The 104,727-nt window shown below is 46.2% G+C and overlaps 1 protein-coding gene across 2 annotated transcripts; it reads right to left on the reverse strand.

Moving 5' to 3' along the window:
• Window positions 1–31,285: 31,285 nt before the first annotated feature.
• On the reverse strand, window positions 31,286–77,464 carry LOC140905756 (stonustoxin subunit alpha). 2 transcript variants are annotated; one of them, XM_073329172.2, is made up of 4 exons: window positions 77,363–77,464; window positions 75,135–75,259; window positions 60,960–63,005; window positions 31,286–35,067 (listed from the first exon to the last, which is right to left on the reverse strand). In XM_073329172.2, the coding sequence occupies exons 2-4, from the start codon at window positions 75,232–75,234 to the stop codon at window positions 34,103–34,105; spliced, it is 3,111 nt and encodes a 1,036-aa protein (XP_073185273.2). In that variant the 5' UTR covers window positions 75,235–75,259; window positions 77,363–77,464; the 3' UTR covers window positions 31,286–34,102. The 2 variants fall into 2 exon arrangements, with proteins under 2 accessions (XP_073185273.2, XP_078707389.1); XM_078851263.1 differs by lacking the exon at window positions 31,286–35,067 and adding an exon at window positions 52,002–52,150.
• Window positions 77,465–104,727: the final 27,263 nt, after the last annotated feature.

Raw genomic sequence — 104,727 nt, forward strand, 5'->3', positions numbered from 1 at the left:
TGAAGAAAAGATCAGACACTAGAAAAAATGTAGTTAGATAACCCTTTTTAAAGGATTCCAGTGGGTCCGAGGCCATGAAAGCTTATGCCCAAATAAATGTGTCAGTCTTTAAAGTGTCACAGGACTCCCCACCCTTTTTAAAGAGTCATAGTAAACCTCTAATGATATTTTTCTTCCACAAGCTGCTATGGAAAAATCAAACAGTGCACAAATGACAATAAATATTTACAAATAATATTCTAACCTGAAAGAGTATAGAAATCAGAGAAATGTAGGGCAAGGGACCTCAAGAGGTCATATAGTCCACCTCCATGCTTTGAGTCCAGACCAAATAAACCTAGACCATCCCCAACAGAAGTCTACCTTTGCCCTTCTCCAATCTATTGGGACCTCACCCATTCTCAATTAATTCTGGAAGATAATTGTTAACAGTTCTGAGATTGCTTCAGCTCGTTCCTTAAGTACCCTAGGATGAATTTCTTCAGGCCCTGCTGACTTGAACACATAAAACTTATCTAAATATTCTTTAAGGTGTTCTTTCCCTATTCTGGCCTGTGCTCCTTCCCCCTTGTTGTTAATATTAATTGTGTTAGGCATGTGGTCACAATTCACCTTTTTGGTGAAGACTGAAGCAAAATTGGCATTAAATACCTCAGCCTTCTCTGTGTCATGTTATTTGCACTGCTTCCCCATTAAGGGCTGGACCGACACGTCCTTGAGCTTTCTCTTGTTCCTACTGTATTTATAGAATCTCTCCTTATTGCCTTGTATGTCCTTTGCCAGTTGTCACTCATTTTGTGCTTTAGTCTTTCTGAGTTTGTCCCTACATGATTTTATCCTCATCCTTAGCTTTTTTTCTAAATTCTTTTCACCACTGTCAAAATGGAAATCCTGGTGTGCAACCTGACCTGTCCCATCCTAATATTGCTGTGCCACATGAGTGCCAGGTTAGTTGTGCATGTGGTCAAGGGACTCATCACGTACAATAAGGAGACCATTTTAATAATCTAGGTGGTCTAAAATCCACATGCGATTGTCTTGAAAACTGGTATGTCACAACCAGAGCCCAGGTAGCTCTGGTCATGCAGATTGAGAGTCATTTGGTTTAGAGGTTCCAGAGACACAGCCTTCCCCCAAATGAGTTGCTTATAATTTTCTCAGTGCCCTGAAATCCACATGCGTATGTGCGTTGCTTAAAACTCAGTGACCTTCAACAGTGTTTGGAGTACACTTTGTGGATAAATTTGGGGGTCATTTGGCCCCGGGGTTCCCAAGATAGAGCCTCCACCCCAAAATATGCTGCCTTTATTATTTTCAGTTTCTTATAACTTGTTTTGATGCAGCGTAATTGGGGGGGAAATCTAAGGGTCTACCTAGTTAAAATGTCTACCTCTGGACTTCCCCTGAACTTGGCCAGTCAATGGCACCAAAGACTAGTTTAGAAATCGTTCAAAAGTTATTGCAATACAAAAACATTAGCACCTCTGCTTACATACAGTTTGCATCTATGCCAGCTAATGCTTTTTCAGGAACTCCTTTGTGAGTAACGCAAATTGAGCAACGGACTCACCCAATGGCTTCACATAAAAAATGAGGAGGAGTACTTGTGGCACCTTAGAGACTAACCAATTTATTTGAGCATGAGCTTTCGTGAGCTACAGCTCACTTCATCGGATGCGTACTGTGGAAACTGCAGAAGACATTATATACACAGAGACCATGAAACAATACCTCCTCCCACCCCACTCTCCTGCTGGTAATAGCTTATCCACTTTAGATAAGCTATTACCAGCAGGGGAGTGGGGTGGGAGGAGGTATTGTTTCATGGTCTCTGTGTACATAATGTCTTCTGCAGTTTCCACAGTATGCATCCCATGCAGTGACCTGTAGCTCACGAAAGCTCATGCTCAAATAAATTGGTTAGTCTCTAAGGTGCCACAAGTACTCCTTTTCTTTCTGCGAATACAGACTAACACGGCTGCTACTCTGAAACATAAAAAATGCTGTCCCTACAACCTAAGGACAAGGAGTTCAAATTCTCTCCTCGAGTGTTTTGCCTCCTGTGCACATTAGTGCTCTCAACCTGCCCTTGTGCTTCACAGAGCTCCTTTAAGAAGCAGTGAATTCACTTTTGATGAAGTTCAGCACCCCAGAAATGCAGCCCCACTGGCATCCACCTATCTGCCCAAGTCTCACCCTGGGACAGTCTGGTGGGTAGTGCTGTCCTGGGGATGTGAAGCCCGGCTGGTGGTGTGAGGTCGGGATGATATGGAAGGGACTAGCTGCCACAATAAAAACGATACCAAAGACTCCAGCACAAGAGTCGCAGCCAGGAAGAATCGGTTCTCTGCTAAACTCCTGCTGGGCAGCACTAGGCATGCTGGAGCAGGTCTTTGGCAGGCACTGGGAACAGGCATGCTTGGTGCATGGCACAGGCACACAGTGCTGAGACTGGGCTGGGGAGCTGGGAATAGGTACAGTACATGACTCTGAGATCATAGCTGGGAGCTGAGAACAGGCAAACTCACAGCATTCGCCAAGTACACGGGGCTGAGACGGGGGAGAATGGGCATGTTTGGTGTATGGCACAAGCACTGACACTAGGTGAAGGCTATGTGAGAAGACCGAATGAGAAGAATGGAGCAATTCATACATCTCAGAGCTATTGTTTCAAGCTGTATTCATCTCCCTAGGATGTTCTCATTCACCTGAGAACATCTCATTGAGGTGAATGAGTCACTTCACACTTCCCTGAGCCTCCTATGATGCAGACAGATGTGTAAAGATCTTTTTCCAAACATTGAACCTGGATTTGGGGTAGAGACTCTGTATTACTACTCGCTTCCCGCTTCCTAGCACCAGCTAGGTACACATGCAGCTTGTGACGGGTTTGGTCACAGAGACGCCCTTGGGACTGTCACCTGATGTGCTGAAATTACCTCAGAGCCCATATTCCCTGCCAGCCTGGGCCCCCAGAACCAACGTCTTGTTGAGCCAGACACACAAGCCTGCTGCAACACAGACCGTGGGTCATCTTGGTGCTCCCACTTACCAGGACAATTGGCTGTAAATGGCTTTGCTGACCTGCAAGCCTTCCTGTGTATGTGTCAGTCAGCCCAGGAAGAATGGGGACTGGAATCCATCTTAAACCTTGGACCTTTCTGTTGAGAAGTGGGGGTGGGGGCCAAGCATAGACAAAAGGCTCCTGCCTTGTGCCAAAGCTATAAAAGGGGGGTGGAGCAGGACAAAGGAGACTTTGGAGGAAACCCCTGTTTACCACCTGAGATGTCCACTGGAACTAACAAAGACTGAACCAGGGGAAAGGACTGGGCCCAGACTAGGAAGGAGTCTAGTCTGTGAAAGAAACTTATTGGAATATCTTTGAGGGTGAGATCTTACATAAAATCAGTTTATGAATGTATTAGGCTTAGACTTGCATGTTTTGTTTTATTTTGCTTTGTAACATTGTTCCGTCTGTTATGACTTGAAACCACTGAAATCCTACTTTTTATACTTAATAAAATCATTTTTGTTTATTACTAAACCCAGTGTAAGTAATTGTTACCGGGGGGAGAGGGGGAAAATAGCTGTGCATATCTCTCTTTCAGTGATAAAAAGGGTGGACATTTATGAGTTTACCTTGTATCAGCTTTATACAGAGTAAAGCTGATTTATTTGGGGTTTAGACCCCATTGGGAACTGGGCGTCTGAGTGCTGGAGACAGGTATCCTGCTGAGCTGTTTTCAGTTTTGATCTGCAGGTTTGGGAGCATGGCCCATGGGGCATGGCAGAAACTGTAGCACATTGCTTTACAGACTGTCCTTGGGCAAAGGAAGTTAGGGAGGGGCTTGCTGAGATGATTGTTCTCCATATTTTGTTGAGGCAAAAGAGGACCCATTTGGCTTTGAGAGATTTCTCACAGGTGAGATTTTGGCAGTGGGAAGAGGGATATTCTATTCCTGATTAATATAATTACTTCCTTTTTAAAGAAGACAAGATGTGAGGTGACTCTGGGCATGCATATGCTCACTCAGGCCACCCTGCTGGGCGTGATCCATAAAATTAAAGATGAGTTGGCCCATATGAAGCAAAGGGATGTTCCGGCTAAGCTACTGTTCCTTTTTCTTTTACATGGAACAAAACAAAAATGGTTTAAGGCACAGAGAAAAAAAAAGTTAAAAAATAACTTGTGTGGATCTTGTATTGGCACATGTTCTTGCATCAATTCCATGATGAAGAAGGACAACTCTGGCTAAAGCCCCATCCTTGTTCAGTAGCATGTGAAGGAAGCAATTAGAAAGAAAAAAGCAATATAAAACTAATGGAAAAGTGGGTAAATAGATAATCAATATAAATTAGAATTTATGAAGTGCCAACAATTGATAAGGGAAGCTAAAGACTTCAGGTGAAAAAAATCCATGCCTGATAGGGCTAGGGACATGAAGGAGTTTATAAATATTAGGGAAGGGGGGGTAAAAAGAAATCCTGGCAATGCAATAGCCTCATTACTAGATGACATAGTAATATTGTTAATGATTAGTGTAACATGATAGTGGAACTAGAGTCAGAGGGTCAATGCTCCCTGGAGGGATTGTTATTGATGGGACACCAGGGAACGTGGGGGAGTTAGGCTGGAAGTAACTCAGCCACATGGATAGAGTAGTCCGCAGTGTCATCACAGTGTTATATTGGTTTAAAGCTTTAAAAAAAGCTAAATAAAAAGAGAAACAAAGGCCTGTGTGTGAGTTGAGCTGGAGAGGAAATGGAGGAGGTGTAAAAAATAACAAGAAACTTCCGACCTTAATTGATTTAATTGGGGATTGGTCCTGCTTTGAGCAGGGGGTTGGACTAGATGACCTCCTGAGGTCCCTTCCAACCCTGATATTCTATGATTCTATGATTCTATGACCTGAAAACAGCATAATGTAGATGACAGTGTGTGCACTGAGATATTCAACTTCCTTAGTAGTTTTATAAAGTTCAGAGAGAAGCTTCACAACTTACTATGAAACTGTGACTCCTGGTGGTTCCCTGTGAGAGCTGATGTTTCTGAAATTCTAATGTGACAGTAAAATAAACATTTTATTTTTTTCTGGAAAATTTCTCCAAGCTGTCTTCACCCTCTCCACTCTCTCAAAATTGCTCTCAGCAGGATCTTTAATGACCTCTTCCAGGGCCTCTGCTCCATATCGGGGTGCCAACTCAGTCGGACCGGACGGCCCAGACACCATTACTGGCAATGGCATCCGGTCCATCCAGTCTGACTGAGTTGGCAACCCTAACTCCATCTTCATCTTTTTTGATTTCACCGCTGCTTCTCTGTAGTCTCACTGGGCTTTGTCTTTGGTCTGCTCTTCTTCCACCTGAGCATTTTCATCCATTCACGTAATTTCAGCTAGCAATGTACATTGGTGACTCACAAATCTGTCCTTCCACACCTGACCTATCATGTAATCCTGAATTTCCAGTTCTCTCTGACTTCTCTTGGATACGTTGCCATAAGCTTAAATTTAACATGGCTAAAACTGAACTCCTAGTATTTCCTCTTATATCCTCCCTTGTCCCTCCCTTTGTCTATCACTTCTGACATCATCACCATTCTCTTTGAAACTCAGGCCTGTAACTTGGTGTCCTCTCTGATTCCACCCTCACTGCAGGCCACTTACAACTCTTGCCAGTTCTTTGTGCTAACTTTTTCACAATCCAGCATTTCTCTCAACCAACACAGAGAAAACCCTTGTCAAGATCCGCATAATTTCTCCTCTGCATACAACTCCTTCTTCCCTGGCCTTTCTACTCCAGTCCTTACAAAATGCAGTTGGCAAAATCAAGTTCCTTTCCCACTGGTCGTGCACAGCGTCACCCGTCTCTGAATTCCTTCATTGCTTCCCCAGCCTCCACTGAATCAAAATGAAGTTTCTTATTCTCACTTTTAAGGCCTTTCACAACTCTGATCCTCCCTATTTATCCATTCTGTCCTCTAACTCCTTCCATTCCACCAGAGACTCCAGTCTTGACCTCCTGCTTGTCCAAGGAGGGGTCAGCTGTGCCAGGTCAGAATCCTGTGAAACCAACCCCCCTCCACCCACTGCCCTACTCTCAGAGAGCATTAGAGGCTAAGGGGGCTCTGCCCCTCCCCTCTCCAGCCCCAGCTCCGCTATCAAAGGATATGAAAAGTTAGAAACAGATGTCTCAGAGTCCACCACCCCGCAGCCTCAATCGTCACCGCAGAGGCCGCAGCCCTTTCCTCCTCCTGACCTCTCTCCGGCACTACCGCCCTCTCTGACCTCTCCCCACCTGTGCCAGGATCACCCTTATGCCCACACGTCTCTCCCTGCAGCTTCCTTTGCCAAGCCCCAGGCACCATCGTCCATGCACAACTGAACAGCCAATCTCCAAACGAATCACCTTCTGCAAGCTCTTCCCCATGTCCTCTAAGCTCAGAGGGTGACTGTTCAGGCCTTGCCAGCAGGTTCCCCACTTGTCATCTACTTGACATTCTACCTCCTGGGTGTCTTGCAGTCACCGGTCCAAGGTTCACCATGGCTGGCTGCAGGCTGCAGCCCCTGCAGCCCCCCTAGACAATCTTCCCAGGGCTTTCACCACTTCTGTCCCTCGAGCAATGACTGATCTCTGATAGAGCAACACTTCTATTCCTCCCTCTGCCCAGTGCCCCTGCTCTTCCTCTCCCAGGGGCATTCTCAATCCCCTGTCCCTGCTAAAGACGTCCCATGCCAAACCCCAGCTCCAGCAGCCCACGGTCTAGTAGTCTTCTCTCTTTTACTCTCCAGACCACCCCGTCATGGCTGCATCCACTGTGAGCTCCTCTCTGACCCAACAGGCACTGGAGGTCCCCTCTGAACCCTCCCATTCCAAACCACAGCAGCACCAACAGGTCGGAGAAAAGATCTGGGAAAAGGGCCAGGGAGCCCGTGTAAGTTTCTCTGTTTGATTTATATTGAAGTGTTTTGGTTTTTAAAAATAAACCCATCCCTGAAGAGAGGGACAGATTCTGCCCCTCCTGATGTCCTGGTTGGTGATTTGGCCCACCAGCTTCCATGTGGTGGTGATGCAGGTATCCTGCTCAGCCTGGAGGATGAAGGAGGTCGACAATAGCAGCAGCAGTTCCTGATATAAGGGGAGAAAAAGAACGGCGGATGTTATGCACCCCAGCAGCAGCAGGAGGCCTCACAACGGAAATTCAAGAAGCTGAGAGAGCCCCCGCCACTCTCGTACAGCTGTGGGCAGCAACCGTGGGCAGCAAAAGGTGGCGCTGTGGTAGGCCGGGGGCCTCTGCCAACACCTCAGCAACCTGAAGGCCGTCCATGTAGAAGCAATAGAGAGTGTGTCTACACTGAGGCTGGTAAACTGAGGCATGCCTCAAACAGGCTCACCTGGCTGCAGGAAGACTGGTGAGCCAGAGAATGGAAGCTGGATGCCTAGCAGAGCACTACAACTGGAAGTGGCAGGAGTCTCATTAGACTGGGGAACCGGGAGATTATGGGATGTGAGGCCTGGGCTTAGGGGTTTCTGCTTGTGGTGTTCCAGGACACTGCCAGGAGAACCTGTCCTTTTAAGACCCATGGGAACTGCGGGGCTGCTCCGTGGGAAGGCCCAGGGGGCTGGGGAAACAATTCCCTGAACAGGCAGTTTGCAGCTAGAAGAATTCAATGGGGCAGAGGTGAGGCTGCTTTTCACTGAAGGTGGGAAGTCTCAGCAGCAGAGGGCACTCAGGCACCTGTCCGGTGTTGGGAGCATTTGGAGGCTCCTGTTATGTGTGATCGTGACTCCAAGCTAAAATTCTTGCCGATCCGGTTGGAGCCACCAAGGAGACAGCTCCTGAACTGACTCGAAACCAAACCACACTTTCGAGGCCTGTCCACAGGCTCCCAGTTCAGAGACAGCAAGGGAAAGAGACTCCATCTCACTGGGGGTAACACATGCACCCACAGGCACCCTTATAGATTTGGCCAGTGCTGCAGATAGAGACAGGAAGGGAAAGAGAAATTCCTCTGAGTGAGGGAGACAGAGAGACCTGCAGCTGCTGCTGGGAACAAAAACTCAGCAGAGTGTTGCTGGTGACCACAGTTATTCAGAGATGTTTCCAGGAACACATAACAGATACAAACACAGGAAGGGGAAGAGAAGCTAGCACAGTGTGGGTAACCACCACACCTCAGTTGTCACATCGCAGATACAGACAGGAAAGAAAGACTTGAGCATGAAGGTACTCAATTATATTTCATCATAAACAAACTGACTTTTCCCTCTCAGCCTGCCCTTTTAGCCATCCAGCACATGAGATTATACAGACACCTTTCAGATAGCACAAGAACATTTCACAGTGCTATTCACACAATTCAGGGCAGTTACGATAATGGGAATGGGCACTATGAAGGGGGAACAGTGGAACAGGCAAGGTGGGAAGGGGCGTGAGGAACTGGTAAACAGCTCTCTGATAACAGGTGGCAGAGGAATGCATTTTAAGATGGACTGGGAAAGCAGAGAAGTCCAGGGACATGGGCAGAGTAGTGCAGACAGCTGGGTGTCAGCAAGCAAGAGTCAGTCCCTGATGGAGGAGAACAAGGAGCAGGGGATGGGGGTGGGGGAGGAGAATTGGCTGAACGAAGGGATCACGTAGGAGCCTAATGTGAGATTACGGATGTAGATGGTCAGCAACGAGGGACGGATTATGGAGACGAACCCTGGCGCAAAACTTTGTAAAGAACAATACTGGGTAGTGGGAGCACCCCAGGCTCACTCGGCAGATCCCACATCTCAAGCCACATGCCTGAGAAAACCCGCTGCCTCCCACTAGGCCCAGTCCCTGGTTCCCTTCCACAATCCTTCGGGAGGGGAATTCACCCCAGAAACAAACGCTGCACTCAGCTATAAACCGACACTTTTATCTGGGCAGAGACAAACCCTCCATCAGCCCCATGGACCAGAGGGGGCCCTGTGGGGAGTCATACAGGCCTTCCCCGCCTAATAACAACACAATGTACTGAGTGCCCAGCATCTGAATGTGTGGATGAAAACCCTCTACCCGGATTTTGAATCCAAACAGCTCCCTAGCCCTAGTTTCTTAGTCACTGTCAGGGTCCCCTCCCCTCTTTGAAAGACCCCCTAAGCTTATTTTTACCAGCTTAGGTTAAAACTTCCCCAAGGCACAAATCCTTCCTTGTCCTTGGGCAGTATGCTGCCACCACCAAGTGAGTTAGACAAAGATTCAGGAAAAAGGACCCCTTGGAGTTCCTGTTTCCCCAAAATATCCCCCCAAGCCCCTTCACCCCCTTTCCTGGGGAGGCTTGAGAATCATATACCAACCAAATCCCTGGGTTTTTAGGACACTGAAAACTAATCAGCTTCTTAAAAAAAAAGAACTTTATTATAAAGAAAAAAGTAAAAGAAGCACCTCTGTAAAATCAGGATGGAAGGTAATTTTACAGGGGCGGCAGATTCAAAACATAGAGGATTCCCCTCTAGTCAAAACTTTAAAGTTACAAAAAACAGGGATAAACCTCCCTCTTAGCACAGGGAAAATTCACAAGCTAAAACAAAAGATAAGCTAATGCATTTCCTTCCTTTTACTTACAATTTCTGTACTCTTAGATGCTTAGTTCAGCTATGGCTTTGGGAGATGTATTTTCCCTGCCCTGGTTCCTTGCTGACCCGGAGAGAACAAAGGAACACCAAAAAAAAAAAACCCCACCTTCCCCCACAGATATGAAAGTATCCCCTTATTGGTCCTTTTGGTCAGGTGCCAACCAGGTTATCTGAGCTTCTTAACCCTTTACAGCTAAAGGAGGGATGTTATGCTACCCTTAGCTAAATGTTTATGACAGTCCCAAACAAGGGAACTTATAGAATCATAGAATCATAGAATATCAGGGTTGGAAGGGACCTCAGGAGGTCATCTAGTCTAACCCCCTGCTCAAAGCAGGACCAATCCCCAATTAAATCATCCCAGCCAGGGCTTTGTCAAGTCTGACCTTAAAAACTTCTAAGGAAGGAGATTCTACCACCTCCCTAGGTAACGCATTCCAGTGTTTCACCACCCTCCTAGTGAAAAATATTTTCCTAATATCCAACCTAAACCTCCCCCACTGCAACTTGAGACCATTACTCCTTGTCCTGTCCTCTTCTACCACTGAGAATAATCTAGAACCATCCTCTTTGGAACCACCTCTCAGGTAGTTGAAAGCAGCTATCAAATCCCCCCTCATTCTTTCTGCAGACTAAACAATCCCAGTTCCCTCAGCCTCTCCTCATAAGTCATGTGTTCCAGACCCCTAATCATTTTTGATGCCCTTCGCTGGACTCTCTCCAATTTTTCCACATCCTTCTTGTAGTGTGGGGCCCAAAACTGGACACAGAACTCCAGATGAGGCCTCACCAATGTCGAATAGAGGGGAACGATCACGTCCCTCGATCTGCTCGCTATGCCCCTACTTATACATCCCAAAATGCCATTGGCCTTCTTGGCAACAAGGGCATACTGCTGACTCATATCCAGCTTCTCGTCCACTGTCACCCCTAGGTCCTTTTCCGCAGAACTGCTGCCTAGCCATTCGGTCCCTAGTCTGTAGCTGTGCATTGGGTGCTTCCGTCCTAAGTGCAGGACCCTGCACTTATCCTTATTGAACCTCATCAGATTTCTTTTGGCCCAATCCTCCAATTTGTCTAGGTCCCTCTGTATCCTATCCCTGCCCTCCAGCGTATCTACCACTCCTCCTAGTTTAGTATCATCTGCAAATTTGCTGAGAGTGCAATCCACACCATCCTCCAGATCATTTATGAAGATATTGAACAAAACCGGCCCCAGGACCGACTCCTGGGGCACTCCACTTGACACTGGCTTCCAACTAGACATGGAGCCATTGATCACTACCCGTGATTCTGCCCGTCGTGGTGGTCACTAGTGCCTGATTGTGGTGCAGGCTCTGAGGGGGAAATCCCAGACCCTGCTGGGTTGCCTGGTGTCCCTCCCCATGGTCACAGTGCTCCTCTACTGGGTCCAGGCTGCTGCTCATTCACCTTAGCTGGGTCTGTGCCCCGGCCTGCTCCCTGAGCTGATCCCTTGGCCCCAGGTTCAGGGCTGCTTCGGGCCTGCTGCTCACAGCTGCAGGCACCTCGGCCATCCCTTCCCTCCAGCCCTGCCCACCTGGTGCCAGCCGACTGCCCCACAACCAGTCATGTGGCTGCAAACCGGCCCAGCAAGAGAAATTCTGCACTCTGGTACATTGTGTTCATTAGCCCCTCCCCGTCCCATTTCAATTTACACAGACATTACAGATGTTTGGGGGACCCCCTTGAGGTCAGGCCCCAGTGCAATTGTCCCACCTTTCTCCCGCCCTCATCAGCCCGGTGCAGCCAATCCCCTGTCTCCACTTGGGCAGGGGCTCCTGCTCTGGAGTGGCATTCCTCTGCTTCATTGAGGAGACAGACTGGCACCAGGGAGCCAGGAGTGGGATTTTCATGCAATTCTCTAGCCAACTCATTCTCTGGGGCTGGCTCCTCACTCTGCCTGGCCCCTAATCAATCAGGACTGGTGGGGATAGGGCTGGTCCTTTCACACTAAGGCCATTTGCATGGGCTCACAAGTCCTTTTTTTTTTTTTTTTTTTGGTTTCTCTCTGAGATTGACACACAGAAAATGCTCCAAAGCAACCTACAGCAGAGGGGAGTGATTCCCTCCCATTGTTCCACATAGCGATGCCACGGCTGGCACTGTGTTACCTAACCCTAGTTTGCAACATTTCTCTGCTCCAGTTCATTAAGTACAATGTAAATAACCTTCAAAACATCAGCCCTTTGCAACTGCATAATCTCCAGCTCCCCAAGTCATGTAAATATATAAAATGACTTACCACACAAAAGCATATCTGTTACGTACATTCTAGCCTGTAGGACACATCTATGGCCCAGATACTCCAAGGTATTTAGGCTACTAACTTCTGCTGAAATCCATGGAAGTTAGGAGCCTGAATATGTTGGAGGATCTGGGCCTATTTGCCTGTATTCTTTGGAGTGTGTGTCTCTTTTAGAGCCTGCCCTCTCTGTGTCCTTCCTGGGTACCTCTTTCTAGCTTTGCGAGTACACAGCCAGTTCCTTTGGGGCAGCGATTTGCTAGGCAGGTGTCTCAAGATGCAGAAAAGAGGAGAAGTCAGAGAAGAGAAATGGGAGATCTGCAGCAGGAAGCAGGAACATAAGAACATAAGCATGGCCATACAAGGTCAGACCAATGGTCCATCTAGTCCAGTATCCTGTCTTCTGACAGTACTGGTGCCAGGTGCTTCAGGGGGAATGAACAGAACAGGCAATCATCAAGTGATCCATCCCTGTCATCCAGTCCCAGCTTCTGGTGAACAGAGGCTAGGGACACTTCAGAGCATGGTTTTCCATCCCTGCCCATCCTGGCTAATAGTCATTGATGGTCCTCTCCTCCATGAACTTATCCAGTTATAGTCTTGGCCTTCATCACATCCTGTAGCAAAGAGTTCCACAGGTTGACTGTGTGCTGTGTGAAGAAATATTTCCTTTTCTTTGTTTTAAACCTGTTGCCTACTAATTTCATTTGGTGACCGCTAATTCGTGTGTTATGAGAAGAAGTAAATACCACTTTCTTATTTAAACTTTTAATGAAAGGAAAGAAGTCACTCAACATTAGTTAGGAAAAATTCTGCAAGTAGGATTCACAAACATAAAACTGTGAGCAGGACACCCACTCCAGGATGCATGGGGCAGAGTCTTCTTTCTGTCTCATATTCTTGAATTCTACAACCCAAAGTTCCTTTACTGTGCTCCTCTTCTCCCAGACCGTACCCCACTCACACTGGTTGTCCTGGGTCAGTGAGGACCCAGGCTTCAGAAGTGCATCTGTGTGAGTTCACCTCCCACCTGGGGAAGAAGGCACCTGGCTTGTTCTGCCATCTGAGCACTTGCTCTGGCTGCTAGCTTGGCCAGCCGCTATTCCTGACTGCCTGGCCAGCTGCTGTTCTGCACTGCCTGCCACCGGCCACTCCCACCCGCTGGCCGCCTACCACTCCCGCCGGATCCCGCTCACCGGCCACCTGCTCGCTGCTCTCGCCAGCCACCCACTTTCCCATCAGTCACCTTCTGTTGCCGCCTGTCTCTCTTCTGTGAGCTTTGTAGGTCAATCTCCCAGTGACTGTCAGATCTTTCATGATTTTTAGCTCTCAGCAGCCTGGGCAGAAACACTGCTCCACCACATGTGATTTCAGCTCTGGACTGAGCACTTAAAATAACAAAAGGCTCTTAACGAAGACTATTTAGCTCTATCTTTGCACAGTGGGTAGAAATAGATTTAACCAGACCAGGGACCCTTAGGGAGCATCCACATTTCCTGGCAGTGATACCTGTCCCCACTCCTGTTACTTTCACAGGGGTCTAGCATTCAAGCCCCTGGCTCAATGAGTCCCTTTCAGCTGAGGGTGACCCCTCGATCAGGACAGGCTCAGCACAGTTCTGCTCCTCTTTACTCATGCAATAAAGACAACAACACTGACAACAACATTTCACTACCCCTGCATTCAGTACTACAGTGTATTGTAACCCAACACCAGCCAAAGCTGATCACTTTTGAGCAACACAGCTCCTGTCTGCTGGATATCTAAGCAGATAAGGTGTGTTAATGTAAATACAGTTTGCTCCTGAAGTCTCTCCCCCTCCCAGCTAGCTGTCAGAGGAGAAATCATTCAGACCCTGCTTACGTCAGTAAAGACACAAAGTTTGTGTTTTGAGGCTTGGGTAGAGGGGGACCCAGTGGAGGGACAGAGAGGGAAGGTCGGGGGGGGGGGCATAGTGTGAGCAACAAGCCAATTTATCAGCCCAATTTTGCATGGATTCAAGACTGGCTTTGAAGCAGACAGTGAGGCCACAAAGGAGAACGCTGAAGTAGTCAAGATGTGAGATGATCAGGGTCTGAACAAGAATTTGGGCAGCGTGTGCTGGAATGAAAAGGTGAATTTGGAGATGCTGTGTAGAAGGAAGTGGCAGGATTTTAGACACAGCCTGGATATCTGGGTCAAAGAAGAGGGCCAAATCATAGATGAATCCAAGTTTAGAGACTTGGATGGCAGAACAAATTGTTGTGTTGTCCACAAGGAGAGAGAAAGGGGGAGAAGAGGAGGGGCTTAGGGATAATGATCAGAAGCTCAGGTTTGGCCAGGATAAATTTCAGTTGGCAGCTTGCCATCAGTGAGGAGCTGTTAGAAAGACCGGCTGAGGTTTTAGTTTGGATACAGAGAGCCACATCCAAAATGCAGAAGTAGACCTGAGAGCCATCAGCATTCAGATGGTATTCAAAGCCATGTTTGTGGATGAGAGCAATCAGAGATGGGGTGTACATAGAAAAGTGGAGAGGGCCTGGGACAGAGCCCTGACTGACGGGGAAGAGCGGAGGTGGAAGACCTATCATCTGAGACACCAAAGAAGTTATCCAGGTGGTAAGGGGGGGAGAGAGTGACAAAAGCCAAGAGTAGCATGGTTTTGGGAAATGAGTATGGTTGGCAGTGTTAAGACAGCTAATACGCCAAGGATTATGAGGGTGGAAAGCCAGCGATCAAATCTAACCAGGAAGAGGACATTGGAGACCTTGGTGAGAGCCATTTGTGTGGTTTGCCAGGGCAGAGCCAGACTGGAAGAGGTTTAGAATGGAATTAGAGGAGAAGAATTTAGACCAGCAGTTGTAGGTGTCGCTCTCAGGCACATCTTCACTGCAGAGTTAACTCCGGTGATCTGTACCCAGGTTAGCCTAGCCCAGGTTTGAGCTGCCACACTGGAAAGCCACACCCGAGTTACTGTGTCCTTGCTGCTGCTGCCCTCACCTGCATGTGTTGCTAAGTCTTCTGGGGGCCCTTTCCATGGTATTTGGTGCTGCAGTAAGATGAGCCGCTCTGTGATTCTTTCCCAGTGAATGGTGGGAGAATTTGTCCTTCTGGGAACACAGGGGGAATTGTGGCATGGCACTGGAGAACTATCAGCATTTGAATGATTTAGCTTGTGTCCTGACTGGAAAGTGGGCGGGTTACCAGCCTGAGTGAAAGTGGCACCCGGCCCTAGCTGATACCCCATCCAGGCCATCCAAGACTGGGTTTAAAGCACCACTAAGCTTGGGTGAGAAGGGTTTGTTTGTAGCCAGGAAGGGGGTTGGGGCAACCCCCAGGTAAGAGTCTAGGCTAACTCTGCAATGCAGACAGACCCTCAGTAACTTTGAAGATGATGGAGAGGAAGTGGGTCAAGGCTGGGTTTATGGATTTAGTTGGGGTTGGTCCTGCTTTGATCACGGGGTTGGACTAGATGACCTCCTGAGGTCCCTTCCAACCCTCATATTCTATGATTCTATGATGCTGGGGGGTTTTAGGCTGGGAGGCACCAATGCCTGTCTACACTGTGAAGGTGTGACAAAGAGGAGGCTGCGCTTTAGCACCTACTGACCCTGTATCTGGAGCTGTCTGGGTAGCAGAGCTGGGGGCAAGGAGGAAGGGGCTCTCTCTAGTAGTCATCTAATAGGTTACACTCAGGTCTCCTCACCAGACAACGCTGGCGCGAGGAGCTGCAATGGCTCTAGCCTGCTCAGCTCGGGGGTCTCCACACTTCAGTTTGAAGAGGTTGGGTCAGAGGGGAATCAGACTGAGAGTCCTACAGATATACGGCAGGATCTGTTAGAAGAATGTTCGGTGGTTCTGATCTGTCCCTGTCACTTAAGAGGAAGGTTATCTACATTAGCTTGTAGTGAAATGTATGATTAGATGACACTAAATATTCAGGCAGGCCTTTCTTGTTTTAACATCTTTTCATTTCTTCTCTCTAATGCTTTGTTTCAAAGGCTAAATACAAACAATTTCCACTCACACTTTCCACCAAAATCAGGCTTGTTGAAGTGAGGGAGGTCAGGGGCCTGACTGGTGGGATTTGCTGGAATGGGGTGAGGGCCCCACTAACCCCAACCCTGAGGTCACTGCCTCACTCCTGTATCCAGGCTCGGTGCAGTTCCTCATCCCTGTATCCTGCCTGTCAAAATGGGTACACTGTGGGCCTGTTATTAATGGAAATCAGCCTTTTCTGGTTTGATTGGATGCAGTTTTCAAAATGAATAGCATTACAGACAGCCAAACAGGGAGTTGCCATCCAGTTGAGGGTAGAATTTGTTCTAAGAAGGCTATTAGTCAATCGCACTGGTCTCAGGTTCCTGCAGGGAAGAAAGGCAGGGTGGTAAGCAATTGCTAGGCACTGGGTAGTGTACCTGGGTCCCTGCTAAGGGTGTGTCCTCTCTTCGAGCTGAGAGTGTGATTCCCAGCTCAAGGAAAGATGTTTGTGCTAGCTCCAATAAAGCTAGCATGCTAAAGACAGAGCGTAGTGGAAGCAGGAATAAAGGCAGGTCAGGCTAGCTGCCCTGAGGACCTGCCTCGTGTCTCTGATGGGTTTGTACGTGGGGCAGCTAGTCCCTGCTGCCTCTCATGCTGCTGCAGCTACACTGCTATTTTTAGTGCCCTGCCTGCATCAGCGCGAGTGTGGGTATGTCTACACACGCTGGGAACCACAGCCTCAGCTCCAGTGAGGTTAGGATGATTGTTCCTGGCAAAGGAAACAGTTTTCACACAGAGAAGAAAGTAGCAGAACCACAAGTCATCTGGAAGAGCAGCTCAGAACAGCTGAATCCATTGGAGAGCAAGTCATTTAAGCCAATGTGATACCGAAGAAATTCTCCAACTCCATTTTGTATTCTTAACCTCCATTTTGTGTCCCTGGCTTCCCTCTTGAATAAGCAGGAGTCACTTCACCAACTGAAAGCTGCAGGTCACTTATCACCAGCTGTTGTAGGTCACATGACCCGAGCTGAGAGTGAAATGAGGTATGGCCTTGAAGTAAATTAGATCTGGATCATGGACAGTAGGGTTGGATGAGGTAATCATGGCTCTGAGGTAAAACCCATGCAAGTGAACTTGTGCAGAATGAGGTAATGCTTAGCAATGAGCATGTCCTGCTCTGGGCAGGGGGTTGGACTAGATGGCCTCCAGAGGTCCCTTCCAACTCTGTTATTCTATGATTCTATGTGCAGTATATGGGCAGGGAGAGGTCAAACAGCTCCAGCCTGCTCTGCTTTGGGGCTGCTTCTTCTGGTAGCTAAAAATGAGGTAATGCCTGGAAGTGAGCATGTGCATCATGGGTTTAAAAACAGTACAAAAGTCAATAGCTGGCAGGACAGTCGAGAGGACAGATGGTTAGCAGGCAGACGTCAGTCCGAGCATTGTGGGCAAGCAGCTGCTGGAGGAGGGAAGTTGCTGGAAGCCAGTGAGAAAGGTGCTGGAAAGGAATTAGAAGAGCGGCTGCTGGAGGAGAAAGCGAAGCTGCAACAGTAGCAGAACATCCTGTGCAGCAGCAGCAACCAAAGAGAAACACTAACAGATTCTTAAGTCACCCTGCTAGTTTCTAGCTGTAATAGAGGGTGGTATAGCATAGGCCCCGTGATGAGCTGCCAAAGTCTTAACAACGGGTTCCCTCCTCACCCCACGAGGGGGTCGTTGCCCACCCCCACTCCCCCAGACCCCTGCCCCATCCACCCCCCTCTCCTGTCCCCTGACTGCCCCCAGAACCGGGCAGGAGGGTCTCGTGGGCCACCGTAGTGGGTGCCCACCCCGCCCCTAAGAGCCAGAGGCACGTGCCGGGGGGGCGAGGTGGGGAGTCCCGGCGGTGCTTACCTGGGGCAGCTCCCAGGAAGCGTCCCGCATGTCCCTCGGACTCCTAGGGGTGGGGGAGCATAGCTGGGGGATAGCGGGGGAGTGGCCGCCCCCCCACTGATCATATCAAAAGTGGCACCTTAGGCGCTGACTCCCTGGGTGCTCCGGGGCTGGAGCACCCACGGGGAAAATTTGGTGGGTGCAGAGCACCCACTGGCAGCTCCCTGCCCCACCCCCGGCCCCAGCTCACCTCCGCTCCACCTCCGCCTCCTCCCCTGAACGCGCCACCCCGCTCTGCTTCCCCACCCCCCCCGGCTTCCCGTGAATCAGCTGTTTGCACAGGAAGCCGGGGCGGGCTGAGAAGCAGGTGGCGGCTTCCTGCTCAGGCCCAGGGAGGCGGAGGTGAGCTGCGGGGTGGGGCAGCGCGAGGAGTTATTCCTTGACTTTAGCAAAGCTTTTGACATGGTCTCCCACAGTATTCTTGGCAGCAAGTTAAAGAAGTATGGGCTGGATGAATGGACTATAAGGTGGATAGAAAGCTGGCTAAATCGGTGGGCTCAATGGGTAGTGATCTATGGCTCCATGTCTAGTTGAGTATCGGTATCAAGAGGACTCGGTCCTGGGGACGGTTTTATTCAATATCTTCATTAATGATCTGGAGGATGGCATGGATTACACCCTCATCAAGTTTGCAGGTGACACTAAACTGAGAGGAGTGGTAGATATGCTGGAGTGTAGGGATAGGATACAGAGGAACCTAGACAAATTAGAAGATTGGGCCAAAAAAAAAATCTGATGAGGTTCAACAAGGACAAGTGCAGAGTCCTGCACTTAGGACGGAAGAATCCCATGCTACAGACTAGGGACTGAGAGGCTAGGCAGCAGTTCTGCAGAAAAGGACTTAGGGGTTACAGTGGACGAGAAGCTGGATATGAGTCAACACTGTGCCCTTGTTACCAAGAAGGCTAACAGCATTTTGGGCGTATAAGCAGGAGCATTGCCAGCAGATTGAGGGATGTGATCTTTCCCCTCTATTCGGCACTGGTGAGGCCTCATCTGGAGTACTGTGTCCAGTTTTGGGCCCCACACTGCAAGAAGGATGTGGAAAATTTGGAAAGAGTCCCCTGGAGGGCAACAAAAATGATTAGGGGGATTGAGCACATGATTTATGAGGAGAGGCTGAGGGAACTGGGATTATTTAGTCTGCAGAAGAGAAGAATGAGGGGGGATAGGTGCTTTCAACTACCTGAAAGGGGGTTCCAAAGAGGATGGATCTAGACTGCTCTCAGAACAAGGAGTAATGGTCTCAAGTTGCAGTGGGGGAGGTTTAGGTTGGATATTAGGAAAAAGTTTTTCACTTGGAGGGTGGTGAAGCACTGGAATGGGTTACCTTGGGAGGTGGTGGAATTTTAAAAACCTCTAAGGTCAGGCTTGACAAAGCCCTGGCTGGGATTATTTAGTTGGGGATTGGTCCTTCTTGGAGAAGGAGGTTGGACTAGATGACCTCCTGAGGTCCCTTCCAACCCTGACATTCTATGATTTCAATTCATTCAAATTGGTCAGAAGATCTGACTTGTTCTTTACTTATCCCAGTCTGCATCCCTTCCACTTGTCTATGGTAACTTCACTAGTTGTCTGGTCACATTTTATTTTTTGTGAGAAGACTGAAGCAAAGTAGGCAGTGAACAGCTTCTTTTCTATCATCTTCTGTTATCAACTCACCTTCCACACTGAGCAGCAGAACCATACTGTCCTTGATCTTTCTTTTTTGCCTGACATTTGTAGCACCTTCTTGTTGTCTAACATTCCTTGCCAACTGTAACTCATTCTTTGACTTGGCTTTCCTGATTTTGTCCCTACACGCTCGTGCTATTCCCATATATACTTCTTTGGTGCCATGGCCCTCCTTCCATTTCCTGTATATAGCCCTTTTGGATGTTAGATAGCTAAAAAGCTGTTTGTGAAGCCACATTGGCTTCCTGTCACTCTTCTTATCTTTCCTATGTGTTGCAATAGTTCCATGTTGAGCCTCCAGAAATCAGAATTACATCTTTTTAGGAACTGTCTACCCTCTTCTACTCCTTTTCTTCCTAACTGGCCTTTCCATGGGACCTTGCCTGCTATTTCTCTGAGTTGGTTGAAATCTGCCTTTCTGAAGTCCAGTGTCTTTGTTTTGCTCATGTCCTCCTTTCCACAAGATCTTGAATTCTGTCAGATCATGATCACTTTCTCCCAATTTCCTGACCACCTTCATGTCCACAACTAATTAATTCCTGTTGGTAAAAACCAAATCCAAAATAGATGACCCTTAGTTTTTTCCTCAACTTTTTGAATCAGAAGGTTGTCCCCTACACATGCTAAATTGTTGATCACCAGGCTTTTGATAACAAACTTTAACATATTTGAAAATTGATATCTGGGTCTCTTAAGGGGAGAACCTGATTAACAGTTTTCAAATATATTAAAAGGCTGTTATGTAAAGCAAGATGATGAATTGTTCTCCAAGTCCACTGAAGGCAGCACAACAAGTAATCAGTTTACTCTCCAGCAAGGAAGATTTAGATTAGATACTAGGAATAACTTTCTAACTATAAGTATAGTTAATAATTGGAATAGGCTTCCAAGGGAGGTTGTAGATCTTCATCTGTGACAGGGTATATAGACCCCTTACTGGCCAGAAGCGGTTTAAGGAACAGTTATGGACTAAGTAGGCTCCACTCCTTAGCTCTTGCAGAGCATGCCTGGACTGGAGGTGGGGTTTGAAAGCCAGCCAGGCAGCTCAGTCTGGATTTGACCAGACAGAGCGGAGGATGTAACCTGGGAACTCCCAGGGAGACCTGGATCTGAGCCTGCCTCAAGCTGGTGAGCTAGAGAGATTCTGCACCTAGCAGCAGGAATGAGGGCTGGGAGTCCTGAAGGCAATGTTCCCCAGAGTCAGAAAGCAGCTAGATGGGATGCAGATTGAAGTAGGAGGTTGCCCAGGGAAACTGATGGGAGGCTGGACACCATAAGGAGCCCAGTGAGCAGCCAAGTCAACCTCATAGGGTCCTGGGTCAGAATGCAGTGGAATAGGGTGAGCCTGGGTGTCCCATCCTTGCTTTAGCGGTGACTACTAAGTGGGATTGCCACCATAGAGACCATAGCCATTAGGTGGGATTGCTGCCACATTGAAATGTTGCCACTGGGTGGGACTGCCACCCACCGAATTGAGCCACTAGGCAGAACTGCCATGAATTGAACTATGACCACTTGGCAGGAGCCCCTGCACCAACCCCAATCACAACTGGTGGAGAATGTGAGCAATGTGACCCAGGTCTGCCGGAAGACCTAGGAAAAGAAAAAGAAAGAACAAAAGAGAAGAGGGAGAGAAAAAAGAGGGAAAAGCCCCCAAAGGTAAAAGAGTACTTGGGGCAGGGAAGCGATATGGAGATGGACAAGCTGCTGAAATGGCTGGCTGGCAGCCAGCAATGACAAATGACACAACAGCGGCTACAACAGTGGCAGTTGTTCCAGCAGATGGCCATCCACCACCAACCACAGGCTGCCCAACAACAGCAGCAGCTCATAGGGGAGTTGGCTGTGCAAGAAGATGAACAACAACAATGGCTGGTCCAACAGATGGCCACCCTCTCTAACCAAAGGGGGTCAACATCAGCCCAGGGTCAGAAATACCCTATACCATGGCTACAAGTAATCCCCTGTTGAAGTTGACGAAGATGGGCTCTGGAAATGACCCGGAGGCATTTTTATTCATCTTTGAGAGAGTCATAACAGTAGCAGGATGGTCACGAGATCATTGGACCATCTTACTGGCCCTATACCTGACAGACCTGGCCCAGATCACTTATTAGGGCATTGAACCTAAAGAGACGCAGGACTACTCCACGGTTAAAGTTTCTATCCTGGACGCATTTGACATCATACCTGAAACTCACCACCAACATTTCCACCAAGAAAGATTCCCCATGGGTGCTTGACCCTGGGCCATGGCCCTGTCATAAATATAAAGGGAAGGGTAAACCCCTTTAAAATCCCTCCTGGCCAGAGGAAAAATCCTCTCACCTGTAAAGGGTTAAGAAGCTAAAGGTAACCTCGCTGGCACCTGACCAAAATGACCAATGAGGAGACAAGATACTTTCAAAAGCTGGGAGGAGGGAGAGAAACAAAGGGTCTGTGTGTCTGTCTATATGCTGCTTTTGCTGGGGATAGACCAGGAATGGAGACTTAGAACTTTTAGTAAGTAATCTAGCTAGGTATGTGTTAGATTATGATTTCTTTAAATGGCTGAGAAAAGAATTGTGCTGAATTTCTGTCTGTGTGTCTTTTTTGTAACTTAAGGTTTTGCCTAGAGGGATTCTCTGTGTTTTGAATCTAATTACCCTGTAAGGTATCTACCATCCTGATTTTACAGGGGTGATTCCTTTACTTCTATTTCTATTAAAAGTCTTCTTGTAAGAAAACTGAATGCTTTTTCATTGTTCTCAGATCCAAGGGTTTGGGTCTGTGGTCACCTATGCAGATTGGTGAGGATTTTTACCAAACTTTTCCCAGGAAGTGAGGTGCAAGGGTTGGGAGGATTTTTGGGGGGAAAGACATGTCCAAACTACGTTTCCCAGTAAACTCAGTTAGAGTTTGGTGGTGGCAGTGGATATTCCAAGGACAAAGGATAAAATTAATTTGTACCTTGGGGAAGTTTTAACCTAAGCTGGTAAAAGTAAGCTTAGGAGGTTTTTCATGCAGGTCCCCACATCTGTACCCTAGAGTTCAGAGTGGGGGAGGAACCTTGATAGCCCAGTGCCTCAAAGAACATTGGTGGTGGTGGTTGCAACCAGAGAGGCAGATGGGGGAGCAGGTAGCAGAACAGGTGTCTCTGGAATAGTACACTCAGATATTCCACACAGGAAGTAGGAACTGGGTTCTGCGACACTGGCCGAGAACATTAGCATAGGCTGTCAAGCTGACTGATGACTTCTTAGCCACCAAAGGTAACCTGGGAGTGGCCACCCTCCCCAGGAATCTGAAGATTAAGGGCATTATGTTCCAGAGTATGCAAGGCTACCAGGGATGATGTGCATCTGGGGGACTGGTCATAGGCCCCAAATCATGACCCAACAGCAGCCCGGATATGGTCATGGGCATAGGGGTCTGGGCATACGAAAATTCCTGGCTGCCATCCAGTATGAGAATGGAGTCCCCTGACCAAACCCAGATGGCAAGAAGGGAGAGGGGGAGCCTCCTGAAAGGCCCGATTCTCCTGTGGGCAGTTGGCCGTTTCTGCCAAGACCTTCCATTTATGGATTATTCCTATGGGCAGGCATGGATGGCAGGCACCAGTGACAGGAAAAAAGGGGGCTACCAAATTGACTATCCCAGTGTGGATAAATGGAGTGTGGGGACCCAGAAACACCCAAAAGCCCCACTAGTCCCGCTCCCAATAATCAGGTTGCCATTCAAAAGGATCAGGATGGATCTGTTGGGACTGCTGAAAAGACAACAACTAGCTATGAATATTCTCTCAAAATATCAATGGTGAGGAACACCCCATACTATACCTCAGTCAGAAGATGTTTCCACAGGATATTTCCTATTCAGTCATCAAGAAGGAAGCCCCAACCGTAAAATGGGCTGTGGATGTGCTGAGGTGTTACCTGTGGAGGAACTCCTTCAAGCTAGTGATGGTCCATGCCCCGCTGTGCTGGCTGAACACTGTGAAGGATACCAATCACAGGATCATGAGATGGCACCTCTCGTTAGAGCTGTATAGTTTTGAATCCTTCACCGGGCCAGGAAGGACAATAAGAAAGTGGATTTCTTTTCATAGAATCATAGAATATCAGAGTTGGAAGAGACCTCTGGAGGTCATCTAGTCCAACCCCCTGCCCAGAGCAGGACCAATCCCCAACTAAATCATCCCAGCCAGGGCTTTGTCAAGCCTGACCTTAAAAACTTTTAAGGAAGGAGATTCCACCACCTCCCTAGGTAACGCATTCCAGTGTTTCACCACCCTCCTAGTGAAAAAGTTTTTCCTAATATCCAACCTAAATCTCCCACACTGTAACTTGAGACCATTACTCCTTGTCCAGTCATCTGCTATCACTGAGAATAGTCTAGATCCACCCTCTTTGGATCCACCTTTCAGGTAGTTAAAAGCAGCTATCAAATCCCCCCTCATTCTTCTCTTCCGCAGACTAAACAATCCCAGTTCCCTCAGCCTCTCCTCATAAGTCATGTGTTCCAGACCCCTGATAATTTTTGTTGCCCTTCGCTGGACTCTCTCCAATTTTTCCAAATCCTTTTTGTAGCATGGGGCCCAAAACTGGACACAGTACTCCAGATGAGGCCTCACCAATGTCAAATAGAGGGGCACGATCACGTCCCTCGATCTGCTGGCAATGCCCCTACTTATACAGCCCAAAATGCCATTGGCCTTCTTGGCAACAAGGGCACACTGTTGACTTATATCCAGCTTCTCGTCCATTGTCACCCCTAGGTCCTTTTCTGCAGAACTGCTACCTAGCCATTCAGTCCCTAGTCTGCAGCGGTGCATGGGATTCTTCCGTCCTAAGTGCAGGACTCTGCACTTGTCCTTGTTGAACCTCATCAGATTTCTTTTGGCCTAATCCTCCAATTTGTTTAGGTCCCTCTGTATCCTGTCCCTACCCTCCAGCATATCTACCACTCCTCCCAGGTTAGTGTCATCCGCAAACTTGCTGAGGGTGCAATCCACACCATCCTCCAGATCATTAAAGAAGATATTGAACAAAACCAGCCCCAGGACTAACCCTTGGGGCACTCCACTAGATACTGGCTGCCAACTAGACATGGAGCCATTGATCACTACCCGCTGAGCCCGACAATCTAGCCAACTTTCTACCCACCTTGTAGTGCATCCATCCAGCCCATACTTCTTTAACTTGCTGACAAGAATACTGTGGGAGACAGTGGCAAAAGCTTTGCTAAAGTCAAGGAATAACACGTCCACTGCTTTCCCTTCATCCACAGAACCAGTTATCTCATCATAGAAGGCAATTAGATTAGTCAGGCATGACTTTCCCTTGGTGAATCCATGCTGACTGTTCCTGATCACTTTCCTCTCATCTAAGTGCTTCAGAATTGATTCCTTGAGGACCTGCTCCATGATTTTTCTGGGGACTGAGGTGAGGCTGACTGGCCTGTAGTTCCCAGGATCCTCCTTCTTCCCTTTTTTGAAGATTGGCACTACATTAGCCTTTTTCCAGTCTTCCGGGACTTCCCCGGATCGCCATGAATTTTTAAAGATAATGGCCAATCGCTCTGCAATCACATCTGCCAATTCCTTTTCAAGAGACCGGGGGGAGAAGAATTGCAAAAAGGCACCCCAAGCCTCCAAAAGGGATCTCAGGAGGAGGGTGTATGAGATGGGATGTATAGACACCTCACTGGCCAGGAGGGGATTAAGGAACAGTTATGGGCTAAGGAGGCCACACCCCTTAGCCCTTGCTGAGCATGCTCAGACTGGAAGTGGGGTTTAAAACCAGCCACTCAGCTCAGTCTAGGCCTGATCAGTCAGGGAGATGCACATACCCTGAGAGCTCCTGGGAGGACTGGATCTGAATGTCACAGGCAGGAATGTCTGTGAGGGGAGGGCTCCTGCCTCATACTGGCAATGAGGGGCGATCAACAGGTTATCTCAAGTGCTTATATACAAATGCACAAAGCCTTGGAAACAAGCAGGGAGAACTGGAGGTCCTGGTGATGTCAAGGAACTATGACGTGATCGGAATAACAGAGACTTGGTGGGATAACTCACATGACTGGAGTACTGTCATGGATGGTTATAAACTGTTCAGGAAGGACAGGCAGGGCAGAAAAGGTGGGGGAGTAGCCCTGTATGTAAGGGAGCAATATGACTGCTCAGAGCTCTGGTACGAAACTGCAGAAAAACCTGAGTGTCTCTGGATTAAGTTTAGAAGTGTGTGCAACAAGAGTGATGTAGTGGTGGGAGTCTGCTATAGACCACCGGACCAGGGGGATGAGGTGGATGAGGCTTTCTTCCGGCAGCTCACGGAAGCTACTAGATCGCATGCCCTGATTCTCATGGGTGACTTTAATTTTCCTGATATCTGCTGGGAGACTATACAGCGGTGCATAGACAATCCAGGAAGATTTTGGAAAGCGTAGGGGACAATTTCCTGGCGCAAGTGCTAGAGGAGCCAACTAGGGAGGGCACTTTTCTTGACCTGCTGCTCACAAACCGGGTAGAATTAGTGGGGGAAGCAAAAGTGGATGGGAATCTGGGAGGCAGTGACCATGAGTTGGTTGAGTTCAGGATCCTGACGCAGGGAAGAAAGGTAAGCAGCAGGATACGGACCCTGGACTTCAGGAAAGCAGACTTCGACTCCTTCAGGGAACGGATGGCCAGGATCCCCTGGGGGACTAACTTGAAGGGGAAAGGAGTCCAGGAGAGCTGGCTGTATTTCAAGGAATCCCTGTTGAGGTTACAGGGACAAACCATCCCGATGAGTCGAAAGAATAGTAAATATGGCAGGCGACCAGCTTGGCTTAATGGTGAAATCCTAGCGGATCTTAAACATAAAAAAGAAGCTTACAAGACGTGGAAGGTTGGACATATGACCAGGGAAGAGTATGAAAATATTGCTCGGGCATGTAGGAATGTTATCAGGAGGGCCAAATCGCACCTGGAGCTGCAGCTAGCCAGAGATGTCAAGAGTAACAAGAAGGGTTTCTTCAGGTATGTTGGCAACAAGAAGAAAGCCAAGGAATGTGTGGGCCCCTTACTGAATGAGGGAGGCAACCTAGTGACAGAGGATGTGGAAAAAGCTAATGTACTCAATGCTTTTTTTGCCTCTGTTTTCACTAACAAGGTCAGCTCCCAGACTGCTGCGCTGGGCATCACAAAATGCGGAACAGATGGCCAGCCCTCTGTGGAGATAGAGGTTGTTAGGGACTATTTAGAAAAGCTGGACGTGCACAAGTCCATGGGGCCGGACGAGTTGCATCCGAGAGTGCTGAAGGAATTGGCGGCTGTGATTGCAGAGCCACTGGCCATTATCTTTGAAAACTCGTGGCGAACCGGGGAAGTCCCGGATGACTGGAAAAAGGCTAATGTAGTGCCAATCTTTAAAAAAGGGAAGAAGGAAGATCCTGGGAACTACAGGCCAGTCAGCCTCACCTCAGTCCCTGGAAAAATCATGGAGCAAGTCCTCAAAGAATCAATCCTGAAGCACTTGCATGAGAGGAAAGTGATCAGGAACAGCCAGCATGGATTCACCAAGGGAAGGTCATGCCTGACTAATCTAATCGCCTTTTATGATGAGATTACTGGTTCTGTGGATGAAGGGAAAGCAGTGGATGTATTGTTTCTTGACTTTAGCAAAGCTTTTGACATGGTCTCCCATAGTATTCTTGTCAGCAAGTTAAGGAAGTATGGGCTGGATGAATGCACTATAAGGTGGGTAGAAAGCTGGCTAGATTGTCGGGCTCAACGGGTAGTGATCAATGGCTCCATGTCTAGTTGGCAGCCGGTATCAAGTGGAGTGCCCCAAGGGTCGGTGCTGGGGCCGGTTTTATTCAATATCTTCATAAATGATCTGGAGGATGGTGTGGATTGCACTCTCAGCAAATTTGCGGATGATACTAAACTGGGAGGAGTGGTAGATATGCTGGAGGGGAGGGATAGGATACAGAAGGACCTAGACCAATTGGAAGATTGGGCCAAAAGGAATCTGATGAGGTTCAATAAGGATAAGTGCAGGGTCCTGCACTTAAGACGGAAGAACCCAATGCACAGCTACAGACTAGGGACCGAATGGCTAGGCAGCAGTTCTGTGGAAAAGGACCTAGGGGTGACAGTGGACGAGAAGCTGGATATGAGTCAGCAGTGTGCCCTTGTTGCCAAGAAGGCCAATGGCATTTTGGGATGTATAAGTAGGGGCATAGCGAGCAGATCGAGGGACGTGATCGTTCCCCTCTATTCGACATTGGTGAGGCCTCATCTGGAGTACTGTGTCCAGTTTTGGGCCCCACACTACAGGAAGGATGTGGATAAATTGGAGAGAGTCCAGCGAAGGGCAACAAAAATGATTAGGGGACTGGAACACATGACTTATGAGGAGAGGCTGAGGGAGCTGGGATTGTTTAGCCTGCAGAAGAGAAGAATGAGGGGGGATTTGATAGCTGCTTTCAACTACCTGAAAGGGGGTTCCAAAGAGGATGGCTCTAGACTGTTCTCAATGGTAGCAGATGACAGAACGAGGAGTAATGGTCTCAAGTTGCAGTGGGGGAGGTTTAGATTGGATATTAGGAAAAACTTTTTCACAAGAGGGTGGTGAAACACTGGAATGCGTTACCTAGGGAGGTGGTAGAATCTCCTTCCTTAGAGGTTTTTAAGGTCAGGCTTGACAAAGCCCTGGCTGGGATGATTTAACTGGGAATTGGTCCTGCTTTGAGCAGGGGGTTGGACTAGATGACCTTCAGGGGTCCCTTCCAACCCTGATATTCTATGATTCTATGAGCCTAGTCTTCTGCTGGCAAGCCAGAGAGATACAGCACCGGGTGGCAGGAACAAGGGCTGGGAACCCCAAAGGTGACATTCCTTAGCCATTGGGTGGCAGCTAGATGGGATGCAGACTGGAGTAGGAAGTGGCCCATGGAAGTTGACAGGAAGCTGTGCCTTTGTTAATGTCTTTAGCCCTGTCTCTGGACTAAGTCCTCATAGTCTTCCGGACTACCTATAAGTCCATGCCTGCCCTGGTATGCTCCAAAACAAAACGTGTTCCCTCCTCAGGGCCAGTGGGCGCCCACTACTCCGGATCCCAAACCAGGGACCTTACAAATAGCAGCCACATGCTGCTTTCTTTAACAGCTGCTGGTGCTGCATTCCCTGGGCTGCTGCCCATTCTGTCCCACAATCTTTACCCATTACTTTAGGGATTACGGTCCTTGGATTCTGTGTCTGTTCCCAGTTTGCGCAGAGTTTCTCCCCTGTCCTCTTTGCCTGGAGATTCCTTCTGTCTTATCCCTTCTGATCCTAGGCAGGAACTGACCTGCTCAGGCCCAGCAATTCCTTTTAACTGAGTTTGCTGTGCTCTGATAGGCTCCAGGGAAGCAGCCATTCTAGGCAGGTCTGGAGGACTCACCTTCATTGCTCCTTTCCTGGGACAGGATGTGTTAGGAACCCCGAGGTCTCCAGCAGGGGGCCTCAAAGGTCCTGCTACACCCATCACAGAAGGTCTAGGCTTACTTGGTCCTTTCCCAACATGGGGGAATGCACTAGATGATCTCTCAAGATCCCTTCCAGCCCAACATTTCTAAGACCATGTTCAAGAGAGGGCATATCAATGATAATACAATGAGCATAAATAAGATACTACCACTCACCCCCCCTATCCACCGAACCTGCACAAAGGACTATGCTTGCGGACTGCCTCTACCCACTACTGGCTCTCTTGTTTTGCCTTGTGCCTAGTATTCACCTAAGACCACTGTTTCCCTCTTTGTGCCTCTGCTCAGGGGTTTATGCACTGTGGCCAGATTTATAGAGGTATTTTGGCATTGCACCATGCAGCATTGTGAGGCCTCAGAGACTTTGATCGTAGAATCATAGAAGATTAGGGTTGGAAGAGACCTCAGGAGGTCATCTAGTCCAATCACCTGCTCAAAGCAGGACCAACACCAACTAAATTATCCCAGACAGGGCTTTGTCAAGTCGGGCCTTAAAAACAGCCAAGGATGGAGATTCCTCCACCTCCCTAGGTAACGCATTCCAGTGCTTCACCACGCTCCTACTGAAATAGTGTTTTCTAATATCCAACCTTGACCTCCCCCACTGTAACTTGAGACCATTGCTCCTTGTTCTGTCATCTGCCACCACTGAGAACAGCCTGAATCCATCCTCTTTGGAACCCCCCTTCAGGTAGTTGAAGGCTACTATGAAATCCCTCCTCACTCTTCTCTTCTGCAGACTAAATAAGCCCAGTTCCCTCAGCCTCTCCTCGTAAGTCATGTTCCCCAGCCAGCTAATCATTTTTGTTGCCCTCTGCTGGACTCTCTCCAATTTGTCCACACCCTTTCTGTAGTGGGGGGCCCAAACCTAGATACAATATTCCAGATGTGACCTCACCAGTGCCGAATAGAGGGGAATAATCACTTCCCTCAATCTGCTGTCAATGCTCCTACTTATACAGCCCAAAATGCCGTTAGCCTTCTTGGCAACAAGGGCACACTGCTGACTCACATCCAGCTTCTCATCCACTGTAATCCCCAGATCCTTTTCTGCAGGACAAGCGGCAAAGAGTCCTGTGGCACTTTATAGACTAACAGATGTATTGGAGCATAAGCTTTCGTGGGTGAATACCCACTTCGTCGGATGCATGTAGTGGAAATTTCCAGAGGCAGGTATAAATATGCAAGCGAGAATCAGGCTAGGGATAACGAGATTAGTTCAATCTGGGAGGATGAGGCCCTTTTCTAGTAGAGGAGGTGTGAACACCAAGGAAGGAGAAACTGCTTTTGTAGTTGGCCAGCCATTCAGAGTCTTTGTTTAACCCTGAGCGGATAGTGTCAAATTTGCAAATGAACTGAAGCTCAGCAGTTTCTCTTTGAAGTCTGGACCTAAAGTTTTTTTACTGCGGGATGGCTACCTTTAAATCTGTTATTGTGTGTCCAGGGAGATTGAAGTGTTCTCCTACAGGTTTTTGTATATTGCCATTCCTAATATCTGATTTGTGTCCATTTATCCTTTTAGGTAGGGACTGTCCAGTTTGGCCGATGTACATAGCAGAGGGGCATTGCTGGCACATGATGGCATATATTACATTGGTGGACATGCAGGTGAATGACTGAGGCCCTTGTGGCCAGATTTTTGAAGGTCTTTAGGTGATTATAGATGCAGACAGGTATCAAGATGGATTTTCAAAAGTATCCAGGCACTTAATTTCTTAACACTCCAAAACTGTTCGAAGGAAGCTACAGGGAAGCAGTGGGACACTATGGTAGCTCAATTTCACTGCCCCAGGGGGTAGGAAGGAAAGGTTTATGCACATGGCTAGTGGACATGGCTAGTCAAAAGATTCTGGACTCGTGCACATGAGGCACACACACACCTAGTGGGGTCTGTGTGGACAAACACTCAAAGAAGAATTCTCCTTGAGCCCCCCAAAGAGGACTTTATGACCCTGTGTGCTCCCACAGAAGTGTCCAAGGGCTGTAGTAGAAGGGAGGATCCCTTCACTCATTTATAAAAGAAAGCAAATACTAATTTTAACTATAAGGAGGCAATAACTGATCCATAGTAAATGTCGCCTTTTACTTTATTTAAAGTGAATTTAGTGATGTTGTTTGGCTCTGGTTGCTACAGTTTCCACTTCAGAGTAAAATTCCCTCTGGAGTTTTTATCAAATGTGGAGGCTCTCAAGTCTAAGGATAATGGCCACAGACACAATCACAAGTACAAAGTCTTATATGTACTACAAGTTTTATTAAAATGATAAGTAAAATTACAATTATCCATGTGTGATGGATTCAGTCACAGAGACCCCCTTGAGACTGTCATGTGATGTGCTGAAAATACCTCTGAGCCCATTTTGTATGCCAGGCTGGGACTTCCAGAATCCTGCCTTGTTGATCCAGACATGCTATCCTGCTGCAACACAGACCCAGGGTCCGGATCACACCCCCAAAACTGCAGACTTTAACTAAAAACAGCTCAGCAGGTTATCTGTCTCCAGCACCCAGACACCCAGCTCCCAATGGGAGGCAAACTCCAAATAAATCCATTTTACTCTGTATAAAGCTTATACAGGGTAAATTAATGAATTGTTTGCCCTCTATAACACAGACAGAGAGATATGCATAGCACTTTCTTCCTCCAGGTATTAATCACTTACTCTGGGTTTACTAATAAACAAAAGTGATTTTATTACGTATAAAAAGTAGGATTTATGTGATTTCAAGTAATAACAGACAGAGCAAAGTAAGTCACAAAGCAAAATAAAGCAAAAAACACACAAGTCTAAGCCTAATACGTTAAGAAACTGATTACAGGTAGTATCTCACCCTCAGAGATGTTCCAATAAGCTTCTTTCACAGACTAGACTCCTTCCTAGTCTGGGCCCAATCTTTTCCCCTGGTACAGTCCTTGTTAGTTCCAGCAGATATCTTAGGTGGTAAGCAGGGGCTCTCTCATGACTGGCCCCTTTTGTCCTGCCCCCCCACCCTTTTATAGCTTTGGTACAAGGTTGGAATCTTTTGTCTGTCTGGGTCCCCACCCCTCCTTCTAAATGGAAAAGTACCAGATTTAAGATGGATTCCAGTACCATGTGCCATGGCCAAATGTCCTGTGAGACCCCAGCCTCCATTCTTCCCGAGCTGGCCCACATGTACACAGGAAGGTTTGCAAGTAAACAGAGCCATTTACAGTTAATTGATTCTGAAGCACCCTTAACGGCTTCCACTTAATATGTTTACTTCAGTAATACAAGTTTATATCTTATTCTCCTAACTCCAGACATAGAAATAATGCATGCAAACAAATAGGATGAACACACTCAGTAGATTATAAGATTTGTAATGATACCTTACAAGAGACCTTGTGCATAAAGCATATTCCAGTTACGTCATATTCACACTCATCAGCACATTTCAATAAAACATATGGGGTGCAACGTCACAACATGCATATAGAAAGCCTACAAAAACCTACTGAATAATTATAACTGTAATGAGACTCACATCCTGAAAAATATTCTAGGGTCCGACGACCTTCTCACCAACTGATCATCAGTCGAGGGATAGTTCCTGCTGGGATTTTTCCCGTGGGTGTTCCCACTTTTACTTAACCAGGGAACCCTTTATATATTGCAATTCTAACTGCACCTAACACCTTATGCATATGTATGAAGGTGTCAGTCCTCTTTCCCTTATCTGTACTTTTACATCTCATAAATATTGGGGTCCCCATTTTTCATAGGTTGTTTGTAGTTCCTCTTATTCTCATTAGCATCTATGCATGACACGTACCCTGTGATCAAGAGAGACATTCAAAGATGTTACAATCATGTCTCTCATAGTCTCGGACAATACATTGCGATCTATTGCAATCACCTATTGGCACATCTTAACAGTAATCTTGGGACCTTTGGGGCATAGGGTTATTCATTGGTCAACCACTCATGTCAAGGATTCTTAAGTGTATGGCCTAGTGTGGTTAAGATGAAAACTTACAAGTCTCAGCCAGTAGGCCATGCATTTCAGTCATGTTTTATTTATATACCTAGTACACATTCATTACTTGTAAATACTTATCAGCCGTATACCTCTGTAATCCTACAACTTTAATCTATTTAGCATACATTGATTGTATATGAAATAGCATATAAATTGATCATAACATGACATAGCACAATGATACATGGAAGAGAAAATTAACTAATTGGCTACAGAAATGATACCTGGGTTAATGTGTCTTAAAATTCAGCATAAAACTACATAATGTCATCAAATTCTATAACCCCAAGTGCTGACATATGCTTAAATGTAAATAGAATTTATTTTTATAACATCATTTATAATTAATGGAAATTATCACATGACATTTCACAGCAAATCAGAAGCTGAAACAGGAAAATATAGAAGTACATTACATAATTATAGGTAGGCTATATCTATAGGTAGATGTGGTAGAACTGTGAATATTTTTAAAGCATTTAGTCACAAATAGTTTAGTGAATAGAGGTGCTGATTTGAATGTGAAAAAATATTTGCAAACCTTGAAGGTTTCATGAATTTTCAGATTATTGATCGGAAAATCCACATCATGCATCACTGATTATTCTCTTGTTTACAAAATTTTAATCCAGAAGCATAAACAATATCATGTGACTTGGGTGGCCAGTCATAATTACAAATACTGAATACTGACAAGTCTGAATGAACTGCTTGTGAACAACCAATGAGCTGAGAACTGTTCATCCAAACTGATGAGTGAATGCTTATGAATGGTTATTTTTATGAACAGATTGATTTCAGTAAGTGATTCCTGAACAGAATTAACATCTACATTTACAACCATATTGTCAACAATAGTAGTCACAATTAATATCTTATATCAACCCAAGGTTATTCCAACTCATAGTTCAGAAGAGATCAAATAACTGTAGCTGGAACCACCACCTAATGTTAAGAAAGAACAAAAGCTAATAGCTTCATTTACTCATGCTTTGTATGCATCTGCTGTAGGGTATGAAAGTATAAGCCTGACTATGAAGCTGATACAAATATAAATTTCAATGCAGAAAAAAATTAGGAGGTTAAATGGTTACAAAGCACTGAAATTTAATTTATGACTATTGAAAAACTGGCAAAGTGACAAGAGAAGGAGAAATTATAGTAAGTCAATCGTTATTAAAACCAGCTTTTGATTTTTGAAAATATATGCCTGAATTCTAATAAAATGGCTTCTATTATAGAAGCATCGTCAGCTTGTTCCCTGAATTTACGTAGCTCTTCCTGGTAGTGGTTATTTATTTTCTCTAAATCTTTTTCCAGTTTTTGTCCTAGGGCCTCCTTCTGTTGGGTCTTTTGTTTCAAAGTGATTTCATCATGTGAGCCTTCCTTCTTTAGTTCCTTATCTATATTTTTACATTCCTCATCATGCTCGCTTTCTTTTCTTTCCATCTCTTCCTTACAGCTTTCTCTGAGTAGCATGATTTTTTCTTGAAGTTTCATGTGAGCATATTTATAGATGTTATTAGTATAATGTAAGCCTCCTTTCATTTGCACCATTTTATCAGTTATTGTAATTAGCTCTGAAATCTGGGCTTCCTGGTCCTGTCCTTTTGCTTTGTTATTGAAAGTGCAGCATCGATTCCCGCACTTTTCCATCAACTTCTGAAGATCTTTGTCATCCAAAGCTTTTAAATATTCATCTAAAGTCACGTCACCTAAGTCATCTTTTCTGGTGAACAAGAAGATCATGTACTCCAAAGCTTTTTCCCCAAAAATGTCTTGTATTCTTTTAATTGTTTTTTTCTCTTCTTCAGTGAAACGACCCAGCTGCATCACCAGAACTATAGCATGGGGTCCTGGGGAGGAGACTACAACACAACGCCCTATTTCTTTCATAGTTTTTTCTAAAGGAACTTTTGTGTCAAAAAGACCAGGAGTATCAATGACTGCAATGTCCCTGCCGTTCCAATCTCTTTTCCTGACAGTACATTTGTCTGTTACTGATTGTGCTGTGATTTTAGACTCAAATAATTTCTCACCGAGGATGGTGTTTCCCGTTGCACTTTTCCCAGCTCCAGTTTTGCCAACAAGAACAATCCTTAGTTCGGATTTCTCAATGTAATGTCTGGCAGCTCTTGGGCCTGGAAGAAGTAAGTTTGACAATGTCATGGTAAAGATAATAAAGTAACAATGTGTGAGTTTGGGGGAATTTCCCTTTCTGTAATTATATCTGTTGTAAGGCCTTAGTTAATTGGCATGGAAACATTTTGCATGTTGGAGCAGAGCAGCAAAGTGGGTGGTTAGCACTGACAGCCGGTCACCTTTGGAGGCCTCGGTTCAGATTTGAGTGAGTTCTAAGCACACAGCAGGCTTTGGGCTGGAGGGGCCAGCACAGGGAGCAGGTGTTGTTTCTGGGAGGGATGCTAATCTGGATCCTTACTGTTCTGTTTTGGAATCACTGCTCATGGTGCAGTGTTGCCACCAGGTCTCATTAGCTCCCTGTCCAGCCTCTACTACATGCAGAAAGGAGCAGCAGTCACCAGGAGCCAGCCCAGCAATGTGGGAGCAGCAGAAAGAGCCAGGGCAGACTAGAGAATGGGTCCCCTAGTTGCCAGAAGATGCCCAAGGAGTTTAACTTGGACCTGACTTCCAGAGAAGTGGAGCACGCCCAGCTCCCCCTGACTTCAGCTGGAGTTTTGGGTGCTCAGCACCTCTACAAATCAGCCCCTCTGTTTTATTTTTGGGGTAATGAGGTAAAAAGAGAAAGGAAGGAGACTAGGGAGATAAAGAACGGAATTAAAAAAAGATGAAAAGGGAAATGGGACAAATAATTGGGACAGATGGATGAAAGGGGAAAAGAGTGAAGCCTGTGGAGCAGGAGAAGAAAAACAGGAGTGAGGAGGGAAAACAGTGAAGGAAAAGAGGGCAGGACAGGAAGAAAACACTGTAGAAGAGGTACAGACAGTAAAAGTAGATGGAGAACATGCACCATGCCCACAATAGCAGCTCTTGACACTCTTAGTTAGGGGAGCTGATTAACACACCCGGGGAAATAAATGCAATAGAGCTGCATTGCCTGGCTTTAGAGCCAAATCCCACCTTCTCCGTGGCATGGAGCCCTTAGGACCTCCATGGGTAGCCGGTCTGCACAGCAGCAGAGGAGCAATGGGATCCTAGAGAGGAGCCCTCTCTCGGCAATGGCCACAGCATCCCCCTGGCTCTTCCCCTTGCATGGAGTCGGCATGGCACTCAGCTAGGGGGGACTTATACCAGGGGAAATAGCGCCTTCCCAACTGTTTCAGCCAGTAAGGCTATTCATCATCTGGGTAACAGCCCAGGACACTGAATGGGTGAGCAGCCCAGGGAAAGCCGCTCTGGCTGACAGGTGCTAAGTGGAGCTGTCAGCTGGGGAGGGTGGGCCTGTCAGGGTGAAGAACAGCCACCTAGAGAAACTGGCCTGGGAGGAAGAGAAAATGGCCCTTGGTGATTTAGAATCATAGAATATCAGGGTTGGAAGGGACCCCAGAAGGTCATCTAGTCCAACCCCCTGCTCAAAGCAGGACCAATTCCCAGTTAAATCATCCCAGCCAGGGCTTTGTCAAGCCTGACCTTAAAAACCTCTAAGGAAGGAGATTCTACCTCCTCCCTAGGTAACGCATTCCAGTGTTTCACCACCCTCTTAGTGAAAAAGTTTTTCCTAATATCCAATCTAAACCTCTCCCACTGCAACTTGAGACCATTACTCCTCGTTCTGTCATCTGCTACCATTGAGAACAGTCTAGAGCCATCCTCTTTGGAACCCCCTTTCAGGTAGTTGAAAGCAGCTATCAAATCCCCCCTCATTCTTCTCTTCTGCAGGCTAAACAATCCCAGCTCCCTCAGCCTCTCCTCATAACTCATGTGTTCCAGTCCCCTAATCATTTTTGTTGCCCTTCGCTGGACTCTCTCCAATTTATCCACATCCTTCTTGAAGTGTGGGGCCCAAAACTGGACACAGTACTCCAGATGAGGCCTCACCAATGTCGAATAGAGGGGTTTTTTTCATTAAAACTCCCCTTCCAGGTCCCCTCTCCCTGTGGTGTTGGGCTGCACTGGGTCAGCAGTAACTGCCCTGGCCCCTGAATGGGGGAGAAATGGGGATCAGTGGAAGGCTCATTGGAGGAAGGGAGCTAAGTTGCATGGGAGCAGCTGGCCTGCCCACAAGTGACCCCCTCACTCTTGGTCAGGGAGGAGTTGCAGAGTCCCACCGAACCTGTGTCCACATCAGCATGACTGCCCTCAGACCAGCAAGATTGTTGCAGAGATGGAGTATGCCACAGCTCATCATTCCTACCATGCCAGGAAGCCGAGATTGTCTGTGGAGCTGGCAGTGCAGCTTGGGAAAAGTCTCTTTGCAAACTCAGAAGAAATGCAGGGACAGGATATGGAGAATTAGGAAAACACTGAGAAAACTGGAAAAGAATTATTTAAAATTTGGGGGTTTTTTTGAAGGCATTTGTGGGAGTGACTGCAACCCTCAAAGGCGTGGGATTGAGTGAGAAAATGTTTAGCCAAGTACAGTGTGAACTAAGATCATTTCCAGTATAAGGACTGCTCTTCAGTAAACCTATGTTGGTTCCTCCTTGAACATAGAAAACAATTTCCCACATCACAAAACCACTGCATGATTTGGCTTGATTGTTAGTCTTCATTCAGGAGAAAACCAGGACCGAAACACCAGGGTCTATTGCAGGTCAGGACTAAGGTGCATTGGCAAAGATTTGAAGAGGCGGCTGAACACACACCAACAGTATCAAACATTTATCTGCACATGCAAAGACATTTCAAACAGTATTGTATCTAAAATGTAAATATGTTTCTTTAACCCAAACACCAAAATCCCATCAGTACTGTCAGAAGTAGAGCTGGTCAGAAAAAAATTTTTTTTTTGGACAGAAAATTTCAAATGTTCATAAAAAACAAGAGAGTATTCAGCCTAAATCCATTGGCCAAAAGACAACAACTTTTTGGTTTTCTGATGAAAAGTCCAAATTTGCCATGGACTTCGCATAAAAAGTTTTGTTTAGTAGAAAACCCAATTTTTTCATCAAGAACCCAGCTTTGATGGAAACTTTTCGACCAATCCTGGTTAGAATCCCACAGCACCCAGCCAGGTGACCTAGCAACTTCTTCTCTTGTTTTTAAAGCAATTGCATCTGCCCTTGCTGCTGAACAAAGAAGCCAACCTCGGGAGTGGGTACTATTGAGCCCTGTCCAAACCTGCTGAGTGAGAGGAAAAATTTCTGGAGCATGGATCAAACTCCCAATGCTAGTGATGCTCTCAATTTCATTTCAGAAAAATCTGAGCTGATAATTCCTGCAGAAATAAGGACAGCAGAGGAGAAATGTCATTTTCTTACCCTTTTCTCCTTCAGTTTTCTTTCCTGGATCACACTTTGACTGAAATATTTGATTTTTTTAAAATGCAATTATTGCAAAATGATTAGAATGCAGACATAAAGAATGCATGAAATAGCAATTGTTAATATGTAGGCTTGTTTGTCAGCCTCAGATAGAATTTTGAGTTTGACTTTTTGATACTCGTATATATTATACTAATATGTGAGAACAAAGACACTTTGTATGTTGCTTTGGCCTAGCCTAGGGTTGCTAACTTGGTTGGACCGGATGGACCGGATGATATTTGTGGCAATAGCATCCAGTCCATCTGATCCAAACGAGTTAGCAACCCTAGCCTGGCCAGATGGGTTTGTTAGTATATTGGGAACAGATAAGAACAGTTAAAATATTACTGGGCATGGTGGGAGAATAATATACAAGCTCACATTTTAAGACTCCCCCAACTCCTATATCAAGCAACGAATTAGGATGGGCAAGGAGGGCTCAGGGTGGAGGCATAAGAAACACTAAAAGCCAAAGAAAAGCCTGGCGTTGGCCAGAGCAAAACCTCATTCCTTACCCCCTCCCCCAACGGGATACAAAAGAAGTGGGATGAAGACCCCAGACTCACGGCCCTCCGAAACGGAGCATGACCATAAGTGGTAAGGTGTGTGAGTAGGGGCGTGCACTGCATGTATATTTGGGGCTGCTAAGAAGGAGGAAGTGGGAATAGAGACTGGGGAATGGGTAACAGAGACATGGACAAAGGCTCTGTGGTGTCAGAGCTGGGAAGGGGACATGGGGTAAACACTCTGCGGTGTCAGAGCTGGGAATGGAACCCTGGGAAACAGACTCTGCCGGCATGTAGAGCTATGGATATGTTTGCTTGGAACTATCCCCAATAAACATTGCATTGCCTGCACTTCAGACTTCTTGGCACTTCAGACTTCTTGTCTTCTGCTTTCTGTCTGCATGACAAGAACCAGGGAAAGGAGTTCAGAGAAAGCCCTCTAACAGCAGTGTATCAACCTGAGCTGCCATCGCCCACTTTGGGCATCATGCAATTACATTTGGCAAAGCTTCTCTGCTCACAAACTGAGAAATGAACGTATCTGAGAATTACACCATACCCCAGCTCTCATGCTTACTTCCTCAGAAAGGCCCTGCCGCGTCACTTCTCTCCCCCATGAAGACCCCACTCCCCTGGCCAGGACAGCAGCTGGAGCCCGGGCGGGGATCCCTGGCAGCTGTGGGGCACTGCACCATGGACCCTCCACCTGCCCTTGGTTGGGAGGTCTGCAGGGTGGGGACATGGGCGGGGGAATGCTCTTGGTCCCTGTCAAGGTTCCTCCCCCACTCTGAACGCTAGGGTACAGATGTGGGGACCTGCATGAAAACCTCCTAAGATTATCTTTACCAGCTTAGGTCAAAACTTCCCCAAGGTACAAAATATTCCACCCTTTGTCCTTGGATTGGCTGCTACCACCACCAAACAAATACTGGTTACTGGGGAAGAGCTGTTTGGAAACGTCTTTCCCCTCAAATACTTCCCAAAACCTTCACCCCACTTCCTGGACAAGGTTTGGTAAAAAGCCTCACCAATTTACCTAGGTGACTACAGGCCCAGACCCTTGGATCTTAAGAACAATGAACAATCCTCCCAACACTTGCACCCCCCCTTTCTTGGGAAATGTTGGATAAAAAGCCTCACCAATTTGCATAGGTGACCACAGACCCAAACCCTTGGATCTGAGAACAATGAAAAAGCATTCAGTTTTCTTACAAGAAGACTTTTAATAGAAATAGGAGTAAATAGAAGTAAAGAAATCCCCTCTGTAAAATCAGGATGGTAGATACCTTACAGGGTAATTAGATTCAAAACATAGAGAATCCCTCTAGGCAAAACCTTAAGTTACAAAAAAGATACACAGACAGAAATAGTTATTCTATTCAGCACAATTCTTTTCTCAGCCATTTAAAGAAATCATAATCTAACACATACCTAGCTAGATTACTTACTAAAAGTTCTAAGACTCCATTCCTGGTCTATCGCCAACAAAAACAGCATATAGACAGACACACAGACCCTTTGTTTCTCTCCCTCCTCCCAGCTTTTGAAAGTATCTTGTCTCCTCATTGGTCATTTTGGTCAGGTGCCAGCGAGGTTACCTTTAGCTTCTTAACCCTTTACAGGTGAGAGGATTTTTCCTCTGGCCAGGAGGGATTTTAAAGGGGTTTACCCTTCCCTTTATATTTATGACAGTCCCCCATCCCAGGCAGGTGGAGAACCTGTGGTTCCCGGCCTACTCCGGCTTTTGGCTTGGCAAGGGCAGGGACTCGGGTGGAAGAGGAGGGGTAGGGAGCCCTGCCCCCCCCCCCTTTTGGGCAGGCTCTGCCATTCTTGCCATCAACAAAGGGGCGAGAAGACCTCAGCCTACATACAGAGGCTGGAGAAACTGCTTCAGAAAGCTGTCAAGAGGGGAGCAAGAGGGGTAACTGCTGAGCAGATGGAGCTGACCAAACTGGCTCAAATTGTAAGAGGAACTGAATATCAGAACCATAGTCCAGTGTGGCCAGGATGGACATGGAGCTGCCAAGTGTCATAATGAAGAAAATCCCTCCTTAGTATATGGAAAGCTGAGGACCAGTTAGGAGATGAGGAACTGCCAAAGGGGCTTGGGAATGGGGCCACCCAGGTCCACACGACTTGAAGGCTTCCCTGGAAAAGGCTGCCTAGCTGGGATAACAGCAGGCCTGATAGGGCCTTGAGCAGAGGTGAGGATTAAAGGGACAGAATGTAAGGCATTGCTCGACAGTGGATCTCAGGTGACTATTATATTTCAGTCCTTCTACCAACAGATGCTTAGGCACCTGCCTATACTGCCACTGACTGGCCCTGGTCTGTGTGGCCTCAGCATATATGAATACCCCTGCCAAGGGTACGTGACAGTGCACCTGGAATGTTCAGAAGATGTTGCCAAAGTAAGACAAGATGTGGACACCACTGCACTGATATGCCCCAACCCTAAAGGAGATTCTTATGTGTTTGTGCTGATAGGGATTGTCAAGGTTCCTTCCCCACTCTGAACTCTAGGGTACAGATGTGGGGACCTGCATGAAAACCTCCTAAGCTTACTTTTACCAGCTTAGGTTAAAACTTCCCCAAGGTACAAATTATTTTACACTTTGCCCTTGGATTTTCACTGCCACCACCAAACTTTATCTGGGTTCCTGAAAAAACAGAGTTTGGACACGTCTTTCCCCCCAAAATCCTCCCAACCTTTGCACCCCACTTCCTGGGTTAGGTTTGGTAAAAATCCTCACCAATTTGCATAGGTGACCACAGACCCAAACCCTTGGATCTTAGAACAATGAAAAAGCTTCAGTCTCCTTACAAGACGACTTAATAGAAGTAAAAAGAAAAGAATCACCTCTGTAAAATCAGGATGGTGAATACCTTACAGGGTAATTAGATTCAAACATAGAGAATCCCTCTAGGCAAAACCTTAAGTTACAAAAAAGACACACAGACAGGAATATTCATTCTATTCAGCACAGCTATTTTCTCAGCCATTTAAAGAAATCATAATCTAACACATACCTAGCTAGATTACTTACTAAGTTCTAAGACTCCATTCCTGTTCTGTCTCCGGCAAAAGCCTCACACAGAAAGACACAGACCCTTTGTTTTTCTCCCTCCTCCTAGCTTTTGAAAGTATCTTGTCTCCTCATTGGTCATTTTGGTCAGGTGCCAGCGAGGTTACATTTAGCTTCTTAACCCTTTACAGGTGAGAGGATTTTTCCTCTGGCCAGGAGGGATTTTAAAGGGGTTTACCCTTCCCTTTATATTTATGACAGGGATCAACTCCAGTCTCTTCAAGGTACCCTATGAGTACTGCAACCAGTCAGCAGGGGACCAATACCGAAGCATCCTGAGGATCCATACGCTTTGTGCTTCAGCCTATAGAAAAACCAAGAACCCTAAAAAGGAAAGGTCTGAGCTATCAATGAGAGTGTTGAAGTACAGGGCCACAACTCTGTTAGTAGTCTCTGCAGTGATGGAGAGAGAAGTGCTTGCTATGAGTACCTGTCTAAAAGGCAGGAAAGGGATATTAGCAATGGTAGAGCAGCTGGCTAAGGGAGGGCTCCCTGAAGGAGTGCTGGTTCTCAGTGGAGTCATAACCCTACCTGCTGAAGCCCAGGAAAAGGTGATTATACTGATTGCTAACGAAACAAGCCATGATGTTGTTGTGAAATATGGACTGAAGATAGCAGACCTCTTTGAGCCTGAAACCATTGTGAGACTCAATGTGAAGCTGAGGGTCCACCAATAGACCTGACAAAGTTTGACTTTGGAGATTCCCCATTGTCTGAGGAGTGGAAGGATCATGGAAGGAAGGAACTTTGGGAAAAAATCCAAGTATTTTCACGCATGCGTAGGATGTGCAAAGGGAGTGGAACACAACATCAGACTACAAGACTCCATAACCCTTCTGGGAGAGATCTAGGAAGATTGCTCTCTCAGAAATGGAGAATGTGCAGCATCATCATCAGGAGCTTACCGTGATCATATGCCTGAAACCCATATTCCTCCCCCATTGTGGCATCTGTTAGAAGAGTGGGAAAATCCAGATGTGTTTTGACTACTGCACTCTAAATAGGTGTACTGTAGTTGACCAGCACACCATGCCTCAAGTACAAGAGGCCTTGGACTGTTTGCTGGTGAGACAGTAGTTCCTAGTGTTGAATCTTCTAAGTGGATACTACCAGATTCTGCTGGGAGCAGAAGATAGGGAGAAGACAGCCTTCATCAGCCCATTAGGTTTCCATCAGTGTGAATGCATGCCCCAATTAATTTCTGGAGTCCCTGCCACGTTTCAATGTCTTATGGAGATAGTTGTGGGAGACATGAACTTACTGCAAGTCTTTGTTTATTTGGATGACCTGATTGTGTTTGGAAGAACCTTGGAGGAACATGAAGACAGACTTCATAAATTGCTAGAACAGCTGTAAGCCTATGGACTGCAACTTTCAGTTGATAAATGCCAGTTCTGCAGGTCAAATCCATGGGTCACATTGTGTCCCATGCAGGCATGAGTATTGATCCAGATAAAATAGAAAAACTCACTACCTGACCACAGCCACATAATTACAGAGAGCTCAGGACCTTTCTAGGATTTAGTGGCTACTATCACTATTTGTGAAGAAGTATGCTACCATTGCAAAGCCTCTGATTGATCTCACCAGGAGATACCTGTCCAGCAAGAGTAACTCTAGGACCAAAGGTAAGGCCATCCTGAGCAGTGACATTATGGCCCCTTAGAAGCCTTTGGACCCCGATGGGATGAGAGATGTGAGGAAAAGCTTCTCAATAAATCATTAATTGCCTAGCTCATGCTCCAGTCCTCATCTTTGCTGACTCAGGCAGCTGATGCCAGTTTGGAGGGCTTGGGAGCAGACTTATACCAGGAAGTTGAAAGTAAAAGTTAACCTGTGGTCTTTGGCAGAAGCAGACTCTGTGATAGCAAGACTCACTACCCCATTCACTAGCAGGAGTTCTTGGCCTTGAAATGGGCTGTCACTGAGACGTTTCAAAACTACTTGTATGTGCTCAGTTTCAAATGTGGACAGACAACAATTCATAGACTTACATGTTAACAAGTGCTAAGCTGGATGCTACAGGCCACCTTGCCTAGCTATGAGTTCAGCATTCAGTACCAATCAGGGAGAAATAATAGAGATGTGGATACATTGCCCCAGCATCCACAGACATCAGAAATTGCTGTGAATCCTATAGGTGGAGTGAGAGCTATTTGCACTAGGTCATCAAGAGTCAGAGGTGCATGAGTCTCCATGGTTGTGTTTCTCTGGGGCTGTCCCCTGAAAGTATGCCATTAGCCATGGTGAATTACATTGTATTGGACCAATCTCCATTGCCTAGGCTCAATGCTGTTGACTGGCAAGAAGCCCCACTGTAAAATAAGGATGTTCGTGAAACACTGCTTGCTGAAAATGAGGGTCAAGCTGTGATTATTCCATCTACCACTGAGGGTAAATTACCATTGAGAGAATGGAGCAAACTAAAACTGATTCAGGGAGTGCTGCACCAAATCAGAGCAGATCCTTTACAAAATCAATGAACACATCTAGTACTACCAAAAAAGTGCACACTCATGGCCATGAGGGCTCTGCATAATGACTTTGGACATTTGGGAATGGAGTTATTGTTCGTAAACAGTAATACTTTTAGTTCTTTCTTTCTGTATATTTGATTCATATATACATTAACTATTCTTTAGAATCTTTATCTTCAACAAAGAGTGTCTGAATTCTAAGGCCTAGAACACTGGTCTGTTGACCAATAAGTAACCTTATTTAGGAATTTATTCATTATGCTGTATTTAATAACTGGGATGCCTTCATGTCTTTAAAACTCCAGATATTCTTGGAAAAGATCTCCTGAACATATATATATTGTGACAAAGCTCTGTCCTTGTCTACATGGGTCCCGCGTTTCCTGGCGGATTTCGCTAGCCTCAGAGACTCACTGTAACCCTCCACGTAACCCTTCTCTCTCTCTAGAGCCATTTTCATCATAAGCCAGTGAGGGAGGTGAGGAGAAGCTATCCTCCCTTGCTCAGTCTCTGTTGTCTCCCACACTCAGTGATTAATCTGGGGGGGGGCAAAGAGGGGAGCCCAGGCCCACCCTCTACTCCAGGCTCCAGCCCAGGGACCCTAATAGCATCAGTTATGGTAGCTGACCTTTTAGAAACATGACACATACAATTCCCTGGACTACTTCCCCCACAGCAGGCCCCGCTTCCTCAAGCTCCACTTCACCCTTACCTCAGGGCCTCCTTCCTTTCGCCTGATATGATGTGTACTGCTCAGTCTTTCCAACAGCGCAACTTCCTCCCACAGCTCCTGACTAACTGGGAGGCCTTTAACCAGCTCCTGATTGGCTTCAGGTGTCCCAATCAAACTAGCATTTTCCCTGCCTTCTGGAAAGTTCTTAATTGGCCCCAGGTGTCTTAATTGACTTGGAGCAGCTGCCATTTAACGTATCCTGGTACCAGGGATTTGTTTAGCCTGGAGCTAATATATCTATCTCCCACTACTTTTCTATAGCTCTCTGACCTTGCCCCGTCACAATATATAAAATGCTGACATAAGCATACATAGACTTGGGGAACTAATAAGAGATTATTGTTTGCCATATGTTTTCAATGGGGGAAATCAACATGGAAGAATTATTGTGGGGTAAGAACAAACCTCAGAGAGATATTAGTTTGGAGAATTGTTAGTGCTCTCACCTGTAAATAATCATGCCTTCACATGAGTCAGGTAAAGTGAGACTGTATCGAAATGACATCACAACATATGTTTCTGGGAGCCTATTCTTGGCAACTTTCCTTTGTCTGAAACTCCATATAATGATAATGATATGAAAACTTAGGTTGGGGGAATGAAAATTGCGTGTCTCTTCCAGATGCGGGAAAGACACATATCCAGTTCTCAGTCTGCTAACAAAAGGTGGTAATGTGTCTATTTCTGTATTCTGTAGTGGTGTACTAATCTCAGATTAATAATCTTAGATTAAATACTTTTAATTGAGCCTGTTATTTTGACAATCTGAAATCATTAACTCAGACACTGAATGGGGGAGGTGACATACTGACAGATGATGTTGAAAAAGATGAAATACTCAATGCCTTTATTGCCTCGGTCTTCACAGACAGAATCAGCTCCCAGACTGCTGCACTGGGAAACACAGTATGGGGATGAGATGAGCAGCCGTCAGTGATGAAAGAACAGGTTAAGGACTATTTAGAAAAGCTGGACATGCACAAGTCCATGGGTCCAGATCTAATGAATGCAAGGGTGTTTAGGGAGTTGGCTGATGTGATTGCAGAGCCATTGGCCATTATCTTTGAAAATTCATGGTGATCGGGGGAGGTCCAGGATGATTGGAAAAAGGGAAATACAGTGCCCATTTTTAAAAAAGGGAAGAAGGAGAACCCAGGGAACTACACACCGGTCAGCCTCACTTCAGTCCCCAACAAAATCATAGAGCAGTTCCTCAAGGAATCCATTTTGAAGCACTTGGAGGAGAGGAAGGTGATCAGGAACAGTCAACATGGATTCACCAAGGGCAAGTCATGCCTGACCAACCTGATTGCCTTCTATGATGAGATAATTGGCTCTGTGGATATGGGGAAAGCAGTGGATGTGATATATCTTGACTTTAGCAAAGCTTTTGATATGATCTCCCACAGTATTCTTGCCATCAAGATAAAAAAGTATGGATTGGATAAATGGCCTATAAGGTGGATAGAAATCTGCCTAGATTGTCAAGCTCAATGGGTAGTGATCAACAGCTTGATGTCTAGTTGGCAGCTGGTATCAAGCGGAGTGGCCCAGGGGTTGGTCCTGGGGCTGATTTTGTTCAACATCTTCATTAATGATCTGGACGATGGAATGAATTGCACCTCAGTAAGTTCGCAGATGACACTAAGATGGGGGGAGAGGTAGATACACTGGAGGATAGGGATAGGGTCCAGAGTGACCTAGACAAATTGGAGGATTGGGCCAAAAGAAATCTGACGAGGTTCAACAAGGACAGGTGCAGAGTCCTGCACTTAGGAAGGAAGAATCCCATGGACTGCTACAGGCTGGGGTCCGACTGGCTAAGCAGCAATTCTGCAGAAAAGGACCTGGGGATTACAGTGGATGAGAAGCTGGATATGAGTCTAGAATGTCCCTTGTTGCCAAGAAGGTCTATGGCATATTGGGCTGCATTAGTAGGAGCATTGCCAGCAGATCAAGGGAAGTGATTATTCCCCTCTATTCGGCACTGGTGAGGCCATATCTGGAGTACTGTGTTCAATTTTGCTTCCCCCACTACAGAAGGGATGTGGACAAATCAGAGAGAGTCCAGCGGAGGGCAACAAAAATGATTAGCTGGCTGGGGAACATGGCTTACGAGGAGAGGCTGAGGGAACTGGGGCTATTTAATCTGCAGAAGAGAAGAGTGAGGGGGGATTTGATAGCAGCCTTTGACTACCTGAAGGGGGGTTCCAAAGAGGATGGAGCTCAGCTGTCCTCAGTGGTGGTAGATGACAGAAAAAGGATTAATGGTCTCAAGTTGCAGTGGGGGAGGTCTAGGTTGGATATTAGGAAACACTATTTCACTAGGAGGGTAGTGAAGCACTGGAATGGGTTACCTAGGGAGGTGGTGGAATCTCCATCCTTAGAGGTTTTTAAAGCCCAGCTTGACAAAGCCCTGTCTGGGATGATTTAGTTGGGGCTGGTCCTGCTTTGAGCAGGGGATTGGACTAGATGACCTCCTGAGGTCTCTTCCAACTCTAATCTTCTATGATTCTGTGATTCAAATGAGCTCTCCCCTGTCATAGACACACCCATGGACACAGTGTTGTTGTAGCCATGTTGGTCCCAGGATATCAGAGACACAAAATGGATGAGGAAATGTCTTTTATTGGAGTAGGTTATGTTGTTATTTTTGTTGAATCAGCTGTGACACTCTGAGTACATTTCCCAGACCTGAAGAAGGGCTCTGTGTGGCTCAAAAGCTGGTATCTGTCACCAACAGAAGTTGGTCCAATAAAAGATATCACCTCCCCCACCTTGTCTCACTAATAGACACACCTACAGTGCTTCAGTGATCAATTTTGGCTGGTATTGGGTTACTATTCACTTTAGCATTGCATGCAAGGGTAATGCATCAACTACTTAACATGCCCTGATTGAGGGGGTCACCTAAACTGAAGCTCACTTGCTAAGCAGGGGGTAGAGATGCCAAATCCCAATGAAGGGCGGGGGGGGGAGGTGTTCCTACCTGATGGAGTGAGTTTTGCCTGAAGAGTCCTAGACACCATTTGACCCTCCCCTGTGCAGTGTTGACAGGGCTGATTGGATTCACCTGAGAGCACTTGTTTCTGTTCAGTGGTTACTAGAGCTGACATCGTTGAAGATGTCAATTAGGAGGAGCTAAGCCTTAGGTCTGGTCTGGGGACAGTGTTGCAGTAAAAGACAGTGAAGCAGCCCAGTAGCAGAGAGGTTCCCCACCACCTGCTAAAATCACTAAGAGCCGGGCTAAGCGGGAGAGTCTCAGAACATGACAGCGCAGAAGTGGCAGTGAACCACGAGCTGCAGCCGTGAACAGCAGCAGAGATGAGTGGTGGCAGCAGTGGAGGCATTGGTCAACACCCACCTCCCATTTCAGGGAGGGGAGGTGGGCCCAGGCAAATGCACCTCTGAGCTCTGCACCTTCGTGACCAAGGACAACCAACTTTGAGTCGGGTGGAGGAGAGGGAAAGGGGAGGGGCATGTAAAAGGGACAGTTATTTGTTGGACTTTCACACTGTAAGGTGGGAAACTGAGGCAAAGGACACTGCCCAACGTACTGGAGGTGAGTATTCACTTAGGGTTTCATGCTTTTAAATCATGATTGTGGTGTTTTCCCAAGTGAATGCTGAGTTCCTTTTTTAATAAAAATTTTCTTTTGCTATACACAGACTCAGTGCTTGCTACAGGGGCAGTATTGCCTCTTAGAGGTGCCCAGATCTTTAGTTTTCCCAGCTTGCTGGGTTGGGGTTGTTCTGGTTCTGTTTTGTTTTTTTTTAAGTGTCAGGGGTTAAGAGGCTGTGATATACACCAAACATGCCTGTTCTCAGCTCCCCTCCAATAGGGGCAGGACTTATTCAAATGCCTGCTCATGGGGTGGGGGGGGGAGAGAGGGAGAGGCTCACACACTTTCAGAGGGCCAGGTCCTCCAGGACCATGGATCACATGGGGGAAAGGGAGAAGGGCTCTGACCCCCTTAATAGAGATGGGCTCCTCCAGATCCCAGACACACACACACACAGGGACTCAGACCCCTTCAAAGGGACAGACAGACATATGTGGGGGGCAGGGAGAAAGTCTCAGACCCTCCAAGAGATTCAAGGTACCTCCACATTCTCGCTCCTACATGAAGGGGTGACAGGGTGAATGGTGGAGATAACCCAAGAAGGGAAGCCCACCACAGATCCCAGCTCATGTGAGGGGAGCAGGAGGAGTCAGACCCTCATAGAGAGGTAGAGGCTCCCCATATCCCAACACACACATAATGGCAGGGAAATGGGCCCAGACACCACCAGAGAGGCAAGGCCCCTAGAGCCAAACTTCCCTGGGGAGGGAAAAGGAGGTCAGACTTTCTGACCTCAGCTAGTATTTTTCATAATGACATATTGGATTAGATCAGCAGTTCTCAAACTGTAGGTTGGGACCCCAAAGTGAGTCACAACTCCATTTTAATAGGGTTGCCAAGCCTGGCATTAGATTTGCTGAGACCCAGGGAGAAAGATGAAGTCTGAGCCCCACCACCCAGGGACAAAGCCAAATCCCAAGGGCTTCATGCCCCAGTGGTGGGGCTCAGGTTACAGACCCCCACTCCCTCACCCAGTGAGATGGGACTCAGGATTTGCTCCCCTCCCCCACCCAGAGCAGTGGGGCTGGGGTGGGCTCAGGCTTCGGGCCCCCCTCCCTGGTGTGTGTAGTAATTTTTGTTGTTGCCAGAAGGAGTCACAGTGCAATGAAGTTTGAGAACCCCTGGATTCGATCAATTCATGGTGCTGCTGCAGACACCCTGGAAGGAGAAAGGGCAGTGCAGCCAGCTTTCCTGTCTCCCCACCTTTTGGGCAAGGTCAGGCCCCATATCACAGAACTGTCTGTCTCTGAAGAAGGAATGGATTCCATGAGTATTATTGCCCTTGTGAAGCAGAGCCAGAGTGAGGGAGAGCAGTAGCCTCAGGAGGAAAATACTCTCTTGGATTATGGACTATTTTCTTTAATATTAGCTTCTGTATGCTCAATATTTCACTTCTCCCTGATTTTCTAGCCCTGTGGGCAATTCTACTACTCTCAGTCCACAACCTGGGCCTTGTTTTCATCTCCTTTCAAGCCTCCTCCCCATTGCTGCTGATGCTGTTGTCTCCTGAAAGGTTTTTCCTCTTGAACATCATTTCAATGTCACTTCAACTCAGACCCTTTCCTAGCGGCTGTGTATGCACAGCCTGTTGCCTTAGAATCATAGAATCATAGAATATCAGGGTTGGAAGGGACCCCTGAAGGTCATCTAGTCCAACCCCCTGCTCGAAGCAGGACCAATTCCCAGTTAAATCATCCCAGCCAGGGCTTTGTCAAGACTGACCTTAAAAACCTCTAAGGAAGGAGATTCTACCACCTCCCTAGGTAACGCATTCCAGTGTTTCACCACCCTCTTAGTGAAAAAGTTTTTCCTAATATCCAATCTAAACCTCCCCCACTGCAACTTGAGACCATTACTCCTCGTTCTGTCATCTGCTACCATTGAGAACAGTCTAGAGCCATCCTCTCTGGAACCCCCTTTCAGGTAGTTGAAAGCAGCTATCAAATCCCCCCTCATTCTTCTCTTCTGCAGGCTAAACAATCCCAGCTCCCTCAGCCTCTCCTCATAAGTCATGTGTTCTAGACCCCTAATCATTTTTGTTGCCCTTCGCTGGACTCTCTCCAATTTATCCACATCCTTCTTGTAGTGTGGGGCCCAAAACTGGACACAGTACTCCAGATGAGGCCTCACCAATGTCGAATAGAGGGGAACGATCACGTCCCTCGATCTGCTCGCTATGCCCCTACTTATACATCCCAAAATGCCATTGGCCTTCTTGGCAACAAGGGCACACTGCTGACTCATATCCAGCTTCTCATCCACTGTCACCCCTAGGTCCTTTTCCGCAGAACTGTTGCCTAGCCATTCAGTCCCTAGTCTGTAGCGGTGCATTGGATTCTTCCATCCTAAGTGCAGGACCCTGCACTTATCCTTATTGAACCTCATCAGATTTCTTTTGGCCCAATCCTCCAATTTGTTTAGGTCCTTCTGTATCCTATCCCTCCCCTCCAGCGTATCTACCACTCCTCCCAGTTTAGTATCATCCGCAAATTTGCTGAGAGTGCAATCCACACCATCCTCCAGACCATTTATGAAGATATTGAACAAAACCGGCCCCAGGACCGACCCTTGGGGCACTCCACTTGATACTGGCTGCCAACTAGACATGGAGCCATTGATCACTACCCTTTGAGCCCGACAATCTAGCCAGCTTTCTACCCACCTTATAGTGCATTCATCCAGCCCATACTTCCTTAACTTGCTGACAAGAATACTGTGGGAGACCGTGTCAAAAGCTTTGCTAAAGTCAAGAAACAATACATCCACTGCTTTCCCTTCATCCACAGAACCAGTAATCTCATCATAAAAGGCAATTAGATTAGTCAGACATGACCTTCCCTTGGTGAATCCATGCTGGCTGTTCCTGATCACTTTCCTCTCATGCAAGTGCTTCAGGATTGATTCTTTGAGGACCTGCTCCATGATTTTTCCAGGGACTGAGGTGAGGCTGACTGGCCTGTAGTTCCCAGGATCCTCCTTCTTCCCTTTTTTAAAGATTGGCACTACATTAGCCTTTTTCCAGTCATCCGGGACTTCCCCGGTTCGCCACGAGTTTTCAAAGATAATGGCCAATGGCTCTGCAATCACAGCCGCCAAGATTAGATTCTATTTAGTTGCTTTGGTGCCAGGGACAATGGGGGTGGGTGTGGAGAGAGGTAAAACTGGCTCAGCCAAAGCATTCTTGGAACAGGGCTTGGTTTTGTGTTCTAAACATTTCCCAGAAACACAGAGTGTTGTGCCAAGGAACTTCCTGGGCTTGTCCCCTAGCCCTACTCCACATACCTGGGACTGCCACCTGACTCATCCCTGAAGCTAGACAAACATCAGTGGGGAAGATGTGGGGAGATCATTGGGAGCTGAAAGAAAAATATACAGGAGTGATGGTTGTGGGTGCTCCTCCGGAAAGTTTTGGAATTCCACATTAACGGATCTGAAAAGCAACTAGTAAAGAAACAAAAAGTAACAACAAAAAAAGGTTTAAGCATATCAGAAGCAGGAAGTCTGCCAAACAAATAGCGGGGCTACTGGCTGGTCGATTTACAAAATGAGCACTTAATGAAGACAAGGCCATTGCAGAGAAGCTAAATTAATTCTTTTTATCAGTCTTCACTGCAGAGGATGTGAGGGAAATTCTCAGACCTGAGCCATTCTTTTTAGGTGACATGTCTGAGGAACTGTCCCAGACTGAGGTGTCAATAGAGGAGGTTTTTGAAAAAAAATGATAAATTAAACAGTAATAAGTCACCAGGACCAGATAATATTCATCTACAAGTTCTGAAGGAACTCGATTTTGAAATTGCAGAACTGTGGTATTTAACCTTAAATCAGCCTCTGTACTAGATGACTGGCACATAGCTAATGTAATGGCAATTTTTCAAAATGGCTCCAGAGGCGAACCTGGCAATTACAGGCTGGTAAGCCTAACTTCAGTGTCAGGCAAATTGTAAAGAATAGAATTATCAGACATACAAACTAATACAATTTGTTGAGGAAGAGTCAACATGACTTTTGTAAAAGGAAATCATGCATCACCAATCTATTAGAATTTTTTAGAGGGTCAACAAATATGTGGACAAGGGTGATCCAGTGAATATAGTGTATTTGGACTTTCAGAAAGCTTTTGACAAGGTCCCTCACTAAAGGATCTTAAGCAAAGTACGCAATCATGGGATAAGAGGGAGGGTCCTCTCATGGATCAGTAACTGGTTAAAAGACAGGAAACAGAGGGTAGGAATAAATGGTCTGTTTTCATAATGGAAAGAGGTAAATGGCAGGGTACATCAGGGATCTATACTGGGTCCAGTGCTGTTCAACATATTCATAAATGTTGTGGGAAAAGGGGTAAACAGTGAGTAGGCAAATGCGGCAGATGGTACAAAATTACTCAAGACAGTTACGTCCAAAGCAGACTGTGAAGAGTTACAAAGAGGTCTTACAAAACTGGGTGACTGGGCAACAAAATGGCAGATTAAATTCAGTGTTGATAAATGCAAAGTAATGCACATTGGAAAACAATCCCAAATATTGTTAAGGAAAAGTTAGCACATGTGATTCCATTTTGGTTTGGGGCCCACCATTGTCTAAAAGCAAGCACATTATACACCAGGAGGAGTGATCCTTAGATACTGAATCCCTGTGAAAATCCTCCTCCTTGTCTCCAGCCTGCCTTGACTCCCAGTATCTGTTTTTTGTCAGTCTCTAACTCCCTATCTCTTGGCCTTTGATGTGAGGCCTCCCATCCTGATAATAAAAGTTACTGATGCATGGCTTTAGGACCATGCTGTGTAATTAACATACTGGTTTAGCACGAGGAATGCACCAAGCAGGGATAGGTGGTAGATAAGAAAAGGGTTTGTTTATTGGCTAAGGTTTCCGATGCACGAGGGCAACATGCTTTGCTAAAAAGTATATAACCTTTGTATAATCTGCATTCAGGGTCCCCTCCTGGCTAGCAGGGGGGCACCACGCTCGAGCGTAATAAACTTAGTGTCTTTTGGGAACTCTGCAGTTGTGGACTTTGTTTATGTGCCTCAGCCTAGATTCGAACTGTGCGTGACCTATCAGGTATAATTCGCAGCATTTGTGTGCGTGTCCTACCAGGTGTAATCAGTAGCATTTGTGTGCGTGTCCTACCAGGTATAATTCGCAGCAGTTGTGTGCGTGTCCTCTCAGGTGTAATTCGTAACAATATATATAGAAAATGCTGTGGTGTAAATCAGTGGTTCTCAATTAGGGGTATGTTTACTTTGGGGGGTACACAGAAATCTTCCAGGTGGTACTTAACCTCATCTTGATATTTGCCTAGTTTTCCAACAGGCTACATAAAATGCAGTAATAAAGTCAGTACAGACTAAAATTTCATACATCTTGTTTATACTGCTCTATTTAGTTGGGGATTGGTCCTGCTTTGAGCGGGGGGTTGGACTAGATGACCTCCTGAGGTCCCTTCCACCACTGATATTCTATAATTCTATACACTATACATTGAAATGTAAGTACAGTATTTATATTCCAATTGATTTATTTTATAATTATATGGTAAAAATGGAACATAAGCAAATTTTAAAGTAATTGTGTGCTGTGACACGTCTGTATTTTTATTTCTGATTTTGTAAGCAAATAGTTTTTAAGTGAGGAGAAACTTGGGGGTAGGCAAGACAAATCAGGCACCTGAAATGAGTACAGTAATCTGGAAAGGTTGATAGCCACTGGTCTAAATTAACTGTTACTCAAGAAAGAGACTTTGCAGTCATTGTGGATAGTTCTCTGAAAACAGCCACTCAATGTGCATCGGCAGTCAAAAAAACTAACAATGTTAGGAACCACTAGGAAAGGAATAGATAATAAAACAGTAAATATCACAGAGACACTATGTAAATCCATGGCATGCCCACATCTTGAATACTGCATACAGTTCTGGTCACCCATTTCAAAAAAGATAAACTGGGGCAGGAAAAAGTACAGAGAAGGGCAACAAAAATGATTAGGGGAATGGAACAGCTTTGGTATGAGGAGAGACTAAAAAGACTGGGACTTTTCAGCTTGGAAAAAAGACAGCTAAGGGGGCATAGGACAGAGGTCTATACAATCATGAATGATGTGGAGAAAGTGAATAAGGAAGTAAGTGTTATTTACTTCTTCACAGAACACAAGAACCAGGGATCACCTGATTAAATGATAGGCAACCAGTTTAAAACAAACAAAAGGAAGTACTCCTTCACAGAATGAACAGTTAACCTGTGGAAATCGTTGCCAAAACTATAACTGGGTTCCAAATAACTGGGTTCCAGATAAATTCATGGAGGATAGGTCCATCAATGGTTATTAGCCAAGATGATCAAGGATGCAACCCCATGCTCTGAGTGTCCCTAACCTCTGTTTGCCAGAAGCTGGGAGTGGATGAATCATAGAATCATAGAATTCTATGGATGGATCACTTGATGATTCCCTGACCTGTTCATTCCCTCTGGGGCACCTGGTATTGGCCACTGTAACCTTTCCAGATTACTGTACTCATTTCAGGTGCCTGATTTGTTTTGCCTACCCCCAAGTTTCCCCTCACTTAATAACTATTTGCCTACAAAATCAGAAATAAAAATACAGAAGTTTCACAGCACAAGATTACTTTAAAATTTGCTTATGTTCTCATTTTTACCATATAATTATAAATATTGTACTTACATTTCAATGTACAGTATATAGAACCAGCTGAGCGGCGAACAGCAGAGAGGGAGTTTGCCTGGGATCTGCCTGAGAGGAGGTATGCTAAGGGCTGCATTAGGGAGGCTGTGTTGGTGAATACCTGAGTGTCTGTTGTGGGGACAGTTTGACCGTGTGCTTGATTGGTTGTTTGAAAAGTGTGAATTGGGAGTGCTTTGTTCCAGATGAGCCTTGAGTGGGCCTGACTGTATAAAAAGCCTGTCAGCTGTGAACCAGCTGAGCAGCGAACAGCAGAGAGGCTAACAGAGGGAGTTTGCCTGGGAGTTTGCCTGGGGAGAGCCCACTGAGGCTGACATCTTGCCGGCTTCTCTGAGTAGTTACTACAACTCCTGAGGAAGCTCGTAGAAGGAAGGTAATATGGATGGGGAGTGTTCAGCTGTTGCGACCTCCAGTGGATGTGCCATGTTTGTCTTTCTTCCACAGGACAGAAGCGACTTTGTCTGTACAAAGTGCAAGCTGGTCTCCATATTGGAAGAGAAGATTCAAGGTCTGGAGCAACAGGTATCGACCCTGCGTTGCATAAGAGAAACTGAAGATTTCCTGGACAGACGTCAGGATATGCTTCTACGGACACAACGTTCTGAAGATTCAGAGCAAGCTGCACTGCGGGGACAGGAGGACGGTGAAGAAATTTGGCAGCATGTGACCTCCAGAAGAAGAAAGGGGAGCGTCCATGTACCGGCAACGCAGATACAGGTAAGTAACAGTTTTCATGTTCTCTCCACAGGTACTAATGCGGAGAGTGGACTAGATGATACATCTGAGGGAAGGGAGCAGAAGGAGACTCCGCCGATTGGAAGGCATGAGATCCACTGTCCTAGGGATGGGGGTTCCACGATCACCACTCCCAAGAGAAGGAGGTGGGTGGTGGTGGTCGGGGACTCTCTCCTCAGGGAGACTGAGTCATCTATCTGCCGCCCTGACAGGGAAAACCAAGAAGTCTGCTGCTTGCCAGGAGCTAGGATTCACGATGCGACGGAGAGACTGCCGAGACTCATCAAGCCCTCGGATCGCTACCCCTTCCTGCTTCTCCACGTGGGCACCAATGATACTGCCAAGAATGACCTTGAGCAGATCACTGCAGACTAGGTGGCTCTGGGAAGAAGGATAAAGGAGTTTGAGGCGCAAGTGATCTTCTCATCCATCCTCCCTGTGGAAAGAAAAGGCCTGGGTAGAGACCGTCAAATCGTGGAAGTCAACGAATGGCTACGCAGGTGGTGTGGGAGAGAAGGCTTTGGATTCTTTGACCATGGGATGGTGTTCCAAAAAGGAGGAGTGCTAGGCAGAGACGGGCTCCACCTAACGAAGAGAGGGAAGAGCATCTTCGCAAGCAGGCTGGCTAACCATAATGAGGAGGGCTTAGAATCATAGAATCATAGAATATCAGGGTTGGAAGGGACCCCAGAAGGTCATCTAGTCCAACCCCCTGCTCAAAGCAGGACCAATTTCCAGTTAAATCATCCCAGCCAGGGCTTTGTCAAGCCTGACCTTAAAAACCTCTAAGGAAGGAGATTCTACCACCTCCCTAGGTAACGCATTCCAGTATTTCACCACCCTCTTAGTGAAAAAGTTTTTCCTAATATCCAATCTAAACCTCCCCCACTGCAACTTGAGACCATTACTCCTCGTTCTGTCATCTGCTACCATTGAGAACAGTCTAGAGCGATCCTCTTTGGAACCCCCTTTCAGGTAGTTGAAAGCAGCTATCAAATCCCCCCTCATTCTTCTCTTCTGCAGGCTAAACAATCCCAGCTCCCTCAGCCTCTCCTCATAAGTCATGTGTTCTAGACCCCTAATCATTTTTGTTGCCCTTCGCTGGACTCTCTCCAATTTATCCACATCCTTCTTGTAGTGTGGGGCCCAAAACTGGACACAGTACTCCAGATGAGGCCTCACCAATGTCGAATAGAGGGGAACGATCACGTCCCTCGATCTGCTCGCTATGCCCCTACTTATACATCCCAAAATGCCATTGGCCTTCTTGGCAACAAGGGCACACTGCTGACTCATATCCAGCTTCTCGTCCACTGTCACCCCTAGGTCCTTTTCCGCAGAACTGCTGCCTAGCCATTCGGCTTTAAACTAGGTTCATCGGTGGAAGGAGACCAAAGCCCTGAGATAAGTGAAGAAGTGGGATATCGGGAGGAAGCACGAGCAGGAGTGCGCGAGAGGGAAGGGCTCCTGCCTCATACTGAGAAAGCGGGACAAACAGCGAGTTATCTCAAGTGCCTATACACAAATGCAAGAAGGCTGGGAAACAAGCAGGGAGAACTGGAAGTCCTAGCACAGTCAAGGAATTATGTTGTGATTGGAATAACAGAGACTTGGTGGGATAACTCACATGACTGGAGTACTGTCATGGATGGATATAAACTGTTCAGGAAGGACAGGCAGGGCAGAAAAGGTGGGGGAGTTGCACTGTATGTAAGGAAGCAGTATGACTGCTCAGAGCTCAAGTATGAAACTGCAGAAAAACCTGAGAGTCTCTGGATTAAGTTTAAAAGTGTGAGCAACAATGGTGACGTCGTGGTGCGAGTCTGCTATAGACCACCGGACCAGGGGGATGAGGTGGATGAGGCTTTCTTCCGGCAACTCATGGAAGTTACTAGATCGCAGGCCCTGGTTCTCATGGGAGACTTCAATCACCCTGATATCTGCAGAGAGCAATACAGCAGTGCACAGACAATCCAGGAAGTTTTTGGAAAGTGTAGGGGACAATTTCCTGGTGCAAGTACTGGAGGAACCAACTAGGGGCAGAGCTCTTCTTGACCTGCTGTTCACAAACCGGGAAGAATTAGTAGGGGAAGCAAAAGTGGATGGGAACCTGGGAGGCAGTGACCATGAGATGGTTGAGTTCAGGATCCTGACACAGGGAAGAAAGGAGAGCAGCAGAATACGGACCCTGGACTTCAGAAAAGCAGACTTTGACTCACTCAGGGAATTGATGGAAGGATCCCCTGGGAGAATAACATGAGGGGGAAAGGAGTCCAGGAGAGCCGGCTGTATTTTAAAGAATCCTTATTGAGGTTACAGGGACAAACCATCCTGATGTGTAGAAAGAATAGTTAATATGGCAGGCGACCAGCTTGGCTTAACAGTGAAATCCTTGCTGATCTTAAACACAAAAAAGAAACTTACAAGAAGTGGAAGATTGGACAAATGACCAGGGAAGAGTATAAAGATATTGGTCGGGCATGCAGGAGTGAAATCAGGGAGGCCAAATCACACCTGTAGTTGCAGCTAGCAAGAGATGTTAAGAGTAACAAGAAGGGTTTCTTCAGGTATGTTGGCAACAAGAAGAAAGTCAAGAAAAGTGTGGGCCCCTTACTGAATGAGAGAGGCAACCTAGTGACAGAAGATGTGGAAAAAGCTAATGTACTCAATGCTTTTTTTGCCTCTGTCTTCACAAACAAGGTCATCTCCCAGACTGCTGCACTGGGCAGCACAGCATGGGGAGGAGGTGACCAGCCCTCTGTGGAGAAAGAGGTGGTTCGGGACTATTTAGAAAAGCTGGACGAGCACAAGTCCATGGGGCCGGATACGCTGCATCCGAGAGTGCTAAAGGAATTGGCAGATGTGATTGCAGAGCCATTGGCCATTATCTTTGAAAATTTCATGGCGATCGGGGGAAGTCCTGGATGACTGGAAAAAGGCTAATGTAGTGCCCATCTTTTAAAAAGGGAAGAAGGAGGGTCCTGGGAACTACAGGCCAGTCAGCCTCACCTCAGTTCCTGGAAAAATCATGGAGCAGGTCCTCAAGGAATCAATTCTGAAGTACTTAGAGGAGAGGAAATTGATCAGGAACAGTCAGCATGGATTCACCAAGGGCAAGTCATGCCTGACTAATCTAATTGCCTTCTGTGATGAGATAACTGACTCTGTGGATGAGGGGAAAGCAGTAGATGTGTTGTTCCTTGACTTTAGCAAAGCTTTTGACACTGTCTTCCACAGCGTTCTTGCCAGCAAGTTAAAGAAGTATGGGCTGGATGAATGGACTATAAGGTGGGTTGAAAGTTGGCTAGATTGTCGGGCTCAACGGGTAGTGATCAATGGCTCCATGTCTAGTTGGCAGCTGGCATCAAGTGGAGTGCCCCAAGGGTCGGTCCTGGAGCCGGTTTTGTTCAATATCTTCATAAATGATCTGGAGGATGGTGTGGATTGCACCCTCAGCAAGTTTGCAGATGACACTAAACTGGGAGGAGAGGTAGATACGCTGGAAGGTAGGGATAGGATCCAGAGGGCCCTAGACAAATTAGAGGATTGGGCCAAAAGAAATCTGATGAGGTTCAACAAGGACAAGTGCAGAGTCCTGCACTTAGGACGGAAAAATCCCATGCACCGCTACAGACTAGGGACCGAATGGCTCGGCAGCAGTTCTGCAGAAAAGGACCTAGGGGTTACAGTGGACGAGAAGCTGGATATGAGTCAATAGTGTGCCCTTGTTGCCAAGAAGGCCAATGGCAATTTGGGATGTATAAGTAGGGGCATTGCCAGCAGATCGACGGACGTGATCATTCCCCTCTATTCGACATTGGTGAGGCCTCATCTGGAGTACTGTGTCCAGTTTTGGGCCCCACACTACAAGAAGGATGTGGAAAAATTGGAAAGAGTCCAGCGGAGGGCAACAAAGATTCTTAGGGGACTGGAACACATGACTTATGAGAAGAGGCTGAGGGAACTGGGATTGTTTAGTCTACGGAAGAGAAGAATGAGGGGGGATTTGACAGCTACTTTCAACTACCTGAAAGGGGGTTCCAAAGAGGATGGACATTAGGAAAATCTTTTTCACTAGGAGGGTGGTGAAACACTGGAATGCGTTACCTAGGGAGGTGGTGGAATCTCCTTTGTTAGAAGTTTTTAAGGTCAGGCTTGACAAAGCCCTGGCTGGGATGATTTAGTTGGCGATTGCTCCTGCTTTGAGCAGGGTGTTGGACTAGATGACCTCCTGAGGTCCCTTCCAACCCTGATATTCTATGATTCTAAGACAGGATACTGGGCTAGATGTATCATTGATCTGACCCAGTATGGCCGTTCTTATGTTGATCCACTCTGTGATCTGGGTCTGGGGTATCGATCACCTAAGCCAGTGTTTCTCAATCTTTTTGATACCAGGGACCAGCGTGCTGCCTTCCTAAACTGTGTCAAGGAAATCTCAGGGACCAGCAAGGAGGCTGCCACAGACTGGCACCGGTCCATGGACTGGTCATTGAGAAACATTGACCTAACCCATCTAGTCCATGCATAGGAACCAGCTTGGGTGTTTAAGTGGATGCTAAGATTTATTTGTAATTTTATTCCTTATTTGAATCAAAGCTGATTCTGCATTATACACTCAGGATATTTTAGATTCATTCCCATGATAAGGATTCTCTTACCTGATCCAGTAGCTCCAGGCACTAGAGGGCTTTAATTGAGGGGAAAATAGGCAGATTTATTTATGTTTACCTTTCTTTAGGGTTGAGATGCAACTCTCCTCACTTGCGTCACTTACAGCCCCGTCCGCACACACAGCTGACACTCGAAATCTGTAGGGCGTCTCAGGCTTCAGTTCATCAATGTTACAAGATCCAATTCTGTCTCCTGTCCTCCGTTCCAGCCATTTGTCTTTCTGCTCATTTCTTTCACCTCCAGCCTCCTCTTTATATTCTACCTTATACTCCCTTATACTGACTCCATCTTCAATGACACTTGGACTCTGCCAGGTGAGGGTGATGGAAAATATTTCTACAGTAGCCATTGCCAGGTTTCCAGGAGGGCTGGAAGGGGGAAGAGTCTTCACAGTATGACTCATGTCACTGCTTTCGCTGAGCCCTGGTTTGCTCACTGCCGCGTATCGGAACTGGTACTCGGTGTTTGGACGTAGCCCTGTTACTGTGAATGGCTCTTGTGTGTTATTTACATTCACAGCCGTCCAGTTCTCCTCCCCTACAATTCTGTACTCTACCAGATAGCCAGATATTGCAGCCCTTCCAAAGTCTGATGGGTTAAATGTGAGCTGCGCACAATTGTGTCTGATTCCATCAATCAGAGGAGGGAGAGGTTTTGATGGGGGCTCAAAGTTGGTGCTGACCAGCTCTCCATCTGCATACAGGTAAATTGAAGCTCCTGGATTGTCCTCATCTGGAACAGAGGCCACAATGAACTGGGTGTTTCCATGAGATTTATTGACGTTGGTAAAGTCTAAGAAGGACTTTGTGATTTTTTGTACTTTTCTTCTTATCTCTTCATCCTCAAACCACTGTTTGGAGTTTGATTTCTCATGGGGAGAACTGGCTGAGGCTGAATCATGAATTTTCTCCAGAAACTCTCTTCGAAGCCAGAAGTTCAAATCTGATAAATATGGTTCTTTGTTGTGTAATGAAGTAAGTGTGAAAGACACAACAGAATCATGCTCAGGGCTGAGTACTATTTTTTCTAGTTCACTCTCAGAGGATATGACTTCCACATTCTGTAGCCTAGTAAGGTAGGAATCCACTAAATTCATCTCTCGCTCCTTTGTATCCAGAAATTCATTGAGTCTCTGTGTATTGAATAGTGATTGATTTTTGCTTATTAAAATGTCCACCAGGACTCCTTCCTCTGCTCCACCGCCACGGATAGCAGGTAAGATTCCTGCTAGTTGTTTCTGGAAAGTCTGTCTGTGTTGCTGACACTGATCTCTGAATTGCTGGATTTTCTTTTTGAATTCAGGGAAGGTTGTGGCAATTGGATTTTTCATCATGTCATTGCATCGCATGTCCAGTTCTGTCAGTTGCTCCAAGGCTATTTGAGTATCAAAAATCAGTACGCTGCTGATCTCACTCACCAGCTTAGCAGCTTTGGAATCCAGCAGCTGCAATGGGTACAGCCAGGCTCTCACTGGTACAGCCATATCCCAGTGGTCACCCAGCAGCTTCGGGAGGGTGGAGTATGTTTCCATGGCATCTAGATAAGTAAGTGGATTGTTCTTAAGAGCAAAATCACCATAGAATGTGCAACTGAAGTCTTCAGCATTTGATGCTTTCTTGTACTCGGGCCCCTCTCCTCCTCCTGCAATTTTTGGTAATTTTTCTATCATACGTTTCATGTTTCCCTGTATCTCTTCTATACTCTCTGATGAAGAAACTTCCCTATCAAACACAAAGAAAGCCTGAGCCCCATACAGCACAGCTGTGACCACATGGGTGGCTTTCTTTTGGTCATATACAGCAGGATAAGAGATATTCTGGCGCTCTGAATGGCTTATAGCCAGCTGCTCAAACCTGGTTGTTGCTGAATATTTCAAAGTAACTCGGGCTTGATTTTTGGATTTCTTGGTATCATTTAAAAATCCTGCTGCTCCACTCACTTCTACTAGGCCTCCCAGGAAACTTGCCTTCAGGGATCCTGAGAGACTGAGAGCAGAGGCCTTATCTTCCATGGTGTCAGATGCAATGATCTGAAATTCAGTCTTGTGCTGCATCGTCATCCCCACTTGTTTGTTAAGGGTATCGGTGTTCCATAAAGCGATACCTGAGAAATTCCACACAAACACTCAGTTAGTGACAGATTAATATGATATGAAATCCTTCTCATTTAATTTAATTGTCTCATATTAAAGTAACATGCAACCAGTGAGAGGTGTCGAATGACAGTGCTCTCTTGGAAGGTCTGTCCGTCGGTCTGAGGCTTTTATTTAGCATATATTTTGTGTCTAAGGGCCAATAATAGAACTCCTTGACAGAACACGGAGTAATGGTCTCAAGATGCAGTGTGGGAGGTTTAGGTTGGATATGAGGAAAAACTTTTTCACTAGGAGGGTGGTGAAACACTGGAATGGGTTACCTAGGGAGGTGGTGGAATCTCCTTCCTTAGAGGTTTTTAAGGTCAGGCTTGACAAAGCCCTGGCTGGGATGACTTAGTTGAGGTTGGTCCTGCTTTGAGCAGGGGGTTGGACTAAATGACCTCCTGAGGTCCCTTCCAACCCTGATAGTCTATGATTCTATGACCACCTATCAATACCATATTAGGGTTATAATGAGTTTGGGGTGCTGAGTATAACAGTAGTTAGCACATGAAGAATTCAAACACCATCGGAGGCAATTTAAAAGGAGAGATTTTATTTCACATCATCTATAGTACATGTCATGAAAGTATTGTAGTGTTTTATATTTACTGTATCATCCTTTAAAAACAACAGAGCTCTGTGATTTAAATGTCTAACGACTACTTCAGCAAATGAAAAAAGACCTGGAGTTGTGGGGGGAGTATGCAATTTCTTGGCGGGGGAGAATAGCCACAGTCCAAATGAATATTCTGCCAAGGATATTTTTCTTATTTTCAAAAACTTTCTGTGATTATTCCAGATAAAATCCAAGCAGGAACACAGAGGATGTTGTTAGAATTTATATGGAATAAGAAAAGACCAAAAGTGAGACCAAATACATTACACAGACCTATTAAGCAGAGTGGACTAGCTGTTTGAAATATTCTGTGGTACTGTCAAGTCAGCCAGCTCAAAGCAGTAGTGGACTGGGGGCCCTTTAACCTAGCCAAACACTGGGTCTTTATTGAACGAGAAAATTGCGGCAGTGTACACATCGTTAGGCTACCACGGATTAATAAATAAATCACACCTGCCAGAAATGGACACGCATCCTTAATAAAGGTTACTCAATGGGTCTGGAATAGAAGTAGAGATAGGATCAGTTCTCACCAATGATACCCAATGCAAATAATCCCAATCTGAACCCAAATCAAGAACCAGAGGGCTTCAAAGTTTGGGAAAGCAATGGAATACACACAGTTGGCTGGTTATTCAATAAAGAAATGTTCTAATTTATTTAGAGATTAAAACTAACTTTAACTGGCCCACTGTCCCCTGGTAGCAGTACTTTCAAGTCAGGCATTAATGTTTCTCAACTTTCTAGAAAACCTGTCTGTTACAGAAAGCCAACTTTAATAGAAGTGATAGCATCTGGTCAGTTAAGAAACAAAAAAATAACTAATTTATCAATCTTTGCAGACAGCTTTCCTGACCCAAAAAAAAAGTGTCCCTACATGACATGCAGGGAAAAAAATGTGGATAGACAAATTATCCCAAAGGAATGGGATTTGATCTGGAAAAGAGGATGAGAAACCGCAGTTTGTAGCACAACAAAAGAGAAAAAAATAAGATACTGTTTCAATGGTACCTCACACCAGTCAGGTTAAAAAATATAGAGACACTAAATGGGGATAAATGTTGGAGAAATTGTGATGAAAGATTTTTATGCATGTATGGTGGATATGTCCAGTCATCAGAGTACTGGGATGTAATCAGTAACCAAATATCACAAATTGTTGGATATTTATTTACAAATGATCCTCTGGTAATCCTCTTGGGGCTTCCTAGTAGAAATGGTCATACAGAAGGAAACTAATAATATCTCATCTGCTAATAGCTGCTCAGTTATTGGTATCCTCTCATTGGAAAAAAAATAACCCAACCATTGAGGAATGGTTCTAAAAATATGGGCGGTTGTGTTTATGGAAAAATTAACAGACCATGACATAGCCAGCAAAGTAGACAGAGGACAGGTAGATACTTAGATATTTGGTTACCTTTCATTCAGTACTCAGACAAAGTAAATTTACCTGCCCCCCCCCCAATAAAAAGTACACATATCCATTTTTTTGGAATATTAACATTTGATAGATATGTCTGATCTGTCAAATGAGTATGTCATAAATATAAAGGGAAGGGTAACCACCTGTCTGTATACAGTGCTATAAAATCTCTCCTGTCCAGAGGCACAAAAACCTCTTACCTGTAAAGGGTTAAGAAGCTCAGATAACCTGGCTGGTACCTGACCAAAAGGACCAATAAGGGGACAAGATACTTTCAAATCTGGCCCGGGGTGGGGGGGAGGCTTTGTCTGTTCCTTGTGGCTTTTCCCGGAGACAGAACAAGAAAGCAAGCACTCCAACTACTTAGTAAGTATTTAGCAAGGAAATGCATTAGATTATCTTTTGTTTTGGCTTGTGATTTTCTCTGTGCTGAAAGGAAGGTGTATTCCTGGTTTTTCTTTTTGTAACTTTAAGGTTTTGCCTAGAGGGAAATTCTCTGTGTTTTGAATCTAATTGCCCTGTGGGATTATCTCCCATTCTAATTTCACGGAGGTGCTTCTTTTACCTTTTTTCTTTATAATAAAGTTCTGATTTTTTTTAAGAATCTAATTGGTTTTTTTAGTATCCTAAAAAACCCAAGGTTGGTCTGTGCTCATCTTGTTTATTCTCAAGCCACCCCAGGAAAGGGGGGGTGTAGGGCTTGGGGGGATATTTTGGGGAATTAGGACTCCAAGTGGTCCTTTCCCTGATTCTTTATTAAATCACTTTGTGGTGGCAGCATTTACCTAATCCAAGGTACAAGGGAGAATTTGTGCCTTGGGGAAGTTTTAACCTAAGCTGGTAGAAATAAACTTAGGGGGTCTTTCATGCGGGACCCCACATGTGTACCCTAAAGTTCAGAGTGGGGAGGGAACCCTGACAGAATACCTAGAGATTTAACTCAATTTAATAAATCACTAGAAACAACGTACATTTTGTAATGATGCTCATTCTGTAATGTGGTAACACCGTGTTAAACAGAAAGATGTGATGACTATATTCCTGTATAATGTTTCTTTAAACAAAAGATAACTGTTGTAATGATTGTTTTGTTTTGTTTCTGTTATTTACATGGCAAGGATTTCTAAACTTGTTAAAACTTCCTAAATAAACAGAGTAAAAAGTGAAATTTTAGCATACCAAAAGAAACAAAAGTAGACATCCCTCCCCACCCCAAATGAATTTTTACAAAAATGTAAAACTAAACATTTTTTTTCCTCAAGTAGGGCTTGAAGTTCCTATTTAACAAGATAAAACAACTGAGGTGTCCACGCCAAGCTATTGCTGCTACTAAAGAGAAAGAACTGTACCAAGACACCTACACTGAATTTTAGCATTGCATTACTAGGATTATAGATCAATTGAAAAGCGAGCTATAGAAAATCACACTGATTCACCTGGTAAAATCCCAATATAGACTAATTTTATTCCATGCACAAAAACTATATTAAAATGAAAAAGTCACTAAAGCAGGGGTCTCAAACTTAAATCACCAGGAGGGCCACATGAGGACGAGTACATTGGCCTGAGGGCGGCATCACTGACACCCCCCCACCCTGCAGCCCCCGGCCCTTCCCCCCACTCCACCCCTTCCATGAGGCCCCGCCCCTTCCCACCTCTTCCCACCCCTTCCCCGCCCCCATTCCAACCCCTTCCCCAAATCCCCACCCCTGCCCCGCCTCTTCTCCACCTCCTGCCCTGAGTGTGCGGCTCCCTTCTCCTCTCCCCTCCTAAGTGCTAAGTGCCACCAAACTGTTTAGGGGTTTGGAACAGGTCCCATATGAGAAGAGATTAAAGAGGCTAGAATTTTTCAGCTTGGAAGAAAGGAGAATAATGGGGGATATGATAGAGGTCTATAAAATTATGAATGGTGTGGAGAAAGTGAATAAGGAAAAGTTATTTACTTGTTCCCATAATATAAGAACTAGAAGCCACCAAGTGAAATTTATGGGCAGCAGGTTTAAAACAAATAAAAGAAAGTTCTTCTTCATACAGTGCACAGTCAACCTGTGGAACTCCTTGCCTGAGGAGGTTTAAAAGAGAACTGGATACATTCATGGAGGTTAAGTCCATTAATGGCTATTAGCCAGGATGGATAAGGAATGGTGTCCCTAGCCTCTGTTTGTCAGAGGGTGTAGATGGATGGCAGGAGAGAGATCAGTTGATCATTACCTGGTAGGTTCACTCACTCCAGGGCACCTGGCATTGACCACTGTCGGTAGACAGGATACTGGGTTGGATGGACCTTTGGTTTGACCCAGCTTGGCCATTCTTATGTTCTTATGAAACAGTGGTTTGTAACCTATCATTTAAATCAGATTCTGAACCAGATGACTGGAGGATAGGTAAAGTGATGCCAATTTTTAAAAAAGGCTCCAGTGGTGATCCCAGCAATTACAGGCCAGTAAGCCTCATTTCAGTAATGGGCAAATTGTTTGAAACTATATTAAAGAACAGAATTATCAGACACATAGATTTGTTAGGGAAGAGTCAACATATTTTTTGTAAATGGAAATCATGCCTCATCAATCTACTAGAATTCTTTGAGGGGGTCAACAAGCATGTGGATAAGGGTGATCCACCTCGCCAAAGGCTCTAAAGCAAATTAAGTTGTCATGGAATAAGAGAGAAGGACCTCACAAGGATCAGTAATTGGTTAAAAGATAGAAAACAAAAGTAAGGAATAAATGGTCAATTTTCAGAATGGGGAGAGGTAAATAGTGGTGTCCTCCACTGGTCTGTACTGTGACCAGTACTGTTCAACATATTCATAAACAATCTGGAAAATGGGTAAACAGTGAGGTGGCAAATTTTGCAGATGATAAAAAACTACTGAAGATAGCTAGTGAGCAGGACAGCAGGTGTGGGCTCAGGGGCTAGTGTGATGATAGCAATGAGCCAGGGGCTTAATGGTGGGGGGGGCTCCAGGGCCACATGGGGATGGGGGTAGGTGGTGCAGGGCCACAGGGGGTAGGGGGATGCTGGGTCACATGGGAATGGAGGAGGAGGGCTGCAGGGCCTCATGGGAATGGGCGTGCAGGGACACTCAGGAACAGAGACAGAAAGATCTAACTGAATGTGAGACTCTCTGGGTCAGCAAGGGTCTGCATGGGGGAGGCTCCCTAACACTCTAACAATCACTCTTCCCCCAACCCCCTCCCCGCCATTCCACACATCTTCCACCCACACCCAGCAATCCTCCGGGATCACTCCCATGCTCCTTCCCTCTCCCTCAGCACTTCCGTTAACCCTGACTCCCCTGAGCCTTTGCACTGCTTCTCAGGGGTGTGGGAAATACATGTCTGTATTGTATCTTAAATGAATTACTCAGTGTTCTGTAGCAATATGTCTAGTAAAGAATATATTTGTAAAATAAAAACAAAACAAAAAAAACCACCTGTTGCTGAATTTTTGTTTGTATAGTTACAGACATACTTGCTGATAAGTATTTTGAAATAAATTATCAAAGTAATTGAAACTGGTGTGGTTATATTGTGTTATTTTGACAAATAAAATATACCATATTTTAAAATATTGTGCGCAGAATTTTTAATGTTTTGGTACAGATGTCCTCCAGCATAACTTAATCATTTTCAGTACTACTTTAGCCAACATTTATATGAAAATTCATATTGATTAACCTCTTTTTGATTGCATTAAGAGAGCATTAGCTTACTAAGTTTAATGCTGGTTTCCTTTTTTGGAAAAACTTCTACTTTGGAGAGTACTCTCAAATCAGGACACTTTGATTTAAAAACTACCAAGTGTTTATTTTTATATATAATTGTAACAATATGATGAGATATATATCAATCAGTTGAAAAATGACTTATGAATCAAGTCTGGAGGCATGTGAAGTTTCATAGAATTTATGGCCATAAAGGGCAGTTAGATCATCCAGTCTGACTTCCTCCAACATAGTTCTAGGCATAATTTACAGAGTTTGTATTAAGGCTAAATATTTCTATAGAAATAACAGTTAATTTCCACATTTGTTTGTAACCTTCAGTTATTAAATATCTCTCGTAATTCTAATAGTCCAACCATGCAACACAGTAACTCTCAAAGGAAAATAGGTTACACTGTCTTAACATGGCAAGAAATCATAATGTTTCCTTATGTTCTTAAACTGGACATTAAGAACATTAATTGACATGGAGGATGTGGCACTGGATGATCTAGGGTTAAGCTTCTTGCTTTATGCAGATGGCACTGTATAACTGACAGACACATTTGAAGTAATAATAATACTTTGGGACTAACAATAAATCCCAAGATAACAAAGTGGTTGCATCATGGAAAAGAGACAATAAAAATTTTGAAATCTAGCAGCGATGAATTTGTAGAATGAGCACATAAGTTTGGCCGTACTGTATGGGGAGATGTCAGCAAACCAGTAAAGTGCCTAAAACCACTATGGCTTATTGCTAAAAGCAGCCAACTCAGCGGGCTGTAAATTGAGCATGCTGCAGCCTCACCTTGACCCAGGCAGGAGGGGAGAGGATTTTGGGTGCCACAGAAAGGGCAGCTTGACCCTGCGTCCTTCCAGATAAGAATTGTGTTAAAGTTGCTGATACATGGATTTTAGAAGAGCAGGATGTGCCCCCAGGATTGTCTATTAGGGTCTCAAGGCTGCAAACTCTGGAAAAACCCACACCTGGTTAATCAATGATCAGAAGGAAACCTCTTGCTGACCATTGAAACGGAATGCATCTGATGAAGTGAGCTGTAGCTCACAAAAGCTTATGCTCAAATAAATTTGTGAGTCTCTAAGGTGCCACAAGTACTCCTTTTCTCCTTGCTTAACAAGTTTTCTTTAAGGGACATGTCATTCTATTAATAATGTATAAATAAGGGGGGGAAATTTGAAGTAGTTGGACTCTTCTGGACTCTCCCTCTGGATACATCTTGCAGTCCCCACCAGCAGATTGAAGATTTGGCCACCGGAAGCCTGCTGCTGTGCCACTCAAGAGCCACACTCAGCTTTGGTAATTATCAAGGGTTGGGGGTATCTTACTAACCTGTTGCGGACGTGTGTATAAGTGCTTGAGACTAAGTAAAGTTTAGCTTTAAGTGAAAGCACTCTTGTGTTGTCCTGTTTGTGCCAGCCATCGATCAGTCGGACAGCCACGTCTCCCCTGATTTATTTCCTTACACTACCTCTCACAGAGTGAAAGTTACCAAGAGTTTTGGGTAAGAAAACTGGGTAACAATACTGGGTCAGACCAAAGGTCCATCTAGCCCAGTACCCTGTCTTCCAACAGTGGCCAATGCCAGGTGCCCCAGAGGGAATGAACAGAACAGGGAATCATCAAGTGATCCATCCCCTGTCACCCATTCCCAGCTTCTGGCAAACAGAGGCTAGGGACACCACCCCTGACCGTCCTGGCTAATAGCCATTGATGGACCTATCCTCCATCAATGTATCAGTTCTTTTTTGAAACTTGTGTGTCCTAGGAAGTTTGATCAGTGCTAATCGTTCCATCGAGGATGGGGTTAAAAAGAGATGTGTTTTAGCTACAAGTGCTGCACAGAAATTGATGAAATTATGGACTGGTAAAAGTTATGTTTGCTACCAAAGGGAAAATTTATCAAACCAGTGTAGTAACAATATTACTCCATGGTCTAGAAGCAGCTGCATTAAATGAAAAAAATCAACAAAAGGCTGGAGGCAGTAGAGATGAGATGGTAGATAAAAAAGTGGAATGATTTTAAGAGAAATGAAGAAGTTAGAAGGAGAGAAGAGTGGGAAACCAAGGTGTGGGACTGGCTAAAATCAAAATGATTATGGTGGTGGAGATTTTCTGCTCCACTAACAGAGGATAGGATGCCAGAGAAGTAATGCAATCATGATTAACATCAGTCTGACCTAGAGGCTGATCACTGACTAAATTGTAGAACATATTATTTAGGGATGTAACAATGCTGGACTTAATGGAGGAACAAGCCAAGGACAGGAAGGGATGGTGATGCTGCATAGCTCCCTATGTCTGCAAAGATGCTTGGGAATGAAAAGAAAGAAGGGGAGGAGGTTCCTAGCCCTTATGGCTGTGATCATAACATGGAAAACATGAACCAAACAATCAGCCAATGCCTGGATGCCTGCCCAAGTCTCCAGAGAGCCTGAAACAACAGCTCGAAGAGGTGTGAACTGCTCCATTCATCTCTATCATTCCGTGTCTACAGAATCTGGCATTTTTATATCAAATTAGATAGACAGATAGATAGATAGATTAGATTAGATAGAAGGGTGTATGGGGATAGACAGATAGGAGGGGTGTATGGGAATAGATGGATAGAGAGGGTATATAGTGATAGATGGATAGATTCATGGGGGGGATAGGTAGATATAGGGGGTGTATGGGGATAGATGGAAAGAGATAGAAGGAGTGTATGGGGGTAGATAGATAGATAGGTAGATTAGATAGATAGATGAGTGGTGTATGGGACTAGATGGATAAATGTGGTGCATGAGGATAAATAGATAGATGGGGTTTATGGGAATAGATAGATAGATCGATCTTGTGTACGGGAATAGATGGACGGATAGATAGATAGATTAGATGAGGTGAATCAGAATAGATGGATAGATCGATCTTGTGTATGAGGATAGATAGATAGAGGAGGTGAATGGGGATAGATAGATACATACATACACGGGCTGTATGGGGATAGATGGATAGACAGACAGATTGATAGAGAGGGTGTATAGGGATAGATGAATAGACTGATAGTGGGGTTGTATGGGGATAGATCGATAGACAGATAGAGGGGGTGTATGGGAATAGATAGATAGATAGATTAGATGAGGTACATCGGAATAGATGGATAGATCGATCTTGTATACGGAGATAGATAGATAGATGGGGTTTATGGTAATAGATGGATAGCTAGATAGAGGAGGTGTATGGGGATAGATAGATAGATTAGATAGATGGGGCGCATGGGGAAAGATAAATAGATTTGTGTATGGGGATAGATAGAAGAGGGGGTACATGCGGATAGATGGGGTGTATTGGGATAGATGGATAGATGGGGTGTACGGGTATAGATAGAGGGGGTGTGTTGGGAGAGATGGAAAGCTAGATAGAGGGAGTGTATGGAGGTAGATAGATAGATAAGATTAGATATAGAGAGGGTATATGGGGATAGATAGATAGAGGGGGTGTATGGGGATAGATAGATAGATGGTTTGAGGATAGATGGGGTGTATGGGGATAGATAGATAGATAGATAGATAGATAGATAGATAGATAGATAGATAGATAGATAGATAGATAGATAGATAGATAGATAGATGGGGTGTATGGGGATAGATGGATAGATGGGGTGTATGGGAATAGATGGATAGACGGATTGATGGGGTGTATGGGATAGATGAAAAGATTTGGTGTATTGGGATAGATGGGGTGTATGGGGATAAATAGATAGAGGAGGTGAATTGGGATAAATAGATAGATGGATAGAGGGGGTGTATGAGGATATGTGGGAAGATAGATAGATGCGGTTTATGGGGACCGATAGATAGATGGGGTGTATGGGGACCAATAGATAGATAGATAGAGTTTATGGGGATAGATGGAAAGATAGATAGAGGGGGTGTATTGGCATTGATGGATACATAGATAGATGGGGTGTATGGGGATAGGGTCAGATAGATAGACGGGATTGTGAGGCAAGAGATAAAATTTTGGGTGATCCATCCATCCCCTGTCGCTCATTCTCAATTTCTGGCAAACAGGGGCTTGGGACACCATTCCTGCCCATGCTGGGTAGTAGCCATTGATGGACCTATCCTCCATGAATTTATCTAGTTCTTTATTGAACCCTGTTATGGTCTTGGCCTTCACAACATCCTCTGGCAAGGAGTTCCACAGGGTTGACTGTGCATTGTGTGAATCCATGAGAGTACCTTCCCTCTTATCCTGTGTCAGCTTATTTTGCAGAAGAGCCTTTAGTGAGGAACCTTGTCAAAGGCTTTCTGAAAATCTAAGTACACTATATTCCCTGGATCCCCTTTGTTCACATGCTTGTTGACCCCCCTCAAAGAATTCTAGTAGATTGGTGAGGCATGATTTCCCTTTACAAAAGTATGTTGACTCTTCCTCAACAAATTATTTTCATCTATATGTCTGACAATATTATTCTTTATTATAGTTTCAAACTGTTTGCCTGGTACTGAAGTCAGTCTTACAGGCCTGTAATTGTTGGGATCACCTCTGGAGCCCTTTTTAAAAAATGGCGTCACATTAGCTATCCTCCAGTCATCTGGTACAGAAGCTGATTTAAATGATAGATTACAGACTACAGTTAGCATTTCCGCAATTTCACATTTGAGTTCCTTCAGAACTCTTGGGTGAATACCATCTGGTCCTGGTGACTTATTACTGTTTAATTTATCAATTTGTTCCAAAACATCATCTAATGATACCTCAATTTGGGACAGTTCCTCAGATCTATCACCTAAAAAGAATGGCTCAGGTTTTGGAATCTCCCTCACAGCCTCAGTCATGAAGACCAATGAAAATAATTCATCCTTTTTTTAAAATAACCAGTGATGGAGAACACAGCATTACCCTTGGTAAACTCTTTCAATAGTTAATCACTCTCACTGTTAAAAAGGTATACCTTATGTCAAGGTTCCTTCCCCACTCTGAACTCTAGGGTACAGATGTGGGGACCTGCATGAAAACCTCCTAAGCTTACTTTTACCAGCTTAGGTTAAAACTTCCCCAAGGTACAAACTATTTTACCCTTTGCTCTTCGACTTCCACTGCCACCACCAAATGTCTAACCGGTATTATTATTAGGAAAGCGTCCGTTTGGAAACGTCTTTCCCCCCAAAATCCTCCCAAACCTTACACCCCTCTTCATGGGGAAGGCTTGATAAAAATCCTCACCAATTTGCAGAGGTGAACACAGACCCAAACCCTTGGATCTTAAGAACAATGAAAAAGCATTCAGTTTCTTAAAAGAAAAACTTTAATAGAAGAAAAAAAGTAAAAAAGAATCACCCCTGTAAAATCAGGATGGTAAATACCTTACAGGGTAATTAGATTCAAAACATAGAGAACCCCTCTAGGCAAAACCTTAAGTTACAAAAAGACACAAAGACAGGAATACACATTCCCTCCAGCACAGCTTATTTTTCTCAGCCATTTAAAGAAATCAGAATCTAACGCATCTCTATCTAGATTACTTACTAAGTTCTAAGACTCCATTCCTGTTCTGTCCCTGGCAAAAGCATCACACAGACAGAGAGAGAGAGGCTTTGTTTCTCCCTCCCCCCAGCTTTTGAAAGTATCTTGTCTCCTCATTGGTCATTTTGGTCAGGTGCCAGAGAGGTTATCCTAGCTTCTTAACCTTTTACAGGTGAAAGGGCTTTTCCTCTGGCCAGGAGGGATTTTAAAGGTGTTTACCCTTCCCTTTATTTTTATGACACCTTAATATAAACTAATTAATAATAAATAATAATAATAATCTGGACAAAACAGAGAGAAGGAGATCAAAGTAATAATATAAGCATGTATTAATAACATGAAGCGATTGCTGGGTGGGTCAGAGCTGGTCCATGGGACAGTGATGAAGCTGGTTCAGGATGGACGCCTGAGGTGAGCTGGTCGGGACCCGGAAGGACCAGAGCTGAAGGTGGGGGAGATCAGAGTTGGATCAGGCCAGAGATCAGTATAAGAACTGGGATTGGGGGATCTGAGCTGGGTTGGGATTGCACAGAGGAAAGTGGGTTTGCACAGGGGCCGTTAAGGATGAAAATAGGGCTGTGCGGGGGAGGAAGCAGAGAGCCATGTACCTCAGCCTGTACTGTCCTGCCTCCTTGCTTCCTTCTCTTCTAACACAAGAGGCTGATGTTAATGGGAACACATTAGGATTTACTTTGAGTGCACTAACAAGTGATCTGGGATCTGCTGTTATAAAGATCCTGCAGTGTGGGTAAGTTGGCAAGATGGATGGATGGGAGCTACCATAAAGAGGTGTTTGGTGCAGCTCTAACTGTACCTGGTATGAGACTGTCGCTGAGGCAGTCGTACAGCATCCCCAGCCGGAGAGGGCGGCCCAGGGCTGGCATCTCAATTGCTGCAGTTTCAGAACAGGCCATGGTGGCAACAGAAGTTCAGGCAACCCTAAAACACAACAGTAACACTATTATACTGAGGATGTGATCTGCTCTTGTTCCTGCTCTCCCTGTTTGACTTTTATCCCCTATTCATTTTCTACTTGCTACACATTAATAACAGAAACACGAAAAATTCTGTTCTCTAATCAGCAAACAATTGTACTGAAACTGAGGCAGCTACACAATATACTGCTTGTGGCAATGGGATTTATCTATTTTTAAGCGTATTTTAAAAATGCTCTTTTTAAACAAATCACAGAACAAACATACTGCACAAAATCTAACTGAGTAGGGCTGGCCAGAAAACAACAACTGTTCTGTGAAAAATGTTGAGGGTTTGAAAGTAAGCTGGAGCCACAGTTCTTGCAGAGCAGTGCTTTGTGCTCCTCTCGCCCTTCCTCAACGAAGGGAGGAAGCAGAGCTGGGGAACTGTAATGAGAGCACTCCACGGGTCAGTGCTTCTCCCTGGGCAAGTGACTTCAAGTTTGCCCCACAGACTCTGCTGGGCCCAGAACTGGCACAGCAGTTTTTCAAACCTATGTCTGTTGACCGAAGGGAGGAGTGACAATTCGGATTTCAACAGTAACCATGTTATAACCTTAAATATGGTATGAATAGTCACCACCCCATAAAAATGTATGATTGGTCTGTAATGGCCTAGGTGATCTACAGCTGACTCTATGCAGACCCCTTCTATACTGTACACAACTGAAAATAATTTAATGTATCTGGTACCAAGGGATGGTGCAATAAAATCCTGCTAAGATACAGAAGTGGGGGTAGAGTAAAATTGCTGACAACACTGCATTAAATAACCCCATATGAACTATCAACCATTTCCTAAAGCTGTATCTAGAGGGCAAGTTACTTTAATAGCTGCACAAAGGGATTTCTGACCAAAAACACAGCAGAGACAGAGGACTCGTCACGTACAAAGAGAAACCAACCAGGGAAAAACTAAACAAACTAAACACTTAACTGAAGACATATCAAAGCAAATGAGCTGGAGTAAACCATATTCTTATGGCAGAGGAGCAGACGCAGACATATGACTTGCTTTATTGAATCTGGAGACAGTCAAAGTAATACAATGGGCTTGGGAGGGTGCTGGTCTCTTGAGAGTGCCCCTTGGTGTGTTGATGGGGTTGTAAACCCATTCTGGAACTGGCCTCTCTAGTGGGGAAAAACTGTAGCACTGCAAAGGGGACAGAGTCTCAGCCCTCCCGCCCTCTGGGTGCTCACCCTGTGCAGGTTCCCAGGATACAGACAAGTTAGCAGCAGGAAAACGAACAAAAGAAAAGGTAATATCCAGACACTCCCAGCTGGGCCACTGGCCTCTTTTCCAGAAGGGCCTTGGATGGGCTGCAGTCCAGCTCAGTGTCTGCTGTTTCACCAGCAGAGGAATATGGTACAATCCCCATCACATCAGGAGACTTAGCCCTACCTTCAGGCCCGGGCATAGGCTCTGCTCTCCACCAGGTCTCTTGCTTAGAGCTCAGCACCCAGCTCTCCTCCTAGAACTGCTCACCGCTGAGCTTGGCTACCCCCATCTTGAACTCCCACTCCGCTCTTGACATGGCTCGTGGGTGCGCTGGGGGTGGGTTTGCTCCATCCCAGAGCAGCTCATTGACCACTTCTTGCCTGGTGCAAGGATTAAACACCCCCTCACAGAGCTCAGCCTAACACACAAAGGGCATCAGGATGAACCACACACACACAATAAATGGGATTTTAATGGGCTATATAAATAATACTGCTCCCATAGGAATCCCGACCCTCCCCACACAGAGAAGCTTCCAGAATGTATCCCATCCAGCACTCAATACACGCCCTCCGGTTCAGTTAAATAATATCATTTTTACAACTGAGAAAAAAAGCACTTTGGCAGCACCTGACACTTACCCTGTAGATTTCTATTCAAAATTCAAACCCCAGTTGCTTGCCCTCTAGCCCTTGAGACTACATTTAACAGCTCATCTCCAAGGCTGACAGGCTCAGACACAGCCCTGGAGACAAAAGTGTCACCAGAAAAAGAACAAATAAAGAATTCTGAAGTTTGTACAGGCCAATATCGTTCCATTCTGACAAAGAGATTTGCTTAAATCCTTACCTGGAGGGTGGATTCCCGGGCTCTAATAACATAAATTAAACAGGAGAGTTCACAAAATGTCACCACTTTATCCAACAGCTTCACACAGAATCTCCTCGGAGAATGAGATGAAACCTGAAAGTGAAATCAGCTCTGAATGCTGCATTTCTTAAATGCAGTCAGCAATAGACCACTCCCATCCCAGAGACCAGAGGCCCATCTACCGTAAACCAGACACTTTTGCAGAGACACAGACTCTAGTGAGATAAGAGCAAATCTAGAGACAAAAATCCTGTTTGAAGAGGGTCACACTGTAGAATGTGCCTAGGTACAAACCCCAAATCACCATCTTACACATAAACTAGTAGGGTTACACATCCAGCTTCCCAGCAGAAAGAGGAGATTCACTGAACAATGTTGGCAGAGATCAAAAAGACAATCTTCTAATTGAACCCTGACTGACACTGGAGTGTGGGAAGAGCTTCAGCACAAAGGTGTGTCCGCTGTCAAGAGGCAGAGAGAGAAGAAATTATTTAACTGCCTGTATAGCACAGATATGAGCCTGGGTAGTAAACGAGGCTTTGTGAAGGTATAAGGGTCAGCCACAGCTAGCTGGCTGACTGATTAGCCCTGTCCACTGCACCTGAGAAAGAGCTGGACTTGAATTAGCTCACTTTTATAAAAGAGGGTAGCTGGACACGGAAGGGGTGGGGGTGCACCATTCCTCAGAACATGGATGCACGAGGAGTTATTGCTCTCAATGGACTACTGCTGGAGCCACCAAACATCGGAATGGCTCCAGAAACCAAGTGGTCATAAGGTGTGTGTGTAAGGTCCTTTACGGCTAAGACTCTGCGATAAAAGCCAGGGAACTTTGGTTTCTGTAGTTACTGGTGTGAGGGAAAGACTTGGGAAAGGGACTTAGGGCTTGCACAGACCGGGAGGACAGAGTCTGCAAGGTTTTTGATTTGTTTGCCTTAAAATAAAATGTAATGTTGATGTAGATATGTCACTCAGAGGTGTAGGTTTTTTTACACCTCTGACCAACATAGCTATGCCAATATAACTTTCAAGCTTAACAAACGTATTCACAGAATCATAGAATATCAGGGTTGGAAGGGACCTCAGGAGGTCATCTAGTCCAACCCCCTGCTCAAAGCAGGACCAACCCCAACTAAATCATCCCAGCCAGGGCTTTGTCAAGCCTGACCTTAAAAACCTCTAAGGAAGGAGATTCCACCACCTCCCTAGGGAACCCGTTCCAGTGCTTCACCACCCTCCTAGTGAGATAGTGTTTCCTAATATCCAACCTAAACCTCCCCCACTGCAACTTGAGACCATTACTCCTCTTTCTGTCATCTGCTACCACTGAGAACAGCCTAGATCAGGGGTGGGCAAACTTTTTGGCTTGAGGGCCACATTGGGGTTCAAAATTGCATGGAGGGCTGGGTAGGGAATGCTGTGCCTCCCCAAACAGCCTGGACCTGCCCCCTATCTGACCCCTCCCACTTCCAGCCCCCTGACTGCCCCCCTCAGAACGCCTGACCCATCCAACCCCCCTGCTCCTTGTCCCCTGACTACCCCCTCCAGAGACCCCCTGCCCCAACCACCCCCCCAATACCCCACCCCTATCTAAGCCTCCTGCTCCTTGTCCCCTGACTGCCCCAACCCCAAGCCACACCCCCACCCCCTGACAGGCCCCCTGGGACTCCAACGCCCCCGTTCCCCCTCCGCTGATCGCCCCCCGAGACCCTCTGCCCCTTACCCAACCCCCTGGCCCCGGCCCCCTTACCATGCCACTCAGAGAAGAGTGTCTGTGTGGAGCCAGACAGGCTGCCGCGCTGATCTTCCAGAGCACGCAGCCCCACCTCCCAGGGCACTGGCAGCGCGGCACGCTGGGGCTGCGGGGGACAGCGGGGGATGGATGGACAGACTGCCGAGACTCATCAAGCCCTCGGGTCGCTACCCCTTCCTGCTTCTCCTCGTGGGCACCAATGATACTGCCAAGAATGACCTTGAGTGGATCACTGCAGACTACGTGGCTCTGGGAAGAAGGATAAAGGAGTTTGAGGCACAAGTGGTGTTCTCGTCCATCCTCCCCGTGGAAGGAAAAGGCCTGGGTAGGGACCATCGAATCGTGGAAGTCAACGAATGGCTATGCAGGTAGTATCGGAGAGAAGGCTTTGGATTCTTTGACCATGGGATGGTGTTCCATGAAGGAGGAGTGCTGGGCAGAGACAGGCTCCACCTAACGAAAAGACGGAAGAGCATCTTTGCGAGCAGGCTGGCTAACCTAGTGAGGAGGGCTTTAAACTAGGTTCACCGGGGGAACAAGACCAAAGCCCTGAGGTAAGTGGGGAAGTGGGATACCGGGAGGAAGCACAGGCAGGAACGTCTGTGAGGGGAGGGCTCCTGCCTCATACTGAGAATGAGGGGCGATCAGCAGGTTATCTCAAGTGCCTATACACAAATGCACAAAGCCTTGGAAACAAGCAGAGAGAACCGGAGGTCCTGGCACAGTCAAGGAATTATGAGGTGATCGGAACAACAGAGACTTGGTGGGATAACTCGCATGACTGGAGTACTGTCATGGATGGATATAAACTGTTCAGGAAGGACAGGCAGGGCAGAAAAGGTGGGGGAGTAGCACTGTATGTAAGGTTTCAGAGGAACAGCCGTGTTAGTCTGTATTCGCAAAAAGAAAAGGAGTACTTGTGGCACCTTAGAGACTAACCAATTTATTTGAGCATGAGCTTTCGTGAGCTACAGCTCACTTCATCAGATGTTTACCGTGGGGAGCAGTATGACTGCTCAGAGCTCCGGTATGAAACTGCAGAAAAACCTGAGTGTCTCTGGATTAAGTTTAGAAGTGTGAGCAACAAGGGTGATGTCGTGGTGGGAGTCTGCTATAGACGACCGGACCAGGGGGATGAGGTGGATGAGGCTTTCTTCCGGCAACTCCCAGAAGCTACTAGATTGCACACCCTGGTTCTCATGGGCGACTTTAATCTTCCTGATATCTGCTGGGAGAGCAATACAGCGGTGCACAGACAATCCAGGAAGTTTTTGGAAAGCGTAGGGGACAATTTCCTTGCGCAAGTGCTAGAGGAGCCAACTAGGGGGGGAGCTTTTCTTGACCTGCTGCTCACAAACCGGGAAGAATTAGTGGGGGAAGCAAAAGTGGATGGGAATCTGGGAGGCAGTGACCATGAGTTGTCTGAGTTCAGGATCCTGACACAGGGAAGAAAGGTAAGGTTTGACTCCCTCAGGGAACGGATGGGTAGGATCCCCTGGGGAACTAACATGAAGGGGAAAGGAGTCCAGGAGAGCTGGATGTATTTCAAGGAATCCCTATTGAGGTGACAGGGACGAACCATCCCGATGTGTCGAAAGAATAGTAAATATGGCAGGTGACCAGCTTGGCTTAATGGTGAAATCTTTGCGGATCTTAAACATAAAAAAGAAGCTTACAAGAAGTGGAAGATTGGACAAATGACCAGGGAAGAGTATAATATTATTGCTCGGGCATGTAGGAATGAAATCAGGAGGGCCAAATCGTACCTGGAGCTGCAGCTAGCAAGAGATATTAAGAGTAACAAGAAGGGTTTCTTCAGGTATGTTGGCAACAAGAAGAAAGCCAAGGAAAGTGTGGGCCCCTTACTGAATGAGGGAGGCAACCTAGTGACACAGGATGTGGAAAAAGCTAATGTACTCAATGCTTTTTTTGCCTCTGTCTTCACTAACAAGGTCAGCTCCCAGACTGCTGCGCTGGGCATCACAGCATGGGGAGTAGGTGGCCAGCCCTCTGTGGAGAAAGAGGTGGTTAGGGACTATTTAGAAAAGCTGGACGTGCACAAGTCCATGGGGCCGGACGCGTTGCATCCGAGAGTGCTAAAGGAATTGGCGGCTGTGATTGCAGAGCCATTGGCCATTATCTTTGAAAACTCGTGGCGAACGGGGGAAGTCCCAGATGACTGGAAAAAGACTAATGTAGTGCCAATCTTTAGAAAAGGGAAGAAGGAGGATCCTGGGAACTACAGACCAGTCAGCCTCACCTCAGTCCCTGGAAAAATCATGGAGCAGGTCCTCAAGGAATCAATCCTGAAGCACTTACATGAGAGGAAAGTGATCAGGAACAGCCAGCATGGATTCACCAAGGGAAGGTCATGCCTGACTAATCTAATCGCCTTTTATGATGAGATTACTGGTTCTGTGGATGAAGGGAAAGCAGTGGATGTATTGTTTCTTGACTTTAGCAAAGCTTTTGACACGGTCTCCTACAGTATTCTTGTCAGCAAGTTAAAGAAGTATGGGCTGGATGAATGCACTATAAGGTGGGTTGAAAGTTGGCTAGATTGTCGGGCTCAACGGGTAGTGATCAATGGCTCCATGTCTAGTTGGCAGCTGGTATCAAGTGGAGTGCCCCAAGGGTCGGTCCTGGGGCTGGTTTTGTTCAATATCTTCATAAATGATCTGGAGGATGGTGTGGATTGCACTCTCAGCAAATTTGCGGATGATACTAAACTAGGAGGAGTGGTAGATACGCTGGAGGGGAGGGATAGGATACAGAGGGACCTAGACAAATTGGAGGATTGGGCCAAAAGAAATCTGATGAGGTTCAACAAGGTTAAGTGCAGGGTCCTGCACTTAGGACGGAAGAACCCAATGCACCGCTACAGACTAGGGACCGAATGGCTAAGCAACAGTTCTGCGGAAAAGGACCTAGGGGTGACAGTGGACGAGAAGCTGGATATGAGTCAACAGTGTGCCCTTGTTGCCAAGAAAGCCAATGGCTTTTTGGGTTGTACAAGTAGGGGCATAGCCAGCAGATCGAGGGATGTGATCATTCCCCTCTATTCGACATTGGTGAGGCCTCATCTGGAGTACTGTGTCCAGTTTTGGGCCCCACACTACAAGAAGGATGTGGAAAAATTGGAGAGAGTACAGCGAAGGGCAACAAAAATGATTAGGGGTCTGGAACACATGACTTATGAGGAGAGGCTGAGGGAACTGGGATTGTTTAGTCTGCAGAAGAGAAGAATGAGGGGGGATTTGATAGCTGCTTTCAACTACCTGAAAGGGGGTTCCAAAGAGGATGGTTCTAGACTATTCTCAGTGGTAGAAGAGGACAGGACAAGGAGTAATGGTCTCAAGTTGCAGTGGGGGAGATTTAGGTTGGATATTAGGAAAAACTTTTTCACTAAGAGGGTGGTGAAACACTGGAATGCGTTACCTAGGGAAGTGGTAGAATCTCCTTCCTTAGAAGTTTTTAAGGTCAGGCTTGACAAAGCCCTGGCTGGGATGATTTAATTGGGGATTGGTCCTGCTTTGAGCAGGGGGTTGGACTAGATGACCTCCTGAGGTCCCTTCCAAGCCTGATATTCTATGATTCTATGATTAAGTGGGAGGAGCCTCCCCAGTCAGGAGCTCAGGGGCCGGACAGGACGGGCCTGTGGGCTGGATGTGGCCTGCGGGCCATAGTTTGCCGACCCCGGTCTAGATCCATCCTCTTTGGAACACCATAATAGAGGCTCAAATTCAATGTATACCCCAAATTAAAAAAAAACATAATGAAGACAAAAAAAGTGCCATGGTGGCTAAACAACAAGGTAAAAAGTAGTTAGTGGCAAAAAGGCATCCTTTAAAAATTGGAAGTCATATCCTGCTGAGCAAAATACAGTAGAAGCATAAACTCTAACAAGTCATGTGTAAAAGTATAATTAGGCAGGCCAAAAAAGAATTTGAAGAGCAACTAGCACAACACAAACTAACAGCAACATTTCTTTTATGTATATCAGAAGCAGGAAGCAATCATTTGGACCACTGGATGATCAAGATGCTAAGTGGAGAAGCTAAATGAATTCTTTGGCATTGGTCTTCACTGCAGAGGATGTGAGGGAGATTCCCACACCTGAGCCATTCTTTTGAGAAATCTGAGGAACTGTCCCAGATTGAGGTGTCAATAGAGGAGGTTTTGGAAGAAATTGATAAATTAAACAATAAGTCACCAGACCAGATGGTTCTCGCTCTAGAGTTTTGAAAGAACTCAAATGTGAAATTGCAGAATTATTAACAGTGGTATGTAGCCTATCATTTAAATGAGCCTGTATACCAGATGACTGGAAGATAGCTAATGTGACATCATTTTTTTAAAAAAGGATCCAGAGGTGATCCTGGCAATTACAGGCTATTAAGACTAACTGAAGTACCAGGGAATCGATTGAAACTGTAGCAATATCACTGCAGCATATCACTGCAGGCCATGTGGCTCCAATAAATGAGTTTGAAATGCAAGTGGTGTTCTCGCCCATCCTCCCTGTGGCAGGAAAAGGCCCAGGTAGAGACCGTCGAATCATGAAAGTCAACGAATGACTATGCAGGTGGTGTCGGAGAGAAGGCTTTGGATTCTTTGACCATAGGATGGTGTTCCAAGAAGAAGGAGTGCTAGGCTGAGATGGTCTCCACCTAACAAAGAGCATCTTCACAAGCAGGCTGGCTAACCCACTGAGGAGGGCTTTAAACTAGGTTCACCGGGGGAAGGAGAACAAAGCCCTGAGGTAAGTGGGGAAGTGGGATACCGGGAGGAAGCACGAGCAGGAGAGCACAAGAGGGGAGGGCTCCTGCCTCATACTGAGAAAGCAGGACGATCAGCAAGTTATCTTAAGTGCCTATACACAAATGCAAGAAGCCTGGGAAACAAGCAGGGAGAACTGGAAGTCCTGGCACAGTCAAGGAATTATGATGTGATTGGAATAACAGAGACTTGGTGGGATAACTCACATGACTGGAGTACTGTCATGGATGGATATAAAGTTTTCAGGAAGGACAGGCAGGGCAGAAAAGGTGGGGGAGTAGCACTGTATGTAAGGTAGCAGTATGACTGCTCAGAGCTCTGGTATGAAACTGCAGAAAAACCTGAGAGTCTCTGGATTAAGTTTAGAAGTGTGAGCAACAAGGGTGATGTCGTGGTGGGAGTCTACTATAGATTCAAAACATAGAGAACATAGAGAATCCCTCTAGGCAAAACCTTAAGTTACAAAAAGACACAAAAACAGGAATATACATTCCATCCAGCACAGCTATTTTACCAGCCATTAAACAAAAGAAATCTAACACATTTCTAGCTAGATTACTTACTAACTTTTTACAGGAGTTCTGAGCTGCATTCCTGATCTGTTCCCGGCAAAAGCATCACCCAGACAGACAGACCCTTTGTCCGTCCCCACTCCAGCTTTGAAAGTATCTTGTCTCCTCATTGGTCATTTTGGTCAGGTGCCAGCGGGGTTATCCTAGCTTCTTAACCCTTTAGAGGTGAAAGGATTTTGCCTCTGGCCAAGAGGGATTTTATAGCACTGTGGAAAGAAAGTTGGTTACCCTTCCCTTTATATCTATGTTTTGAATCTGATTACCCTGTAAGGTATTTACCATCCTGATTTTTACAGAGGGGATTCTTTTACTTTTTCTTTAATTAATATTCTTCTTTTAAGAACCTGAGTGCGTTTTCATTGTTCTTAAGATCCAAGAGTTTGGGTCTGTGTTCACCTGTACCAATTGGTGAGGAGTTTTATCAAGCCTTCCCCAGGAAAGGGGGTGTAGGGCCTGGGGGGACATTTTGGGGGAAGACATCTCCAAGTGGGCTCTTCCCCTGTTCTTTGTTTAACACGCTTGGTGGTGGCACCATAGGGTTCAAGGACAAGGCAAAGTTTGTATCTTGGGGAAGTTTTTAACCTAAGCTGGTAAGAATAAGCTTAGGGGGTCTTTCATGCAGGTCCCCACATCTGTACCCCAGAGTTCACAGTGGGGAAGGAACCTTGACAGGGATAAATGCCTGTTTTTGTCAAAGAAGTCAGGATGGCGGGAACAGAGCTTAAAAAGGGAACTGTCCCAGCCAAATGGGGACGTGTGGTCATCCTATTTTCAGGCAAGTGGGTCCTGAGGGAGTCCGGCCAGGGTGTTGGCAGACCCTGACCTGGCTAATCACGCCACTCCTAAAAGGTGGGCATGATTCCCTGCCCTGGCACTGGACCGGCCCTGGCCATGCTGCCAGCTCAGCCTGGCAGACTCCGTCACCTTCCAGCAGGGCCGGTGAGTGTAGCTGGGGGCAGGGTGTGAGGGAGTAGGTCTCTGGAGGTGCGTGTGGGGGGCTGCTGACCAGTGGGGGGTCTCTTGGGCGGCGGTGGGGGATGTCTGTGTGTTGGGATGCTGGGCAGTGCGGGGTCTGAGTGGGGTGCTGTGTAGTTATGGTACTGGGCTGTGGGAAAGTGCATTGGACAGTAGTGGTGCAGCTATGGGGCAGGTGCTGGGCAGGGGTGGGGGTGCGCAGGCCACTGTGCATTTGTGGTGGAGGGTCTGTGTGGGGGGCTGCTGGGCATAGCAGTTCCAGGGGATGCTGGGCATAGGGAGTCGGGGGCTGTGTGGCATGGCACGGGCCCACCCCCAAGGGGAAGGGGCAGGCTGGCAGCTCAGGACTGGGTGGGCCAGTGTGCATCTGGCTACTGCTGGTTTGTATGCAGTACCCTTGCATTGAGCTGGGTGGAGTGGGGCTGGCCCCACCAGGCTATGCCCTATTGCCCCTGGCTGGCCCCTTGATCCGGGGACCAACCTCCCCATGCCATGCTCCTTTGCCCCCATGGGGGCCCACAAATATGTTTGGCGCTGGGCCCACAACAGGTTAATCCAGCCCTGCATGTGCTTGGTCCCCACTTTTCTCTGTGCATCCCCCCCTGCCCTCCTTGGGGCTGTGTGTGCAGAAGTGCCTGGGCACCAGGCACTTTGAGTGCAGAGAGCGGGAGCCAGCCCCCAAACCTCCCTGCAGCATCCAGTGGTGGCAGCTGAGGCACCTCCTCGCTGCTGTGCAAAGTTTGCTGGGAGCAAGGACCAAAGTTGACAAACGAGAGGCATCTCCCGGCTGCCAGGATGTTTGGGGGTCATCCCTCCCCCAGCCAGGAGCTCTGCTGCTTCCCCACCCTGCAGGGCAGTCTCTTGGTCCTGTTCAGCTTTCTGTCCCTTGCTCCTGCCCACCCTCCCTGGGGCTGTGTGTGCAGTGGTGCCCAGGCAGCATGCACTGAGAGGGTGGGGAGTAGAAGCCAGCTCCCAAAGTTCCCCACAGCCTCCCAGGAGGGATCAGGGACCCCAAGCAGGGATCAGGGATCCCCGGGAGTGCACCCCAAGCCTTACCTCTCTGTAGCCAGCAGCACCAACGCTGGAGTGTGTGTGCACACTTTCCCTCTGAAACCCACTTTTCATGCCAAACTTCAAAACGAACAGACAAAAATGAATAAAAACACCTTCTTTGAACAGTCCATTTAACTAATTAAGAATTACAAAGTTTTGTTTTAATAGTTTGCCAGCCCTGGAGGCTGATTTGTCCTCAGAAGAGGTGCACATGGGTATTTTCCTGCCAACACGACACAGCCTAGAGCTGGAGAGTCCAGTTCTCAGATTAGATGGTAGTTCAGCTTCTCCAACTCTAGGCAGTCTAGAGACGGTCACCAAAGGAGCTAATTGTGCCACCAATGTGCTCTTTGTGGGCCGCCTGAGTCCCATGAACAGCACCATCACAGTGAGGATACAGGGTGGGTTGCAGAGTTTTCCTACAGTGCAACACATTTGAAGGGCTAGAGTGTTGACAGTAGTGAGACGGTGGGAGTGCTACATACCCTGGGGTAGGGTTTCTTTGACTCAGTCTGTGCACTGCAGTGTGGATGCCAGAGCCCTAGGTTCAAGCACAGATGAGAAAATCCTTAAGCTAGGGCTCAAATGCAGTGTAGAGGCTCAAGCCCAAGATGAAGTGTTTCATCTTACTCAAGTACCACTAACCCTATGCTTACATTGCTCTGTAGATATACCCTCTTGGGCCAGTTTGCTTGGACTTGTGTAAAGGAGGACACGGACATAGCATTGGTTGGTGGCTGAAATGCAAAATAAAGTTACTTAATGTCTCACTAAAGAGTGTAGAATCAAAACGCTAACCTTCAGTTATTGATATTATAGACCAGAAGGGGAAATAGTATCTTTGAAATGAAATCTCGGTGCTTCTTCTTATCTTATCCTGATAAGCTGGGAATAAAGGAGAGTCCAGTCCAGACAGCTGGCTTGGGTGTGTGTCAGTCACACTTCTGGATGCTGCAGCTGATTTGTGGGTTCAGTCAACTCTCCTTAGTCCTGTGACCCTGACACGAAGTGGCGGGATTTCCTACCACCTCTGGAGGGTGAGGAATCCCTGTGGGCCAGCCCATATTCCACCCTGGTCCCGAGGCCTGCCAGGGCATCAGCTGGTGGCTCCTTCATGGAGCCGTGAGCACAGGCATGTACTTGGCACGCTTCACCCCCGTCCCGGACACCTGCCTCTTCTGTGGCATGAAGGAGACCCTGGAGCACGTTTACCTGGAGCGTGCTAGGTTGCAGCCCCTATTCCAGCTCCTTTTGAACATCATGTTACATTTTTGGTTGCACTTTTCCCCTCACCTTCTCATCTTCGCACTCCCTATCCATGGCCCCACAATGTCACGGGACCTCCTTGTCAACCTCCTCCTAGCCCTGGCCAAAATGGCCATCTACAAAACCAGGGAGAGGAGGTTGGCCGACAGGGTCTCCTGTGACTGTGGGGCCTATTTCTGATCCTACATCCGCTCACGCATCCGGGCAGAGTTCCTCTGGGCAGCATCCGCTGGCTCTTTTGACACCTTCGAGGAGCAGTGGGCGCTGTCTGAGGTTCTCTACTCGGTGTCCCTGTTAGGTTCCCTTCATTTGGCCCTCTGACCTCAATCCTGTACCTGTTTTATCTTTAGTTGTCCCCCGTACTTGCTTGGTATCCCGGTCCTGTGGATACTCCCCTTTGGCTGGGGGGAGATCCCAAAGATCACTCTCCTGTAGCCATCTGGCCTTACCCTGTCACACTGGTCACATTCCTCTGTCCAAAGAAAATTGGGTATTTTAGTAGGACCCCTCTGATTTCTCCCTCTGGTCCGGGCTTCCCCTGTAGTTAGTCTGAATAATGGGGCTGCCAATTTGGAGTAGCCTTTGATGTATCTCCTGTAATAGCCAGTGAATCCAAGAAACTGTAACACTTCCTTCCAATCCCTCATCTGCTGTATCTTGTGTGGATCTGTTGCAATGCCTTGGACAGACACTATAAACCAGTCGGAGAACACTTCAATCTCTCTGGTCACGCGATTACAGACATGAAAGTTGCGATATTACAACAAAAAAACTTCAAAACCAGACTCCAGCGAGAGACTGTTGAATTGGAATTCATTTGCAAATTGGATACAATTAACTTAGGCTTGAATAGAGACTGGGAGTGGCTAAGTCATTATGCAGGGTAACCTATTTCCCCTTGTTTTCCTACCCCCCCCCCCAGACGATCTTGTTAAACCCTGGATTTGTGCTGGAAATGGCCCACCTTGATTATCATACACATTGTAAGGAGAGATCACTTTAGATAAGCTATTACCAACAGGAGAGTGGGTTTGTGGGGGGGTGGGGGGGAGAGAAAACCTTTTGTAGTGGTAAACACCCATTTTTTCATGCTTTGGGTGTATAAAAAGATCTTGTGTACTTTCCATAGTATGCATCCGATGAAGTGAGCTGTAGCTCATGAAAGCTTATGCTCAAATAAATTGGTTAGTCTCTAAGGTGCCACAAGTACTCCTTTTCTTTTTGTGAATACAGACTAACACGGCTGTTACTCTGAAATATGTGCCTTAGGTATCCTACCTCTTCTCATTGCAAGTGACACTTCCTGGGCTTCAGCTTGAGACTGCGTTGATGGAATCTATCAAAAAACATCTCCAGGTGCTGCAGATGCTCCTCAAAAGTACGGGAGAACACTATCATGTCATCAAGGTAAATCAGTACTGCTGAGAAATTTTAATCCCCCAAGACATGTGTCATCAGCCTCTGGAAGGTAGCCGGGGCATTCTGTAGACTGAAAGGCATCTGATTACATTCAAACAGCCCCAGATGGGTGATGAATGTGGTTTTGGGTCTATCTTTCTCTGCCATTTCGACCTGCCAATACCCTGAGGTAAGATCTAGCATGGAGTAATATCTGGCTCCTCCTAGGGCATGCAGGGCTTCTTCAATACAGGGTAGAGGAAATGCATCTCAAGTGGTTTTAGCTTTCAACTGTCTGTAGCCAATACACACTCGCATAGAACCATCTTTCTTCCTTGCCACCACCATTGGTGAAGCATAAGGGCTTTGGCTCGGTCTGATCGCTTCCACCTCTGCCATCCCCTACAAGTGTTTGCGGATCTCCTGGTATTGTGCTGGAGGTATTCTCTGATAGGGTTGTCTCACAGGAATAGTGTCAATCAGGGGTATCTCATGCTTGACTGCGGAAGTGCAACCCAAGTCAAGATCATTTTAAGAGAATACATCTGCATTCCGCCTCAGCAATTCTTCCAATATCTTCAGTTGATCTGGGTCCTGCACAGCTGTTTGACTCAGGTCCACTTCTGGCACAGCAGCATCAGACTGAGCCACTTCCCTCAGTTCTTATCCTGGAGAATATTTTAAGTTGCTGCTCATTCTATCCATGCTGTAGACTACTGAAGCTGTAACTAGATGTTGGTTTCTCTTTATTATAGCTGTTGTTTGGCCTACATTCTGCAGATAAATATAAGCCTTCCCATGTTCAACATCCGTTATGCCTTCCTCCACCCTCAGATCTTCTGGCAGGTGAGTCTTAACATCAGGTTCTACCAGAATCATGTAAGGTCCCCATTCTGTACCCCAGGAGGGCTTCACAGGTACACGTCTTCCTTTTCCAGCTCTTAACAAGATGGGCTGTTTGCCAGTGTATCTCAAGGATGGCCTCTCTGGGTCAGAGATCACTTGCTTATAGGCTGCACACCAGGCTGGTGACTTCCCTGTCAGGCAGGCTGGGAATTGGTTGCCCCACTGGTTAGCTCAATCCTGCCAGCTGGAACAGATGACATTTGTCCCTAACAACATGGGGAATTCCTGGCGGCACTTGGTCCCAGGCACCACAAGGGCAGGGACTCCCTTGTTGGTTTGGCTAAGGAAAGATAAATCTAATTTAATTGCTCCTTGATGGGAGACTCGTTGGCCACTGGCTCCCTCTATTAGGATATCTACAGGCATGGGATGCAGCTTGCTCAGGGTGGGGTGATTTCTCCAGAAATCCTCTGTGATGGTTGTGACCTGAGACTGTGAATCAATTAGAGCCTTGCACAGGTTACCATTCACTTCCACAATTTCCTCGTTCAAGGGCCCTCCCAGACTGGGATGCCAGGTGCCAGCTGGTAGAGTATGCTGGGAAGTTGTGCACACTGAAATTACTGGGGGGCTTCTCACCCGCTCTGTGCCCTTCACCTGCCCCTCGGTGTCAGGCTTCAGCAGTTTAAAGAAGAGGGAGCCTTGCCTTGCCCTGATCCCGTGAGGTGAGGCTGAGGGGGTCAAAGGCAGCCCCGGGATATGTAACCTTCTTGACCACAACGGTGGCATATGAAATGGCCTCTGGCACCATGGACACTAACATCGGGGGTTCTTTGACCACTTTCCCATCTAGAATTTTGGGGTGTCGTCCTCCCTAGTGTGTCCTTCTTCAGCACCTGTGCCTCTAGTTGTCCCATTCTCTCATGGCTGTGTCTCTGGAGGACAGTTAGCTCTCGGACTAGCCTGGTCAGGCCCTTGACTGCCTCCAGCATCACATGATCTGGGGTACTGCTGGATGGAGGCACTTCAGGAGCAGCCTGCACAGCGCCATCTGACAAGAGCAGCTTGTTGCATGCTGTTTATCCTCTAGGCTGGCCTATCCATTCTGCCCTCCACGTTCCTCTCCTGGGCCAGCTGACACAGTTCTCCTTGCAGCTGTCGGAATGTCATGTCACAAGGCCACATAGGTGCCAGCCTGTCCCTTGCTTCTCACTCCCAGATGCCCTGCATGAACTGCTGTGTCAATTTATAGTCCTGACCAGGGAAAGGTTGGCCCTCTTGGAGCTTCTCCTCTACTACCCGCAGTAGGGCCTCTAGCTTGATGGCATAGGATGAAGCTGTCTCTCTAGGGTGTTGGCGTCTCTCATAAAAGTCTGCCATGGAGTCCATCGATAAACAGCAGTCACAGTACTCTGCTCTAAGCTCTTCAGTAGCTCGGGATGGAAACTGCTCCTGAGGAGGAAGGTTAAGGACTAGTTTACACCCCACCCACCCCCCACTTAGGTATCTGATGAGGGTGGGGAACTTCAAAGGCTCAGGAATTCCAGTGGCTGCTAGCAGATACTGTATATCCTTTATGCAGTCCTCTGTGTCTAACATGCAATCTGCACCACCACTGAACACACAAGAACCCCATAGATTTGGTGCTGTGCAGGGAGGTATGGCATTACCATGCCCCCCTGCCCCAAGACTTTTCCCCCACTACCTTCAGCCTTAGCAGAAGGAGTCTCCTGTCTACAACACCCACTGGGGGGTTTCTACTTTCACTGACACCAAACCATAGAATCATAGAATATCAGGGTTGGCAGGGACCTCAGGAGGTCATCTAGTCCTACCCCTGCTCACAGCAGGATCAATCCCCAACTAAATCATCCCAACCAGGGTCAGACCAACCCCCCGTGGGCTCCAAACTATGAATCCATGCTGTCCTGTCTCTCCTGTGTGGCAGCTTCCTTACTGTGTGCAAAATATCAACCTTCCCCTATCCCAGTCACACCACAAACGCAAAAAATGTAGCGCCCCCACCCACCCCCACCCCCACCCCGCATTCACTGGCCCAGTATGAGGTTGTTCAAGACAGGAGAAACCTGCTTGTGACTTTTTACACAACTTTTGGGAACTTGGCCTGAGGCTCCTTTCTATGCTCTGTGTTGTGTGTCAGTGTGTTCACCTCAGACCAGACCCACTTAGATAAACCACTAAAAACAGGCTTTATTCTGTAAAGAACATGATACAGGATAACAGTTCAGCACCTCTCCTCTCTGCTTGCCTGGTAAGTGCTCCCAGCCTAGACAGTGCTGAGACCCCAGGTGAGGAGGGCAGGAACCAGGAAGTTCTCCCAGCAAGCTGAAGTTTGTAGTCCACAACTTGTAGTTCCCAGGGCTGCTGTTGACGGACACTGGACCGTGGGCTACACACATAACAAAATTCATTCCACTCAGGGGTGGGAAAAATTAGAGGGACCACTGCTCAAGACCATCTCTTCAACACTGAAAGCTCAGTAATTAGTTTGCCACTTCATCAAAGGATAGTGATTATACACCAGCCTTTGTAATCTGAGCAGGTTCCCAGAGAACTTTAGACAAACTCACTGGTAAGGATAAAACATTAAAATAAGTTTAACTACAGAAAGATAGATTTTAAGTGATTATAAGTTATAGGCAGAAAGGTCAGAGATAGTTACCAAAGAAAATAAAAAGTAAACACACATTCTAAATCCTAAACTTTCAGAAAAAAGAACAGGAGTACTTGTGGCACCTTAGAGACTAACAAATTTATTAGAGCATAAGCTTTCGTGAGCTACAGCTCACTTCATAGAATCATAGAATATCAGGGTTGGAAGGGACCTCAGGAGGTCATCTAGTCCAACCCCCTGCTCAAAGCAGGACCGATCCCCAACTAAATCATCCAAGCCAGGGCTTTGTCAAGCCTGACCTTAAAAACTTCTAAGGAAGGAGATTCCACCACCTCCCTAGGTAACGCATTCCAGTGTTTCACCACCCTCCTAGTGAAAAAGTTTTTCCTAATATCCAACATAAACCTCCCCCACTGCAACTTGAGACCATTACTCCTCGTTCTGTCATCAGCTGCCACTGAGAACAGTCTAGATCCATCCTCTTTGGAACCCCCTTTCAGGAAGTTGAAAGCAGCTATCAAATCCCCCCTCATTCTTCTCTTCTGCAGACTAAACAATCCCAGTTCCCTCAGCCTCTCCTCATAAGTCATGTGTTCCAGTCCCCTAATCATTTTTGTAGCCCTCCGCTGGACTCTTTCCAATTTTTCCACATCCTTCTTGTAGTGTGGGGCCCAAAACTGGACACAGTACTCCAGATGAGGCCTCACCAATGTCGAATAGAGGGAAACAATCACGTCCCTTGATCTGCTGGCAATGGCCTACATATACATCCCAAAATGTCATTGCCCTTCTTGGCAACAAGGGCACACTGTTGACTCATATCCAGCTTCTCATCCACTGTAACCTCTAGGTCCTTTTCTGCAGAACTGCTGCCTAGCCATTCGGTCCCTAGGCTGTAGCGGTGCATGGGATTCTTCCATCCTAAGGGCAGGACTCTGCACTTATCCTTGTTGAACCTCATCAGATTTCTTTTGGCTCAATCCTCCAATTTGTCTAGGGCCTCTGGATCCTATACCTACCCTCCAGTGTATCTACCTCTCCTCCCAGTTTAGTGTCATCTGCAAACTTGCTAAGGGTGCAATCCACACCATCCTCCAGATCATTTATGAAGATATTGAACAAAACCGGCCCCAGGACCAACCCTTGGGGCACTCCACTTGATACCGGCTGCCATCTAGACATGGAGCCATTGATCACTACCCGTTGAGCCCGACAATCTAGCCAACTTTCTATCCACCTTATAGTGCATTCATCCAGCCCATACTTCTTTAACTTGCTGGGAAGAATTCTGTGGGAGACCGTGTCAAAAGCTTTGCTAATGTCAAGGAACAACAAGTCCACTGCTTTCCCCTCATCCACAGAGCCAGTTATCTCGTCGTAGAAGGCAATTAGATTAGTCAGGCATGACTTGCCCTTGGTGAATCCATGCTGACTGTTCCTTATCACTTTCCTCTCCTCTACGTGCTTCAGAATTGATTCCTTGAGGGCCTGCTCCATGATTTTTCCAGGGACTGAGGTGAGGGTGACTGGCCTGTAGTTCCCAGGATCCTCCTTCTTCCCTTTTTTAAAGATGGGCATTACATTAGCCTTTTTCCAGTTGTCCGGGACCTCCCCAGATCGCCATGATTTTTCAAAGATAATGGCCAATGGCTCCGCAATCACATCCGCCAACTCCTTTAGCACTCTCAGATGCAGTGCATCCGGCCCCATGGACTTGTGCTCGTCCAGCCTTTCTAAATAGTCACGAACCACTTCTTTCTCCACAGAGGGCTGGTTACCTCCTCCCCATGTTGTGCTACCCAGTGCAGCAGTCTGGGAGCTGACCTTGTTCGTGAAGACAGAGGCAAAAAAAGCATTCAGTACATTAGCTTTTTCCACATCCTCTTTCACTAGGTTGCCTCCCTCATTCAATAAGGGGCCCACACTTTCCTTGACTTTCTTCTTGTTGCTAACATACCTGAAGAAACCCTTCTTGTTACTCTTAACATCTCTTGCTAGCTGCAACTCCAAGTGTGATTGGCCTTCCTGATTTCACTCCCACATGCCCAACCAATATTTTTATACTCTTCCCTGGTCATTTGTCCAATTTTCCACTTCTTGTAAGCTTCTTTTTTGTGTTTAAGATCAGCAAGGATTTCACTGTTAAGCCAAGCTGGTCGCCTGCCATATTTACTATTCTTTCTACACATTGGGATGGTTTGTCCCTGTAACCTCAATAAGGATTCTTTAAAATACAGCCAGCTCTCCTGGACTCCTTTCCCCCTCATGTTATTCTCCCAGGGGATCCTGCTCATCAGTTCCCTGAGGGAGTCAAAGTCTGCTTTTCTGAAGTCCAGGGTCTGTATTCTGCTGCTCTCCTTTCTTCCCTGTGTCAGGATCCTGAACTCAACCATCTCATGGTCACTGCCTCCCAGGTTCCCATCCACTTTTGCTTCCCCTTCTAATTCTTCCCGGTTTGTGAGCAGCAGGTCAAGAAGAGCTCTGCCCCTAGTTGGTTCCTCCAGCACTTGCACCAGGAAATTGTCCCCTACACTTCCCAAAAACTTCCTGGATTGTCTGTGCACCACTGTATTGCTCTCCCAGCCGATATCAGGGTGATTGAAGTCTCCCATGAGAACCAGGGCCTGCGATCTAGTAACTTCCATGAGTTGCCGGATGAAAGCCTCGTCCACCTCATCCCCCTGGTCCGGTGTTCTATAGCAGACTCCCACCACAACATCACCCTTGTTGCTCACACTTCTGAACTTAATCCAGAGACTCTCAGGTTTTTCTGCAGTTTCATACCAGAGCTCTGAGCAGTCATACTGCTCCCTTACATACAGTGCAACTCCCCCACCTTTTCTGCCCTGCCTGTCCTTCGGGAACAGTTTATAACCATCCATGACAGTACTCCAGTCATGTGAGTTATCCCACCAAGTCTCTGTTATTCCAATCACATCATAATTCCTTGACTTTGCCAGGACTTCCAGTTCTCCCTGCTTGTTTCCCAGGCTTCTTGCATTTGTGTATAGGCACTTGAGATAACTCGCTTATCGTCCCTCTTTCTTAGTATGAGGCAAGAGCCCTCCCCTCTCAGGCTCTCCTGCTCGTGCTTCCTCCCGGTATCCCACTTCCCCACTTACCTCAGGGCTTTGTTCTCCTTCCCCCGGTGAACCTAGTTTAAAGCCCTCCTCACTAGGTTAGCCAGCCTGCTTGCAAAGATGCTCTTCCCTCTCTTCGTTAGGTGGAGCCCGTCTTTGCCTAGCACTCCTCCTTCTTGGAACACCATCCCATGGTCGAAGAATCCAAAGCCTTCTCTCCGACACCACCTGCATAGCCATTCATTGACTTCCACGATTCGACGGTCTCTACCCAGGCCTCTTCCTTCCATGGGGGGGATGGATGAGAAGACCACTTGCGCCTCAAACTCCTTTATCCTCCTTCCCAGAGCCACGTAGTCTGCAGTGATCTGCTCAAGGTCATTCTTGGCAGTGTCATTGGTGCCCACATGGAGAAGCAGGAAGGGGTAGCAATCCGAGGGCTTGATGAGTCTCGGCAGTCTCTCCGTCACGTCGTGAATCCTAGCTCCTGGCAAGCAGCAGACTTCTTGGTTTTCCCGGTCAGGGTGGCAGATAGATGACTCAGTCCCCCTGAGGAGAGAGTCCCCGACCACCACTACCCGCCTCCTTCTCTTGGGCATGGTGGTCGTGGAACCCCCATCCCTAGGACAGTGCATCTCATGCCTTCCAATCGGTGGAGTCTCCTTCTGTTCCCTTTCCTCAGATGTATCATCTAGTCCACTCTCCACATTAGTACCTGTGGAGAGAACATGAAAACGGTTACTTACCTGTATCTGCGTTGCTGGTACATGGACGCTCCCCTTTCTTCTTCTGGAGGTCACATGCTGCCAAATTTCTTCACCGTCCTCCTGTCCCCGCAGTGCGGCCTGCTCTGAATCTTCAGAATACTGTGCCCGTAGAAGCATATCCTGACGTCTGTCCAGGAAATCTTCAGTTTCTCTTATGCAACACAGGGTCGATACCTGTTGCTCCAGACCTTGAACCTTCTCTTCCAATAATGGAGACCAGCTTGCACTTTGTACAGACAAAGTCGCTTCAGTCCTGTGGAAGAAAGACAAACATGGCACATCCAGTGCAGGTCACAACAGCTGAACGCTCTTATATTACCTTCCTTCTACGAGCTTCCTCAGGAGTTGTAGTAACTACTCAGAGAAGCCGGCAAGATGTAAGCCTCAGCGGGCTCTCCCCAGGCAAACTCCCTCTGTTAGCCGCTCTGCTGTTCGCTGCTCAGGTGGTTCGCAGCTGACTGGCTTTTTATACAGTCAGGCCCACTCAAGGCTCACCTGAAACAAAGCATTCCCAATTCACACTTTTCAAACCACCAAACTGTCAAACTGTCCCCACAATAGACACTCAGATACTCACCAACACAGCCTCCTTAATGCGGCCCTTAGCGTACCTCCTCTCAGGCAGATCCCAGGCAAACTCCCTCTGTATGCATTCGATGAAGTGAGCTGTAGCTCACGAAAGCTTATGCTCTAATAAATTTATTAGTCTCTAAGGTGCCACAAGTACTCCTTTTCTTTTTGTGGATACAGACTAACACGGCTGCTACTCTGTAAACTTTCGGATTAAGCGAGAGTTGAATTAAATAGCCTTTTTCACCCCAGTGGATGTTACATGCAGTTTACAGTTTTTAATACACAGGCTGAATTCCCTTCTGAGCCTGGGACCAGTTTTCTCAGTTCAAAATCATTGTCTTCCCAGTGTGCTTGCTGCCGTCAGTGTAGGTGGGGAAGAAGAGAAGTGATCTCATGGTGCTAGTGTCCCTTATTTTATACCCTCAGTCCATGTGCCTGGAAAAATACTGGCCCAGATGTGTCCTGGTGGGCTTTGCTGAATTAGAGTTGAGCAATTCCCAAGTGTGGTGCTTGTACAATTGTCTCTTATTGATTTGTAAATCTCTTGTTTACAATTCCCCTGCTGGTCAATGATTGTTTAACGCCCGTTTGAGTGTGGGTCACCACCTTTGTTGCCACTGGAGTTCTAGCTGTGGTGTCTCCCAGACACACAACATGTTTCCATAACAATCATATGATAGAAAATCATAAATCCATATACAATGATGATACACATATTTTGACAGAACAATGAGTTTCAGAAGATCATGGCCTTTCATATGTGTGAAATATCACAACTATATGCCAGTGATGAATATGGGCATTACAGGGTCCTGCTCTGAGGTACAGTGCATCACACCTCCCTCTTAGTTTACTCAAAGAGGGTTAGTCACTGAATAACTTGAAGGCAATGTGTATTAGGGTCCGTTTTGAGTTTCAACAACATAACCCCCAAGTGTCGCTAAACATTGTACCAAACATGGATTGGTAACTGGTTAAAAGATAGGAATAGAGTAGGTATAAATGGTCAGTTTTCAGAATGGAGAGAGGTAGATAGTAGTGTCCCCCAGGGGTCTGTTCTGGGACCAGTCCTATTCAACATATTCATAAATGATCTGCAAAAAAGGGGTAAACAGGGAGATGGCAAAACTTGCAGATGATACAAAATTACTAAAGATAGTTAAGACCCAGGCAGACTGCGAAGAGCTAGAAAAGAATCTCTGAAAAATGGGTGACTGGACAACCAAATGGCAGATGAAATTTAATGTTGATAAATGCAAAGTAATGCACATTGGAAACATAAATCCCAACTATACATATAAAATAATGGGGTCTAAATTAGCTGTTACCCATCAAGAAAGTGATCTTGGAGTCATTGTTGATAATTCTCTGAAAACATCCGCTCAATGTGCAGTGGCAGTCAAAAAAGCTAACAGAATGCTGGGAATAATTAAGAAAGGGATAGATAATAGGATAGAAAATGTCATCTTCCCTCTATATAAATCCATGGTATGCCCATATCTTGAATACTGTGTGCAGATCTGGTCACCCCAATTTAAAAAATATATATATTGGAATTGGAAAAGGTTCAGAAAAGGGCAACAAAAATTATTAGGGGTATGGAACAGCTTCCGTAAGAGCAGAGAATGAGCGACAGGGGATGGATCACTTGATGATTACCTGTTCTGTTCATTCCCTCTGGGGCACCTGGCACTGGCCACTGTCGGTAGAGAGGATACTGGGCTAGATGGACCTTTGGTCTGACCCAGTATGGCCATTCTTATGTTTTTTATGGGCAGGGACTGTACCTTCTCATATCTTTGTGCAGCACTTAAGCACTTAGCGAATTGGGGCCCTAATCTTGACTGGGGCTTCTAGATACTACTGGGAAAATATATATCACACTATATACATATACACATTCATGGATTCTGAAGGCCAGAAGGGACTGATGTGATCATCCAATCTGACCCCCTGTGTAACACTGGCCAGAGAACTTCCCAAAATAATTCCTAGAGCAGAGCTTTTGGAAAACATCCAATATTAATTTAAAAATTGTCAGTGACGGAGAATCCACCACAACCCTTGCTTAATTGTTCCAATGGTCAATATCCTCATTGTTCAAAATGTATGCTTGATTTCCAGTCTAAACTGGTCAAGCTTCAACTTCCAGGCATTAGATTTTCTTACATTTTTTTCTACTAGATTGAAGAGCCCATTATCAAATATTTGTTCCCCACGTAGACATGTATAGACTGTAATCAAGTCACCCTTTAATCTTCTCTTTGTTAAGTGTAGGCCTGGCTAAAAAGATTGAGCTCCTTGGATATATCACCATAAGGTGATGTGATATATCTTGACTTTAGCAAAGCTTTTGATACAGTCTCCCACAGTTAAAAAAGTATGGATTAGATGAATGGACTACAAAGTGGATAGAAAGCTGGCTAGATTGTCAGTCTCAATGGGTAGAGATCAATGGCTCGATGTCTAGTTGGCAGCCAATATCAAGAGGAGTCGATCCTGGGGCCAGTTTTGTTCAACATATTTATTAATGCTCTGGATGATGGGATGAATTGCACCCACAGCAAGTTCGCAGGTGACACTAACCTGGGGGGAGAGGTAGCTATGCTAGAGGGTAAGGGTAGGGTCCAGAGTGACCTAGACAAATTGGAGGATTGGGCCAAAAGAAATCTGATGAGGTTTAACAAGGACAAGTGCAGAGTCCTGCACTTAGGAAGGAAGAATCTCATGCACCGCTACAGGATGGGGACCGACTGGCTAAGCAGCAGTTCTGCAGAAAAGGACCTGGGGATTACAGTGGACGAGAAGTTGTATATGAGTCAGGAGTGTGCCCTTGTTACCAAGAAGACCAATGGCATATTGGGCTGTATTAGTAGGAGCATTGCCAGCAGATTGAGGGATGTGATTATTCCCCTTTAATCGGCATTGGTGAGGCCATGCCTGGAGTATTGTGTCCAGTTTTGGTCCCCCCGACTACAGAAGGGATGTGGACAAATTGGAGAGAGTCCAACAGAGGACAACAAAAATGATTAAGGGGCTGGGGCACATGACTTACAAGGAGAGGCTGAGGGAACTCGGGTTATTTAGTCTGCAGAAGAGAAGAGTGAGGGGGGATTTGATAGCAGCCTTCAACTACCTGAAGGGGGGTTCCAAAGAGGATGGAGCTCGGCTGTTCTCTGTGGTGGCAGATGACAGAAGAAGAAGCAATGGTCTCAAGTTGCAGTGGGGGAGGTTTAGGTTGGATATTAGGAAACACTATTTCACTAGGAGGGTGATGAAACACGGGAATGCATTACCTAGGGAGGTGGTGGAATCTCCTTCCTTAGAAGTTTTTAAGTGGCTGCACCCACTAACCATATTTTATCCCTTTGGTTGGAAATACATATACCCTCTACCAGGATACAATTAAGAGAACTAAGAGAAATGAAGTAATTTATTAGAGTGGGGTGGGAGGAGGTATTGTTTCATGGTCTCTGTGTATATAATGTCTTCTGCAGTTTCCACAGTATGCATCTGATGAAGTGAGCTGTAGCTCATGAAAGCTCATGCTCAAATAAATTGGTTAGTCTCTAAGGTGCCACAAGTCCTCCTGTTCTTTTTGCGAATACAGACTAACACGGCTGCTTCTCTGAAACCAATATTAGATTAACAGTTGAGCTATATGAGGAAAAAATGGGAAACATGGAATGAACTGATTTAAAATAAATTGACAGAACTTTTTCAAAAATAATATAAATACCTGCTTGTGTTGCCTGATCCCTTTTAGTGCTTGATGATACTTGTACTTGTTGCCAATTGATCCTGATTAATGAGCTGAGGGTCACAAGGTTTTTGTTCCAGAACCAGGAAACACAGAACTAAAACCAATGAGTTAACTACCTTGGCAAGGTGCTTGGCAAGGACACTCACACAGAGGGCAAAGCCAAGCCTTGGTGGTTTTTATTAGAACCAATAATAAAGACAGAACAGATGCAAACCACAGAAATGGCTAGGCATAGAACGGTATTGGGAATAACTGTGGGATCATTCTTTGCATATGCTTTTAGACTTGCATGCTCACACCCTTCCTTGAGGACCTGGTGGTGAGAGACAAAGGACAAGCCCTGCCTCTGGCATGCTGAATGAGTCTGATGGTCCAGGTTCCTCAATGCCCACGACTGATGGAAGATAATAATAGTGCTGAAGGATCAAAAGATGGAAAGTTAACCCCCTCCCCGTGGTGGTTTGCCTTGTTATAGGGCCTGAGCCCTATCATGAATATTTATTCTAATGTCCAGCCTTCCATGTCCAAATCCACTTCTTCACCCTCAGAATATTGAGGGTGCATTTATCCTCTAGGTTAATGTATTAATGTCATTTAACTCATTATCAGCTATGTCACCTATTGGTCAAGCAAGCTGGTGCTTAGACATCTGCCAATGATTCTACCCTAAAATATCCCAGTCCACTATAACTTCCATGTTCCTGCAGTTGCCTGGTACCATTAGGTTCCAAAGCCTGTTACTGACCAAGCTAGTCCTAGTTCCCCAAAATCTAAGGGTATCTGTCAGGCCATTTATCTAAGCCAATGGTCACAGGAAAGCAGACTTTGACTCCCTCAGGGAACGGATGGCCAGGATCCCCTGGGGGACTAACTTGAAGGGGAAAGGAGTCCAGGAGAGCTGGCTGTATTTCAAGGAATCCCTGTTGAGGTTACAGGGACAAACCATCCCGATGAGTCAAAAGAATAGTAAATATGGCAGGCGACCAACTTGGCTTAATGGTGAAATCCTAGCGGATCTTAAACATAAAAAAGAAGCTTACAAGAAGTGGAAGGTTGGACATATGACCAGGGAAGAGTATAAAAATATTGCTCGGGCATGTAGGAATGAAATCAGGAGGGCCAAATCGCACCTGGAGCTGCAGCTAGCCAGAGATGTCAAGAGTAACAAGAAGGGTTTCTTCAGGTATGTTGGCAACAAGAAGAAAGCCAAGGAAAGTGTGCGCCCCTTACTGAATGAGGGAGGCAACCTAGTGACAGAGGATGTGGAAAAAGCTAATGTACTCAATGCTTTTTTTGCCTCTGTTTTCACTAACAAGGTCAGCTCCCAGACTGCTGCGCTGGGCATCACAAAATGCGGAAGAGATGGCCAGCCCTCTGTGGAGATAGAGGCGGTTAGGGACTATTTAGAAAAGCTGGACGTGCACAAGTCCATGGGGCCGGACGAGTTGCATCCGAGAGTGCTGAAGGAATTGGCGGCTGTGATTGCAGAGCCACTGGCCATTATCTTTGAAAACTCGTGGCGAACCAGGGAAGTCCCGGATGACTGGAAAAAGGCTAATGTAGTGCCAATCTTTAAAAAAGGGAAGAAGGAAGATCCTGGGAACTACAGGCCAGTCAGCCTCACCTCAGTCCCTGGAAAAATCATGGAGCAGGTCCTCAAAGAATCAATCCTGAAGCACTTGCATGAGAGGAAAGTGATCAGGAACAGCCAGCATGGATTCACCAAGGGAAGGTCATGCCTGACTAATCTAATCGCCTTTTATGATGAGATTACTGGTTCTGTGGATGAAGGGAAAGCAGTGGATGTATTGTTTCTTGACTTTAGCAAAGCTTTTGACACGGTCTCCCATAGTATTCTTGTCAGCAAGTTAAGGAAGTATGGGCTGGATGAATGCACTATAAGGTGGGTAGAAAGCTGGCTAAATTGTCGGGCTCAACGGGTAGTGATCAATGGCTCCATGTCTAGTTGGCAGCCGGTATCAAGTGGAGTGCCCCAAGGGTCGGTCCTGGGGCCGGTTTTATTCAATATCTTCATAAATGATCTGGAGGATGGTGTGGATTGCACTCTCAGCAAATTTGCGGATGATACTAAACTGGGAGGAGTGGTAGATACGCTGGAGGGGAGGGATAGGATACAGAAGGACCTAGACCAATTGGAAGATTGGGCCAAAAGGAATCTGATGAGGTTCAATAAGGATAAGTGCAGGGTCCTGCACTTAGGACGGAAGAACCCAATGCACAGCTACAGACTAGGGACCGAATGGCTAGGCAGCAGTTCTGCAGAAAAGGACCTAGGGGTGACAGTGGACGAGAAGCTGGATATGAGTCAGCAGTGTGCCCTTGTTGCCAAGAAGGCCAATGGCATTTTGGGATGTATAAGTAGGGGCATAGCGAGCAGATCGAGGGACGTGATCGTTCCCCTCTATTCGACATTGGTGAGGCCTCATCTGGAGTACTGTGTCCAGTTTTGGGCCCCACACTTCAAGAAGGATGTGGATAAATTGGAGAGAGTCCAGCGAAGGGCAACAAAAATGATTAGGGGACTGGAACACATGAGTTATGAGGAGAGGCTGAGGGAGCTGGGATTGTTTAGCCTGCAGAAGAGAAGAATGAGGGGGGATTTGATAGCTGCTTTCAACTACCTGAAAGGGGGTTCCAAAGAGGATGGCTCTAGACTGTTCTCAATGGTAGCAGATGACAGAACGAGGAGTAATGGTCTCAAGTTGCAGTGGGGGAGGTTTAGATTGGATATTAGGAAAAACTTTTTCACTAAGAGGGTGGTGAAACACTGGAATGCGTTACCTAGGGAGGTGGTAGAATCTCCTTCCTTCGAGGTTTTTAAGGTCAGGCTTGACAAAGCCCTGGCTGGGATGATTTAACTGGGAATTGGTCCTGCTTTGAGCAGGGGGTTGGACTAGATGACCTTCTGGGGTCCCTTCCAACCCTGATATTCTATGATTCTATGATTCTAAGAAGGATTTGGATAAATTGGAGAGAGTCCAGCGAAGGGCAACAAAAATGATTAGGGGTCTGGAACACATGAGTTATGAGGAGAGGCTGAGGGAGCTGGGATTGTTTAGCCTGCAGAAGAGAAGAATGAGGGGGGATTTGATAGCTGCTTTCAACTACCTGAAAGGGGGTTCCAAAGAGGATGGCTCTAGACTGTTCTCAATGGTAGCAGATGACAGAACGAGGAGTAATGGTCTCAAGTTGCAGTGGGGGAGGTTTAGATTGGATATTAGGAAAAACTTTTTCATTAAGAGGGTGGTGAAACACTGGAATGCGTTACCTAGGGAGGTGGTAGAATCTCCTTCCTTAGAGGTTTTTAAGGTCAGGCTTGACAAAGCCCTGGCTGGGATGATTTAACTGGGAATTGGTCCTGCTTTGAGCAGGGGGTTGGACTAGATGACCTTCTGGGGTCCCTTCCAACCCTGATATTCTATGATTCTATGATTCTATGAATATACTTGGCTATTCTTATGCTAAGTTGTTTATACTGATGTCTTACAGGATACAGACCTGTAGTTTCCTTGTGTTACTGCTGAATATTATAAAAAGCTAAGCGAGCTCTATGAGCTACACTGGAAGGCACAACTTACAATGTCCTAGTTATTCCTTATGCCTTACCTTTTGTATTTTTCTCTCTCTCTTTTAATACTTACAGAAGGTTATGAAAAATTCTGTGTATTTTTCAGTAAAAAGGTTAATATTCACCTTCTAAAAACTACTGTGTCTTTAAACGTATAGAATTTATACCACAGATTATTATAAAGTATCATAAATACTTTGATCTTTTGCCGTTTTCTCTCCAGTTCATCACTTGGAAAAACACGCTGGCGTGTGTGAGCTAACATGTACACCTATGAATGTTCCCTTTGCCTTAA

The sequence above is a fragment of the Lepidochelys kempii genome, chromosome 2 (genome assembly GCF_965140285.1).
Source record: "Lepidochelys kempii isolate rLepKem1 chromosome 2, rLepKem1.hap1, whole genome shotgun sequence".
Taxonomy (NCBI): domain Eukaryota; kingdom Metazoa; phylum Chordata; order Testudines; family Cheloniidae; genus Lepidochelys; species Lepidochelys kempii.

Excerpts from the sequence above, each read along its gene's own strand:
- LOC140905756 (XM_073329172.2), bottom strand. The coding sequence starts at position 75,234 with ATGGCCTGTTCTGAAACTGCAGCAATTGAGATGCCAGCCCTGGGCCGC. Across the intron at positions 63,006-75,134 it reads CAGCGACAGTCTCATACCAG|GTATCGCTTTATGGAACACC; the intron begins GTACAGTTAGAG and ends GGAATTTCTCAG. Across the intron at positions 35,068-60,959 it reads CATCTCAACCCTAAAGAAAG|GCCCAAGAGCTGCCAGACAT; the intron begins GTAAACATAAAT and ends TACTTCTTCCAG.